Raw genomic sequence first — 144179 nt, 5'->3', positions numbered from 1 at the left:
ACTTGTGAACAGCACTCATACTTGGTCAACATGGGAAAGACAAAGGAGCATTCCAAGGCCATCAGAGACAAGATCGTGGAGGGTTACAAGGCTGGCAAGGGGTACAAAACCCTTTCCAAGGAGTTGGGCCTACCTGTCTCCACTGTTGGGAGCATCATCCAGAAGTGGAAGGCTTATGGAACTACTGTTAGCCTTCCACGGCCTGGGCAGCCTTTGAAAGTTTCCACCCGTGCCAAGGCCAAGCTTGTCCGAAGAGTCAAGGCTAACCCAAGGACAACAAGGAAGGAGCTCCGGGAAGATCTCATGGCAGTGGGGACATTGGTTTCAGTCAATACCATAAGTAACGTACTCCACCGCAATGGTCTCTGTTCCAGACGAGCCCGTAAGGTACCTTTACTTTCAAAGCGTCATGTCAAGGCTCGTCTACAGTTTGCGTATGATCACTTGGAGGACTCTGAGACAGACTGGTTCAAGGTTCTCTGGTCTGATGAGACCAAGATCGAGATCTTTGGTGCCAACCACACACGTGACGTTTGGAGACTGGATGGCACTGCATACGACCCCAAGAATACCATCCCTACAGTCAAGCATGGTGGTGGCAGCATCATGCTGTGGGGCTGTTTCTCAGCCAAGGGGCCTGGCCATCTGGTCCGCATCCATGGGAAGATGGATAGCACGGCCTACCTGGAGATTTTGGCCAAGAACCTCCGCTCCTCCATCAAGGATCTTAAGAGGGCTCGTCATTTCATCTTCCAACAAGACAACGACCCAAAGCACACAGCCAAGAAAACCAAGGCCTGGTTCAAGAGGGAAAAAATCAAGGTGTTGCAGTGGCCTAGTCAGTCTCCTGACCTTAACCCAATTGAAAACTTGTGGAAGGAGCTCAAGATTAAAGTCCACATGAGACACCCAAAGAACCTAGATAATTTGGAGAAGATCTGCATGGAGGAGTGGGCCAAGATAACTCTAGAGACCTGTGCCGGCCTGATCAGGTCTTATAAAAGACGATTATTAGCTGTAATTGCAAACAAGGGTTATTCCACAAAATATTAAACCTAGGGGTTGAATAATAATTGACCCACACTTTTATGTTGAAAGTTTATTAAAATTTAACTGAGCAACATAACTTGTTTGTAAGATTTATGCATCTGTTAATAAATCCTGCTCTTGTTTGAAGTTTGCAGGCTCTAACTTATTTGCATCTTATCAAAGCTGCTAAATCTGCAGGGGGTTGAAGACTACTTGTAGGCACTGTACAATTTAATGCAGGGGACAATCACTGTATAGACCAAAAAGAAAAAAAAAAACCCTTAAAAGTACAAATGTATTAATGCAATTAAAACAATCCCCAGACGGACACACATAAACAGGACACTGGATTGCAAATAGTTACCAGTTATCTACCATCCAAGAAACTCCTACAAGATTTATCACATCAATATACCGAGGAGAAATCGTTTGGCAACACAGGGTGATCAACTGTCCATACAGAACAACTAGTTAATGCTGCTCATTGACCAATTTAGTGTTGTGTAAGGATACCAGAGTATATGCTTACAGTGCAACCAGGGTGTGGCCAAATATTCCCTGTTATGGCCCTACCTCACCGCGGAGGTTGGCACCCTACACCTAGACGCAGTTTCGCCCCGCTCAACGATGGCTCACCCTTCTTTCCCTCCGCTGATCTCATGTGCAGCTGGTCTGGGAAAAGGGGGAGTGTGGGAAGGTTGCACTGTGTAAAAAACTCAATAAATAAATCTCAATCACACACATCAATGATACAGTAATAGTTCAATTTTAACAGTGTTTGGGTGAACCATATCAAAAAGTTGTCAATCTCACAAAAGTAGAGCACCAATGTTAGTTATCAGGTGCTTAATGCTTCCACTTGCATGCAACCATGAATGCCTAAAAGAATTTTTACTATACATGTAAATCAGACAAAGTGCATAGATGCCTTTCTTATGTTTATTAAATAATATAAGTGCATTTTCCTCACACCTTCTGTATACCATCAAATGCAGTTGTAATGATGTGCCAGGGGCGCCTCTGGCCTTGTAGTCGTGGCCCTTGAGGATTGACTTACCCCTGGCTCCACCATTACTTGAATACCGAGCTCTTCTCTTGTGGGGCAGTGTGTGACGGCGCCTTCGCCGGATGGTGCACAAATAGTCTTCAGGCAAAAGCTGGTTATAATAAAAGATGACATTTATTTGCACAATACAATCCGGTCAGCAGAATCCGGCACTTTCTGTGGAGCTGGGGACAACCTGCCCAAACGCGCCCTCTGGTGGGGATATGCCCTGGGTACTCCGCTTCTCCGGGCTCCCACTCCTAGGTCAAGCACACACCGGACCCACACCAGCGGATTCAGACCTTGAGGTTACGTTCCCCTCCGTTGCTCCGGCGTCCCCTGATGTTCCGCTCACACACACTGCCACCGATGTTCACACACTGCTGTCCCGGATCTCTCTCCCCACACACACACAGACCTTCCCTAGACATCCAGCCGACTCCTCCTTCCCCGGTGGCAACAGCCGTCCCACCCGGCCTCTAGGGGGTGCCCTAACACTACAACATATTACAATACACTTTTATTAAAACAACTTTAACAATTCCGGGTTAACTCTGTTGGTACTGGTAGGGGGTAGGCCAACCCACTACATGCCTCCCCTCTTAAAATCCGAGCCTCCCGGCAAGGCTCTACATATATAAAAAAACATGTAACTTCCACAAAGAACATAGCATAAAAGACTACCCTTCGGCCCAGTCCACAATGGGCGACGCAACAGCGCTCCCGGTCTTTTGGGAAACGCCCGGAGGCTCAACAGCGCTCCCGGTCTTGCGATGGCGCCCGGAGGCTCAACAGCGCTCCCGGTCTTGTGATGGCGCCCGGAGGTTCAACAGCGCTCCCGGTCTTACGATGGCACCCGGAGGCTCAACAGCGCTCCCGGTCTTACGATGGCGAGCAGCAGGCATATCAACTGCAAACTTTCACAAAACTCTAAACTTTGCCGGTCGAACAACACTACCGGTCTTTTTGAACCAGCCAGCTGGAGCGACCTATTCCGGAGGCCAGGACCGCTTCCACTCCTCCGCCTGTGCCTGTATGTAGGCACCCAGGGACTGTCCAGGTTGGCGGCGGACTCTCCGGAATGACACGGGGGCAAAAGGTGGCTCTGCTGGCATAGCTTCTTCAGCTCCCGGCGGGGGTGATGGCGTCGCTACCCGGGATGGTGGTGGCGCGGGTGGCGGCACATCTAGGACTATGACCGGCCTGTTGGTCACACTCTGATTCACCGCTACCACCGGGGCAACCCTCTCCGGGTCCGCGGTCGGGCCAGATGGTACTTCCGGTGCAGCTGCCAAGGTGCGCCTGGAATGAGGGGCCGCGGTCGGTACCGGCTTTGAGTGGCTCCGGCGCCATTCCTGTTGTTCCTCCCACTCCAGCTCTTGTTGCCACTGGGCCGCTTCCCGGGCGGTCGGCATCCGAGTGACACCAACGGCGAACAGGCCGCGACTTCCTGCGTCCGGTAGGAATTGGACCTTCTCGCCCGGGTACAAAGTATGGAGCCTCCTGGGTAGGCCCTCCACATCCAGGTGAACCCTATTGTAGAAATAGTCGTCCCCCGTGTTGGCCTCGCGGATAAACCCGTAGCCCTCCTGCTGGTTAAATTTCACCACTATGCCAGTGGTGAATTGCAGGGCCAGCTCCTCACCACCGGGACCGGACAACATTTCCCGGACAATGGTTTCGGCAAGCAGGCGTTCTCGGACAGGGTCGGGTACCGTGGACGGAGCTCTGGGGTGCAGTACGGGGGACGGGACGATCACCGGATCCCAAACGAAGCCCAGGTGGTCTTCCTCCAGCCGCTCGGCAAACACTTCGGCCGGCTCCCCGGATGGAACAGGGGGTATGGCAGCGGTGGCGCCAGGCTGTGGTGTCTCCCAAGGGGAATACGTAATCCCCGGAATCCGGTCTCTCACTGGTGGCTGGGTGGCATACGTTGCCCGCACCTCAGTAATCGTACCTCCGGTCTTCGCATCCCAAGTGGTCTTCCAGGTCACCTTCTCGGGACGCGTGGAACCTCCCGGTCCAGTCGGAAGGTCCACTAGCGATGCCTCGCTTGCGGCAGCAAACTTGGGACGCCCCCGGCCTAGGCTGACCAGAGCCATGGTGGTGGCAAGCTCTTCGGGTTGTCCGGAAGTCTCCATCTCTGTCTCCGGTCGTTGTCCGAACAATGGCGGCGGCGTCAAAGCTGAGGCTGAGGAGAGAGAAGGCGGGTCTTCGTTTCCCGCTCTTAAACAGATCCCTCCCCCAGCCTCACGCATCATCTTGACTCCTCCGCGGCGGTACTTCTTTTTCTTCCGAACACCGCCCACTTCGTATGTCTTCCTCAATGCCCTGGGACTGGCGCCTCCCCTCTTTGGGCGGAGTACTCTGTACCTCTTCTTCGGCACCGGCCAGCCCCAGGCTCTTCTTTTGGCGCCGACTTTTCGCGCCTTTTCTTCATCCTCCCAGATAACGGCCCGGTCCAACGCTGCGGGCACTGTGTTCTCTTCCCACCAGGGGACTGGAAATCTTCTCCCGTAGTCGGGATCCTGTGCCCCAGGCACCACCTGATCTCCAGCTTCATGGGTCCCTGGCAGGGGACTCGCATCCTGCCGACTACGCCACATGTAATGATGTGCCAGGGGCGCCTCTGGCCTTGTAGTCGTGGCCCTTGAGGATTGACTTACCCCTGGCTCCACCATTACTTGAATACCGAGCTCTTCTCTTGTGGGGCAGTGTGTGACGGCGCCTTCGCCGGATGGTGCACAAATAGTCTTCAGGCAAAAGCTGGTTATAATAAAAGATGACATTTATTTGCACAATACAATCCGGTCAGCAGAATCCGGCACTTTCTGTGGAGCTGGGGACAACCTGCCCAAACGCGCCCTCTGGTGGGGATATGCCCTGGGTACTCCGCTTCTCCGGGCTCCCACTCCTAGGTCAAGCACACACCGGACCCACACCAGCGGATTCAGACCTTGAGGTTACGTTCCCCTCCGTTGCTCCGGCGTCCCCTGATGTTCCGCTCACACACACTGCCACCGATGTTCACACACTGCTGTCCCGGATCTCTCTCCCCACACACACACAGACCTTCCCTAGACATCCAGCCGAATCCTCCTTCCCCGGTGGCAACAGCCGTCCCACCCGGCCACTAGGGGGTGCCCTAACACTACAACATATTACAATACACTTTTATTAAAACAACTTTAACAATTCCGGGTTAACTCTGTTGGTACTGGTAGGGGGTAGGCCCACCCACTACACAGTCACAAGATAGAGATAATGTCTGTACTTGCTGGTGACAATCCACAGCAATAGATTCTCTCAGCAAGGTCTCCGCGAGACCAGATGGTCACAGAACAGTCCTCCTTATTAACAGTGTTCTGGAGGCTGACATACAGCGTGCCTTATAGTTCCAGAAATAAACACTTCACAGAAGGCAAAACAAATCATACACTTTCACAGAAGGCTAGATAATTTATAAACTTCACAGAAGGCACTGCATGCAGTGGAGTACAACTGAGAAAGATGAGGTCCAAGTAACCATACTAGTAATACATAGTCATGGACATAGTACTTAGCTTATTTTTGAAGTCCTATGAGTGGTGTCAGTACACCAGGGTCCAGATTGACACCTCAGAACATTTCCCAACGCATTTCCCCCAGATCGGAAGTCACATCGGGGTTCATCAGGGGCTCCCTATTAGGGTACGAAACACTGGCTGCAATCTGCCAAGTGTAAAGCTCGGTCTCTGTCACCGTTGTTCCGGGGCTTGTGCAGAGCGCCTGTGTTTAAAAATGGCGCCAGACGCTGCCCATTGCCGGGATCCCCAGATATGAAGCTGCAGACCCGACGTCATAGGAAATGACGTGGGTGAAAAGGCCCAAGTCCAGAGCGCTGTCTATGTTAAACATTGTGTGGAGTATCCCCGGATATGACACTGCAAGCTAAGTACTATGTCCATGACTATGTATTACTAGTATGGTTACTTGGACCTCATCCTTCTCAGTTGTACTCCACTGCATGCAGTGCCTTCTGTGAAGCTTATAAATTATCTTGCCTTCTGTGAAGTGTATGATTTGTTTTGCCTTCTGTGAAGTGTTTATTTCTGGAACTATAAGGCACACTGTATGTCAGCCTCCAGAACACTGTTAAGGAGGACTGTTCTGTGACCATCTGGTCTCGCGGAGACCTTGCTGAGAGAATCTATTGCTGTGGATTGTCACCAGCAAGTACAGACATTATCTCTATCTTGTGACTGCATTTGATGGTATACAGAAGGTGTGAGGAAAATGCACTTATATTATTTAATAAACATAAGAAAGGCATCTATGCACTTTGTCTGATTTACATGTATAGTAAAAATTCTTCTAGGCATTCATGGTTGCATGCAAGTGGAAAGATTACGCACCTGATAACTAACATTGGTGCTCTACTTTTGTGAGATTGACAACTTTTTGATATGGTCCACCCAATCACTGTTAAAATTGAACTATTACTGTATCATTGATGTGTGTGATTGAGATTTATTTATTGAGTTTTTTGCACAGTGCAACCTTCCCACACTCCCCCCTTTCCCAGACCAGCTGCACATGAGATCAGTGGAGGGAAAGAAGGATGAGCCATCGTTGAGCGGGGCGAAACTGCGTCTAGGTGTAGGGTGCCAACCTCCGCGGTGAGGTAGGGCCATAACAGGGAATATTTTGCCACACCCTGGTTGCACTGTAAGCATATACTCTGGTATCCTTACACAACACTAAATTGGTCAATGAACAGCATTAACTGGTTGTTCTGTATGGACAGTTGATCACCCTGTGTTGCCAAACGATTTCTCCTCAGTATATTGATGTGATAAATCTTGTAGGAGTTTCTTGGATGGTAGAAAACTGGCAACTATTTGGGATCTAGTGTCCTATTTATGTGTGTCCATCTGGGGATTGTTTTAATTGCATTAATACATTTGTACTTTTAAGGGTTTTTTTCTTTTTGGTCTATATATTATTATAGTGTCACAGTACTGGCTGGTGCAACATTAAACCAACAGTTCTTTTCAGGGTTGATTCAAATAGATTCTATAATAATACTGCTCTTAGCTTTAATTAGTGTAGGGTTAGTTTTTGGAGTAGGGATATTGAAATAGAGGCATTTAGGCAAGGTAAATTGCCCTTCAGACTTTGCCGCCACATACATCCAACAGTCCTTTTCAAGGCTAGTTTACACACATTCTATTCTCTAATAAAATTGTTATTAGCTGTAGTTAGTGTAGGATTAGTTTCTGGAGTAGGGATATTGACATTTAGGCAGGGTGCATGGCTGGTCAGTGCTTGGTGCAGCCACATGCAGGTAAACATCCTTTCAGGGACAATTTAAATAGATTCTAGTCTCTAATAACACCACTCTCAGTCTACAAGTAGTTTAATGTTAGTTTCTGGAGTAGGGTTAGTGTATTAGAGGCATTTAGGGAGAGTTCATTGCTGGTCTCTCCTTGGTGCTGCTACATACAAGCAAAAGTATTTTCAGGGCTAATATACATACATTTTAGTCTCTAATAATTCCTTTATTAATCTGCAATTAGTTGATGGCTATATTTTTGAGAAGGCATAGTGTTTAAAGGGCATCTAGGTAGGGTTCATTGCCTTTCCGTAAGTTGTTGCTCCCACGTACAACCAAGAGTCCTTTTCAGGACTAATTTAAATATATTGTAGTCTTTAATAATACCATTCTAATCTGTATACATAATTTAAAATGTGCAAGGCATGCGGTATTGGTGGTGAATGAAGAGGCCAAGGCAATGGGCCAGGACAATCTGAAAATGCTGTGGGAGTACACCAAACACATGCATCAACTAGACCTAGCTTCCTGTTTCACTTTGCAGTTGGGTGTGGGATATTTTGTGGGCTGGATGGCAGAAAATGCTTCTGGTCTATTTATCAGCATCACCCTGTCTTCAACGTGGTCCAGCCTGACTAGTAAAGAATCTGGATCACATAATCCTCATCCTGATCCTTCTTCCTCCCACCATGGCGAGTCCCAGGAGACAAGTGACCCCATATTTGGACCCTTTGAGGAACTCTCTACCTTTCTATTTATGGCTCCTTCTGGCCTCTCACAAGGCACATTTCAAAAGGGACCTAAGAAGATCATGGGCAGTGATGCCCAAATAATTGATCAGCCAAGGTCAGTAAAGCATACAGTGGAGAATGGCAATTAGTGTCTCAAGAGGTGGATGATGATGATGAGACACAGTTGCCATCAGGTCATGTTAAGTGAACAAGTCAGAAGGAGGGCCAGAGTGAGAAAGTGGAAGACGAAGTGGTGAACGATGAAGTCACTGACCCAACCTGGCCAGGTGACATGCAGAGTGAGCACAGCAGCGAGAGGGAGAGGGATCCACTGCACCAAAAACAGCAGGAAGAGGCAGTGAAATGACCAGTGGGAAAAGGTGGGCAACTGTTCCCCTGAGCACCCACAGGCAGCCATATCCCAGGCCAAGGATTAGGTGTTCCCCAGTCTTTCTAACGGAAAGAAGACAAAAATATGGTCATTTGTAACCTTTGCTGTATCAAGATCAGCAGGGGACAGACCACTACCAGCCTGACCAGCATGCTCAGGCACATGTCATCCAAGCACCTGACTAGGTGGGCTGAACTCTTGTGTCCACAATCAGTGTCTGTGGGTGACACCACCACTGCCTCTTCCCCTATGTTATGTGCTGGGCAATCACCTGTCCAGGAGGCAGGCATGAATGCCTCCCATCTTGCATCTATTGGTGCACATTTGCAACCACCATCAGTAACCATGTCCACTTCCTTGTACCAGCACAGCATTCAGCTGTCTCTATATCTGACCTTGGAATGGAAGTGTAAAAATGCATCCACCCACAGGCCCATACACTAAATGGCTACATTTCCTGACTGTTTGCCCTGGAAATGTTGCCATTTAGGTTTGAGGACACAGAGACTTTTTGAAACTTGATGGCGGTGGCTATCTCAAGGTACCCAGTACCCAGCCACTATTTTTCCCAGTGTGCCATCCCCACCTTACACAAGCACGTGTCCAATAATATCCCCGATGCCCTCACCAGCGCAGTTACTGGGAAGGTCCACTTAACAACTGACACATGGACAAGTGCTTATGACCAGGGATGCTACATTTTCCTGACAGCAAACAGGGTGAACCTTGTTCTTCCGATGGCTAGAATAGAGGGCCCTAGTTCAATCAGGGTTTACCCTTACCCCTATACATGATCCTGCACCCCCTCCTTCTCCTCCATCTCCCAATTATTGCCAATTGCAGTTGAAAGCTGGAAGGACTGCAGCACTGCCTTGGTGAAGCGCAATAGGTTCTGCTAAAACTATTTTTTTTAGGTGACAATCAGCACACCATGACAGAGTTGTTGAATGGTCTAACAGACCAGACAGGTCTGTATCTCTCGCTGCTGAACCTAAAACCAGGCATGGTCATGTGTGATAATGGCCATAACCTGATGACTAGAGTGGTTCTCCAGTTCTAGGCTCGAGTGATTTTTGGGGTTGTTCGAGATCGAACTAGAACTCGAGCTTTTTGCAAAAGCTCGATAGTTCTAGATACGTTCGAGAACGGTTCTAGCAGCAAACAGCAGGGCTTTTTACAGCTACAGTGTGCCGGAGCCATCGCTGGCAGCCTGCCAGAAGCTGGTAACCAAGATAAACATCGGGTATCCAAGCAAAGCGCTTTGATTAGTAACCCGATGTTTATCCTAGTTACGTGCAGGAAGCCCACACTTCCCCGCTCAGCTCACTCCGCCCCCTCCTGCCCGCAGCATGTACACACACATACACACACACACACACACACGGTCCCGCTCGGCTTACCTGCGGTCGGCCCGGGGGCAGCAGTCCTTGGCACTGGAAACTGTGGCTGCCGGCCCTTTAAGGCTCACTGTGTTCTCCTGCATTGAGCATCATCTGTGGGCGGAGCTACCGCCCGGCGTCCTGCTCGGTCGCACAGATGAAGGAGTCACAATGCCAGCCAGCGACCCCCAGCAAATCGCTTTCCTCCGGCGCTGTGTGGGCCCCATCTGCACCGTGACCTGATCAGTATGTGGGACATCACTCCCTCGCCGCCCCTCCCTGTCCCCCCGTGCGTGTGTGGGCCCCGCAGAGCCGTGTGTGTGGCCCCCGGAGCCGCGTGTGTGGGCCCCGCAGAGCAAGGTGTGTGTTTGTATGTATGCATGCAGCAGAGCAGTATGCGTGTCTATATGTATGTATATATGCAGCAGAGCAATATGCGTGTCTGTCTGTATGTATGTATATATGCAGCAGAGCAGTATGCGTGTCTGTATGTATGTATGTATATATGCAGCAGAGCAGTATGCGTGTCTGTATGTATGCATGTATGTATGCAGCAAAGCAGTATGCGTGTCTGTATGTATGTATATATGCAGCAGAGCAGTATGCGTGTCTGTATGTATGTATGTATATATGCAGCAGAGCAGTATGCGTGTCTGTATGTATGTATATATGCAGCAGAGCAGTATGCGTGTCTGTATGTATGTATGTATATATGCAGCAGAGCAGTATGCGTGTCTGTATGTATGTATATATGCAGCAGAGCAGTATGCGTGTCTGTATGTATGTATGTATATATGCAGCAGAGCAGTATGCGTGTCTGTATGTATGTATGTATATATGCAGCAGAGCAGTATGCGTGTCTGTATGTATGTATATATGTAGCAGAGCAGTATGCGTGTCTGTATGTATGTATGTATGTATGCAGAAGAGCAGTATGCGTGTCTGTATGTATGTATGTATATATGCAGTAGAGCAGTATGCGTGTCTGTATGTATGTATGTATATATGCAGCAGAGCAGTATGCGTGTCTGTATGTATGTATGTATATATGCAGCAGAGCAGTATGCGTGTCTGCATGTATGTATATATGCAGCAGAGCAGTATGCGTGTCTGTATGTATGTATATATGTAGCAGAGCAGTATGCGTGTCTGTATGTATGTATGTATATATGCAGCAGAGCAGTATGCGTGTTTTTATGTATGTATATATGCAGCAGAGCAGTATGCGTGTCTGTATGTATGTATATATGTAGCAGAGCAGTATGCGTGTCTGTATGTATGTATATATGTAGCAGAGCAGTATGCGTGTCTGTATGTATGTATATATGTAGCAGAGCAGTATGCGTGTCTGTATGTATGCATGTATATATGCAGCAGAGCAGTATGCGTGTCTGTATGTATGTATATATGTAGCAGAGCAGTATGCGTGTCTGTATGTATGTATATATGTAGCAGAGCAGTATGCGTGTCTGTATGTATGTATATATGCAGCAGAGCAGTATGCGTGTCTGTATGTATGTATGTATATATGCAGCAGAGCAGTATGCGTGTATGTATGTATATATGAAGCAGAGCAGTATGCGTGTCTGTATGTATGTATGTATGTATGCAGCAGAGCAATATGCGTGTCTGTCTGTATGTATGCATGTATGTATGCAGCAGAGCAGTATGCGTGTCTGTATGTATGCATGTATGTATGCAGCAGAGCAGTATACGTGTCTGTTTGTATGTATGTATATATGCAGCAGAGCAGTATGCGCGTCTGTATGTATGTATGTATGTATATATGCAGCAGAGCAGTATGTGTGTATGTATGTATATATGCAGCAGAGCAGTATGCGTGTCTGTATGTATGTATGTATATATGTAGCAGAGTAGTATGCGTATCTGTATGTATGTATAAATGTAGCAGAGTAGTATGTGTGTCTGTATATATATATGCAGCAGAGCAATATGTGTGTCTGTCTGTATGTATGCATGTATGTATGCAGCAGAGCAGTATGCGTGTCTGTATGTATGCATGTATGTATGCAGCAGAGCAGTATGCGTGTCTGTATGTATGCATGTATGTATGCAGCAGAGCAGTATACGTGTCTGTATGTATGTATGTATATATGCAGCAGAGCAGTATGCGTGTCTGTATGTATGTATGTATATATGCAGCAGAGCAGTATGTGTGTCTGTCTTTATGTATGCATGTATGTATGCAGCAGAGCAGTATGCGTGTCTGTATGTATTCATGTATGTATGCAGCAGAGCAGTATGCGTGTCTGTATGTATGCATGCAGAGCAGTATGCGTGTCTGTATGTATGTATGCAGAAGAGCAGTATGCGTGTCTGTCTGTATGTATGTATGTATGTATGCAGCAGAGCAGTATGCGTGTCTGTCTGTATGTATGTATGCAGCAGAGCAGTGTGTGTGTGTCTGTCTATATGTATGTATGCATGCAGAGCAGTATGTGTGTGTCTGTCTATATGTATGTATGTAGCAGAGCAGTGTGTGTGTGTCTGTCTATATGTATGTATGCATGCAGAGCAGTATGTGTGTGTCTGTATGTATGTATGTATGCAGCATAGCAGTGTGTGTCTCTGTATGTATGCATGTATGATGTGTATCTATGTATGTCAGTGTATATGACTGTATAGATTTGTCTGTTTATATGTATTTTTGTGAGTCTGTCTTTAAATATGTATATGTACGTGTATGTATCTGTGTATGTGTGTGTGTCTGCGTGTTTATGGGGCCCACTGGGACTCTTCCGCCCGGGGCCCACAAAAACCTGGAGCCGGCCCTGCCTGCGGTGATGAAGTCCCGCCATCCCGACCTCAGCGCTGTCACTGTCCTCCATGGCCGCCGCTTGTCACATCACCTTCTCTCGCTTCCGACCCGAGACTGACTAGCGGTGACGTCACGGGCCTCTCGCGATTCTTGGCTGTGAAGGCGGCGGTCATTGAACTCAGTGACAGGGGCTGTCAGTGTGCTGGAGATCAGCGCAGGTAATGTACCTCGCTGACAGCAGCACTTGTCATGCCCTGCAGTGACCTGGGCTGACCCATTGATGTTAGCTCAGGTCACTGCATTGCTCTCCCAGCCAATGGGGAACATCCTGCTCTTCATTGACTGGGACAGTGTGGATCGTCATGGCAACCCCTTGGATTACACCAGACCTGGATTTGTTTTTCATTCTAATAAATTGGTTAAAGAGGGAATGTTTTGGGGAGTGTTTTTTCAAATAAAAATGTGTTTGTCGTCTATTTTTTTTTATTACTGACTGGGTTGGTGATGTCGGGTATCTGATAGACGCCTGACCTAACCAACCCCAGGGCTTAATGCCAGGTGACATTACACATCTGGTATTAACCCCATATATTTCCCCGTTTGCCACCGCACCAGGGCGCGGGATGAGCTGGGGCGAAGCACCAGGATTGGCGCATCTAATGGATGCGCCACTTCTGGGGCGGCTGCGGCCTGCTATTTTTAGGCTGGGGAGAGTCCAATAACCATGGACCTCCCTAGTCTGAGAATATCAGGCCTCAGCTGTCTGCTTTACCTTGGCTGGTAATCCAATTTTGGGGGACCCCTACGTGTTTTTTTTTTTAATTATTTATTTAATTTAAAATAACAGCGTGGGGTGCCCTCAGTTTTGGATTACCAGCCAAGGTGAGGTTGCCAGCTGTGGCCTGCAGGCTGCAGCCGTCTGCTTTACCCTAGCTGGCTACAAAACTAGGGGGAACCCTATGTCATTTTTTTTTCATTTTTTTGGCTAACTACAAAGCTAAGCACCCCTTAGTGCCACATGAAAGGCACCAAAGGGTGCTCCACTTTTTCTCCACTTTTTCTCCACTTCTTCTCCACTTCTTCACTTCTCCACTTTTTCTCCACTTTTTCTCCATTTTTTCTCCACTTTTTCTCCACTTTTTCTCCGCTTTTTCTCCGCTTTTTCTCTGTTCTTTTTCTATGGTCGGTCTACCCATTAGCTCTGCCATGCATAGTGTAGCTCTACACCTACTGCACATGTTACTTTATGATTGACATCTCTTTCGTACCAGAGCTGTCTAAGCCTACTCTGACCCCATATTTGTCATTACTATATTGTCCTTGTACTGTATTATGACATTTGTATCATGTGTTTCATTTCTTGCTGTGTTGCAATTTTTTTGCTGCATCCCAATTGTACCTCTACATTGTTCGAGTTTATGTTATTGTTCTCTCACTCTTATGTGATACTGATTATTGTCATTTTTCATGATTACATGCAGATAAGTCCAATCTGACGAAGGCTCAGGCCGAAACGTCATTTGTAACTTGTTTTGGACAAAAACATATATGCTTATGAAAAAATTTTTTTTCTTAATACGGACCAATAAAGAGTGATTTTGCATTACTATCCGTTGTGACTTACTGACTTAGTCTGGGAGATTTAGAGTGCCGAGGCTACTCACTAATTTTATCTATTATTACCTCTGAGCACCTATATACTAGTGAGCAGAGCTTCCTCTACAGTAGTTCTCCTGATTAGGCATGCCCTTACCTCATGAGCAGGGCATTGCAGCTTTGGTAGCAACCATTACGACATGGACTCTGCTGCTGTGGACCCGGGGAGAGTGAGTGCAGATTCATTGCACCCACACTCCTCACATGAAGGGTCCGCACTCCTAGAAAATGGGGGATACGTTCCCTGAGTGTCTCCCCCCCATATTCTAGACGGTCCAGTGTCGTCGTGGGACCCCTTTATTTTTTTTCTTACAATAAATTGGTGAAATAGGAAATGTTTTGGGGACTGTTTTTTCAAATAAATTTCTTTTGTCGATTTTTTTTTTTTGTTAGTACTGACAGTTTATGATGTTGGGTATCTAATAGACGCCATGACATCACAAACTGCTGGGCTTGATCTCAGGTGACTTTACAGCTAGTATCAACCCGATTTATTACCCCGTTTGCCACTGCACCAGGGCACAGGATGAGCTGGGGTGAAGCGCCAGGATTGGCGCATCTAGTGGATGCGCCACGTCTGGGGTGCCTGCGGCCTGCTATTTTTAGGCTGTGAAGGCCCAATAACTATGGACCTTCCCACCCTGAGAATACCAGACCACAGCTGTCCGCTTTACCTTGGCTGGTGATCCAATTTGGGGGGGACCCTACTTTTATTGTGTAATTATTAATATTTATAAAATAATTATAAAAAAGAGCCTGAGGGGACCTCCACATTGGATCCCCAACCACGGTAAAGCTGCCAGCTGTGGTTTTCAGGCTACAGCCGTCTGCTTTACCCTAGCTGGCTATCAAAAATGGGGGGACCCAACGTCATTTTTTTTTTAACTATTTTTTAAATAGAAAAAATTAATGGGCTTCCCTGTATTTTGATTGACAACCAAGGTAACGGCAGGCAGACTGGGGTGGCAACCCATAGCTGTCTGCTTTATCTGTGCTGAGAATCAAAAATACCGCAGACCGCTACGTCATTTTTTTAAAGATTTATTTTTACAGCACTGTGATGTCCAGCAATCAAAATACAGGGAAGCCCATTTTGTTTTTAGTTATTTAAATAAATAATTAAAAAAAATATATATGGCCTCCCGCTGCATTTTTTGTATTGCTAGGTAAGGGTAATCCAAGCAGCTACTGGCTGCTAACCCCCACTGCTTGGTGTTACCTTCACTGGCAATGGAAAATCCAGGGAAGCATTTTTTATTTTTTTTGCCAAAAAACTACAAAAAAAGGACGTGAGCTTCGCCATATTTTTGTATGCTAGCCAGGTATAGCAGGCAGGTGCTGGAAGAGTTGGATACAGCGCCAGAAGATGGCGCTTCTATAAAAATGCCATTTTCTGAGGCGGCTGCAGACTGCAATTCGCAGCAGTGGGGCCCAGAAAGCTCAGGCCAACCTGTGCTGCGGATTCCAATCCCCAGCTGCCTAGTTGTACCTGGCTGGACACAAAAATGGGGCGAAGCCTACGTCATTTGTTTTCTAATTATTTCATGAAATTCATGAAATAATAAAAAAAGGGCTTCCCTTTATTTTTGGTTCCCAGCCGGGTACAAATAGGCAACTGGGGGTTGGGGGCAGCCGTACCTGCCTGCTGTACCTGGCTAGCATACAAAAATATGGCGAAGCCCACATAATTTTTTCAGGGGGCAAAAAACTTCTGCATACAGTCCTGGATGGAGTATGCTGAGCCTTGTAGTTCTGCAGCTGCTGTCTGTCTGTATGAAGAAGAGCAGACAGCAGCTGCAGAACTACAAGGCTCAGCATACTCCATCCAGGACTGTATGCAGAATTTTTTTGCCCACCAAAAAAATGACGTGGGCTTCGCCATATTTTTGTATGCTAGCCAGGTACAGCAGGCAGCCACGGGCTGCCTCCAACCCCCAGTTGCCTATTTGTACCCGGCTGGGAACCAAAAATATAGGGAAGCCCATTTTTTTTAATTATTTCACTTATTTCATGAAATAATTAAAAAACAAATGACGTGGGCTTCGCCCCATTTTTGTGTCCAGCCGGGTACAACTAGGCAGCTGGGGATTGGAATCCGCAGCACAGGTTAGCCCGAGGTTTCTGGGTGCCTCTGCTGCGAATTTCAGTCCGCAGCCGTCCCAGAAAATGGCGCTCTCATAGAAGCGCCATCATCTGGCGCTGTATCCAACTCTTCCAACAGCCCTGGAGCCGGGTGGCTTGTTGGGTAATCATGAGTTAATACTGGCTTTGTTTTACTAGCCAGTATTAAGCCAGAGATTCTTAATGTCAGGCACGTTTGACCCGGCCATTAAGAATCTCCAATAAAGGGTTAAAAAAAAAACACGACACAGAGAAAAAATACTTTAATAGAAATAAATACACAGACACATTAGAGGCTCCATCTTTATTACCCCCTGTCAGCCCTCCACGATCCTGCTCTTCTGTCTTCTTTTTTTCTAGTGTAGTAGTAGTGACGATTGTAGTGAGGATGAGTTTACCCAGCTCATCACTTGGGGCTGAGGAACCTCCATCCTCACTACAATTCTCACTACAATCGGGAAGCAGCGTGCAGCCTTCACTCCGTGAGTGATCAGTGCTGCTAGCGGTAACGCTGATAGACGCGTTACCATAGCAACGGGGCTCTCGGAGCCGCGGTTAGCGGTGACGTCACCGCTAACTGCGTTGCTATGGCAACCTCCGTTAATGACCGGCTGTGTCAGCCGGTCCCTAACGGAATGGGGAGTCGACCGTGTGCTAGAGCATGTCGCCGGTACACGGCGATACACATATGTGCACCGTGTACCGGAGAGATGCACTCCCAGGTCCTACATGACGCGTCATAGTCATGTGACCAGTCTGTAGCCAATGAGATAATAGCCACGTGACTGGTCACATGGCTATTCTGACGTCACGACAGGTCCTGCATCTCTGCTGGCAGTGCCGGTCACGGGAGGATTCAGCAATCATCGGATGGAATAGCGGCAGGAGACAGAGTGCAGAAGGGATCACGGGGACCGGTAAGTTTTATGGCAATGTTTATTAACTGTTTGTATACATTTATCATGCATTTTTCTGTGTTTGTGATTGCCTCCCATTATAGCCTATTGGCTCGAGTTCGGTTCGTCGAACGTTAGACAAACCGAACTCGAACGGGACCCCCGTTCGGCGAGCCGACCTCGAGCCGAACCGCGACCGGTTCGCTCATCTCTACTGATGACGGCTTTGAAGCTTGGCAAGCAGCCACAAACACCGTTGTTGGCCCATGTGCTCAATTTAGTAGTTCAGTGCTTTCTGAAAACCTACCAAGATTTGCTTCAGCTACTTGTGAACGTGCGTAACGTGTTCACCTACTTCCTTAAGTCAGCTAAAGCTGCTGCCAGACCTGCAGTGCTTCAGAACTGCTTGCAAATACCTGCTCACCAACTAGTTTGTGACCTTTCCATACATTGGAACTTAACATTACATATGTTGACAAGGCTTTGTGAGCAGCTGCCGGCTGTAGTTGAATAGCAGCTCCAACATGCCTGTCAGTATTCTGGTTAGCCTCCGCACATGTGGGGTTCTCCAATGCTTTGAAAAATCAACCAAAATAGTGCGCGGTGATGACGTCATAATAAGTGTAACCATCACACTTCTTTGTCTATTCAAACACTTACTGCTCACAATTAAAGAGGAAGCTTTGCATGCTAACCAGGTAGAGATGGAGGAAGAAAGTTCACAGGGTGATACTTCCTAACCCAGCCTTATCCCATCTGTCATGAGCGGGGAGGACGCTGCCGCTGCTGCGCTCTCGCTAACGCTCGGGTCCGGCGCTGCTGCGATGGCTGCTCGGTGGCTCGAGCGGTGGGCCGGATCCGGGGACTCGAGCGGCGCTCCTCACCCGTGAGTGAAAGGGGTGGTTGGTTTGGGGGATTTAGTCCGTGACGCCACCCACGGGTCGTGGTGAAGATTGGCACCACCGCTGCTGATTATGGGGATCCCGGGAGCGATGGTAAGGAGCAGCTGGGATGTTGTTTTCCCCCTCCGTGGGTAGGGGTCGGTGGTCCCGGGGCCCGGTGATGTAGCGAGGAGGCTGGGTTGGTGAGGTGCAGGGTTGCAGGGACAGCGCAGCGCGGTGCCGGATGGCACAGGTGTACTCACTCAGTAAGAGATGCACAAAGTCCTTGGTAAACCAAACGGCTGGATGGACGGGTCCCGCAGCCAGCTGCAGTGTCTCTCCCCGGACAGGTGATGGCGGCTGTCTTTCCCTGCACCTTGCTGTAACTGATTGACTACTATGGGTCCCCAACGGTAGTCCGCTCCCTGGTGTATGGATGCCAGAAGAGCCCGTTTGCACGCAGGCGCTGATCCTTGGGTCTCTAGCCTTTGGAGGTAGCTGTATACCCTCACGGTGTGGGCTATTGCCTTCTATCGGGTCTTTGGTTGTTAGGAAACCCCTGGGGTTCCGGTCACATTCGGATTTGACTATTGTCGGCGGCTCCAAGCCTGGTCGGGGTCTGATGGCACTGCCTGTGTGTGCTGGCTTCACTTCGCTCCCCGGTCGGTACCGGTGGGCCAACGCCCGACCCCGGTCCTACGGTTCCGCGTTGCTTCACCAGTCCTGCAGACGGCCACCACCGTCTGCCAACCTTGCTGTCAGTGTCTGGGCCACAAACCCAGACACCCAAGTGCTCACTCCTCTCACTTCAAACTCCTACACTGTTCTGTCACTTTTCCCGCCTCCAGGCCTGTGAACTCCTCGGTGGGTGGGGCCAACTGCTTGGCTCCGCCCCACCTGGTGTGGACATCAGACACTGGAGGGAGGCAATAAGGGTTTTTGTTTGGCTGGTGTCCCTGTCTAATGGGGGTGGGGGGTGTTTGTATGTTATCTGTGACGACCTGGCTAGGCCAGGGCACCACACATCTTCTCAGCGTGGATAGGGAGATAATGAGGAGCAGGCTGAGGAGGAGGAACAGGAGATGGTTGTCTGCTCTTCAGAGGGTCATACACTCACTAGCTTCACACTGTCTGTTCAGCCTTGATGGCCTGAAGAGGACATGCAAGAGGAGGAGAGGGAAAGTTGTCCTCCCTGTGGGGACAGGGAAGTTATGCCTGTTTTGAGTCACAACATAAACCATATGAAAGTTGTCATATTAAAAGGTAACTTCAGATCACAGAGCCATCACAGGGTCTGGGAATGCAAATTCATTAAAATGTTTAACTCTGTGGACACAGGACTCAACCTGTCAGGAGGATTTATGGCCCATTACAAAATCTGAGGAGTCTATTCCAGACTCACCAGACCTCTGATCCTACATGGATATTGGGACAATAAAACTCTCACACCACTAATCAAAGCTAATTAAGGATTCACTTTCTAAGCTCAGTGTTTGTTTATTTAAATGTCCTTTTATTATGCCATCCCTCTGCTCTGTTTGTGCATATATTTGTGCTTCTTCTGATATTTTGTCATACCATGCCTGAGGAAGAGACCTGAGATGTCTCAAAAGCTTGCTTTGTAACATCACTTTATTTTATTTTAGTTGACCTTTAAAAGGTATCACAAGATTATAATTTTGTTCCTCTCACTGAGAACATTCAATAATTGTTTAGAGTCTGGCACACATGCCTTGACTTTATGTTCCGCTGCCTTTCCCATGACACCGCATTACACGCATTTAGGCCAACTCCGACTACTGGTTGTTCACCCTATGCTACAAGGAGAACATACCATCTCTCCTTCCTGCAGTGGAGAGGGCAAGAAACATGGTGCAATACCAAAAGGCCATATTTGAAGAATTAGTAAAAAAAAATCCCATCTGACATGGCTGGTGGCAGAAGTGATAGTTTCTTGGGCAAAGAAGGAGGAGAGAGGAGCGAGACACACACCAAGTCCATCAGAGACAGGGGAACATTATCAAAGGTCTACTGCAGTTTTATTAGTCCAGGCCCTGATGCGAGTAATACTCTTTAAAGAAGGGAAAAGGTTTGGAAGATAATAAAAATCAAATAAGGGGGCAATGTACCTAGGATTTCACTGTCTTGAGCGCCCTCGCTGGCTGCCGGCAGTGTTTTCTCTGGCTGGTCTCCCAGAGATCAGTGGAAGATAATGAAGGTGTATCTAGCCAACCATACCACCATCCTCTGTGAATACAACTATTGGGAGACAGAGCTCGACAAGTGGCATGAACTGTCCCTCTGCGCCTTGGAGGTCTTAGCTTGTGCTGCCGCTTGTGTTTGTCAGAGTGGGTTTTTAGTACCCCTGGAGGAAAAAATAACTTATGTGTCTATCCACCTGTCAACTGACAATGTTGACAGGCTTACTTTTATCAGAATGAATAATGCCTGGATTGTGCTAGACTTCTCAATCCCACCAGGTGACATCAGCCAAACATAAAGTCAACTATAATGTTCTTTTTTTGTGTTGCATTCCCATGCACCCCTTTCCACCCACACAATTGTATACAGTTCTTGTTTTCTTCCTTTTTAGTGGCCTCCGTGTCCTCCTTCACCATATCAAGGGTGTCGTGATGCGACCCTCCATATTAATTTTTCAGCCCTTGCGCATAGTGCATAGGGTTTACCAGTCAAAGAGTCCCGCTCCTTATCAATGGTAAAAAAAGGTTTTCAGAGGCCCTCATCTATGTCTCTTCCAGGGTGTATCGGAGTACCTCTTTCTTATTTTTTTGCACCCCATGCACATAGAGCATAGAGTTTACCAGTCTAGGAGTCCCACTCCTTACCAATGCAATAAAAAAATATTTCAGAGGCCCTCCTCTACATCTCTTTCTGAGTGTATCAGAGTGCCTCCTTCTAATTTGTTGCAGCACTTGCACATAGTGAATATGCTTCACCAGTCCACGAGCCCCATTCTTTCCAAATGGGAAAAAAAAAGGTTTTCAGAGTATCTTCAAGGGTGTACTACAATCCCTCCTTTATATTTGTGCTAGGCCTTCCACTAAGTGCATTGGCTTTAGCATTGTAGGAATCCCACTAGCTTTAAAATTGTCTCTCAGAAAATGACCACTGACAGTGACTCAACACGCAGTTCGCGGGGATGTAGGTGTGCCTCTTTAGGGTGTTCCTTGCCTCATAAAGACCTCTCACTGAGTGCATAGGCTTTCCCAGTTTGGGAGTAGGAATGTTTTTAAAATTGTACCTGAATTGAATTAGAGTACACCCTCTACATCTATTGCTGACTATGTTGCAGTCCCTCTTTATAATTTCTAGCAGCCCTTGCTCTTAGTGGATAGACTTTAGCAGTTTAGGAGTCCCACTCCTTAAAAGTGGTCAAAAAATTTGTGTGAGGCCCTCCTCTACATGTCTTCCAGGGGGTATTGCAGTCCTGCCTTCTGATTTTTGACAGTCATTGCACTTAGTGCAAAACCTTTATGAATGTAGCAGTCCCTATACCAAATAATTTTAACAGAATGTGTATGAAGCCTTCCTTTATGTGTATTGGAGCCCCTCCTGCTTCTAATTTTTGGCAGGTCTTACATTGTCTGCATAGGCTTTGTGAGGTTCAATGCCCTGCCTTCATAAATTAAACAGGATGTGTCAAACCATGTTACAAACACTTATGCCCAGATAAGGTAGTAAAATGTTACCATTACATTTACTGGTGACTACCAGGTGTAGTTTTATTTACTCTTATACTACATCATCTGCTGTAGTCATACGCAACGAGGAAATTTGGCCAGAGATGACGCAGCTATTAAGGCTATCTTCACATGTTACATTTTTACAAAGTTTTTTTGCAGCATTTTTTCAGGAGTTTTATGCAAATTAAAATCTGATTTTAACAGTGACAGCAAAAGATACGAGATTTCATAAATCTATTGTACACGATTGGTTTTGTTTCATAACTGAAAAAGGAAAACTGCAGCGTTTTTGAAAGCAGCAGGGTGTTAATTTTTTCAACGTTTTGAAAAACAACGCTACGTGTGAACATAGCCTAAGGAAGAGGAGGTGTTTTTTTCTTTTTTTCTTTTGCCCTATATACAAGTCATTATCCAGGAAAGATTGTTTCTTAACATTTTTTTGCAGTGAAATCCATTTTAGCTTCAGTTTTGTTGTTTTATTGTGATTTTGTAAAAAGGGCATAATACTCTGACAATATTGTTTTAAGCAGTAACTTGGGAGTCAGAGATATACTAGGTGTCTTCCCTATGCTGTTCCCTATCCATTTCAGCTGTATTTCCATCTCTTTCTGTGATTTTCAGGCCCCCCAGTCCACCTCTTAGGATCTATGGGAAAAATGCTTGAGTTTCCCATTGACTTCCATTACTTGAAAAATCACCAGTTTTGCCAAATATGCCCAGAAATTGTGATTTGTGGCGAATCAATTTTCCATCAATTCAAAGTGCTCCAAAACCTCTAAAATCAAAGTTCACAATTATAAATATGAAGCCGATGAGAATGTAATTGCAGCGCATAAGATTTTACCTTTTCATTAAGTGGGCCCCTCCAAAATCTGAATTTTGCAAATGCACTTAAGGGACATGTACAGCAAAAGCTTTTGAATAATTGAAAGATTAGTATTAATTTAAAAAACATCTAAAAGAAACACGAGCATTGTCTAACAAAACATAATGAACCATTAGAGGAAATAAACAGGGTCATCCCGTCTCTAAGGAGTCTGTGGGGAGAGATGAATGAAGGTATCGGAAAACACAAAGACATTGAACTACTGAAACTTGTTATGTTCAATGGGTTTATCGGGACAAAGGAATAATGTACTGGTGTGTGCCGAAAATGGAGCAAGTAACCTAGTAACCCAATCCATCAATTTAAATAATCACTAGAAATAGAGACCTTTAGACACTGTGCAACTAAACATGATATGAAGGGCTATGTGTGTCATAAACTGAGCGGTAAGTGTAATAAAATATTAATATGTTGGTTGACAAATGTGAGATGATGTTATGGTGAATGTGTGCTCTTACCTTTCTTAAATTCATTTTGGCAAAAAAATCTATTATATGAGTGGTTGCTGTTTTTTGTTTCTATGGTAACGAATGTTACATCACATGAAAGCCTTATGTGTCTAATATATGTTTTCAAAATTTTGTGTTTGTTGCTTATGGCAACAGTGTTCTACGCACGTGGGAAAACAAAATGGCGGAGTCTAATGCGATATTCACAGCAACTGAGAGCAGAGGAGTGATAAAATTCTTGTTTCTGCAAGGAAACTCCGAGAAGGATATTCATGTTGATATGTCGCAGGCATTAGGGGATCAATGCCCTTCATATTCCACAGTTAAGAACTGGGTTGCCAAATTGAAAACGGGCCACTTCAGCACCAATGATGAGTTACATCCTGGACTAGTGAGAGTGATTGTTGTTCCGGAGATCGTCGATGCTGTGCACAACCTCATACTGGAGAATTCACGAATTTCAGCTAAAGCAATAGCAGACATCATGGGGATTTCCTGTGAACGTGTTTGTGTCATTATCCATGAACATTTGGACATCAAGAAGTGATCTGCAAAGTGGGTCCCCAAATGTTTGACAACAGATCAGAGAAGTATGCGAGTGAAAACTTCCCGATCCATTTGTCAGTGTTTCTGGACTGATAAGAATTTCCTGGATTGACTGGTCACTATGGATGAGACCTGGATCAGCCACTAAGGTGATGGCGTCTGTGTTCTGGGATAAGAAGGGCATGCTGCTAGTGGACTACCTTCAAAAGGGTTCCTCCATCAATGCAAGGTATTACATTGAACCATTGGACCAAATAAAGGCAGCTCTGAAGGTCAAAAGGTGCTGAAAGCTGTCCAAAGGAATCTTGTTCCTGCAAGACAACATCTCCGCTCACACTGCACAAGCGACCACGGCAAAACTGGCAGAGCTAGGCTTCAAGCTGGTTGACCACCCTCCTTATTCACCAGATTTAGCTCCCTCCGACTATCATCTGTTTCCAAACCTGAAAAAACACCTCAACGATACCAAATTTCATACCATTTCTGATGCCATGGCTGCTGCGGATGCCTAGTTTGAGGCACAACCAAAATATTTCTTTTTGCTAGGCTTACAGAACTTGGAATATGGATGTAAGAAATGTGTTGACATCAGTGGAGAGTATGTGGAATAAATGTAAAGTTTCATCATCCTAGCTCGTTTCTTTCTGGGTAAAGCCAAAGACTTATCAGTAGCCCCTCATAGATGAGCAAATTAAATTTGTAAAAAAAATCAGTTTAACTATTTTTTCCAAAAAATTGGATTCTCACAAATTCAAATGTTTGGGAATTTGATTTGTGAAGCAAAAACTTGGAATATTTTATTAAAACAATAAAATATTATACTTAGAATGCCCTTCACCCCTCTTACCGCTGCAGCTCTTCGTTCCGCTCAATCCGGTTTCACATCATTTCAGTTCGTAATATTCCGGCAATGACAAAAATCCATGCAATCATGTAAGGGTGTGATGCACGTTATTGACGTCGATTAAGTGCATCTTTTTTACAGCGTGGGCCTTAGTCAGCCTGTCGAAGATTTTGGACCAAGCAGAAGATCAAAAAGTAGTGAGAAGAAGACTGCAGTGCTGATGGGACAGGTAAATGGAGATTCAAATAAGTGTAAAATATGTTGTTTTTTTTAATCCCTTAATTTGGCAGCAAATCCAAATTTATTAGAAGTGATTGAAGCTGCTGAAATTAAACGAATTAGCTCAAAATATATTCCAGAAGATTTGCCTAACTGTGACGCTAATTACTACATGGGCAAGCCATGAGGCAGGATAGTAAAATGTCAAGTACCAAAAGATCACCTCAAGATTAAGGGCATAGGCAGAGGTGTAGTTAGGTCATGGTCAGTAGTCAGAATACCGGGAGGGTATCAGAAAATAGGGACATTGCAAAAGGATAGTCAAACAAAGTCAATGGTCAGACAGACTTGTTGTTGCTCCTTGGTTGGTTGATTGGCTGATAAGCCACCATGCCTCAGTATGTCCAACTTATCTTTTACTAGCTGTAGCACCCGGCGTTGCCCGAGATAGTAACTGTCTCTCTGTTTCTCTCCCAGTCTCTGTCTCTCTCCCTCTCTCTCTGTCTCTGTCTGTGTCTGTCTCTCTCTTTCTGTCTCTATTTCTTTCCGTGTCTGTCTCTCTTTTTCTTTCCATGTCTCCCTATATCTTTCCCTATCTGTCTCTCTATCTCTTTCCCTGTCTTTCTCTTTCCCTGTCTGTCTCTCTATCTTTTTCCCTGTCTGTCTCTCTGTCTCTTTCCCTGTGTCTGTCTCTATCCCTGTGTCGGTCTCTTTCTGTCTCTGTCTGTCTGTTGCTTTATCTGTGTGTCTCTGTCTGTCTCTTTGTTTGTCTGTCTCAATGACTGTCTCTGTGACTGTCTGTCTCTGTGACTCTCTGTCTCTTTCCCTGTCTGTCTCTGTCTTTCTCTGTCCCTTTTTGTCTGTCTCTTTCGCTTTCTATCTGTATGTTTCCCTGTCTGTCTCTTTCCCTGTCTCTTTTTCTGTCTCTTTTTTCCTATCTCTTTGTCTCTCTGCCTCTGTCTGCCTCTTTCCCTGTCCGCCTCTTTCCCTGTCCACCTCTTTCCCTGTCCACCTCTTTCCCTGTCCACCTCTTTCCCTGTCCACCTCTTTCCCTGTCCGTCTCTTTCCCTGTCCGTCTCTTTCCCTGTCCGTCTCTTTCCCTGTCCGTCTCTTTCCCTGTCCGTCTCTTTCCCTGTCCGTCTCTTTCCCCGTCCGTCTCTTTCCCCGTCCGTCTCTTTCCCTTTCTCTTTCCTTGTCTGCCTCTGACTGTCTCTTTTCCTGGCTGCATTGTGACATGCCAACATTCCATGTAAGGGGCATGGCTGCATATTCTTCTGAAGTTCTAGCTATACTTTGTCTCTAAGCTCCATTGACTTTAATGGAGGCAGGTTTTTTGGTTAATAACTAAAATTTCCCCGCAAAACATAGCCTATGATGTTCCCTGAGTCAAATGGAGTGTCTGTGCAACATTTCGTGATTGTACATGTGACGTGCGAATTCCTTTAGTGCACATACTGTACGGGGGGACTGGAAGATCAAGATAAGGTGGTAAATATTCCAATCACCAGTCGGGGCCCACCATGCCTCAGATGACAAAGGAGCTGCTTGCAATCCGAAGGTTAGGCGGAGGATGCAGAACTGGGTGGCTCTGAGAAAACCCAGGAGACCTGGGAACCGGTCACATGTGTAGGGACACATCAGACCGGACGACAACCCAGTTAGAGTTTTAGTGTAGCTATGGAGCTACACCGACCACGTGTGCAGGAAGCACGTCAGGCCGGGTAGTGACCAGGTAGCGTTGACCAGAAAACCGCCGCGAAAGCGCCCTGTCGGCCACGTGTGTACGACTCATCAGACCGAGCTGTCCCCCGATTAGCATTTCTGGCCACCAGGGCTCTCAACTGGCCATGTGTGTACAGGACATGTCAGGCCAGGTGGTCACACTGGTAGCGTTGACTGGGAAGCCGATATGAGGGGAACAGGCTCCACACACCCAGCCCAGGAACTCCTTGTTAACACCACAGGGGTCCTGGGTACGCTGTCTGTGTGCGTAGGGGGCACAACCTGACAGTAGGCGCAGCAGCTGCAGCCCAGAACATCATCTGCACCTTTAGGGAGAACCAGAAATGAAATAGTCTCCCTATGCCCAGATGACATGGCAAAGGTAATGGGCACCGTCCGGTGGTGAATTACCTCGGGCAAAAAGGACCCATCCACCACACGGATTCTCACTGGTCTTGGCATTTGCACCAGCTGGATGGCATGCCGCTGAGCAAAAGAGGAGGAGATAAAGCTATCCCCAGCCCCTATATCTACACGTGCCCTTGTGGACCAGGTTGACCCCTTAAAGGAAATGGGCAAAGGAAATGTCACTCTAATGGATGACACTTGATCCAGTCTACCACCAGCTATGGTCACCGATCGCGGTCGCTTAACCTGACGCTTTGGGCAATGGTTGGCATAATGACCCTACTGCCCAAAAGCAAAACAGGATGTACCCTTGCGACTCGATGACATAGCCCTAGAGATGTCCATAGGGACAGAGACATCCTCTAAGGGAGGTGTAGTGGGAGAGACCACTACAGTGGCTGAACGACCCTCTGACCTGCGCTCCAGCTGATGTTCGGAGGTCCGCAGGTCAATGCGGGTAGCCAGAGTCATGAGGCTTTCAGGGGTAGTTGGCGACGCTAACGCGTCCTTCACATACGAGGCCAACCCCTTCCAAAAAAGTGAACTGCTCTATCAGAGAGCAAGGAGAAGATAAACTCCACCTTCAACCTCTCTGTAGGGAACCGTGCAGCCAGCAGCTGCAGATGGATTGAGCACTGGTTCACGAATCCCCTACATGCCTTGCTGTCCCTTGAAAACCTGTTGGGCAGCGAGAGGTGAGGGAGGGGTGGAGTGGAATTGGTGGCAGACACCATTGTGGCCGCTCGAGCCACCACATCATCCATATCAGCAGCAAGGGCAGACTGCTCCAGAGACCTAACTCTGGTCTCAAGCTGCTGTATGAACTGACGTAGCTGCTGTATCTCCGCCATGCCAGCCAGACCCTGGCACAGTCTTACTGTTACGGGGGACTGACAGATCAGGATAAGGTGGTAAATATCCCAATCACCAGTCAGGTCCCACCGTGCTCCAGATGACAAAAGAGCTGCTGGCAACCCGAAGGTTAGGCAGAGAATACAAACTGAGTGGCTCTGAGATAACCCAGGAGACCTGGGGACCGGTCACGTGTGTAGTTACACGTCAGACCGGACGAAAACCCAGTTAGTGTTTCAGTGTACCTATAGCGCTACACCGCCCATGTGTGCAGGGAACACGTCAGGCCGGGTGGTGACCAGGTAGCGTTGACTGGAAGACCACCGCGAAAGCGCCCTGTCGGCCACGTGTGTATGACACGTCAGACCGAGCGGTCCCCCGATTAGTGTTTCAGGCCACCAGGGCTCTCAACTGGCCACGTGTATAAAACAGGACACGTCAGGCCAGGTGGTAACACTTGTAGCATTGACTGGGAAGCCGATACGAGGGGAACAGGCTACACACACCGAGCCCAGGAACTCCTTGTTAATGCTACAGGGGGCCTGGTGTACGCTGTCCTTGTGCATAGGGGGCACAACCGGACAGTAAGCGCAGCAGCCTCAGCCCAGTTAATTCCACTGGGCTGATCAAGCAGGACTGGATGGTAGGAGGTAGAAGCCCAGCGCCTGACCCGAACGTGCTGAGCCATGGGTGTCTTGGCGTGACAACCCTACCTACCGGTTCCAAACAAAGGCTTATGCCGCAATGGTCTCTATACATGGAGGTGTGCTCAGAACAAGCATATGAGAAGACTGCACACCTCCATGTTGTCTCCAGCCCCTTTTATAACCTGGGTCCACCCCAAAACCAGGGTGGACCACAATGGCACCTCCAGAGTCCAATAGCGGAGTTCCATGTCATCAGCGACATCACCAGCGGCCTATCCGGAACCGCCACATCATTAATGACCTCATGGCAGTGTCGCGGGCGGAGGGGAACGCGCTCGCCACGCTCGGGTCCGGGGCTTCTGCTGCTGCTGCTTGGTGGCTCGAGCGGTGGGCCGGACCCGGGGACTCGAGCAGCGCTCCTCGCCCGTGAGTGAAAAGGGGTGGTATGTTTAGGGAGATTGTTCACAACGCCACCCACGGGACGTGGTGATTATGGGACCACCGCTGCTGGTAACGGGGTTCCGGGAGAGATGGTAAGGTGCAGCTGAGATGTTGTCCCCACCGTGGGTAGGAGGGTTGGTGTTCCCAGGGCCCGGTGATGAAACGGGGAGGCTGGATGGCTGGGGGGCAGGGACTGCGCAGCGCGGTGCCGAACGGCACTGGTGTACTCACTCAGACAATCACTGACAGAGTCTCTGGTAAACCAAAACGGCCGGATGGACGGGTCCCGCAGCCTGCTGCAGTGTTGTTGTTGTGCTCTCCCCGGACGGCTGATGGTGGCTGTCTTTCCCTGCACCTTGTAGAATGTTCTGACTCCTGTGGCTGCCCACCAGTTGTCCGCTCCCCGGCGTATAGGTGCCGTAGGAGCCCGTTTTGCCCCCAGGCGCTGGCCCTTGGATCTCTAGCCTGTGGCGGTGGCTGTATATCCTCACGGTGTTAGCGGTTGCCTTCTGTCGGGTCTTGGTTGTTGGAAAACCCCTGGGGTTCCTGTCACACTCAGATTTGACTATTGACGGCGGCTCCAAGTGTGGTCGGGGTCCGATGGCCCTACCTGTGTGCTTAGCTTCACTCCGCTCCCCGGTTCAGTACCGGCGGGCCAACGCCCGGCCCCGGTCCTTACGGCTTTGCAGAGTTCCACCAACTCCTGCAGACGGCCACCACCGTCTGCCACCCTTGCTGTCAGTGCCCGGGCTCCTACCCAGGCACACGCAGTTCGTGCCCTCCTACTTTCACCTCCAAGACTAAACTGTCACTTTTCCCGCCTCCAGGCCTGTGAACTCTTCGATGGGTGGGGCCAACCGCCTGGCTCCGCCCCACCTGGTGTGGAAATCAAACCTTGGAGGGAGGCAACAAGGGTTTTTGGTTGACTGTTGTTACTGTCTAGGGTGGGGGGTGTGTGTGTTGGTATGTATGTGACTACCTGGCTAGTCCAGGGCGTCACAGATGCACCGCCTATAGTACCCCATATATTATAATGCACCTCCATAGTCCTCCATATAATAAAATCAACAGCCCATAGTCCACCATATAATAATATAAAGCACCCTCCATAGATCTTCATATAATATAATGCACACTCCATAGTCCTGCATATAATATAATGCATTCTCCAAAGTCCTAAATATATAATGAACTCCTCATAGACCTGAATATAGTATAAAGGAAAGTTCATAGTCCTCCACATTGTATAATGCACCCCTTAGTCTTCCATATAATATAATGCCCCCTCCATAATATAATGCACCCTCAAAAGTCTTAAATATATAATGAACCCCCCATAGTCCTGAATATAGTATAAAACACCCTCATAGTCCTCCATATACAGTGCCTACAAGTAGTATTCAACCCCCTGCAGATTTAGCAGGTTTGATAAGATGCAAATAAGTTAGAGCCTGCAAACTTCAAACAAGAGCAGGATTTATTAACAGATGCTTAAATCTTACAAACCAACAAGTTATGTTGCTCAGTTAAATTTTAATAAATTTTCAACATAAAAGTGTGGGTCAATTATTATTCAACCCCTAGGTTTAATATTTTGTGGAATAACCCTTGTTTGCAATTACAGCTAATAATCGTCTTTTATAAGACCTGATCAGGCCGGCACAGGTCTCTGGAGTTATCTTGGCCCACTCCTCCATGCAGATCTTCTCCAAGTTATCTAGGTTCTTTGGGTGTCTCATGTGGACTTTAATCTTGAGCTCCTTCCACAAGTTTTCAATTGGGTTAAGGTCAGGAGACTGACTAGGCCACTGCAACACCTTGATTTTTTTCCCTCTTGAACCAGGCCTTGGTTTTCTTGGCTGTGTGCTTTGGGTCGTTGTCTTGTTGGAAGATGAAATGACGACCCATCTTAAGATCCTTAATGGAGGAGCGGAGGTTCTTGGCCAAAATCTCCAGGTAGGCCGTGCTATCCATCTCTCCCGGGATCCCCGTTACCAGCAGCGGTGGTGCCATCATCACCACGTCCCGTGGGTGGCGTCACAAACAATCTCCCTAAACATACCACCCCTTTTCACTCACGGGCGAGGAGCGCTGCTCGAGTCCCTGGGTCCGGCCCACCGCTCGAGCCACCGAGCAGCAGCAGCAGAAGCCCCGGACCCGAGCGTGGCGTGCGCGTCCTCTCTGCCCGCGACAACTGGGCGTCACAAACAGGATAGAACCGATCTACTCACCAGTAGAAGTGCGCCTTGTAGTCCCAGCCGGCGGCGTCCGGCCGAAAAATTTGAAGCGCCGCCATCTTTGGCGCGAAGTTTTCCCGCTCGAGCGTCTTCCCCGAGCAGGGAAGGCGCGAAAGTGAAGCCCCGCCCCCAAAGAGGAAGTGCTAGAAAGAACCAAGGGGGGGCAGGTGAAGGCCTGCCTAATGTAGCTGAGGGCATAAAAAGCGGGGACGCCTGGACTCTGCAACATATCCGGTTCCTGGAAGCCTGCAAGCAGCATGTCCGTCCCGTCCGGTGATGCCGAAATTCCCGAGCCCACGCCAGGAACGGCGGCGTGGGTGGAAGCCCGGACCGCACAAATGTGCTGCTGACTGCAAACCCAGGTCCGGTTCTTGATGGAGCGCTGGGTGGCCGAGATGGAGGAAGTGGTGGCGGCCGTGCGGAGACGCGAGGTGGAGGCAGTGTTGGAGGAGCGGGTAAGCAACCCACGCCCCTGTGTCCGAGAAGGACCGGCCGCTGCGGCTGAGGGGCCCGGTCTGCGTCCACTCACCCTCCTGCCTCCCCCGCCTTCCGTACCGGTTGCTGTTGCCCCTCCACTCGGTTCGCTACCCCCAACATCGGTAGCGGAATTTAACCCGTCCGCCCTAGAGGACCGGCCTGGGGGCGTTGTCCGTGAACGGCCCGCATCCCTCCCGCTGCCATGGAAGATCCCGCGGGAGGTGCCCGTCCACGAGAAGAAGCCATCGGCCCCGGAAGTGGCCGCACAGACAGAGGACCCGGCGCTGGCAGTCCGCCCGGCCGCGGAAGAACCAGCCGCTGTGAGCCTGAAGGCCCAACCGGTGAGGCCATCTGTCCCTGAACTCCCTGCCTCGGCTGAGGCTGCACCTCAGGCCACGTCACCGCTGGACCCCCCAAAGAGTATGCTGGTTGTAGCCAGCGTGGGGGCAATCCAGCGGGGCCCGACCCAAGCGCAGGGGTATGCCAACGCCCCGTACTGGGACAAACAGCCGAACCCGTTGGGCCAGGAGATAGCCGCCAGGGAGCGGAAGAAAGCCGACGTGGTGGCCCGTACCATACAGGAGAAAGATCACCTTCGGAATGCCACCTTCCGGGTGCGGGGCCCACTCTATGAAGGCCAAGTTAGGAAGTTTGACTCGCGAAGGGGGTTTGGCTTTATCTACGAACCGGGCCTGGAGGCAGAAGTGTTTGTGGCCCGCCGCGACGTGAACTCACATCTCCCAACGGGCCACCCTGGTCGCGATCTGTTGCCGGCCGACCTGGTGACCTACACCCGACATTGCGGGGAGAGGGGCTGGTATGCCCTGGATGTGAAACAAAGGGAAAGCCGTGGTGTACAGATGCGGCCCCAGCCCCCTCCCCCACCGTGCCGTCCGGATGTCGAGATAGAGGAGGTCCTTGATGAATGTGACCTCAAGTAAAGGCAGCGGCTTACCGTTGCATCCAAAGTTGTCCCCGTTGGGACCCTCAGAACTTTGAATGAACACAAATCAAACCAAGTTTCACCTGATTGTCAACCGTGATTTATCCCGGATGTTGCCGGCAAGTTGTCCCCGGAGGGACCCTGTGTATTTTACCGTCTGCATGAGGAACTGCTCATGGACATGGCCGAGAACTGGCAGGCTACCCACGAACTTGTGGGTTTGTAAATAGTTTAGTGGGTTGGTTTCCGTGCTGTGCCGCCTCCGGAGAGGTAGATTGGAGGAAGGGCCTGCAGCAGAGGAGGCTGAGGCCCGGCCACCACCTGGACCGGTGGCTATCCTCCGGGGGTCAGGGGTCCCCCTGGACGTGGGGTCCCTTGAAGTGACAGCCGGGTTCGAGACACCGTACCCGTTCCCGCTCGGGTAACCTGGACCTGGACTGGGGTAAAGGGATGCTGCCTGTTTCTTAGGGGCAGCATCAGGGATCAGGTTATTTGGGTGGGAGAGCAGATGACCACGAATCCGTCCGTTTTAATAAAAATGTTTACCGTTGTAACGTTAAAGCACTGTACCTCCCGTAAGGGAAGATTTCTAAATATGCTTATGTTAAATGTTATTTATCTTTGCAGTTTGAAAATAAAACCGGTGATGGACAGGCAGCTCGCGGACGGTCTGCATTTTACCAAGGGGGAGTGTGACGCCCTGGACTAGCCAGGTAGTCACATACATACCAACACACACACCCACCACCCTAGACAGTAACAACAGTCAACCAAAAACCCTTGTTGCTTCCCTCCAAGGTCTGATGTCCACACCAGGTGGGCCGAAGCCAGGCGGTTGGTCCCACCCACCGAGGAGTTCACAGGCCTGGAGGCGGGAAAAGTGACAGTTTAGTCTTGGAGGTGAAAGTAGGAGGACAAGAACTGCGTGTGCCTGGGTAGGAGCCCGGGCACTGACAGCAAGGTTGGCAGACAGTGGTGGCCGTCTGCAGGAGTTGGTGGAACTCTGCGAAGCCGTAAGGACTGGGGTCGGGCGTTGGCCCGCCGGTACCAAACCGGGGAGCGGAGTGAAGCTAAGCACACAGGCAGGGCCATTGGACCCCGACCAGGCTTGGAGCCGCCGTCAATAGTCAAATCTGAGTGTGACAGGAACCCCAGGGGTTCCCCAACAACCAAGTCCCGACAAAAGGCAACCGCTCACACCGTGAGGATATACAGCCACCGCCACAGGCTAGAGATCCAAGGGCCAGCGCTTGCGGGCAAAATGGGCTCCTACGGCACCTATACGCCGGGGAGCGGACTACCGGTGGGTAACCACAGGAGTCAGAACATTCTACAAGGTGCAGGGAAAGACAGCCACCATCAGCCGTCCGGGGAGAGAACAACAACAACACTGCATCCGGCCGTTTTGGTTTACCAGAGACTCTGTCAGTGATTGTCTGAGTGAGTACACCAGTGCCGTCTGGCACCACGCCGCGCAGTCCCTGCACCCCAGCCATCCAGCCTCCCCGTTACATCACCGGACCCCGGGAACACCAACCCCCCTACCCACGGTGGGGACAACATCTCAGCTGCACCCTACCATCTCTCCCGGGAACCCCGTTACCAGCAGCGGTGGTGCCATCATCACCATGTCCCGTGGGTGGCGTCACGAACAATCTCCCTAAACATACCACCCCTTTTCACTCACGGGCAAGGAGCGTTGCTCGAGTCCCCGGGTCCGGCCCACCGCTTGAGCCACCGAGCAGCAGCAGCAGAAGCCCCGGACCTGAGCGTGGCGAGCGCATCCCCTCCGACACATCATATATGGAAATTTATGGAGGGTGCTTTATATTGTATGGAGGACTATGGGATGCATTATAGTATATGGAGTACTGTGGGGGTGCATTCTACTATGTGGAGGACTTTGGAGAGTGCACTGTGTTATATGGAGATCTATGGAGGGTGCATTATACTACTGGCAGACTATGAAGGGTACATTATATTGTATCGAAGACTGTGGGCTGTTCATTATACTATATGAAAAACAACTGGGAGTGCAATATACTATATGGAGGACTATGTAGTGCTGATTTTACTTTATGGAGGACTATAGGATGTGCATTATACTTTATGGAGTACTATGGGGGGTGCATTCTACTATATGGAGGACTATGGAGGGTGCATTACATTATGCGGAGGAATATACAGAGTGCATTATACTGTATGGACTATGTGGGGCCCATTATCTCATCTAGAGGACTATGGGCGGTGCATTATACTATATGGAAGGCAATGTGGGGCACATTATACCCTATGGAAAGCTATGTTGGGGCTATTGTATTATTTGGAGGGCTATCTTCAGGCTATTAAACTATTTGGAGGGTTGTGATTTTGGGGTCATTTTAATATTTGGAGGGCTGTGAGGGAGCATTTATACTATATGGAGGGCTATTTGAGGGCCGCTATACTGTATGCAAGAAATTATACAGTGTGATGAATTGTATGGGGTCCATCATACTGTGCAGAGGGCTTTGTGGGAGCCAATATTCTGTTTGGAAGGCTAGTGAGAGCTTTTATACAGTGTGGAGTCATATGAAGGCCATTATACCTGATATAGGCCCATTATACTGCATGGAGGCCTGTGTGGAGGTCAAAGTTGGGGATTATACTCTATAGTGGTCACAATACTTTGCTGGGATCATTGAGAGGGTACAGTAGGGTCATCATACTATGCGTGTGGAGGGTACTATGGAGAAATTAACTGTGGGGGTATCAGTATCATACAGTGTTTGAGGAGCACTTCTGTTGACATTATACTTTATGAATATGTAACGCCCCTGTAAACGGGTCGTTACAGGGTATTAAATGTTACCCCATTTTTCCCGGGCAGGAGGAAGAAGAGACCCCACAACACACACTCACATCACACTGGCAGGAAGGAGTTAACAGCATTTGCAGCATGAAGTTTTGAGTCCATGACTCATCCTGTCTCATTAATGAGCAGGTGGCTGGACACAGGCAGGTCCCAATGACAACCAAAGGGAAGGGGGGCCTGAATAGGAGTGAGTTTAGTGCAGAACACACAGAAAGTTTGTCAGAACGTCAGAGGCTGCAGAGGAGTGCAGACGTACACAGGACAGCTCCTGCTGAGAAGATGCCACGAGACCAGGGCTGATAACACCTAGAGGAGGGGAATGGAGCTGAGGACTGGGGATCCCTGGAGAAAGCTGTACCCGGTGGCGGTTAGTGTTGCCCGCTACCGGAAAGAGAGAGACAGAGAGGCGGCGAGTTCCCAAGATGCTCTATGCCACGGGGACGGCACTAACGCACACGGAAGGGAGAGACCCCCAGAACACCTCACCGGACCCCTTCCTCCTACCTGCCCGGGACCGACCAAAGGCTACAGGCGGCGAGGACCAGCACCCGGGTGCGATGTGGAACGGACTGTAAATAAAGAACAACTGGAACCGCACTCCGTGACTGCTGTGAGTAATGCCGCCGCCCTATGCCCCCGGTGTCCCTGAGGACTGTTGCCCTGGGTCTCATAAACCTCCCGGGGCCACCCCGCTCGACCCGTGGGGAGCGATTCCATCTGGCTGCCCGTAAGACCTGCCCGGAGAGAGACTGCGCAGCGGCGGCTGAACACCTGGCCGCAAACCACGGGTGGCGCTGCAAGCATCCCCCGTCCCCGTCCCGTACCGTTTCCTGGGCGAGAGTGATGGCAAGCTCTCCAGGAACTACGTTACCCTTCTTCCATCCCCCTTGTAACACCGGACTGATGGTTGGACTTTCCTTTTATTGAAACCCGGGCCAGTCACAGCCTGACCCCGAATACCACCGGCCCGGTGATCGTGCGAGCCCTGCAAGCCCCGGCGCGGGCGTTTCAAATACAATTGTGTCGCCCAGTGAATCGGGTACTCAGTCCCAGGCAGAGTATCACTGGGGAATGTCACTTTGGTTGCCGTTGCCCGGTCCCATGCCTTAGTTGCTTTTTAATGTGGCATATTAACAGGAGATATTAAAATCATTTGTGTGACACCACCTGCGGATTGCGGTTAAGATGGTGGAACCGCCGCTGCTGAGTTGATTATCTTTAGGGCTGGTGGTACTGGCAGCTGTGGTGGTAGGCCCTCCGCAAGTAGAGCTGAGCCCAGGAGTATATTGTTTTACTTTACACAGAATACTATGTTTTATTTTGCTATCATGACAACATTGGGTGAGTATGCCCTAATGAAAAGCCCAGTATGGGGTTCGAGCTCTACATTGATCGCTGCTCTTCTTTATCAGGACTATTTTTTTTAAACATACTTGAACATCTGAACCTGGCCCATGCAAAACTCTTCACAGAGTGAATACAATCTTACTCCTTATTTATAAGTCGCTGGCATTGGAATGTGATTTTGTTTTGATGGTCTTGTTAAAAAAAAGCCCACACAATCAAACATTCCTTCTCTACTATCTTCAGAAGAGGATATTGTCATTGCAAACACCGGCGGAATACCTATGAAAATGTGTATAGATTAATATTTAGCAAGGCTTTTAGATCTATGTGAATTGTGCAATAGCTGAAGAAAAAAATCTGGAATTAATGGTGGTATCTTCTGCAGAATGTGCAGTGTATTGTGTCCTTTGTGTAAGAAACTGCAAGTAAATCTAAAGTTCTATTCATTCTAAGATTCTTTATATACAGCATGAAAAAAATGGTTTAAAGTGTACAACATGAGACAGAAAAACAAGATAGAGGAAGAGAATATACATAAACTTCATACAGAACAAGAGATGAGCCCAACCAAGAGGTCCTAAGTAGAAATGAGTGAATCTGAAGAGTAAAGTTTGGTGTTGTACCGAACAGTGGTTCGAGTTTGGTGCTTTATGTATGCTAACCACTCGAGTGAGCATCGTTGTGCTTGGGTACACTCGGTGCTCAGCCCAGTTCGAGTCGCTTGCAGTGTTTTAGCGGCTCACACTGGGGGTAACAACAGCGTGATTGGATGTAGTGTGCACCAAACAAAAATGGAAAAATCCAGCCCATCCACCCCCTGGATGTGCTCTGTTTATGGCTGGCTGTATATGAGCGAAGCCCCAAACTGCCCAATCAGTGACTTCAGTTGGGGTTCAGGTCAAGTCGGGGTTCAGAAGTGAAGTTTAACTGAAGTCCAGCTGAACCTCCCGAACCGAAGTTCACCGGGTCTGCTCATTCTTAGTGGTGCTTTACACGTTGCGACATCTCTAGCGATTGCTAGTGATGTTGCGTGCGATAGCACCTGCCCCCGTTGGTGGCACGATATGTGGTGATCGCTGCCGTAGCGAACATTATCACTACGGCAGCGTCACTCGCACATACCTGCTCTACGACGTCGCTGTGACCGGCGAACCGCTTCTTTTCTAAGGGGGCGTTTCGTTCAGCGTCACAGCGACGTCACAGCAGCGTCACTGAATCGATGCCCAATAGAAAAGGACGGGAGGAGATGAGCGGCCGGAACATGCCGCCCACCTCCTTCCTTCCTCCTTTTCCGGTGGACGCAGGTAAGGAGATGTTTGTCGTTCCAGCGGCGTCACACATAGCGATGTCTGCTGCCGCAGGAACGACAAACAACATCGTACCTGCAGCAGCACCAATAATATGGAAATGAACGACGTGTCAACGAGCAACGAATTTGCACGTTTTTGCGCTCGTTGATCGTTGCTCATTTGTTTTACATGCTGCGATGTCACTACCGGCGCCGGATATGCGTCACTAATGACGTGACCCCGATGATATATCGGCAGCGATGTCGCAGCATGTAAAGTACCCCTTAATCCTAAGCTGACTCTACTGAATAATGTAATTGAAACCTGCTGATTCTGGCAACCAATAGATAATATTGGGCCTATCCATGCCAATTTATTTGTCCAATCTATTTAGTTCCCGGTTAGGATAAACCATTGTCAGAGATAAATGTCAGCAGTCTACTCTCCTCTCCCAATGCAGAACAGTTGGATTAATAATTAAAAACTAATCATTAAGATAAGATGTTGGCATGGGAAAACACAAGGCAGATGGAGTTTAATGTTGATAAATGTAGTGTAATGTTCGATGTGAGTGAATTGTTTTGAGGCTATTCGGATATGCCTCGAATTCCACGCAAAATTTGATTAAACAAAATTGTTTTGCAATTTTTTGCTAATTCGATTCATACAGCCACCACTTTGATTAAGAAAGAACTGGGAATAGATTAAAAAAAAATAAAATAAACCTATGGTCACCTCACCTGGCCTCATCTGTCTTGTTGGCCGTGTCACCTGTGTGGTCTTCTTTGGCCATCTTCAGCGTCTTCTGGCCCTCAGCATAGCTTGACATCTTAATATCAGTGCATAAGAATCACTGATGCTGGAAGATGCCAAAGATGGTCCAGAGTAGAACACACCAGTGATCGAACCAAAGGTGACCACATTATAATGAAGCTTTGTGACAAGACAGGTGAGTATTAATTTTTTAAAATTTTTATATAGGTTTATGACTCTCTGAAATCAGGAGACACCTTTGAGTAGAGTAATGTATATTTAATTTGTATTTAGTAAATTGGAAGAAAATAAAATTCCATGGCGAATTTCAATGAACTGCTAAATTGGAATTTCAGCATTTTCACTGAACAATTCTTCACATAGCTACATCATAAATCGTAAAGGGTCATGGCTGTCGTTTGTTGCATTCCTTGTATGGATACTTATAAAAACCTCTGCCTCTCAGGTTGATGCCCTGGATACAGCCCTGAATGCTTCTTGAGGCCTTGCTTTCTCACCACAGGCAGTTAATTACTACAGTGCTTCCCCGAAAATAAGACACTGTCGTATATTATTTTTTGCCCGAAACATGCACTAGGGCTTATTTTTGGGGTAGGTCTTAGGAAACATTGTTGGGTGAAAGTTTACCACCCCTAAAAAACAGACCCCCTTCCCAGGAGAATCGTACACTTACCAGACCCAGGACATCTGACTCGCCCACCCCAGGGCCTTAGGTGACTCGGCGTCGGGCCGGACTAGTCCGGGGTAGTCAGTGGTGGCGGGGCCTGACTCCATGACCTTGTGGAGTCAATTAATGTGGCGATATTGGGGAGATGATGATAATGTTTATATGAATATTCGTGACGCCACCTGTGGTAATTTGTGGCTATGGCGCCGCAGCTGCTGGGAGGGACCTCCGGGTCTGGTGTTATGGCAGCTGAGGTGTTTCTTGCTCTCCACAGGTAGAGCGGGTACCCCGGGGCAACCTTTGGGTGCTTGGTAAAGTCTATGGTGTTTGTTAACGAGGTGCAGGATAAACCAGACAACACAGGGCTTGCAGTTAAGATGTTTTACTCACTGTTCAGTCTCAGTACTGCAGTTGACCGGTTACCCACGGAATGCCAGGATCCGCTGTCAAGGCCGCCGCCGATAGGTCAAGGGTCAGTCCCGGTGTACCCCTCTTGTGTGTCCTTTTCTGACTGACTTCCTAGCCTTCAACTGTTTTAGCTGGTCTTGGCCTCCACCACAGGGCCTGTACAAAGGGGGCTCACCGCAGTCGTATCATGCCCTCTTCACTGGGGGTCTGTGGCGGGAAGTGGCCCTGGGCGCTTGCAACGATCTCCCAGGCCTTTGGTTTTACTTTTGAGGAATTGTCTTTCTTCCCTCTGTCTAGGGACCGTCCCTGAATGCAGCCAGATCCCTCCACCCGATGTTGTCAGTGGAACAGGTCACGGGACAATTGCACTTCCGTGGCCCTGGAATCCTTTCCTCCTTTTCTTTCAGTGTCACCTGGGCCTAACTAGACCCCAGGATCTCTACCAGGAACCTCCTTCCGTCTCTGTTTTTTCTCTCTCTGCTGTCCTTTCCTGACAGCCCACCTCTTCACTCTTTCTCTCTCGCTGCCTGACAGGCTGACTGAACTTGAACTTCCTAGTTCCCTTTGTTTACTCTCACTTTCTGACTCCTCCCACACACCCACTGACTAGGCCCCACCCACACCATTGGGACCAGAAATGGGATTTACGGCCCCATGACTAAATCTATGGGGGTTTCTGCCACTATCCCTGACCCGAGGAATGCCTACCAATTGGTGTGTGCAAGTTTTGTCTGTACACCGGCAGTTGACCCCATTCTTACCCGAGATGAGATACCACACCTTTGGCTGAGGTGCAATATCTCTGTGGTGACGGAAGCCTCAGGGGCGCCACACATCTGCATCGCTCCCAGGTTCTCCTGTTATCTTCGGCAGGTGCTCCCAGGAGATATGCTCCACAACGGTCCTCCCCTGCTTCTGGCCAACACTCACACACATCAGATCGCGCACACACACTCATACACATACACATGAGATTGCACAAACACATCAGATCGCACACAGATTCACACATCAGATCACACACAACATCCGGTGATACCTATTGCTTTCAGCCGGCAAGGGAACCTGGGACACAGTGCAGTAGAGCACGAGGACCTGTGATGGTCAATTTTTTGGACTGTGGTGTTTTATAATTTGGTTGAGTTTGCGCACATGTAAACTGCATAAAGTGGTCTGTAACCAGTTGCTACTTCAGAGTTTACGGTAACTCTTTCTCACGTCTTGGATTCTGATTGCTCAAAATAACCAATAGGCTAGCTGTGCTAGGCTGCATGCTTTACATAATTATCACCACCAGGGGTGTATAAAATGTGCATTTTATACATCTGGCCCACCATAGTATGGATTGTGTGCATCTTTATGGTGCTTATACTCAATGTCTTTTAGATATGTATGAACCAACCAGCGTTTTTTTGTCTTTAACCTTTTCACCACCTGGTGATTTTACGCTTTTCGTTTTTTTACTCTTTTTTTTCAAAGAGCCTTAACTCTTTTACTTTTCTGTCAATATAGCTACATAAGGTATTGTCTTTTGCTGGAGCAGTTGTACTTGTGAATGACATCATTTATTCTGACTAACATTGTATTGGAAAATGGCAAAAAAAAAATCCAAGTGCGGTAAAATTGCAAAAAAAGTGCAAATTCACAATTTTTTATTTTTTTTAGTTATCATATTTATTATATGGTAAAACTGACCTGACCTTATGATTCCCCAGGTCTGTATAAATTCGTAGATACCAAACATGTACAGGGAAACATCAAAGGGATAGACACAACCATGAATGTACCAGTATGTTCAAGGTCATAAATAGAGATGAGAGGTTCCGTTGAGGCTCGGTTAAACAGCAGCAAACAAGCCTAAATCCACAGGCTCGAGCTTGACCCGAACCCTAGATCAAGTCACTAATTGGCAGTTTGACTCTCCACCCACATACAGTACAAACAGCCATAAGCAAATCACTTCAAGGGGGGAGGGTGGGCGGACTTTTTCAAACTTTTTTTTGTTGCATACTACATGTGTATTACATGGTACTGTTGTTGTCCTAGTGTGAGCTTTTCAAACACAGCAAGTGGCTCACACTGGGCTAAGCACCAAGCGTACCTGAGCACAGCTTTGCACACGCCAGTTTTGTTTGTACGTAAAGCATCCGAACCCGAACCTTGATTTTTAAATTTGGTGTTCAGTTCGAAAACCGAACCTCAGATTCACTCATCTCTAGTCTTGAAGGGGTTAATATTGTTATTTTGTGTTTTTTGTTAATCATTTCCTGAGTGCTTTTTTCATATCTTTGGCAGCTGGCATACTTTTCTTTTACTAGTATTGTGTAATCCAGTGAGGTGCTTCTGACTCACCCCAGGGCTATGGGATACTCGGTCCCGGGCCGTATATTTACGGGGATAGTTCACTGGGTGGCTATTGCCCGGTTCCGTGACCCACAAGGTCGCTTGAAAGTGGTTATGTACAGGGGTTTAGCAAAGTTTTTTGTCGTGATGCCACTTGCTGGTTGCGGCTTGGTCGAGCCGCCACTGCACTATCTCTCACTGTTGGGGCGGATGTTAATGGCAGCCTGGATGTTGGGCCCTCCGCAAGTAAGGCTATACCCAGAGGGTAGGTGATAGAGTTAGGCGCGGAAAGAAGGTAGGCCACAAAAGGGGTTGCAGTGTAACTGGTGTCTTTACTCATGACGTTGTTATGGCTGGTACCCAAGGAAGGCTGGTCCTCACCACTGGTCCCCTTAGTCCCAGTGCCGGTGAGGTGACCCGGTGGCTTCTTTCCAGTGCACCTGTCTCTGGTTGGTGGGTTCTCATGGCTTGGAGCGTCTGGGGGTCCCCTCCTGGTAGTCTTTCAGTCTTTAGTCTGTATGGCGGCAGTTTTAACCGTGTAGGGTCGGTGCTCTGTTCCGGTCCCTGGTTCTCCAGTCACTGCTGGTGCCCCCGGACTTTATAGTCGGTGAGGTCCTGGATGGTCCTCTCACCATGCAGATTTTCTCAGGTCTTCCTGGAGTGTTTGCCTGACCTAGGGTTCTGTACCCCGTCGGTGCTATGGTTCCAAGAGTACTCCACCGTACTCCTTTGACAACCACACCCCTGTGCCTGTCAGGTCACTGTTACACTCTCCCATCAGTACGGTTACGTCCGTCTCCTTTCACTTCCACTTACTGACTCCTACTGACTCCTACTGATTGTCTGACCCCTCTTCCTCTGGTTGTCGTCTAGTGTACTGGATTTGCTGCACCCCTAGATGGCCATCCATTGTGGTCAACCCTAGCTTGTCACCAGTCCTTGGGGAAGGGAAAAGCAGGGTTTTTTTGTGTGTTTTGGTGTTACCGACACTGGTCTTCCGGGTCCCTGGGGGTAGGCCCGGCATCTTGGACAGGATGCAGTTACTTGTAGCTCCTGATAGCTTCAGGGGCACTACACTGTCAAGAAGAATCTGTCTGAAGAATGGACTGGTCTCTTCTTGTAACCACTTTAAGTCTTTGGCAACCTGAATCAGTTAAAATAAATTCAAAAGAATGAACATACGAACAGCAAGTTGTTTTTACAATAAAGAACATACATTCATTATTTTAACATTTTTTAGTGCTCTTTCAAATAGGTTAAAAGTCTTCCTATATCACTATGCTAGCTGCCCGCATAAGCAATTAAATGGTCGACAGCCAAAACAGGTTATACCAGCTGTACCAGTATAAATACAACATGACATTTGATAACTTGGCCAATTATTTCAATAGTAAAGCATAGCAATGATACAGGGTAAGGAAATCTGTTCTGTTAGGGGTGGTCGGGGCACTTTTTGGTCAATGTCCAAAATAAAATCTCAAATGTGGAGTGAACAGAAAATTAATGTGAGAAATTGACATTATGGCAAAATCACGATAAAACCACAAATTAATGGTATGAAATATTGCACCATTATGGGCAAAATCCCATCAACTAATAAATTTATCAATATTTTTGTGAAAACACCGTTCTGAAAAAATTGGTCAAAAAAAGCAGAAGAGAATTTACAATTATGTCATCATTACTCTGGAACATATACAAAATAAATACATTCAGTATAAAATGGATTTTGTAACTTTTTTCAAAAATGTTCTAATTTTGAGTATCCTTAAATATAAAGCTTCACGTTTTCACAAATTTACTATGGCCTCTAAAGAGTGATGTACTTCCAGCTGACGCAAACCAGAAAAGCCCATCGATAAATGTAATGAAATAATATGATTATAAAGCACTTCTAAAGGACAACGTTCCCTCTGAACCAGGGAATCATTTCAATTAGGTCATAATTATTGACATTATAGATTCGGCAATATAGTAACTGTTGATTAAAAGTGGAAGGGCAGTAAATATCACTGATGTATTTTTAAAGACAAGGATCAAAGAAAATACAAGATGACTGATTGCATAGAGGGAAGACATGATCATTCACTGCTATCTACCAAGTTAAGTATGCAAATTTCCACTTCAGATAGGTCTAGGCCTTGAAATCTAGCGCCACCTATTGGAAGTTTCAATTCTAAAAGTCATTATCGACCCTTTAACGAGCCTTGCAACAGGACTTAAAGGGAAGGCACTATTACTTTTTTTTCTTTTTTATGAAAATAAGCTAAAATTATTATTTTACTTTTATTAATGTAGTTTTTGCAATCTGCAAAATATAATAATTAAACAAAATTTACTTACACTTATCACTAGGGGGAGCATCTTCCTAAAATCACAGCTGCCATCAAGACCTGGGTTGGAAATGGAGAGTTGCCTATAAGATCCTCCTCCCAACCCATTACCAACACTGTAAGTAAAAAGAAGAAAAACACAATCACAAAAATCCTTTATTTTAAATAATAAAAATACCCTCTTTCACAAATTTATTAACCTCCAAAACCCCTCGGCAGGTTCAATGCAATCCACACGACGTCCCACGACGAATTCGACTCTGCTACATCCAGAAGCTGCGCTGATTTAATCCAGGGCTTGATGCCAGCTGTGCTTTTTTACAAATCCCAGCTAACATCAACCCCATATATTACCCTGATTGCCACCGCACCAGGGCAGTCAGGATGAGCCTTTTAAAGAGCCACAATTGGCGCATCTGATGCTGATGGATCAGCCAATTGTGAAGCAGCTGCAGGCTGTTACTTTTAGGCTGGGGAGGGCTCAATAACAATGCATCTTCCCAGCCTGAGAATATGTCTGGGGCTACACGGGGATTACGGTGATCCCCTCGCATGACACTCGGCTCACGCTGGCAGTACAGCAGAGCCGAGTGTCATGTGTGTGTCCCTGCGACTGAGGTCCGACCGTGCGAGCGGACCTCAGCTGCAGGGTTGGGCCAGCTCTAAGGAGGGGCGGGCCGGCGCTGAGGAGGAGATGGAGGAATTTATGTACCGCAAGTGCAGTGTGATTTTTCTCTCGCCCCATACACTTGAATGGGTGCGAGAGAAAGAGTCTCGCATTACAATCGCAGCATGCTGAGATTGTTTTCTCGGTCCGATTAGGGCTGAGAAAATAATTGCTCATGGGTGCTGACACAGGATAATATTGGTCCGAGTGGAATGCGATATTTTATCGTACTTCACGCACATCGATTTTGATGCCATATGGCTTAGGCCTACTAGTCTCCATCTGTCTGCTTTATATGCACTTGTTATCAAAAATGGGCAGGAACCTGCACTGTTATTTCATTAGTTATTTAAATAATTTAAAAAAAAAAAAGCATTATGGGAACTGTCCTGAGGGGAATTCATTAAACTCAGTGACCTCACCTCATGTGAAGTCATTGAACTCAGATTACTGGATCATTTAATGTACGCACATTGACTTTTTGGTTGTAGATATTTTTGCTCCAAATCTGCAGTTCCTGGCAAAATAACACAATGAAACCCCATCAAAATGCAGTTTTTTGCCAGGAGATGCAGATTTAGAGGAGAAATGTCTGCAACCAAATACTCAATCCGGTAATCCAGCATTGAGTTCAATGACTTCACCTGAGGTTACAGCTGGGTTTCCCAGGGTACCCCAGCTGTGACCTCTGGTGAACTCTCCTGAGGGGAACTCAGTGAACTCAATGATCTCACCTCAAGTGAAGTCATTGAACTCATAAAAAAGAGATGAAATATCTAATCGCAGCGTATTTTTTCCCTCACATCTAATGTGAGGGCAACCAATCACAGGGGCTGGAAAAGAGGGGCAGGCGGGGAAGGCAGTGAACATTCTTAAGTGTTAAAGGTGCTTTACACGCTGCGACATCGTTAGCGAATACTAGCGATATCGCGAGCGATAGCACCCACCCCCGTCGTTGATGCAATATGTGGTGATCTCTGCCATAGCGAACATTATCTCTATGGCAGTGTCACACGCACATACCTGTTCTGCGACGTCGCTGTTGCTGCCGAACAATCCCTCCTTCAAGGGGGAGGTGATTTTGGTGTCACAGCAATATCACAAAACGGCCGTCCAATAGAAGAGGAGGGGAGGACATGAGCGGCCGGAACATGCCACCCACCTCCTTCCTCCCTCATTGCCGGTGGACGCAGGTAAGGAGATGTTCGTCGTTCCTGCGGTGTCACACATAGCGATGTGTGATGCCGCAGGAACAAGGAACAACCAGCGGCATGCACCACCAGTGATATTATGAAAAGGAGCAACGTGTCAACGATCAACGATTTTTGCCGTTTTTGCGATCGTTGATTGTCGCTCCTAGCTGTCACATGCTGCGATGTCGCTAACGACGCCGGATGTGCGTCACAAACACCGTGGACCCGACGATATATAGCGCTAGCGATGTCACACCCTTTAATGATTGGACTCGGAACAGTGTGACAGCCATTGGAAAACTCAGTAAGTATTATTCTTCTGCTTTTAATGACCAGATATCTTTTTTTTTTTCACTGCGCCTCCCAATCACAGAAATGCCAGCAGCATAGATGGCTATGGCATTTTTGTGATTAGCAAGCAATCCTCGCATATTTAGTGGCTGAAAATCAGGTAACAAACATGTGAGGAGGGGACTCAAATCTCGTGAGGTGAGAAGAAAAATACTCAACAGCTAATAGATATTGTGAATACCTAAATATTTGTGCAAGGAATGAATAGTGCCGAGTATTTTCACTCATCACTAGTAATGAGTTTCTCCTTGTCCTTAGTACTGTCTTTGGAAGGAATAAGTCATGTGCCAGTCCTTTATATTGACCACACATGTATTTATACATATAAATGAGATCTCTTCTGAGACGTCTTTTTTCTAAGTTAAACATATCTAACTTTTCCAACCTCTCCTCATACGGGCGGCCTCCATGACTTGTAGTAGTCTAGTTGCCGCCTTTGAACTGACTCTAACTTCTGAATGTCCTTCTTAAAATGTGTAGCCCAAAACTGGATCCCATATTCCAGATGTGGCCTTACAAGTGATTTATAGAGGGGCAACAATACGCTGGGTATTGGTAAAAGGTTTTTTCTCTTGTTAAACACCACATAATCTTGTTTGCTTTTGCAGCTGCTGGACATTGAGTGTTGCTGCTCAGCTTATTTGTAACCAGAATCCCCAAGTCTTTCTCATGTTCTTTAGTTCCAAGTTAACTTCCACTTAATTAATATGGAGCTTTAGGATTACTCCATGCTAGGTGCATTACTCTGCATTTATAAATGTTAAATCTCATTTGCCAAGTATCTGCCCATTCTGACGTCTTATACAGATCATTTTGTAATATCAAGATCCATTTTTAATATCCTACATAGTTTGGTGTCATCAGCAAAGACTGACACTTTACTATCAATCCCGTCAACAAGGTCATTAAAAAATAGATTAAAAAAAAATGTCCTAGCACAGATCCCTGCGGCATCCCACTGCTGACTTTAGCCCATTTAGAGAATGTACCATTTACAACGAGCCTTTACTTCCTGTCTTTTAGTCATTTCATTATCCAGTTGCATATAGTTTCCCCAAGTCCTTGCTTCTGGAGCTTTAGTATAAGGCTATTATGTGGTACAGTATCAAATGCCTCTGCAAAGTCCAGATACATCACAGCTGCATTACCAACATTCAAATTTGCACTTTCCTCCTCATAGAAACATAACCTATCTGTCATGAATCCATGCTAGTTGTCAGTTATGTTATTCTTTGAAATATATTTTTGCAGGTTATCCCTTATAATGCAATCAAAAATGTTGCATACTACTGATGTAAGAGTTACCAGATGGTAGTTGCCTGGATCCAACTTCTTACCTTTCCTAAATATTCTCTCACATATTCACCACTCTGCTACAAAGGCTTGACTGGTGGAGGGCTGAAGTGATAGTTAACTTGTGGAACTTTCTCTCATCTCCCTACTACATCTCTGGAAAGCAGTCACAATGATCTTAAGGTTCTTCTTTACCTCTCTCACCAAGGAAAGATGATGCGGCCAAGTACAGAGATATCTTGGAAGAAAATCTCTTCTAGAGTGCTATGGACCTCAGACTTGGCCGAAGGTTCACCTTCCAACAAGAAAATGACCCTAAGCACACAGCTAAAATAACAAAGGAGTGGCTTCAGAACAGCTCTGTGACCATTCCTGACCGGCCCAGCCAGAGCCCTGACCTAAACCCAATTGAGCATATATGGAGAGACCTAAAAGTGGCTGTCCACGAACGTTCACCATCCAACCTGACGGAACTGGAGAGGATCTGCAAGGAAGAATGGCAGAGGATCCCCAAATCCAGGTGTGAAAAACTTGTATCATTCACAAGAAGACTCATGGCTGTACTAGCTCAAAAGGGAGGAGGTTTCTACTCAATACCGAGCAAAGGGGCTGAATACTTATGACCATGTGATTTCAGTTTTTCTTGTTTAATACATTTACAAAAATGTCTACATTTCTGTTTTTTTCTGACAAGATGGGGGATGAGGTGCAGAGTGTACATTAATGAGAAAAAAAATGAACTTTTTTGAATGTACCAAATGGCTGCAATGAAACAAAGAGTGAAAAATTTAAAGGGGTCTAAATTCTTTCTGTACCCACTGTATGTGACCTAGTAAAGATGTAAACATGAAATGTGTGAATTTTGAACTACCTTATGGTTATGTAGACTATACTTATAGAACTGAGAACTTAGAACACAAGTTGGCCAATTTGTATGTGATCATCTGTAAGACATACAGTGTTGATTGGAACCCACAGTATCAAACTTAAACTCACCTCTTTTGGACCAAGGACTACAAATTTAAAGGGCAGGTAGGATCCAGCTCCAAATAAAAACAGCTAAAGCCACATGGTAGAGAGCTGGATGATATCTGCCCTTGAAATGTACAGCTCTTGGCCCAGGAGAGGAAATTTTTAATGTCCTCGGGTTCGTTTCTCTTACACTAGGGTAAGCCAACTCATGCTGATCATGAACCACAATGCACAGACGGACTTCTGACTAGAGATGAGCCACCCCCCTAGAGTTCAAGTTCGGTTTGGTTCGTCGAACGGTGCCCCGTTCGACGAGCCGTTCGACGAACCTCTCGAACCCCATTGAAAACAATGGGAGGCAATCACAAACACATAAAAACACATTCTAAATGTACACATACAGTTAATAAACATTGCCATAACACTTACCGTTGCCCGTGATGCGTCCTGCACTCTGTCTCCCGCCGTTTTTCCATCGGTAATCGCTGCGTCCCCCCGGTAACCAGCAGTGATGACAGGACCTATCGTGACATCAAAATAGCCATGTGACCAGTCACGTGTCTATTATTTCATTGGTTACAGACTGGTCACATGGCTTTGACGTCATGCTAGGTCCTGTCATTGCACTCTCCGGTACACGGTGCACGTTTGTGTATCGCCGTGTACCGGCGACATACTCTGGCACACGGTCGACTCCCCGTTCTACTTCCCCATTCCTTTATTGACAGGCTGACACAGCAGTCAATAACGGAGATCACCGTTGCCATAGCAACGCGCCTGTTAGCGGTGACGTCAGCGCTTACAGCCGCAACGGCACCGGGAATCACATGATCGGAATACCGTTGCTATGTTAACCCGTATGTCAGCGGTGACGTTACGGCTAACAGCCAGCAGCACTGATCACTCACAGAGTGAAAAGCCTGCACGGTGAGCAGCGTCTTTCTCCCATGCAGTGCTGCTGATGGAGCAGAGCTGCATGGGCTGAAGGAGAAAGAAGACAGAAGACCATGGATCGTGGAGGGATAAGAGGGAGTAATAAACATGGAGTCTCTAATGTGTCTGTGTATTTATTTTTATTAAAGTATTTTTTCTCTGTGTGGTGTATTTTTTTAACCCTTTATTGGAGATTCTTAATGGACGGGTCAAACTTGCCTGACATTAAGAATCTCTGGCTTAATACTAGCTAGTAAAACAAAGCTAGTATTAAGTCATTACTACCCAGCGAGCCACCGGCATCAGGGCAGCTGGAGGAGTTGGATACAGCGCCAGAAGATGGCGTTTCTACGAGAGCGCCATTTTCTGGGGCGGCTGTAGACTGCAATTCACAGCAGAGGAGCCCAGAGAGCTTGGGCTAACCTGTGCTGCGGATCCAATCCCCAGCTGCCTAGTTGTACCCGGCTGGACACAAAAATGGGGCGAAGCCTACGTCGTTTTTTTTAATTAATTATTTCATGAAATTAAAAAAAGGGCTTCCCTATATTTTTAGTTCCCAGCTAGGTACAAATAGGCAGCTGGGGGTTGGGGGCAGCCGTACTTGCCTGCTGTACCTGGCTAGCATACAAAAATATGGTGAAGCTCACGTCATTTTTTTTGTAGTTTTTTGGCAAAAAAAAAAAAAAAATGCTTCCCTGGATTTTCCATTGCCAGTGAAGGTAACACCAAGCAGTGGGGGTTAGCAGCCAGTAGCTGCTTAGATTACCCTTAGCTAGCAATACAAAAAATGCAGTGGGAGCCCAAATATATTTTTTTAATTATTTATTTAAATAACTAAAAATAAAAAGGGCTTCCCTGTATTTTGAGTGCCTGACATCACAGTGCTGTAAAAATAAATCTTTGAAAAAAATGACGTAGTGCTCCGTGGTATTTTTGATTCTCAGCGCAGATAAAGCAGACAGCTACGGGTTGCCACCCCCATCTGCCTGGCGTTACCTTGGCTGGCAATCAAAATACAGGGAACCCCATTATTTTTTTATTTAAAAAAATAGTTAAAAAAAAAATGACGTTGGGTCCCCCCATTTTTGATAGCCAGCTAGGGTAAAGCAAAAGGCTGTAGCCTGAAAACCACAGCTGGCAGCTTTACCGTGATTGGGGAGCCAATGTGGAGGTCACCCCAGGCTCTTTTTTTATAATTATTTTATAACTATTAATAATTAATAATTACAAAAAAAAGTAGGGTCTCCCCCAAATTGGATCACCAGGCAAGGTAAATCGGACAGCTGTGGTCTGGTATTTTCAGGGTGGGAAGGTCCATAGTTATTGGCCCTTCACAGCCTAAAAATAGGAGGCCGCAGGCGCCCCAGAAAGCAGTATGCACTAGATGCGCCCATCCTGGCGCTTCACCCCAGCTCATCCCGTGCCCTGGTGTGGTGGCAAACGGGGTAATGAATGGGGTTGATACTAGCTGTAAGGTCACCTGACATCAAGCCCAGCAGTTTGTGATGTCATGGCGTCTATCAGATACCCGACATCACAAACTGTCAAAATTAACAAAAAAATAGACCAAAAAAAATTTATTTGAAAAAACACTCCCCAAAACATTCTCTCTTTCACCAATTTATTGTAAGGAAAATAATAAGGGGGCCCCACGATGACTCTGGATCGTCTAGAATATGGGGGGACATGCTTAGCGAATGCATCCCCCATTTTCTAGGAGTGCAGACCCTCCATGTGAGGAGTGTGGGTGCAATGAATCTGCACCCACTCTCCCCGGGTCCACAGCAGCAAAGTCCATGTCGTAACTGTTGCTACCAAAGCTGCAGTGCCCTGCTCATGAGGTAAGGGCATGCCTAATCAGGAGAACTATTCTAAATTTGCTAATATAGGTATGTTCTAATATTATTACTATTCCACCTACTATATATTGAGGATAGGATCTTGGAGATGGAATATCCCTTTAAGTCCAGTTATCCAGCTGAATGAATACTAAACAAAAGAGCTCGCTATTTAGACATGTTTTCTTGTGGCGTATAACGGACTCTCATGTTTGGTAGTCGTTCAGCAGGGCAACTATAAAATCAAATACCTCCATTTGGAAATGTAGTATAGCTCTCCTGATCAACTATGTTCCTTACCTCATGAACAGGGCATTGCAGTAGCTTACAGATGCATGGTTACCGCCACTCACTGTGTCTGAACAGAGGAAGCTGAGCTGACAGCCGCTCTGTGCATGCATCAGCGTCTATTGTGAAGGAGGGGGCTGCAGGGGATCAACGCTACACAGGTACCGTGGGACACTGGGGAACACCGGTGGGGTCATAGGGGGTGACCTGGCAGGGCCTGGGGAGGAGTTTTCTGTCACATGTGTCATGGCATATGCGACAGAAATCAGGGGAGTAGGGTGAATGCGGCCGGCGCGCTGCTGTGCGCGCGGCCATCTTGGTGTATACCGGTTATCACATGAGCGGGGACAGGAAAAACCGGCCTGAATCCTGATCTCCAGGGTCTCAGCTAGCCCTGAAACCCCGGAGATTTTCTGACGCCGGGGGGCGTTATTCACTTATTTCTGCCTGCTGTTTATAAACAGCAGATCAGAATAAGGCTACATTCACACAACCGATCCATTTTTGTGGTCCGCAAAAAACGGTCCGCTTTTTTCACGGGTGCATCCGTGTGGCAACTGTTTCCGTTCCGTATACGGTCCGTATGTCATCCATTTGTCATTCGTGTGCCTTCCATTTTTTTTGCGTACTGCAAAAAAACTGAAAGAGGGAAAATACATAAATTTACCCAGGATCCATAGCTTCAACCTACATGAGGCGGTCACATGTTCACTCCAGTCCATTTTCTACTGTTTTTCACAGCGTAGAGCGCTCTGGTGATTTTCTTGTGCTTGTGCACTTCATATCAGTCTTTTCTGTCATTATAATGGCAGAAAGACACATCATGTCCCACTCTCCTGCATTTTGTAATTTTGCACCCTTTGGTGCCTTTCATCTGGCACTAAGGGGTGCTTAGCCTTGTATTTAGCCAAAAAAATAAATACATTTAAAAAAAAATGACTATTTTTGATAGCCAGCTAGGGTAAAGCAGATGGCTGCAGCCTGCAGACCACAGCTGGCAGCTTCACCTTGGCTGGTAATCCAAAACTGAGGGCACCCCACGCTGTTATTTTAAATTAAATAAATAATTTTAAAAAAAAAACACGTAGGGGTCCCACCAAAATTGGATCACCAGCCAAGGTAAAGCGGACAGCTGGGGTCTGATATTCTCAGACTAGGGAGGTCCACGGTTATTGGACTCTCCCCAGCCTAAAAATAGCAGGCCGCAGCCGATCCCCAGAAGTGGCGCATCCATTACCTGCGGTGATCGCTGCACTCCTGACAGCAGAGCTGTCACAGAGTTCAATGACCGCCGCCTTCACAACCAAGTATCACGGGAGCCCGTGACGTCACCGCTAGTGACAGTCTTGGGCCGGCAGCGAGAGGAGATGTGACAAGCGACGGCCATGGAAGACAGTGACAACGCTGACATCGGGAGGTCAGGAATTCATCACCGCAGGTAAGCCAAACAGGGTAATGCACAAATCCTGGTGCTTCGCCCCAGCTCATCCCGTGCCCTGGTGCGGTGGCAAACAAGGTAATATGTGGGGTTAATACCAGATGTGTAATATCACCTGGCATCAAGCCCTAGGGTTCGTGAGGTCAGGCGTCTATCCGATACCTGACATCACCAACCCAGTCAGTAGTAAAAAAAAAATAGACGACAAATACATTTTTATTTGAAAAAACACTCCTCAACACATTCCCTCTTTCACCAATTTATTAGAAAGAAAAACAAATCCAGGTCTGCTGTAATCCAAGGGGTTCCCATGACGATCCATACCATAGTCACTGTCCCAGTCAATGAAGAACAGAATGTTCCCCATTAGCCGGGAGAGCAATGCGTGACCTGAGCTAACATCAATAGGTCAGCCCAGGTCACTACAGGGTATGACAAGTGCTGCTGTCAGGAGCGAGGTACATTACCTGCGGTGACGATCTCCTGCACTGCTGATAGCAGAGCTGTCACTGACTTTAATGACTGCTACCTTCACAGCCAAGTATCGCGGGAGCCTGTGACGCCACCGCTAGTCACAGTCTCGGGTCGGCAGCGAGAGAATGAGATGTGACAAGTGGCGGCCATGGAGGACAGTGACAGCGCTGAGGTCGGGAGGGCGGGACATCATCACCGCAGGTAAGCCGAGCAGGGTAATGTGTGCGGAGTGCGAGGTGGGTGGAGCCAAGCAGGGTAATGTGTGTGGAGTGCGAGGTGGGTGGAGCCAAGCGGGGTAATGTGCGCGGTGTGCGAGGTGGGTGGAGCCTAGTGGGGCCATGTGTGAAGGCAACGGAGGGCGAAGTGGGTGGAGCCTAGCGGAGCCATGTGGCGCTCAGGACATCAGTGCCGGGGACTGCATGGCTGGGGACAGGTGAGTGTGAGTGTGTGTGTGTGTGTACATGCCGAGTGCCGGAGGGGGTGGAGCCAAGCGGGGAAGTGTCGGCTCCCTGCACACGTAACCAGGGTAAATATCGGGTTACCAAGCTAAGCGCTTTGCTTGGATACCTGATATTTACATTGGTTACCAGCTTACCGCAAGCTGCCAGCGATGGCTTCCTGCACACTGTAGCTGTAAAAATCCCTGCTTTTGGTGATTGAACCGTTCTCAAATGTAACTGGAACTGTCGAGCTTTTAGGAAAAAGCTCGAGTTCAAGTTCGATCTAGAACACCCCCCAAAATCACTCGAACATGAAATTGGCGAACCTCGTACATCGCTCAACTCTACTTCTGACCCAAACTCAGCAGCCTCATGTATGCCTGTGAGCTCAGGTCAGGGGACTCCCAGACAATCCGTGCATTGCAGTCCATGTTGAGACCGGTGTGTATGGATGTCTTTTTCAAATATTATTTTATAAACCAATAATAGACAAAAAAAAACCCCAACTTTGTCATATATCTTTATAGGAAAAATCTGCTTCTTTATCCACATGGATTGATATTTCTTTCTCAGTTCATGGGTAAAGTCTGTGTTCAGTGAAGACAAATTTTCTCAATACTAAGACAGGAAATGACAGTTGGTGCTTTTAAAATTTTATGGAGGAAGCAGGCGCTAGAGGCGACACAGACATTCTGCTGCAAGTTCTACTGAAACAAAGTACAGTTCTCCATACAACTTTATGAGCATACACTGTCATCTTCTATCTTAGTAATGAGACAATATGTCTTGACGCATCTATCAGGGATAAACGGGTCTCCAATGTAAAACTCCCCTTCCCAATCTATACTTAAAATAATGACACAACAACGACTTTATTGCTCGAATGGCCACAGCTTTTATTTAATCATATATATATGTACCCAAAACTCATGGCTCAACATGCCACCCATTGTTAACACATAACCTGTACATACATATATATATATATATATATATATATATATATATAACCAACACACCTGATAGATCCGTCCGAGAGGCCAACCATCCTTCCTATCCCCCGGCCGTAACCTCCAACCGGCCCAGAGAACCACCTCGGCCGTGACCAACCGACCCGAGGTGTGGGGTAACAACGTTCCATCGTTAATTACCCCTCCCCAGAACCTGCAGGACCTCCGCCCACAAATTCCAAACCAATCCGAAGCCACTCCCCCTGAGTGACTTCATACCAACCAACCGACTGTCGGTACTCCCAACCTCTCTGAACGGACCTATCACCCCGCCACAGACCGGCCAAGTGACACCTTACTTGGCCCGGGCCCTCCACACCCCCATCGCTTGCTCCAAACCATCCCTCAAACCCAACATCCCCAAATCCAAACCTATGTCCGTGAGATGGACCCGACCCTCGTCTCAGATACTGCTCAGTGGACTCCTCCAGCTCTCTATGTCGCACCACCACACCCCCATTTCGCACCACAAACCTACCAATCGCCCGATTCAATTTGGCCCTGTTGATCCGATCAACCGACCTCGCAAAACGCCACCGCGTCCGGGCTATAATATCGGACCAGACAATTACAATTCCCGGGAAAGCCCTCCACAAATGCAACAAGTCCATCTTAATATCCCTCTTCACATCCCTTGCCGCCCTCACTCCAAGGTCATTTCCTCCCACATGCAGAATTAAAATATCCGGTTCACGATCAATGCGGCTATAATATGCCACCTCAGGACGCACTCTCCCCCAGGTCATGCCCCGAACTCCGAGCCATTTCACACGGGCTTCCAACATCGCCATTCCGAGCTGCCGACCTTCGCGACGAACATCCGCCCGCAACGCTCCCCAATAAACAAAGGAGTGCCCCAGAATCCAAACGAGGCATGGACCTATGAAAATATAAAACCATAAATAACAGACCGAACAAGGAAAACACACTCCAAGAGCCTAACTCAAGCCATTTAACCCCCCACACCAACCCTCACCTGACCAGGTGTGGTCTAATATACAGGCGAAACCTGGAAGATTCCCATCTCCCAATCAGTCGAATCCAATCGTCACTCAACCCCCACCGGGCAGCTTCCGTTGCTGCCCCAATCCGGAAGGAGTGAGATCCATAATCCCTCGGCTCTTACCCCGCCCGCGCCAAAGCCGTCTTCAGCACTGCAATGAACTGAAATCGTGATAACGCAGTTCCATCCACATGCCTAAGGAAAACACCGAGATAACCACCTCGCACCTTCAAAAACTCAGACACCTGCACCACCGGGCATAACTGGTGCCCTGGCAATTCAAACAACACCACAAGGCGACCCCGGCCCATCTGAGCCGTTTTAGAAAAACGTAGCCGGCATTCCACTCTATCCACCCCAAGCCTCACGTCCTCCATCAACAGACCACCAATCGCTTGCCTAGCAGGGCTAACCAATTCGCCAATGCGAAAGGCACCAAAAAACGCCAATACGAACGCTACCGAAAACAATGCCCGTTCATAAGGGGACAAACAGAGCTCCCCCAAACACCCTATCAAGCGAACCAACAAAGGAAATGATATAGGCCGACACGTGTCACGTGAACGTACCCCTTTTAGAAAGCCCCTCATTGCCTGCCGCACCAAGAAATCCTTTGTCGCGTCCCGGACCCCCTGCATTTTAAACAAGAAAGCTAACGCCGCCAACTTGAAACCTATCACCGCGACAGACCGACCTGCTGAAAATTCCCCACTAATCAAAGTCAAAACCCCCAAAACCCGACCAGTGTACCCGAGCTCCATAAAATCCGACCTTTCCAACTCCTCCCATGCATGCCACACCGTCTGATAACGGCACCAAGTAGCCTCGGCCACCGATCTCCTAATTCCTTCAAATGCTACACTGACGCCAGGTCCCACAGCCATTCTGGGCACGGTTCTCCATCCTCTTCTGCTCCTGGCACCAGTCTCCTGAACCTGTGAAACTGAAATCGAGATAGCGCGTCAGCCACCTCGTTTTGAACCCCGGGAACATGCCGCGCCACCACACAGATGTTTAGAGCCAAGCAACGTAACACCAGATGCCTCAAATACCCCACTACCGGAGGTGATTTGGCCGACAGTGCATTAATAGAATGCACCACCGCCATGTTATCACAATGCATGCAAACCTTCTTGCCTGCAAATTCCGGGCCCCACAACTCCACTGCCACTATAATGGGAAACAGTTCAAGCAGCGCCAAATTCTTTACCAACCCGGTTTCCATCCACAGCCGTGGCCATTTCCCAACGCACCAACGTGTTTGGAAGATCGCTCCAAAACCCGTCGCTCCTGCAGCGTCCGTAAACAATTCCAGCTGGCTATTGGACAATGCCCTGCTCATCCACAATGTCTTTCCGTTATATTTGTCGAGAAAAGTATCCCACACCAGCAGATCCCCTTTCATCACCTTTGTCATTCTGACAAAATGATTCGGAGCTGACACCCCCGCGGTCGCACTTGCCAATCTCCTATTAAATATTATCCGCCCCATCGGCATAATACGACAGGCGAAATTCAATTTTCCAAGCACCGATTGCAAGTCCCGCAACTTCACCTTCTTAGACCGATATAACGACCGCACCGACGCCTTCAGATCACGCAGCTTGCCCTCCAGCAACCTGCATTCCATAGCCACTGTATCAATTTCGATACCTAAAAAACACAGGGCCGTCACCGGCCCTTCCGTTTTTTCCTTTGCCAATGGAATACCCAGACTCTGTGCTATTCGCTCTAACGTAAATAACAACAAGGAGCAAACCGAGGAGCCCGCCGGTCCAACGCAAAGGAAATCATCCAAATAGTGAATCACTGAATGGACTCCTGCCACGTCCCTGACTACCCATTCCACGAAAAAACTGAACGCCTCAAAATAAGCGCACGAAATGGAACAGGCCATGGGCAGGCAACGATCCACGATCCCACATGCACCCCAAGAAATGAATACTCTCTGGGTGCACCGGAAGTAAACGAAAAGCTGCTTCCACGTCCGCCTTCGCCATCAGGTCCCCTTGCCCGGCTATCCGCACTAACTCCAAAGCCTTGTCAAACGATACATAACAGACCGCTGACAACTCAGGTGAGATCCCATCATTTACAGACAAACCTGCCGGATACGATAAATGATGAATGAGCCGAAATTTATTCGTCTCCTTCTTGGGTACCACCCCCAGTGGCGAAATCCTTAAGTTGGAGAACGGCGGGTCCTTGAACGGGCCCGCCATCCTCCCCAACTCCACCTCCTTTTGCAGCTTTTCCCTCACCACCTCCGGATGTTCTTTTGCGGATCTCAAGTTACTCGGGCGAAACACCGGCGCTTCAGATTCGAACGGAATCCGAAAACCCTCCGTAAAACCTTTCAACAACAGCTCCGCCGCCCGCACATCCGGATATCTATTTAAATAGGGAAGCATCACCTCTACCCTCACTGGCATCCTCCCTTTTACCAGACCCTTCTCCTGCCTTTCCTTTTCCTTTTTTGAAACACCTGGCCAAAGAGTGGGAACCTCCACAACCGGAACACTCGTGTTTAAACCGACATGACGCCCCAAACTTACATTGCCCTTCGTTAAATTGCCAACAGGCACCTTTTCTCTGGCCAGCCGGGGACCCGCCACTCGCACCCGGGCTCTCGGCACCCCCACGAAAGGGCTGAGCCGGAGCCGTCATCAATCGCATCCACAGGAAAATATCTTTGTGGTCCCACCGGATGCCAGGCCGCAGAGCCTTCCGTTGCCGAAACTGCTCGTCATATCTCAGCCACCCTAGACCACCATACACTCTATACGCCTCCCCAATGGAATCCATGTAACCAAAAAGGGCGTAGCAATGCTCCGGCTCCTTCTCCCCAATCACGCTGGCTAAAATCGCAAACGCCTGTAGCCAGTTAGTAAAAGTTCTCGGTATCAGCCTGTACCTCCTCTTCTCCTCATCCTCCTTTTCTTTCTTGGAGTCACTTGGCTTCACTTTGTCCAAGTTAAACTTCTCCAAGGGGAGCAAGGAAAAAAGTTCCACATACTCCCCTTTCCATATTTTCTCCCTCACCTCCTTTTTCAAATGCACCCCTAATGGACTTTCAAAGCACACATAAACTTCACTTCGTGCCCTATCATCCAACCGCACAACCTCGTCCTCTTTTTCTTTTTCTGCGTCCTTACTCACCACCGCCGCAGCCACTAAGCCGTCCGCCTGCCCCACCACAACCGCCGACACAGCCTCTGGAACTTCAACCTCTCGCTCCGGCACCACCGGCGGACCACCAACTGGGGGGCCCACCCAAGCCCCCGCCGGAGACCCAAGCCCGCTCTGTCCCGACCTCTCCGCCGACAACCCCTGCAACACTGCTAACAGCTGACCCCAAAATTCTGACCCCGGTAACCCCGACTGTCCGACCGTACCTGCGCCCTGCATACCGCCCCCTGCAGAGGAACCCACGCCCCCGCCCTCAGTCCCCGCAACATTAAACATATCAGTCGTCCTCTCACCAAGCTGCCACTGAACCGAATCCGGAGCAGCCGTACCACGAACGTCCCTCAGCCGATCCATCCGTCCTGCCGCCTTCTCCTGTCCTTCTTCCTCTCCAGAATCCGAAACGCCGCTGAGGTCCTCAGGGGGGACCAGCGAAGGGACAGCCTGCACCTGGCGGCCGTCGACCCCCACAGTCACCGCACCCTGCGCCTCCGGGCGTCCCCTGCTGGGCCTTCTCCTCTTGACGCGACGCGGCGTCCTGCCGCCACTCTTCTTTGCAGGTCCCACGTCTGCCTGCTGTGCTGTCATCACCACGCTTGCAGATCCTGTGAGTCTCCCACCCTGCCGACTGCAGGGAGGCCGTGCTGCTCCCGCTGCTTGTAGGGAACTCCCCCCCAGCCCGATCCTCGCTGGGGGGAACCGTGATCACTGATCGCCGCGCAGGGCCCTGCGGACTGCAAGACCCTGCCTCCGGACCCCTCATGCTGCCACCCCGATCTGCGCCGCCGCTCCATCCGCTCCATCTCCCCTGCCGTCTGCAGGGAGTCTCCACCTCAGTTTCCCGCTGCCGGGAACCACCCCCAGCCCGCACTTCACTGGGGGCTGCCGCCGCTCCGGTCCGGGGCCGTGCAGACCGCAAACCGGAAGTAGGCCTCGCGGAAGCTTCGCCCACTTCCGGCCCATGGGATCTCCGACGAGGATTCCTCCCGGCGGCCGGTACCTCTCCCAGAGGTAAGGAGGGCTCCGCTGCCCCGGAGGGTCCCCAAGGGGGCTCCTGGATCTTGTTCTTCTTCCCACACTGGGGGAGTAGCGCTCCGGCGGTCGCGCCCGCCGAGCGCGCAGCACCGGCCCGGGTGCTGGAGCAGCAGGCATTACCGTTCCAGCCCCACAGACCGCCGCCAAGAAATTCCCGCAGCGCATCCACGCCCAGGACCGCAGAGGCCCCGCGCACCATGTCCAGCAAAGCTGCCAAGTCAGCCATTGTCCCGTCGGCGAGCAGCAGCACAGGTGGGACACACAGCTTGGGCAGCAAAGAGGAGGTCACCAGGGCACAGCCCCCTTTATACCCCCTAGTACCACCTCACCCCTTCCTTAGTTCCCCCAATCACCTCCACCGACACTCCCACCAATCCTAAAGCCCCGTACACTGCCCCCTAGCCAAATCCCTTAACCCCTTCCTACCCTGACCCTTCCGCTTGTCATGGGGTCTATTCACCCCTATGGGGCTCACTGCCCATCTTTACCGGATACAGATTTGACAGATTTTACCCATGAATTAAGAGTGGAAGATCTGTCCAAAGGATGAAAGAAGCGGATTTCTCTGACAAGACATACAGTGAAACCTCGCTTAACGAGTAACCCACTTAACGAGAATTTCGCTTAACAAGCAAAGCTTTATGCAAATTTGTAACCCGGTTTATGAGAAAACTTTGCTGTACGAGCAAAATCCTCACTGCACACACTTCCGGTTCCGTACATCCACCGTGCTCTGACCCGCACTTGCAGTCCACACAAACACACACAAGCACGCACAAGCACACACAAACACACACAAGATCACACAAGCACACACACACAAACACACACACAAACACACACACACAAACACCCACACAAACACACACACAAACACACACACAAACACACACAAACACATACAAACACATACAAACACATACAAACACACACAAGCACACACAAGCACACACACGCACACACAAGCACACACAAACACAAACACACACACACACAAACACACACACAAACACATACAAACACATACAAACACATACAAACACATACAAACACACACAAGCACACACAAGCACACACAAGCACACACACACAAACACATACAAACACACACAAGCACGCACAAACACACACAAACACACAAGCACGCACAAACACACACAAACACATGGTTCTTGAAGTCCGCCGTTTCATTGCGACGTCCTCGTGGCGAACTACAAGACCCAGGAAGCCGGTAATGGAACGGAAGGTAACGTTAGCATATGTGTACCTTCAGTTCCATCGCCGGCCTCCTGGGTCCTATAGTTCACCGCTCCACTCCAGGCTGGGCATTGGCAACCATAGCGACGAAGCAGGAAGTTCTGCTGTCAGACGCTACTCAAAGGCAGCGCGCTGGCCAATCAGAGGCAAGCAACTCCTGCTTTGACGTCAGCGCTCTGGCAGTGGACTTCCTCCCTCGTCATTATGGTAACGCGATACCCAGCCCGTACTAGCGAACAGCAAGTCCCAGGAGACTAGCGATGGAACGGAAGGTATGGTGAGCATAATATGTGTGTGTGCGTGCGTGCGTGTGTGTTTTTTGCATGTTTGTACGTGTTTGTACGTGTTTGGAATGACACAATAGGGGACCTGAATGGGACATTTAACAAGTTGTGGAACGAAGTGTCTGCATTGCAATGATTTCCTATGGGAAATCTTGCTTTGCTGAACGAGTAACTTGGTTAACAAGCACACTCCCAGAACGGATTGTTCTCGTTAACCAAGGTTCCACTGTATTACAAAGTGTACTGTTGATTTATGAAAAAAATAAATAAAAATAAAATGAAAGTTACTCTTTAACCCCTTAACGACTCATGACAAGCTATGTATGTCTTTGGTCGTCTCCCTGCTTTTGATGCAGGCTTGCATGCTGAGCTTGCTTCTTTCCTTGCATATGTCGGCTAATTTAATCAAGCAACATATGCCTCTAACAGCTTGGGGTGGAGTGCCGCTTACCCTCTGCTGTTAACTTGTAAATGTCAATTTATGATGGCGGCATTTAATATGCTTTGGCAGGAGTTGCGCTTTTCTTACCCCTTATCAGCGTTCGTAGAACACCGATGAGATATCATGACAGCCAAGGGTCAGCTGATTACCCATTGGTCTGTCATCTCAGTATTCCTATGAAAGCCAGCCCATGGCTGGTGTTTATAGGAGACTGTGATTTCTTCTATATACAACAATACTTAGCATTGCTATTTATAGAACAAGTGATCAAAAGTGGGTTCAAGTTCCCTAAGGTGACTATTAAGTACTGTACAAAGTAGAAACAAAAGTTTTAAAATTATGAAGAAAAATAAAAAAATATAAAACTTGAAATCACCCCCCTTTAACACATTAAAAATAAGAAAAAAAAGAGGGAAAAAAAACATATATAGTATTGCTGTATTTGTAATGGTCTGATCTATCAAAATATAAAAAAAAAAATCCAATAAGTAAACAGTGTAAAGAAAAAAAAATAATCAAAGCGCCATAGTTGCAGTTTTTGGCCACCAGAGCATCAGAAGTGTAATAACGGGCGATCAAAACATCGTATATTTCCCAAAATAACATCAATAAAAACACCAGCTCAGGAGAAAAAAAAGAAAGCCATCACACAGCCCCAGATGCCAAACATTTTGAAATGGTATGGCTCTCAGAAAGTAATAACACAAGCAAGATTTATTTATTTATTTAATTATTTATTTTTTTAATGTTTTAATTTTTTTTTTCTACTTAAATAAAACAAAATCTATACAAATTTGAAATCTATGCAAAAATATTGACTGGTAAATGTTATGGTTAATGAACTCTGTAATAAAATTTAACCCATTTACCAATATAGTTTCTGTATCAATTATTCAGGGGTTTCAAGATCTCGCTGCCATTTAAAGCTCAGTTCTGGTATATTAACTCTACCTATTCTAATTAAAAGGTAATATTTTTTTCTCTATAAAATAAAATATGTGAAATGTAATTGAGTCGCCCACTGTGGTAATTGAGTCACCTCAGGGACTCCGCTCCACCTCCAGGAACACCGCAGGGACGACTCTTTGGGATCTTCTCTGGCAACAGGTATATCAGGTTATTTACTTCTGAGCAGTGCTTTTTTTTGCGGTGGTACGCGCCGGTACGGCGTACCGGAAAATCTGAAGAGCGCCTCTGGCTCTGTCCACATGGCTAATTTGTAAACTATACAAATTAGCCATGTGGAGTGGAGGCATAAGCCAGAAGCGTCTCTAGGGGGCACTGTCGGGCTGCCTGATGCGGCGGTGTGGAAGTCTCCTGGGTGGGAGCCGATATTTTCTGAGCGCGGCAGTCACGCTGACAGCCGCACTCATAGAAAGTGCAGTTTGCAGCTCGGCTCAATTGTCCTTGTCTCTGTCAGACGCGAGGACAATTGAAGCGGTGACGCCAGCGCTGACTTCCGGATGAGCACGACGGCTGTCATGTGATCAGGTCAGCTGATCAGACTGCTGACCCGGAAGCCAGCGCCGCAGCGCGGAGGCGGCAGAGAGATGCTGAGAAGTGCTCCACTGTGGAGCTGAAGAAGACACGGATGGAGGAACATTATGGGGTAAGAGGGGAGTATTTATGAAACAGTATGGGGGAGAGAGGGGGGAGGGAACTATTTGTGCACACACTATGGGGGGACAGAGGGTGGGGGAGGGAACCATCTGTGCACACACTATGGGGGGACAGAGGGTGGGGGAGGGAACCATCTGTACACACACTATGGGGGGGACAGAGGGTGGGGTGGGGGCAATATGTATATACACAGTATGGATGGGGGAGGGAACTATCTGTGGACAGAGTATGGGGAGAGAGAGGATGAGGTTTCATGCATGGGGAGAGAGGATGAGGGGTGATGTATGGGGAGAGAGGATGAGGTTTCATTCATGGGGAGAGAGGATGAGGGGTGATGTATGGGGAGAGAGAGGATGAGATTTCATGCATGGGGACAGAGGATGAGGGGGGATGCATGGGGAGAGAGAGGATGAGGTTTCGTGCATGGGGACAGAGGATGAGGGGTGATGTATGGGGAGAGAGAGGATGAGGTTTCATGCATGGGGACAGAGGATGAGGGGTGATGCATGGGGAGAGAGAGGATGAGGTTTCATGCATGGGGAGAGAAATGATGAGGGGTGATGTATGGGGAGAGAGAGAATGAGGTTTCATGTATGGGGAGAGAGAGGATGAGGTTTCATGCATGGTGACAGAGGATGAGGGGTGATGCATGGGAAGAGAGAGAATGAGGTTTCATGCATGGGGACAGAGGATGAGGAGTGATGCATGGGGAGAGAGAGAATGAGGTTTCATGCATGGAGACAGAGAGGATGAGGGGTGATGCATGGGGACAGAGAGGATGAGGTTTCATGCATGGGGACAGAGAGGATGTGGAGCAAACTGGAAAGAAATTTTGAGGACACAGAATAAAGAGTGACATGGTATGAGGAGCAAGTGGACAGGATGGGGAGTGAGGTGGAAAAGTATATGGACACACAGGAGGTAGTGAGGAGACAGGAAGGGATGAGAAGCATGTGAGGGGCACAGAATAAATACTGGGTAGTGGAGGGGGTGGTATGGAGAGGGGGCAGAATGGGATGACAGTGTGAGATTATAGCAAGGAGGGGGAGTGTGGTGAGGGCACAGCATAAAGACTGGGCAGTATAAGGTGACACAGTGTAAATGACACTGTAAACAGTAGGCTCAGTTTGGAAAGAGGGAATATGGAGGGCATGTACCATAAGAGGGACAGAGTGGGTCATATTTTGTGCAGAGAATACTGTGAGGGGCCATTATTTATTCTGGGGCATAGCGTAGGGCAGATATTTTTAAGTAGAAGTATTATAATCATTCTGCTATTTTAGGGGCATCGTGTCGGGATGTGCTGCAGAAGACCGGAGAAGATGGAAATCTGCAGAGACGAGCTGTGAATGTGAAAAGTCATCATGTAGTCAGGACAAGATGAAGAATAGAAAGAAACAACCAGAGACAACATCATCTATAAGGTACTTGAATGTAAATGTTTATTTGTGATACTGACTGTGTGTCATCATTAGGCCTTGGTCTCACTTGCTTCTGATGTGAGCGCAATGTGATCCCCACTGATCAGCTGATTATGGTGCAGGTGTCCGGAAATGCTTATTTCTGGATCTGCTCCGTCCTCTGATGGTGTCCGCGGCCGGGTACTGCACATCCGCCTCATTGATTTTAATAGGAGACTGCTGCCACTATCAGAAGATGGAGCAGATCCAGAACTGAGCACTTCTGGCCACCTACCACCACCGACACCTAGTGTAGGGAATTGTCAGGGTTGCCAAGTGCCGGACCCCGACCAGTCAGACATTGGTGACCTATCCTAAGGAAAGGTCATTAATGTTAAAGTAGTGGTAAATCTCTTTAATAAAGTCTTGTGCCGTCTGATAAGTTAAGGGTTACTATGTTTTTATTTATGTTGTTAGGAGCATTAAAAGGGGTTGTTCAAATTTGTGATGAGCCTGCAGTCACTCTGTGTGTCAATCTATGTGACTGCAGACTTCTGAATTCTCACAGTGCGCACACTGCACGCTGTCAGGATTCTCTGGTGCCGGCGGTGAGAGTGGGAGGTTATGAAGCTGCAAGTATGCGATTTACATAGATATGGTCACGTGCTGAACAGACATACTCAATGACTGAGGCCGGACACATGAAACCAGAATGTGGCCAGAAGTGTACAAATCTCATACTTGTGCTCACATGATCGGCCACTCTCTCCACTGGCACTGGCACACCCCGCCGCAGCCCCGCTACTCAATGCCGGCTGGCAGCGCACCTGACAGCACCCCCAAACCCCCCCTCACCCTCCCCCGCTCCTCGCCTCAGGCATCAGAGTTGTGTACCAGCAAATATTTTTTTACAAAAAAAGCACTGCTTCTGAGTCATGACGCCACTCTCGGTTTGCGGTCTGGGTTATGGGTGACCGCCACTGCAGTTTAACGAGCGTCTGGGGCTGATGGAATCTGCAGTCAGATGGTGTGGCCTCCCGAGAGTGAGGCCGGCCCTAGGGGCTCGGGTGTATGTGTGTAGAACCACAGGTCGCAGAATAGCTCAGTCTCAGTCCAAAGTGTCTTTCAACTTGTTTACTCACTTTCTGCTGGTCTTGTGAGGTAACCCAGGAGATGCTGATATACACCAGGTGGAACCAGGAACTCCTTCAGGCTGTAATAAGGGTAACTGCTGACTCGCCTTCCTAGCACTTCTTGTTTCGGACTACCATTGACCTAAAGTACCGTGTGATTCATCCAGGGAAGTCGCAACTGCCTTTTCTCCCCTTTCCGGCCCGTTTGCTGGCAGCGTGGACCAAGGAAGATGGCTCCAGGCTCGATCCTCCTTATGGGCCCCCTCATTGCTGCTGATGCTCGGACTCTGTTGTGGTTGGTGTGGGACTTGTTGTCCACCCCACCGGCAGGTTTAGCAGACCACTAAATGGATGTCTGGCTCTAGGGACCTGTTTCCCGTGCATGCCTAGCCCTCCAGAAGTCTCCGTACATGACCAGCTGATTTCCTCAGTGTCTTCCTGACCAACTGGCTTCCTCAGCGTCTTTCTGTCCAGCTTCTGGTGACCGTTCTCCCCCGCCAACAGCCACTACACTTGCAGGGTCCGACTAGCATGTCTGCGTGCCCGCTCTCCGCTTCAGACTCGGCTTGCTCCTCTCCTACTTCTTCTCTGACTGCCACTGCACTTAACTTCCAGCCTCCCGAACACACCACTAGCTGAGATGTGGAGGCCACGCCCCCTCCTGGGTCTGCCCAGGGGTCCCCTCTAAGTGTGTGTGTGAGACCTGGTTGCTATGTGTCTGTGCGTACACACCCTATTCCAGCCTTCAGGATTACCTGTTTGCACTCACCCAGCATGGGTGCAATACTCAGTGGCGCCTGACCAGGTCAGGGGCGCCACATAATAAATTTCTTTAGTCACAGCCAAAAGTAAAAAAATAAATTACAACTTCCAAATGAGGATACCCTGAAAAACAAATCCATATTCCAATCAGACCTGATACTCAGATATCCCCTTCTCAATCTGAGTGTTTGCCTCCTAGTAAAATAACAACACTTATATTCACCTCCGGTGCCGAAGACATTCCAGCGGTATCAACACTCGCTCTCCTGAACGTGTGGACAGTGAAACTCTCGCTGATTGGACGCGGGGCCCACGTGAAGTTACAATGTCACATGAGCCCCTGTAGAGCGAGTGCCAACGCCACTGTAACGGCGGCGGCACTGAAGGTGGGTCAATGTTGGTAAATATGCTGATTGAGAAGTAGTGATGAGCGAGCATGCTTGTAACTACTCGGTACTCGCACGAGTATCACTGTACTCGGGCTGCTCGGCGGGTACCGAGTAATTTTGCAATACTCGTGCTTTACTCGTGGTCTTCATCCCTGCATGTTGGCGCTCTTTTGAGAGCCAGCCCTCATGCAGGGATTGGCTGGCAGACCACTGCAATGCCACAGCCCTGTTAGTTGTGGAATTGCAGTGATTGGCCGGCCTGCACAGCGTGACCGAGCCTTTATACCGGCCGGCGCGCTGTGCTCTGTACACAGCCATCTCATATTCCCTGCTTTCCACGCCCACAGGCGCCTATGATTGGTTGCAGTGAGACACGCCCCCACGCTGAGTGACAGGTGTCACACTGCACCCAATCACAGCAGCCGGTGGGCGTGTCTATACTGTGCAGTAAAATAAATAAATAAATAATTAAAAAAACAGCGTGCGGTTCCCCCCAATTTTAATACCAGCCAGATAAAGCCATACAGCTGAAGGCTGGTATTCTCAGGATGGGGAGCCCCACGTTATGGGGAGCCCCCCACCCTAACAATATCAGTCAGCAGCTGGCCAGAATTGCCGCATACATTATATGCGACAGTTCTGGGACAGTACCCGGCTCTTCCCGATTTGCCCTGGTGCTTTGGCAAATCGGGGTAATAAGGAGTTATTGGAAGCCCATAGCTGCCAATAAGTCCTAGATTAATCATGTCAGGCGTCTATGAGATTCCTTCCATGATTAATCTGTAAGTTACAGTAAATAAACACACACACCAGAAAAAATCCTTTATTAGAAATAAAAAACACACACATATACCCTGGTTCACCACTTTAATCAGCCCGAAAAAGCCCTCCTTGTCCGGCGTAATCCAGGATGATCCAGCGTCGCATCCAGCGCTGCTGCATGGAGGTGACCGGAGCTGCAGAAGACACCGCCGCTCCGGTCACCTCCACACAGCAAATGAACACAGCCGCGCGATCAGCTGCTGTCACTGAGGTTACCCGCTGTCACCGCTGCATCCACCGGTGGCCGCGGGTAACCTCAGTGACAGCAGCTGATCGCGCGGCTGTGTTCATTTGCTGTGTGGAGGTGACCGGAGCGGCTGTGTGTGCTGCGGCTCCGGTCACCTCCATGCAGCAGCGCTGGATGCGACGCTGGATCATCCTGGATTACGCCGGACATGGAGGGCTTTTTCGGGCTGATTAAAGTGGTGAACCAGGGTATATGTGTGTGTTTTTATTTCTAATAAAGGATTTTTTCGGGTGTGTGTGTTTATTTACTGTAAATTACAGATTAATCATGGAGGGTGTCTCATAGACGCCTGACATGATTAATCTAGGACTTATTGGCAGCTATGGGCTGCCAATAACTCCTTATTACCCCGATTTGCCAACGCACCAGGGCAAATCGGGAAGAGCCGGGTACAGCCCCAGAACTGTCGCATATAATGTATGCGGCAATTCTGGGCGGCTGTTGGCTGATATTGTTAGGGTGGGGGGCTCCCCATAACGTGGAGCTCCCCATCCTGAGAATACCAGCCTTCAGCCGTATGGCTTTATCTGGCTGGTTTTAAAAATGGGGGGAACCGCACGCCGTTTTTTTTAATTATTTATTAATTTTAATTATTAATTTTAATTATTTATTAAATAATTAAAAAAAACGGCGTGCGGTTCCCCCCATTTTTAAAACCAGCCAGATAAAGCCATACGGCTGAAGGCTGGTATTCTCAGGATGGGGAGCTCCACGTTATGGGGAGCCCCCCACCCTAACAATATCAGCCAACAGCTGCCCAGAATTGCCGCATACATTAGATGCGACAGTTCTGGGACTGTACCCGGCTCTTCCCGATTTACCCTGGTGCGTTGGCAAATCGGGGTAATAAGGAGTTAATGGCAGCCCATAGCTGCCACTAAATCCTAGATTAATCATGTCAGGCGTCTCCCCGAGATTCCTTCCATGATTAATCTGTAAATTACAGTTAAAAAACACACACATCCGAAAAATCCTTTATTAGAAATAAAAAACACTAACAAAGTCCCTCATTACCAATTTATTAACCCCGACAAACCCTGCATGTCCGGCGTACTCCACGGACTCCGGCGTCGCGTCCAGCTCTGCTGCATGGAAGTGACAGGAGCTGCAGAAGACACCGCCGCTCCGGTCACCTCCACGCAGCTAATGAAGACAGCCGTGCGATCAGCTGAGCTGTCACTGAGGTTACCCGCTGTCACTGGATCCAGTGACGGCGGGTAACCTCAGTGACAGCTCAGCTGATCGCGCTACTCACCTCATTTGCTGCGTGGAAGTGACCGGAGCGGCGGTGTCTTCTGCAGCTCCGGTCACCTCCATGCAGCAGCGCTGGAAGCGACGCTGGAACATCCTGGATTACGCCGGACATGGAGGGCTTTTTGGGCTGATTAAAGTGGTGAACCAGGGAATGTGTGTGTGTATTTTATTTCTAATAAAGGATTTTTCGGGTGTGTGTGTTTATTTACTGTAACTTACAGATTAATCATGGAGGGTGTCTCATAGACGCCTGACATGATTAATCTAGGATTTAGTGGCAGCTATGGGCTGCCATTAACTCCTTATTACCCCGATTTGCCAACGCACCAGGGTAAATCGGGAAGAGCCGGGTACAGCCCCAGAACTGTCGCATCTAATGTATGCGGCAATTCTGGGCGGCTGCTGACTGATATTGTTAGGGTGGGGGGCTCCCCATAACGTGGAGCTCCCCATCCTGAGAATACCAGCCTTCAGCCGTATGGCTTTATCTGGCTGGTATTAAAATTGGGGGGACCGCACGCCGTTTTTTTTAATTATTTAATTATTTATTTCACTGCACAGTATACACACACCGGCTGCTGTGATTGGTTGCAGTGAGACAGCTGTCACTCAGTGTGGGAGCGTGTCTCACTGCAACCAATCATAGGCGCCGAAAAGCAGGACAGCAGGGAATAGGAGATTGATTAATGAGCGGCCGGCTTTTTCAAAAGAGGAAAAGCCACCGGAGTTTGAACAGCTGTGCAGCGCCGCGGCAGTGATCGGGGAACGGTAAGTAAGAGAGAGGGGGGAGACTGACCGACAGACTGTGAGAGGGGGACAGACAAGACAGAGAGAGACAGACCGACGGACTGAGGGAGATAGAATAAAAAAAAAAAAATGACCGACATCGCTAGTAAAAAGCACAAAACGTGCGTTTTGGACATCGGAGTGCCACACAAGGTTTTCATGTAAAATCTTTCATGTATTAATCTCAAAAAGTAACATACACCAGCTCTATCTCACTATTGGGTATGTGCCCTTAACATTTCCGCCATGAAAAATCATTTTGGGGTCATTTTGGAAGGTTTTCTGGTGAGTCCGTAAAAATGGTGTAAAACTCGGACAAAATTGTTCACATCTGTGACTTTTGAGTGATAAATGCTTCAAGGGGTCTTCCCCATGCTGATGCCATGTCATTTGAGCACTCTTCTGAGACTTTTGTGACATTTTTAGGGTTTCTCCATGCTGCCGGGGGGTCATTTCACAAAAATACTCGGGTCTCCCATAGGATAACATTGGGCTCGGTGCTCGGGCCGAGTACACGAGTATCTTGGGAGGCTCGGCCCGAGCTTCGAGCACCCGAGCTTTTTAGTACTCGCTCATCACTATTGAGAAGCAGTTGTCCGAGTAGTGGATTAAAACTTTAACTTTTTGATTTACATTAAATTTATTAATTGCAAATCAGATTGCTTCAAGCACATCTACCAAACTCAAAATTGGACAGATTACCTTATCGAGCATTGTACACTGTGTGCAGAATTATTAGGCAAATGAGTATTTTGATCACATGATACTTTTTATACATGTTGTTTTACTCCAAGCTGTATAGGCTACCAATTAAGTAAATCAGGTGATGTGCATCTCTGTAATGAGGAGGGGTGTGGTGTAATGACATCAACAGCCTATATAAGGTGTGCTTAATTATTAGGCAACTTCCTTTCCTTTGGCAAAAAGGGTCAGAAGAGAGATTTGACGGGCTCTGAAAAGTCCAAAATTGTGAGATGTCTTGCAGAGGGATGTAGCAGTCTTGAAATTGCCAAACTTTTGAAGCATGATCACCAAACAATCAAGCGTTTCATGGCAAATAGCCAACAGATTCACAAGAAGCATGTTGGGCAAAAAAGGCGCAAAATAACTGCCCATGAATTGAGGAAAATCAAGCGTTAAGCTGCCAAGATGCCATTTGCCACCAGTTTGGCCATATTTCAGAGCTGCAACGTTACTGGAGTATCAAAAAGCACAAGGTGTGCCATACTCAGGGACATGGCCAAGGTAAGGAAGGCTGAAAAACGACCACCTTTGAACAGGAAACATAAGATAAAACATCAAGACTGGGCCAAGAAATATCTTAAGACTGATTTTTCAAAAATTTTATGGACTGATGAAATGAGAGTGACTCTTGATGGGCCAGATGGATGGGCCAGAGGCTGGATCAGTAAAGGGCAGAGAGCTCCACTCCGACTCAGACGCCAGCAAGGTGGAGGTGGGGTACTGGTATGGGCTAGTATTATCAAAGATGAACTTGTGGGACCTTTTTGGGTTGAGGATAGAGTGAAGCTCAACTCACAGACCTACTGCCAGTTTCTGGAAGACAACTTCTTCAAACAGTGGTACAGGAAGAATCGGTATCGTTCAAGAAAAACATGATTTTCATGAAGGACAATGCTCCATCACATGCATCCAATTACTCCACAGCGTGGCTGGCCAGTAAAGGTCTAAAAGATGAAAAAATAATGACATGGCCCCCTTGTTTACCTGATCTGAACCCCATAGAGAACCTGTGGTCCCTCATAAAATGTGAGATCTACAGGGAGGGAAAACAGTACACCTCTCGGAACAGTGTCTGGAGGCTGTGGTGGCTGCTGCACGCAATGTTGATCGTAAACAGATCAAGCAACTGACAGAATCTATGGATGGTCGGCTGCTGAGTGTCATCATGAAGATAGGTGACTATATTGGTCACTAATTTTTTGGGGTCTTGTTTTTGCATGTCAGAAATGTTTATTTCTAAATTTTGTGCAGTTATATTGGTTTACCTGGTGAAAATAAACAAGTGAGATAGGAATATATTTAGTTTTTATTAAGTTGCCTAATAATTCTGCACAGTAATAGTTACCTGCAAAAACAGATATCCTCCTAAGATAGCCAAATCTAAAAAAACCCACTCCAACTTCCAAAAATATTAAGCTTTGATATTTATGAGTCTTTTGGGTTGATGGAGAACATAGTTGTTGATCAATAATAAAATACAACTTGCCTAATAATTCTGCACACGGTGTAGTCTTGAAGAACTGGGCTCCTGGTTTCGGAATCTGACAGCTCTAGTTTCTAGCTTTAATGATTTTCCACACTGCCTTATGTGTAAAATATGGCACTATGCAAGAATGGGCACACTATTGGTGCAACCTGGGCCCAAGACTTAAAAGGAACCATTCCCACCTCTAAGACCCATGGAATTGTGCATTATGATCACCTTTTTTACTGGAAGTGAGTAGAGAAAGTTTAATCCGGTGTCCCAGATCAGTATATATATTTCTGGACTTACTGGCCCGCTAATGTCTATGATTAAGGACGAGCTCACCCGAAATGCATCAACTTTCCCACTCTGCACTCATTCCATGGACTTTCACTGAATTTTCAAATTAGTACTGAAAGATTGATCTGGTATCTCAGATGGGTATTTATATATATTTCTGGACTGACTAGCTCGCTAATGTCTATGATTAAGGACGAGCTCACCCGAAATGCAGTCAAGCTGACTGTCCTGCATTCATTCCATGGACTTTCACTGAATTTTTATTTTTCTACAGACTTATTTTAAGGATTATAATAAATTGAAGTTTTAAGCACACTGGTGCTGGATCAAACTTTATCTTCTCGCCACTTATAACATTTATGTGGGCACTGGCCATGAAGAATCGTACAGCGCCATTTGATGATGATGATGACAAGCCTTTTGGATTTGGTGAGCTAATACAATATTGTGGTCTTCTTTCTGTGTCCATTCCTGGCATTGCTTTGACAAGTCACAAAATTTGGGGGCAACATAAAGATGCACAAAATTGTTGAGAAATGTGGTGTTTTCTCAAAAGTTTCTCTGAGCTATGCCAAAATGGGTAAAGCTGCGTGGAGCTTTGCCGTGATGGGTGCGATGGTGGAATGACATTATGGCTCATATAATTCATAATAAGTTATGGCGCCTTTAGGCCTGAAATCTTATGGCAGTCAGGGTCTGCTGTTAGATTTCTAGTGTGATGCACAGAGGCACATGCAACTCATCAGATGCTCTTGATTCCTGAAGAGACAGGAACCTCTTCATGACTCAGGAATATCTGTCTCCACCATACCTCCTTATCAAGACTAGAAATAAAATCACTGATCTTGATGAATCAAGGCCATACCTTCATATATCTTTTGCAAAAATTTAATGCCAGGTCGCATTATTTCTTGTTCCCCTAAAAATGTAAGGGGGATCCAAAAACTTTATTGGGCATTGAGTGGGAAATCAGAATAAAATTTGTAAGTGAACATATACCATGTTTTCCCGAATATAAGCCTTAGCAAGAGTTTTCAGCAAGACTTAAATATAAAGCGGGCTTTACACTCTGCGATCACGATTTTTTGTTTTAGGACAACCTCTCCGCGGCAAACAATTTTGGCCGCTTTTGCGATCGTTTTAGCTCACACATAAGTGTCACACACTGCGATATCGTTAATGACTCCGGATGTGCGTCACAAACAATGTGACCCCGACGATAAATAATTAACGATATCGTAGCGTGTAAAGCTCACTTAAGACCTACCGCAAAAATAAGCCCTAGTCGCGGTTCAATAATGAAGTTTCCATGCAGCTAAAAAACTTAAAGAATCCTGCAGGACACTTCATTATAGAAAGCAGACACCCCATAAAAGAAAGAAGAAAGAAGAGAGAAGACCCTGTGTTCATACTCACTAGACGCTGACTGGGAGCAGTGGAATGCATCAAGGACCTGCAGCGGAACACACACCCACACACATCAGATCACACACACATGAGATCGCAGACCCACACACGTCAGATCACACACACATGAGATCGCACACCCACACACATCAGATCACACAAGATCGCACACCCACACACATCAGATCACACACACACATGAGATTGCACACCCACACACATCAGATCACACACACATGAGATCGCACACCCACACACATCAGATCACACAAGATCGCACACCCACACACATCAGATCACACACACGAGATCGCAGACCCACACATGTCAGATCACACACACATGAGATCGCACACCCACACACATCAGATCACACAAGATCGCACACCCACACACATCAGATCAAACACACATGAGATCGCACACCCACACACATCAGATCAAACACACATGAGATCGCACACCCACACAAATCAGATCACACACACACACATGAGATCGCACACCCACACACATCAGATCACATGAGATCTCACACCCACACACATCAGATCACATGAGATCACACACCCACACACATCAGATCAAACACACATGAGATCACACAGCCACACACATCAGATCACACACATGAGATCACACACCCACACACATCAGATCACACACCCAAACACATCAGATCACACACACATGAGATTGCACACCCACACACATCAGATCACACACACATGAGATCGCACACCCACACACATCAGATCACACACACATGAGATCACACACCCACACACATCAGATCACACACACACATGAGATCGCACACCCACACACATCAGATCACACACACATGAGATCGTACACACACTCACCACATCCAGCAATATTGATTGCTTCTGGGCGGCATAAGGACCTGGGACGCTGTGCAGTGGAGTACCAGGACCTGCAAGTGGAGCGCATGGAGGACCCAGAGGTGGAATACATCATAAACATGTGCCGCCCCCGCGACAGCACACGGGCTGCTTGGATCCAAATCCGCAGTGGCTCGACGGGTCTCCGGACCCGAGGCGGGGTCACGCGGCTACTCAAATGAAAAAGGGTGTATTTACAAGGGGTGAAAAATAAAGTTCGTGACGCCACCCTCGTCGGGTAAATTACTGGGCTGTGAGAAGCTACTTCCCAGCCTAGGGTCCGCGTAACCCGTCGTGCCCTGGGCCCTGCCCGGTTGTAGCACAAGGCCGCCGTACTGCCTTCCGTGGCAGTACCGTGCCCCTTGCCACTACCCCCTGTGACCGGTGTTCCAGCTCCTTCCAGGCCAGGCCAACATCTGGCACCTGGGACAAGTACAGGAGCCCAGCTCCGCAGCATGACCTTTCACTGTCATTGCTGCACTCGAACTCTCTGACTACTGACTGACATTTCTGGCCCTCTTTCTATCATCCCTCCATCTGGGCGGCCCTATTCTCCTCAGGCTGCCCAATGACTGTCTGGTGGCTGTTGTGCAGAGTGTTCCTCAGGATTTGTGTATACCTGTTCTTAGCAACACCAAAGGGACAGGACCCGTAACCAAGGAGGAGCAGGTACTATGCAAAAGGCCAGGTTGCACAGCACCCTTGTGACGACCTGATAGGCCAGGGCGTCACATTTCCCCTTGGTTAAACGTAGCTCATCCGCGAGCTACAGGACACCAAGCATTTATTAACTGTAGAAAAAGGGGTTAACATAAATAACATTTATAACATTTATTAAACGGGTTCATTCCACATAGGGGAGGCACTTTTACTTAAATGTTGCAAAAATAGAGTTCATCTACCAACAGGGGGACGCTACCGGTTTTGATAGCAGCGGAGACTCAACCTGCTCCATTGCAGTCCCTTACTGCAACAGTCCAGTCCCAATGTCCCGGATCCCAACAACCCGCCACCCCAAACAACCCAAAGTTCTGGATACTTATCCACAGGTTCGTGGCTGGGTTAAGGTCCCGAGATGTGTCAGACGACTCATGTGGGCAGAGGATGTGCAATTATGTTCGAGACACAAGTTTGTGTTGGTCACGCCAGTCCTGTGACCATAGTCCATTTTTACCTAACAATTAAAATAACAAAGTCCTTTTTAAAATTAACGAAGTCCATGTACCGTGTGTACACTTGTAGCAAATCTAAAGGAAAATCAGGTTACTTTTCCGCTCAATTTAAAACTGGTTCATTAAGGCACTCATTTTCTTGCAGTTTCTATATGAAAAACAACAAATTGTGAAAAATAACAAACGAAAGCACCGATACATAACAATTCTATGGCATCGTTAACTTTTACAGTATTAACATTTTTTAACTCGACTGGTACCACTCCCTGGGAGACTGGTAACCAACAGCGGCAGCTGGCACAACACGCTCATCCACTATAGCGAGCCATTTCACATCTAGGGCATACCAGCCATGCTCTCTCCAGTGCAAAAGCTAACCACCTTACCAGGCTCCAGGTTGCGGCCCGGGTGATCTCTTGGGAGGTGTTGTTCAACATCTCTTCTTGCAACGAACACCTCCTCGGATAGACAGGCCTCCGACAGAAAACCCCACCCTTTCTCAGGGTCAAAACGGTGCACCATGCCCCTTCTCGGTGGGCCTCGGACACGGAACGTGGATTTCCTTAGGTGATCTTTCTCTTTCTGAGTACGAGCAATCATCTCCCGCTGCCGTTGATCTGCCGGGGTCGTGGCCGGTATCAGCTGTTGTTGTGGTCGTTCCCAGCAGGGTGCGTCAGCATCCGGCCTCAGCTCCCTGGCTGGATCTGGCTTTAAATGCACTGGTGCGGCTCCAGCAGCTGCGCGGTAGTGGAACCGGGGGACTTGAGGGTCACACTTCCGCTGCTGTAAACTGAAGAACCGACTGCTCCGCAGCCGGGGTTGCAGGGTTCGGGTGCTCTGCCTCTGAAGATGGGCCCAGTGATGCGGCCGGGTATGGTCTGGCCGGGGTCCGGGTGACCGCTGACATGACTGGGATGAGGATAGACATCGAGGCTGCTGCTGGAGCTTCATACAAGAATACTGCAGGTTCCGCTGCCGGGATGAGTAATGGCAGCTCGGCATCCGCCGAGGACGGGGTAAGTGATGGTGGAGTGATTGTGGAGACACGGGGCTCAGTGGGTGCTCTCGTCCACTAAAAGCCGCCGCCTTTAGAAAGACAGCGTGGCTCAGGGCTCATCCCAACTGAACACCGGCCTCCTTAACCGTGGGCGTAACACTACTCAGACAACACAGGGTGAGGGAACCACAATAATTAGACTTTATTGGATCCCCAAACAATTAACGGCACATAACACATAACCAGCAAAACACAAATGTAACAGGCAACAGAGTCTCACCCTTCCGCTGGCTCACCAGGGATTAGAATGTCCGGGCCTCCTAGCTTCCAGGGCCGCTTACTCCAATCCAGCAGCACCCCGCTTTCGGCGGGCACCCACCGAGATAGGAATAGCGCCAGATTTAGGAAGCTGTGTGAGGTCTGTAAAGTCTGTAGCCAGGTGACCGGATTGTCCCAACCTGAGTGTTTTCCTTAGGTAGTCCTGATATGATGTTACAATCCTGGCAGCCGGAGTCGAAATCCCTAGACTGTGGATATGGTCTCCAACCGGAACCGGAGTCCCTAGATTGAAGCCGTAAGATGTCCTGATCCAAAGAGCTTAGACTGGATCCATCAGCATCCATCAACCTTCAACAACCCTGGTGGCTTAAAGAAGTCCCTTTTATAGCCATAACCTTCCCTTAGGATACACTGCATCCTCATCGATTGGTTGGACAAGATTGCTTCTCCCATTGGATGAATTTCAAGCTGCATGGATAATGTTCATTTAAATAATGTGCATAGAAAGACTCAGTATATCTACATGGAGTTTGCAAGTCACCGACTAGACAATGGCTACTAAGGTAATTACATTATCAATTCACAACTACAATACAATGAATGCTCCAAAGGGTCTGGTCCCAAACAATAGTTAAGCAAACATGAGTTACCACACAGTAGAACAATACGTCTGGCTGAATTTTAAGAAACTTTAACCCATGAGAGTCCATGTCGTCACAGTTGCCACAAGCAGGGGTTGACAGGATCCTTCAGCCACCATGGCTAGATTAGGGTAATCAACAGGGACAGGGTAACCGCTTACAATCTCTTCACGTGGGATTTTGATCTCATGGGCTCGCACCGCCATCACCAGGCTCCTCATCTCTTCCGTCCAGTGGTTCAGTATAAACAGGAAGTGCGTCTGCATTCCCCTGCCCAGCTGCTCGGTCTCCTCTTCGATTCAAGTCGTGGTCCCGGGAACAGCACATTCCGGTGACCAGCTCCGCTCCGCCATCTTGCCTCTGCGATGTCGAGGAACGTTATGGCAGAGTCCTGGCGTCCCTGCTTCTCTTCCGCTTTTGCTACATTCAGGCACGCCCCCTCGGTTTTCTCCCAGCACTCTTCCGCGCGCTGTTGCCCTCTGGGTACTTCCGGTTCCTGTTTCAGGCTGAGGACGAAGGGCGGGACTTCGGCTTTCCGTGGAAGATGGCGTTTTGGCTTGAAAAACAGCGGAAAAATGGCGGACGTCGTGGGAAAAAGGATTTAGAACCATGAATTTAACTTTTCAAGGCTCACGTCACCCAGGTAAGTGGGTCCTGCTCGCATCCTGTTCATGACGCCAAGGATTTTGAGGTTTGCTGCCACTGCGACAGCTGACGGGCTGCTCAGATCCGGATCCTCAGTGGCTCGATGGGTCTCCGGACCCGAGGCGGGGTTGCGCGGCCACTCAAATGAAAAAGGGGGTATTTACAAGGGGTGAAACATATAGTTTGTGATGCCACCCACAGGTCGTGGTAATGTGGGATACCACCACTGCTGCATTTTGGGGGAATGCCTGGGAGCGATGGGATAGCAGCTTGTGATGTTAACCCCTCTGTGGGCAGGGGGAAGGTGTCCCGGGTCTCGGTAGTGGAAGGATGGGGACCCGTCGGGAGGAAAGGGGCACAACGTACTCACACAGTCCAGAAATTCTGACACCGACAATGGGTAAACCAAAGTCCTGAATACCCTGCAGATGTTGTTGGAGCGCGCTGGGTCCGTGCCCTTTTGGCGTTGCTGGTTGGTCTGAAGCCTTGTCCCTTGGCACTGTGTTTACTCTTTGTGGATACCTTTTGCCTGAAATTACTCGGGTCCCGCTCACCCGTGTGGCTAACGGAGTGAGTTTGCTCTCAGGGTTCACGCTTGGGATTTTCTGGACGGTTTTGGGAAGTCCTATCCCCCTCGTTGCGCTAGTACCTCGATTTTGGAGCGGGTGGACAACGGCTCGTGAAGACTCAGTCCTCGTCGGGTAAATTACTGGGCTGTATGAAGCTACTTCCCAGCCTAGGGTCTACGTACCCCGTCGTTCCCTAGTGCCTGCCCGGTTGTAGCACAAGGCCACCGAACTGCCTTCCGTGGCAGTACCGTGCCCCTTGCCACTACCCCCTGCGACCGGGGTTCCAGCTCCTTCCAGGCCAGGCCAACGTCTGGCACCTGGGACAGGTACAGGAGCCCAGCTCCGCAGTGGGACCTTTCACTGTCACTGCTGCGCTCAAACTCTCCTACTGATAAGGCCGTAATTTAGGTTGATGCAATCTAATCATGCATCCCTCTTAAACTGTCTGCAGTCCAAATTATGAGTCACTCGTGGTAGCATGCATAACCACAATATTTCACACACACACCAGAGAAGTGCTGAGATATGAATAGAAAGTAAGACTGATTTATTTCCGGAAGTTGTACAAATATATATAACCTTATTGGCTAGGTGCCAAGAATACGTAACACGTCTCCTATTGGATAAAGTAGAACAGCTTATTCTGTGATATACAATTTACTGTAATGTGCTTGGTTCCTCATTTATATTAAGCAATGTCAGCATGATTCACTGGTCACAAGAATAGCCCAGACTGTCTGTCTGAGTCTTATGCCAAGAGATATGTGGGGTACAGTTCAAACAACATCTTAAATCTTGTTCTTTATGGATATCTCCATGTAACTCCTATATACTCATAATAATGATAATCTTGTCCATAACACTACTCCCACTGACACTTCTGGCCCTCCTTCTACCATCCCTCCATCTGGGCGACCCTATTCCCCTCAGGCTGCCCAATGGGTGTCTGGTGGCTGTGGTGCAGAGTGTTCCTCAGGATTTGTGTATACCTGTTCTTAGCAACATCAAAGGGACAGGACCTGTAACCAAGGAGGAGCAGGTACTGGTACTATGCAGAAGGGCAGGTTGCACAGCACTCTTGTGACGACCTGATAGGCCAGGGCATCACAGAGACAAGAGAGCAAAGAGTCCCCTGCTGGTTGGAAGCTAGTGGTATCACCAAATGTTGTGATTGTGTTCGCACGCAATTGTATGTGCGATCTCATGAGTGTGCGTGTGTGTGTGTATGAGTGTGTGTGTGTGTATGAGTGTGTGTGTATGAGTGCGATCTGATGTGTGAGTGTCGGACAGATAGAGGGGAGGACAGCGTGCAGCATACCTGCAGGGAGTGTCCACCTAGGATCGCAGGAGGACCTGTGAGCCACGCAAATGCCCGGGGTCTGGTAAGTATGACAATCCTGGGAAGGAAGACCTGCATTTTTGGGTTGTAAACTTTCCCCCAACCGTGTTTCGTTACCCTGAAAGAAGCTCTAGCACTTTATTCGGGGCAAAAAAGAATATAAGACAGCGTCTTATTTTCAGGGAAACATGGTAATAAAGTGTTTATGACCTCAGAAAAAAGGACGTAGTTATGTCTTTGGGGTAAGGTTATTTTTAAAGTTGATGTTAATATTCATGTATGTTGACCTGGTGAATTGAGTCACAAATGTAATTCATTGTTTTCACTTCCTCCGTATCATTTGGTTTGTAACTGTAGAGGGGATAATGATTTATTAATTTTGTGATACAATTTCTTATGCATAATTATATTTTCCTATTTTAACAACAATAACGTAACAAAGACCGACATAGCTTTGGGGATCAACATGTCAGTTCCTTTCTTAATACAGCTCGCTAGTGGAAATGAATTGCTGTTTAAAAATACATAGAGTAAAAAATAGGCATTTCCCTAATTTGTCAGGAATTAGCATAGAGTACAAATGGCTTAAGGTGAAGCAATTTAAAAGAAGAACACAATGTAATAAGTTTACTTGGAATGTAATTCTACATTACAGCAAAGTTCGTAAAAACGTGTTACTGCTGCACGCTAGCGCCTTACAAAATACATTATGTCTTTCGATCCCGCAGTGGAATAAAGTTCCCACCTAAATTTTATAATAATGGTGCATTATAAAGAGTAACAAGAGCTAAAGATACAAAATCTATTCTATTCAACCAAAAAGATATACATGTTTACCTGATCATGGCTGGAAGTCTTGTTACCTAGATACAGTTCTTGATATTATTTCTTTTAGTTAAGAAAACCTGTTCTAACAATAAGGACTTTTTTTTCTGCTTTTATTCACATACTGGCTGCACCATTTTCACAACTCTAATCCTTATTGCCTATTAAAGAGATACGTCACCCGGTTTTTGCTACCTCATCTGAGAGCAGCATGATATAGTTAAAGAGATCCTGAATCCAATGATGTATCACTTAGATTACTGGGAGTAGTGGTTTGGACACAATCAGAATTGTCATGATCCGGGCCAGAATCTTCCTCAGCAGTGTTCCAGCCCCAGGTTGATCAGGGTTAACCTTTCTCTGTGTCGTTTCGGCTTCCAACCTGCTATACAGTTAGGTCCAGAAATATTTGGACAGTGACACAATTTTCGCGAGTTGGGCTCTGCATGCCACCACATTGGATTTGAAATGAAACCTCTACAACAGAATTCAAGTGCAGATTGTAACGTTTAATTTGAAGGTTTGAACAAAAATATCTGATAGAAATTGTAGGAATTGTACACATTTCTTTACAAACACTCCATATTTTAGGTCAAAAGTAATTGGACAAAGAAACCAAACCCAAACAAAATATTTTTATTTTCAATATTTTGTTGCGAATCCTTTGGAGGCAATCACTGCCTTAAGTCTGGAACCCATGGACATCACCAAACGCTGGGTTTCCTCCTTCTTAATGCTTTGCCAGGCCTTTACAGCCGCAGCCTTCAGGTCTTGCTTGTTTGTGGGTCTTTCCGTCTTAAGTCTGGATTTGAGCAAGTGAAATGCATGCTCAATTGGGTTAAGATCTGGTGATTGACTTGGCCATTGCAGAATGTTCCACTTTTTTGCACTCATGAACTCCTGGGTAGCTTTGGCTGTATGCTTGGGGTCATTGTCCATCTGTACTATGAAGCGCCGTCCGATCAACTTTGCGGCATTTGGCTGAATCTGGGCTGAAAGTATATCCCGGTACACTTCAGAATTCATCCGGCTACTCTTGTCTGCTGTTATGTCATCAATAAACACAAGTGACCCAGTGCCATTGAAAGCCATGCATGCCCATGCCATCACGTTGCCTCCACCATGTTTTACAGAGGATGTGGTGTGCCTTGGATCATGTGACGTTCCCTTTCTTCTCCAAACTTTTTTCTTCCCATCATTCTGGTACAGGTTGATCTTTGTCTCATCTGTCCATAGAATACTTTTCCAGAACTGAGCTGGCTTCATGAGGTGTTTTTCAGCAAATTTAACTCTGGCCTGTCTATTTTTGGAATTGATGAATGGTTTGCATCTAGATGTGAACCCTTTGTATTTACTTTCATGGAGTCTTCTCTTTACTGTTGACTTAGAGACAGATACACCTACTTCACTGAGAGTGTTCTGGACTTCAGTTGATGTTGTGAACGGGTTCTTCTTCACCAAAGAAAGTATGCGGCGATCATCCACCACTGTTGTCATTCGTGGACGCCCAGGCCTTTTTGAGTTCCCAAGCTCACCAGTCAATTCCTTTTTTCTCAGAATGTACCCAACTGTTGATTTTGCTACTCCAAGCATGTCTGCTATCTCTCTGATGGATTTTTTCTTTTTTTCAGCCTCAGGATGTTCTGCTTCACCTCAATTGAGAGTTCCTTAGCCCGCATGTTGTCTGGTCACAGCAACAGCTTCCAAATGCAAAACCACACACCTGTAATCAACCCCAGACCTTTTAACTACTTCATTGATTACAGGTTAACAAGGGAGACGCCTTCAGAGTTAATTGCAGCCCTTAGAGTCCCTTGTCCAATTACTTTTGGTCCCTTGATAAAGAGGAGGCTATGCATTACAGAGCTATGATTCCTAAACCCTTTCTCCGATTTTGGATGTGAAAACTCTCATATTGCAGCTGGGAGTGTGCACTTTCAGCCCATATTATATATATAATTGTATTTCTGAACATGTTTTTGTAAACAGCTAAAATAACAAAACTTGTGTCACTGTCCAAATATTTCTGGCCCTGACTGTATCTTGGTGCTGCAACAGTTGTACAGTGCCATTTATAGTCTATGCCTACAGCGTGTGTAGCTGGCTCTGGTGAGTTCCCTGATCCATCCTACCGCATTCCCCTGACTTCCTATCCATGTCTGTCATCCCACTCCCGGCCCCGACCCTCCTACCTTATCTCCTTGTGTATTCTGACTTCCTGGTTGCGATGGGGTCCTTCTCCCATGTCACGCAATCAACAGAGTGAGAGATGGCTGTACAATCCAAAGAGCATTTATTCCAAGCAAATAAAATGGTCCATAACATAATCCACAAAACAGAGGGTAAAATTAGTCCAGTAAAACAAATATAGTCCGGTAAGCGATAAATGTCCAGGTCTCTCTGAGAAGGCACAGTTTCTTCCAGAGGATCAATCCTTCTCTCTTCAAGTTCTTCAAACAGACTGCTTCTTCCCCCCAGGTAAGCAGAGAGTTTACAGTAGGTGGATTCCAGGCTCACCTTCCCCCACACCAAGGGATAGAAGCGCTTCAAGAACCTATAACCTTGCACTAAAGGGGTTGATTACTTACAGACAATACAATGTACACACAAGCAGTACAAATAATGGACAGTGAACCAAGTTTAAAATAGGAATCTGCACAACATGATACACCTCCCCCCATATCCCACCATCACAACCTTTCCCTCCTTCTGAATAAGTGAGTATGCCATGAAGTCTACACAGACCTCTGGCCATCTAACTTAAGTCCATGTTGCTCGGCTGTGGATAGTCTATGGTTCTTCTTGCCAAGATAGTCCATCAGTATTCTGATGTTGGCTTCCATGCTTGTATTGGATGGAAAAGCTGTAGGTAGTCCCTTGTACAGCGATAGGGTTTGGAAGGACAAGCTTCCCTTTGTGTCCTTCTTCACTCAAACTGTGTTTCCTGTACCCACAAATCGGCATTGTGGATCTCCCACATCATTTCCTAGGAGAATATCTGTAGGCAGGCCACTCATCACCCCAACCACATATTGCTTGACTCCAAAGCCAAAGTCCAGGTCTACAGTCGCCTTCGGGATATTCCTCCTTTGTTCTCCAGCCAATTCAATAGCAATCCCTGGTTCATGATTTATTGCCTCTTGCCAATGACTCTCTGTCCATCCAGCACAACCTCCTGTAAGTGCTTACTTTGATGATAGTTCGGCTGAAGAGAATGAACAGGTTGATTTGGTGCAAGGTCATTACTCAATCAACCAGCATGGCAACTGTTTTGTAAATGCCCAGGTTGCCCACATCGATAACATCTCCTATGCGTCGTACTCCTTGTAAAGTGCATACTGGAGGAGGCAGTAGGAGAACCTGTTGACAAAGGACGGAGGCCATACACTCCAACATGGGCATCTATGGTGCAGGGGTCAGCGGTACACTCCGGTAGAGGTGGCGGTACCTTTTCCTCAGGCGGGATGGAATGCACAAAATGCACCGGACGAGATAGTGGTGCATGGGTTTCCCTCCGAATCCTTGTGGGACAACTGGATTGCAGATGCCCAGTTTGTCCACACCCATAACATCTCCTCTCTGTGATTCCCCCAAGGCGTGGTCGGAACTGTTGGGGCCCAGGATTGTGAACCGTGGTTGTCATTGGCCTGCGGCTGGTTGGAGAGGCAGATATAACTGGAGAGGGTCGGGGAGCAGGAACAGGCTGTGGCTTATTGTCCAGAAGTGTCCTCCAATGCGGTCGGATAGTACGGGTCTCATCAGCCAGTGCTGCAGCTCTATCCAAGGTGCACGGCGTGCGCTCTCTGACCCATTCCCGTATTTCTGAAGGACACTTGTAAAGAAATTGTTCTATAAGAAATACCTGTATAACGTCTTCCACAGTGAAGGTGTCTTCCGCTTCCAGCCATCTCCGATATGCCTGGGACATCTTATGGGCATACATCCTAAACCATCCCCCAGTGGTGCATGGGAGGTCTCGGAACTGTGCCCTATGTGAGTCAGGGGTGATGGTATGGTAATCCAGGATACTCCGCTTTACAATTTTGTAATCCCGGTTCTGCTGTGAGTCAATTGTGTGATAAGAGACTGCCAGGCTTCCGTTCAGGAGTTCCACTAATAAACGCATTTAGCCAGAGTGGGGCACCTCCATCACGGCACACTGCTGCTCAAAGTCATTGAAGAACCCTTCCACATCTCCATAAGCCTAATCAAGTGGCTTGAAGTCCGCCCGGGTGATCCGTACAGGATCCCAGATCGCTGAGTTTACACTCCAACTCACATTATCCCTCTGTCGGACTCCATTGCTTCTTGTCTCCACTGTGCTCGGCGAGCAGCCTCCTCCTTGTACTCCTGAGATACACATGTGATGCCCTGGGCAAGCCAGGGGTCACAGGTCACAACACCACATGCACCCCACATTCCCTGCAGGTACATCCAAGCTAACCCGAAATCCTTGTTGCCTTCCTCCAGGGGCTGATGTCCACACGAGGGGGTGGGCCAGGCGGTTGGCTCCACCCACCGAGGAGTTCACAGCCCTGGAGGCGGGAAGAACCAGGCAGATGAGTTTAGGAGGAGGAAGTAGAAGGAGTAAAGAGTGAGAGTAGAGACAGTGGAAAGTGACAGTTGTAAAGCCTGAAGTTGGTCCAGGTGTGTGCCCCGGACAGTGACAGAAAGGTCAGCAGACGGCGGTGATAGTCTGCAGGGGGACTGTTTGGAGGTTGCTGGAAGGACCGCGGACGGGTGGTGACCCGGCGGTACTGGAGCAGTAAACGAAGAACAGTCAGCACCAGGGCAGGGGCCTTTCGGATCCCGGCAAGGCTAGGAGTCGCCATAATTTGCTAAATCCGTCAGTGAAGGGGACCTCTGTCTCCTAACAACCAAGTCCCGATTGAAGGCAACAGCCCGACCGTGAAGGGGAGACACCGCCACCGCCAGGGCACCAGTTTCCCAGGGCCAGCGCCTGCGGGCAAAGTAGGGCTCCTTCGGCCCAGCTTGAAGCCGAGGAGTGGGTAACCGGTGGGGACCCATCGCTACCAAAGAGACTTTCATAGGTGCAGGGAAGAGACCGTCACCGCTAACTGCAGGGAACATCAGCACCGTGAACCGTCCGAGGGACCCGTCCAACCAGCCGTTTGTTTACCGAGAACTGTGTCGTGTTTACTGGCTGAGTGAGTACCTCCGTGCCGTGTGGCACAGCGCTGTCCCTGCGCCCCTGCACCTCCACAGGCCTCATCCCCACCTATCCACCATCCCAATCCCATCACCGGGCCCCGGGAGCACCAAGACCCCTACCCACGGAGGGGCAAATCAACAACTGGCTGCTCCGTACCATCACTCCCGGGCTCAACAAACAGAGCAGCGGTGGTGTCCACTCAATCACCACAGCCGTGGGTGGCGTCACGGACAATAAACTATCCCAAAACCCAATCTCCTTTCACTCACGGGCGAGGAGCGCCGCTCGAGTCCCCGGATCCGGCCCATCGCTCGAGCCACCGAGCAGCAGCAAGCCGCAGCGGCAACCGGACCCGAGCAGTGGGAGAGCGCGGCGTCCCCTCCTCGGCCCGCGACAACTTGGCGTCACGAACAGGATCTTACCGCTCTGCCGTTGGGTAGAGGTGCGCCTTGTGACCGCCGGAGGTATCCGGCCGGAAAAATTCAGAAGTCGCCATCTTTGGCGTGAAAAGTTCCCGCTCGAGCGTCTTCTCCAGTAGTAGAGGCGCGAAGGCCAAAACCCCGCCCCGATAGAGGAGGGGCCGGAAAGAGGCTAAGGGGGACGGAAACAAGATGTCTGCGCCCGACGGAGCCGCTGGAGGAGCGGTGGTCGCAGCCGCATGTAACTAGCGCTGTAGCGTGCAGGGACGCCAGGACTCTGCTGAAACACGTTCCTGGATCCAGAAGCAAGATGTGCCAGAAGCTCCAGGCCCAAGTCCACTTCATGCTGGCGAAGTGGTCGTCGGAGATGAAGGGCCTGGCCGCAACCGTTTGGGCATCCGAAGTGGAGGTGGTCTCAGAGGAGCGGGTAAGCGACCCACGCCCCTATGTCCCCGAGGGATCGGTCGATACGGCTGAGGGGCCCGGCCTGCTGCCGTCCACCACGCTACCTCCCTCACTGCCCATGCCTGCGGCCAACGCCCCGACCGACCCGTTACCCCTGCCACCGGTAGCGGAGCCCGCAGCATCTGTGAGAGAGGGCCCAGACCTGCGGCCCCCGGGCCTTACCTTTTCCACCACCCTGGCACCCGTCCCGGCTTCCATCCCAGCCGCGACGGAGATGATGACGGCCCCGGCAGTCAGCCCGGCCGCAGCGGAGGCAATACTCGATCAAACGCCAACACCGCAAGTCACGTTGACCGCTCCCAGGCACTGGGCCTCGGCTGAGGCACGGCGGGGATGTAGCTGCCAGGAGGCAGAGCAGGCCATGTCACAGCGGGGTCCCTCATTGCTGAAGGTGCCGGTTGTAGCCGACACGGAGGGACTCCAGCTGGGCCCGTCCCCCACACAGGCTGACCCAGAGCAGGCCACTGATTGGTGGGGCCCACGGCAGTATGAGAGGCCGGTCGTAGCCGGCGCCGAGGGCACCCAGGTGTGCCTGGCTCCTTAGCGGGAGTTGCGGATGTGCATGCCCGCATTTATATGAGAAAGAGTGGCAGCGGGATGCCGTTGCACCGTCCCCGTTGGGACCACCAGTGTGCGTGTTTTGAGTTTGAAAAATGAAAAATGATTACCGAACAGTCACCTGATCCAATCGTGATTTTGAAACCGGCCGTTGCCGGCACCGTTGTCCCCGTGGGGACCGCTTGAAAAATTTGCATAGGAACTCCTATGGACAAGCCCGTGAACTTGCAGGGCAACCACAAACGTTAAGTGGCTTGTAAATAAGTTGTGTTACCGTTACCGTTTCCGCAATTGCCGCCTTCGGAGAGGCAGGTTGGAGGGAGGGCCCACAGCAGAGCAGGCTGGGGCCCAGCCACCACAGGAACCGGTGGCTACCCTCTGGAGGGGAAGGACAGATCCCGCTCGGGTAACTTGTGCTGGACTGGGGTCAAGGGGTGCTGCCTGGGCTTTAGGGGCAGCATCAGGGCCAGGTTGCTTGGGTGGGAGAGAGCGGAAACCGTAACCGTACACCGTTTGAAACCGTTTAAGAAATGTGCCTCCCGATGTGGGATGATGTCATAATTTGCAAATATGTTACCGTTTTTCCTATTTTACAGAAAAAAAAACAAACAAAAGGAAAATAAAACCGGTGTTGGACGGGCAGCCCGAGGACGGTCTGCGTTTTGCTAAGGGGGAATGTGACGCCCTGGGCAAGCCAGGGGTCACAGGTCACAACACCACATGCACCCCACATTCCCTGCAGGTACATCCAAGCTAACCCGAAATCCTTGTTGCCTTCCTCCAGGGGCTGATGTCCACACCTGGGGATGGGCCAGGCGGTTGGCTCCGCCCACTGAGGAGTTCACAGCCCTGGAGGTGGGAAGAACCAGGCAGATGAGTTTAGGAGGAGGAAGTAGAAGGAGTAAAGAGTGAGAGTAGAGACAGTGGAAAGTGACAGTTGTAAAGCCTGAAGTTGGTCCGGGTGTGTGCCCCGGACAGTGACAGCAAGGTCAGCAGACGGCGGTGATAGTCTGCAGGGGGACTGTTTGGAGGTTGCTGAAAGGACCGCAGACGGGTGGTGACCCGGCGGTACTGGAGCAGTATACGAAGAACAGTCAGCACCAGGGCAGGGGCCTTTCGGATCCCGGCAAGACTAGGAGTCGCCATAATTTGCTAAATCCATCAGTGAAGGGGACCTCTGTCTCCTAACAACCAAGTCCCGATTGAAGGCAACAGCCCGACCGTGAAGGGGAGACACCGCCACCGCCAGGGCACCAGTTTCCCAGGGCCAGCGCCTGCGGGCAAAGTAGGGCTCCTTCGGCCCAGCTTGAAGCCGAGGAGTGGGTAACCGGTGGGGACCCATCGCTACCAAAGAGACTTTCATAGGTGCAGGGAAGAGACCGTCACCGCTAACTGCAGGGAACATCAGCACCGTGAACCGTCTGAGGGACCCGTCCAACCAGCCGTTTGTTTACCGAGAACTGTGTCGTGTTTACTGGCTGAGTGAGTACCTCCGTGCCGTGCGGCACAGCGCTGTCCCTGTGCCCCTGCACCTCCACAGGCCTCATCCCCGCCTGTCCACCATCCCAATCCCATCACCGGGCCCCGGGAGCACCAAGACCCCTACCCACGGAGGGGCAAATCAACAACTGGCTGCTCCGTACCATCACTCCCGGGCTCCCCAAACAGAGCAGCGGTGGTGTCCACTCAATCACCACAGCCGTGGGTGGCGTCACGGACAATAAACTATCCCAAAACCCAATCCCCTTTCACTCACGGGCGAGGAGCGCCGCTCGAGTCCCCGGGATCCGGCCCATCGCTCGAGCCACTGAGCAGCAGCAGCAGCAAGCACCGAGCAGTGGGAGAGCGCGGTGTCCCCTCCTCCGCCCGCGACACACATGGGCCCAAAACCGCCATCTCTTCTTCGAACCACATCAACCACTGGCTTTTTGGGGCAGGGATCCCTGTCCCCAGTGCTTGTCCATCAGACATCTGGGAGGAGGTGGACTGGCTCGCACCCACCAGTAGATCAATTAAGGCTTCTTTACTCAGTCCCTGGTAGCTCAGGCCCAGATCTCTGGCTCTCTCCTTTAGACTGGATGCAGTACAGTTTCTGTACTCCCTCTGTGAATTGATCTCCATTAGGCTGCGCTCTGTTTTTCCCACTGCTGCCACTGCCACCAGTTATGATGGGGTCCTTCCCCCATGTCGCACAATCAACAGAGCGAGAGATGGCTGTACAATCCAAACAGAATTTATTCCAAGTAAATCAAATGGTCCATAACATAATCCACAAAACAGGGGGGACAATTAGTCCAGTGACACAAATATAGTCCGGTAAGCGATAAATGTCCAGGTCTCTCTGAGAAGCCACAGTTTCTCCCAGAGGATCAATCCTTCTGTCTTCAAGTTCTCCAAACAGACTGCTACTTCCCCCCAGGTAAGCAGAGAGTTTACAGTAGGTGGATTCAAGGCCCACCTCTCCCCACACCAAGGGATAGAAGTGCTTCAAGAAGCTATAACCTTGCACTAAGGGGGTTGATAACCTACAGACAATACAATGTACACACAAGCAGTACAAATAATGGACAGTGAACCAAGCTTAAAATAGGAATCTACACAACATGATACACATCCCACTATATCCCACCATCACACCGGTACTTTAATTACGCTCCATCCCTGACTTGGTTCTGTCTCTCTCCTCTGATTTCTCCATGACTGACCGACTCCTGACCCCATGGCTTGCTTAAGAATCTGAGTTTGGTTTTCTCCCTTGTACTTTGTTTGACCTCTGGTTACCAACCCAGCTCTCAAACTATTGTATAGCCACCTTGTGGTTACTTCCCTGTACTACTCCTGGTCTGCTATTAGTGCAGGGATACTTGGCTCTGTTACCACTCTGCTGCCTTCTAGTGGAGTTTGTGCTGTACTGCATCAGGACATCCTATAATACAGCGTGACAGAATTTCTATATTTAGCCATGTAGCAGAGCTGAGAGCTGTGCCCACCCACACCAGGCTCCAAATAGAAATTGTACATTGACAGTGAAGTGCCAATCATAGTAGGGGACATACCATTGTAATATGAGCAATGATAAGACCTCCTGTATCTTGCTCCTTAAATAAACATAGAAAATAAACAACAACTTGGACCTTAACAAGACCGGCATTCTTGAATTCTCTTTGTTAGCCCTTGCAGCATGCTCTCTACAGCTTACATAGCAAAAACCTGTTGACAGATTCCCTTTAAGTTATATGGAAATCACAGAAAGGCATGCTTCAGGCACTCCTTAATTAGCCAAGGTAGAATGGTGTTGCAATGAGCGTCTGATACTCTGGAGGACCCAATATGACCATTCTTCAAGGGGCTGTCCAAAATTTTAAAGTTAATGTAATATTAATATCTAACAATTTCATTTAACCCCTTAACGACCGCGGGCCGTAAAATTACGTCCTAAAGGACATAATGTTACTGCCCGCGGTCCTCCGGCGGCAGCATGCCGCGATCGGCACACATCTCAGCTGATTTTCACAGCTGAGATGTGTGCCTGCTAGGCACGAGCAGAATCGTTATCTGCTCGTGACGATTAACCCCTTATATGGCGCTGTCAATACATGACAGCGCCATTATAAGCGCGATTGCGGTAATGTTTTCTTTACCGCCCGATACCGGACGTCACGTGACGCGATTGTGGCGCCCCTGAGGCTTCCGTCGCCACAGGTCATTGCACCCCACCAGCGGTGTGATGCCCCATTCTGGGAGAGGAGGAGAGTGAACTCCGGTCCCCTGGTAAATCCACACTACACCCATTGTTAGGCACATACTAGGACCAGGGAAAGTGGCAGGCAACCCTCCCATGCTGCATGCTGGGAGGGGCCGTAAGACCCATCCCTGCTCCTATAGGTTACAGCTTAGCAACTGGGGGGTGGGAGGAGCCATCTGAGAGCAGACACAGATAGGAAGGTCAAGTTTAGTCAGTCTACCTCAGGGAGTGAGAGAGTGAGCATGTAGTTGGAGAAGAAGAACGAGAGAAAGGAGGGAGGAGGAGGCCTGCTGGAGGCAGGCAAGGAGGAGAAAGAAAAGAAAGAAAGAAAGAAGGAAAGAAAGCTCCAAGTCAGACAGGAGCAGAGGAACTGAAGGAGACGCTTCCTGGTGAAGACCCTGGGACCCAGAGGTCCAGGTGACACCACGTAGGAACAGAAGGAGTCGCAGGGCCGCGGGTAGTCCTGGAAGTATCACGAGCAGGCCTAGAGGTACCAAGGAGAGAGGGCCCTAGAAGTGCCACGGGTAGTTGTAGGCTGCGGTGGCCTGTTCCACAGTAACATCGGTGGAGGGATTAAGCTGCGACAGGGGACGGTCCCTAGAGACTGGAGGAGTGCAAAATCATCTCCAAACAGTAAAAACCGAGGCCCAGGGACGTTGTAAGCTCCCAGGGCCAGAACCCATAGCAGACTTCCAGAAAAGGGGTAATCAGCCGACAGGTGACCCCCCAGCCTGGAGGCTGTAGTGGAGGCCAAGCCAGGTCTATCCTAACAAAGGCAAGGCTAAGGAAGACAGCGGAAGAAAGAGACACTAAGAGAAGGGCACCGGCTTTCACTCTCAGAATCACCCAGAAACGGCGGAGGTCCCTGACAGTGGTCCCAGCACTCCAAGGGTCCCTGCAGCTGTGACAAGAAGTGTGAGTAAAGAACTTGAACTGCACCCTTGAAGTGGTCTCTGTTATTTCAGTTGCATAGACATTCACAAGCACCAACAGTGCCCCGGGTATTGCTCCACCTGTGGGGAGCAGTACCACCATAGCTGCCATCACATCATCCCGGTGGCCTCACACAGCAGCGGCGGCTAATTAGCCGCATACCACAGGTGGCGTCACGAACACAACCATTAACAAGCAAGCCACATATTCTACTGACACCCACCAGGGCCACGGAGCCGGGCCCAGCCACCACTGACTACCACCGGACTAGTCCGGCCCGGCACCGGGTGTCCCATAGCCCTGGGGTGGGTGAATCACGATCACGTGACTCCCGATAGTTGTCATGGTAGCACAGGGTCATGTGATGACTCCTGTACTACACCTGACTTGGTTTCACTTTCGCTGTGCCCTGGGCACAGCAAAAGAGAAAGACAGCGTATCTGCTGTTTACAGCCTTGTAGATGTGATCAGCAGATACTGCAGAGCAATCGGAATGCTGATCGCAATAGCCCCCTAGGGGGACTAGTAAAATAAAAAAAAAAGTTAAATAATTTTTTTTAAAAAAATAAAAAAAAAACAAAAAAACCTAAAAGTTCAAATCACCCCCCATTCGCCCCATTGAAAATGAAAGGGTTAAAGAAATAAAAAATATACACACATTTGGTATCTCCGAGTTCAGAAACGCCCGATCTATCAAAATCTAAAATCAATGAATCTGATCAGTAAACGGCGTAGCGGCAAAAAAATTCCAAACGCCAAAACGATGTTTTTTTGTCGCCACAACTTTTGCGTAAAATGCAATAAGAGGCGATCAAAACGTAGCATCTGCGCAAAAATTGTACCGTTAAAATGTCAGCTCGAGACGCAAAAAATAAGCTGTCATTGAGCCATAGATCCCAAAAAATGAGAACGCTACGGGTCACGAAATATGGCGTAAAACGTGCGTCACTTTTTTCGGACAAACTTCCAATTTTTTTTTAACCCCTTATATAAAAGTAAACCTATACATGTTTGGTGTCTACGAACTCACACTGACCTGAGGCATCACACCCACACATCAGTTTTACCATATAGTGAACACAGTGAATAAAATATCTCAAAAACCATAGTGCTATCGCACTTTTTTTGCAATTTTTCAGCATTTGGAATTTTTTTGCCATTTTCTAGTACACTATATGGTAAAACTGATGGTTTCATTTAAAAGCTCGTTCCGCAAAAAATGAGCCCTCACATGACCATATTGACTGAAAAATAAAAAAGTTACGTCTCTCAGAAAAAGAATGGCGAAAAAAAAACGGAAAGCGAAAAATCGGCCGGTCGTGAAGGGGTTAAAAAACTAACAGCTTTTCTAATGTACCTCAATTAAAAATTTCCTACCATTCCCTCTCTACTCTAACTTAGGGGTACTTTACACGCTGCGACATCGTTAGCAATTGCTAGCGATGTCACGTGCGATAGGACCCGCCCCCGTCGTTGTAACGATATGTGGTGATCGCTGCCGTAGCGAACATTATCGCTACGGCAGCGTCACACGCACTCGCACATACCTGTTCAGTGACGTCGCTGTGACTGCCGAACAATCCCTCCCTCAAGGGGGAGGTGCGTTCGGCGTCACCGTGACGTCACCGCGACGTCACTAAGCGGCCGGCCAATAGAAGCGGAGGGGTGGAGATGAGCGGCACGTAACATCCCGCCCACCTTCTTCCTTCCGCATTGCCGGTGGAGGCAGGTAAGGAGATCTTCGTTGCTCCTGCGGTGTCACACATAGCGATGTGTGGTGCCGCAGGAACGACGAACAACATCGTACCGGTGGCTGCAGCGATTTTAAGGAAATGAACGACGTGTCAACGATCACCGTTTTGGAACGATTTTGCGATCGTTGATCGTCGCTCATTAGTGTTACACGCTGCGATGTCGCTACCGGCGCCGAAGGTGCGTCACTAACGATGTGACCCCGACGATATATCGGTAGCGATGTCGCAGCGTGTAAAGTACCCCTAACTATGTGGTTTTTTTTCTTCTTTTTTCTCATGAGTCTCACAGCACACACTGGGTATTCTCAAATGGGTCGACCTAAGAGATGTCACTGCAACCACTATTGCAGCTGCTGTTACCACCCATGAAATCATTAAGGACCTCCTTTTCAGGGGCTGGATTAGACTCTGTATATACGTGAACCGCCCCACGCACGGCTGCAGCCGAGCCGCTCGGATCCGGGCTCGTTGGTGGGTGACTCGAGTGCCTCCGTACCCGGGGTCACTCCGCTAGCGCTACGTAGGGGGGGGTGGTAGGTAGGTGTACGGCCGGAGCCGCGTTTGAGTTCGTGACGCCACCCACGGGATGTGGTGAAGGTGTAGACACTACCGCTGCAGTTACAGGGCACTCGGGGGAGATGGTTATGCAGCAAGATGTTAACCCCTCCGTGGGCAGGGATGATGGCCCCGGGACCCGTTGGGGGAAGCTGGGCAGTGCAGGGCGGTGCGCGGCCGAATGGCACTGTTGTACTCACTGTTATTGACACACACAAGTCTCTGGTAAACAAAGTTGATGGTGGTTGGTGCCCGCAGCTGGCTGCATCTGGTCCCCCACCCGGTTCGGTGGTCTTTGCCTTTCTCCTGCACCGTGTAGTGTGTAGACTGCCTTCGCTTCAGCGACGGGAGTCCGCTCCCCGGCAGTATGTATGTCGGGAAAGCCCGTTTGCCCGCAGACGCTGTCCCGTGGGATCTCTCTGCCTGTGTGGTGGCTTTCTATCCCCCTCGGTGGGTTGTTGTCTTCAGTCGGGACTTGGGTGGGAAAGGACCTATAGTCCAGACCTCAATCAGTGAATTAACTCAGTCCAGGGGGCTTCTGGACCTCGTTGCAGGGTCTGAGTTCCCCCCTGTGTGCTCCGGTTTCCAGTCGGTTCCCCGGGTCGGTACCGGCGGGCCATTACCCTGTCCCGGTCCACCACGGTTCCACCTGGCTGTCTTCCCAGCTCTTGTAGGCTAGGCCACCATCTGCCTCCTTGCCAGGGTGTTCGGGCTACGACCCTCACACCTCACAGTCAGTTGCAGACCTGTCACACAGGCCTGCTTACACTCTCCCTCACTCCTGTCACTCATCTGCTGTCTTTCCTGCCTCAGGCCCACTGAACTCCTCGGTGGGCGTGCCAACCGCCTGGCTCCACCCCCCTGGTGTGTCCATTAAGCACTGAGGGAGGTGACTAGGGTTTATGTGTTTGGCTGATGTTACCTAGTGTGGGACTGGTGTTGTGCGGGGCGCTATCTGTGACTACCTGGCTAGTCCGGGGCGTCACATACTGAGTATGTGTAAGTTGTCAATGCCCACACATGCTCAGTAAGCGCTCCCCTCTCACCACTTTACTTTAAGTGCATACTGATAGTGCATTCCCCCATCAGCTATGAAAATAAGTGATGTCCCGGAAGAACATAGCTTTTAATTTTTATAATTAAATTGTTAAACTTAAATATTAAATTAACTGTTAGATTTTGGACAAGTTCTCCATGTTGGTTGAATATTTATTTAAATAGGTACTATTTCCCAAAATTTGAATCATAAACATTTACTCAGTTTGGGTTCACAGAATTGGTTTACATCAAATAAATTTGGTGCAAACGAAATCTACTGAGAGCGGGTTAAAAAAATAATAAACTATTAAACATCACACAGTCACTACCGGGTCCCACTGGGGGCAGATGGGACTCTCAGCGAGCACTGCAACATACATGGTACAGCAGGGAAATGATAGAACGCAGGGTCCAGAGTCTAGAGAGAGAGGAGCGGAATCACCTCCTAACACTCGTCTGAAGCTGATCACTGCACTCCCTAATGTCCCAATATGGGTCCTTCCCCCCCCCCCCGTTGCCGATCACATGCCTAGGCCCTCGCTGGCTCTGAACTCACTCTGACTAGTGATGGCCAGTGAAAAGCTAATCTCGCTACTGCAAATAAGACAACATGAGGGAGGTAAGACAAGTGTAGCGCTCCTGAAGCCATTAGGCACTACAAAGTACTGCATCCTGTCAAAGATGCAGGGCCTACCCCCAGGTACCCAGAAGACCAGTGCCGGTAACAGCAAAACATTCATTTAATCCCTGTTTTTCCCCATTCCCAAAGACTGGTGACAGGCAAGGGTTGGACCCAATGGTTTGCCACCTAGGGGTGGAGCTGATCCAGTCCATTAGACGACAACCAGAGGGGAGGGGTCAGACAGTCAGTAAGTGGAAGTGAGAGGAGACGGACATAACCGCACTGACAGGAGAGTGTAACGGTGACCTGAGGGACCAGGCGTGTGGTTGCCGGTGGAGTATGTTGGAGTACTCATGGAACCATAGTACCAACGGGGTACAGGTCCTTAGGTCAGGCAAACCCTCCAGGCAGACCTGATAAAATCTGCACAGTGAGGGGACCATCCAGGACCTCACTGACGGTAAAGTTCGGGACACAGTAGCAATGGGAGACTTGGGGAACAGGTCCAGAGGAACTGACCCCACAGGGTTCAAACTACCTGTTATACAAACTAAGACTGGAAGACGACCAGGAGCGGACCCCCAAATGTTCCAAGCCACGGGGACCGACCAACCAAAGAGAGGGGCAGGGGAAAGAAGCCACCAGGTTACCACACCAGCACTGGGACTAAGGGGACCAGTGGTCAGGACCAGCCTTCCTCGGGTAACCAGCCATATCAACGCTGTGAGTAAAGAAACCAGTTACACTGCAATCCCTTGTGTAGCCTACCTTCTTTTCGCGCCTAACAACATCATCTATCCTCTGGGGTCCAGCCCTGCTTGCGGAGGGCCCAACATCCAGGCTGCCATCAACACCAGCCCCAGTAGTGAGAACTGTGCAGCTGCGGCTCCACTTAAATAGCCATAACCCGCAAGTGGTGTCACAACAAAAACTTTTATTTAATCTCTCCTGTAAATATTACCCCCTTTTAAAAGCGACCCCCAAGGTCACGGAATCGGGCAACGGCCAACAAGGGACATCTCCCCAGCAATACATCGCCCGGGACCAAGTACCCCATAGCCCTGGGGCGCCACACAAGCAGGAGGAGAAAGACACAACAATGAGTTCTCCAAGGTTTCTTCAGCAGGAGCTTTGCAGCTGCAACTGTAGCAACACCAGAGCTCTTGCAGACACAAACTCCTACAAAATGGACAGCTACTGTAAGGTTTGAGCTATAGCCAACATTGGGCGGAGTTAGGAGTCAATATTTATAGCAGAAGGGAGTGGCTGCAGCTGAGATTACAACTATCTGCAGTATAGAAATTAATCTTAACCCCTTCACTATGGGATAGAATTAAAAATGCACCAACTCAACATAAATGATAATTGGGCACTAAGGGGCACTTTGCACGCTGCGACATCGCAGGCCGATGCTGCGATGCCGAGCGCGATAGTGCCCGCCCCCGTCGCAACTGCGATATCCTTGTGATAGCTGCCATAGCAAACATTATCGCTACGGCAGCTTCACATGGACTCACCTGCCCTGCGACCGTCGCTCTGGCCAGCGACCCGCCTCCTTATTAAGAGGGCGGGTCGTGTGGCGTCACAGCGACGTCACACGGCAGGCAGCCAATAGGAGCGGAGGGGCGGAGATGAGCGGGATGTAAACATCCCGCTCACCTCCTTCCTTCCGCATATCCTACGGAAGCCGCAGTGACGCCGGTAGGAGATGTTCCTCACTCCTGCGGCTTCACACACAGCGATGTGTGCTGCCGCAGGAGCGAGGAACGACATCGGACTGTCGCGTCAGCGTAATCATGGATTACGCCGACGCTGCACCGATGATACGATTACGACGCTTTTGCGCTCGTTAATCGTATCATCGAGCCTTTACACACTACGATGTCGCATGCGATGCCGGAAGTGCGTCATTTTCAATTTGACCCCACCGACATCGCACCTGCGATGTCGTAGTGTGCAAAGCCCGCCTAAAGCAGATCTGCAATCAACAATACGCTGTGACATTCTGATCCTAGATCCCCCCCGAGATCACATCAGACCATGACACACTTGTGACATTATACTAACTTCTCCTCAGTCCTCCCTTCACATGTACCACATCTTTCTGTGAGGACTTTTGAATCTGTGATTTCTCCTGAAGAAGGAGTTTTAACACTCCAAAATAAGTAGAACAATAAATCACATTTTATCTTCAATTGATCATCTCTTCTTGACTCAAACGGCAGCACTGGTTAACCCCTTTCCTTCTTCATACAACGATCTATCAACGGGGTCCGCAGCAGCCATTGTGGTTTGATCTTTGCTCCTACAGTAGTCATGACTTACACAACTACTCCAGGCGATTGATTCCCTGAAATCAGTTTATTCTGGTACCACCAGGGTAAAACAATATTTGTGCCTTTTTTGCCTTTTCCAGCAACTATAATTATAGTGATGATTATAATCATACACCTCAATTGATAGAAATAGGTGCATATAGAGTAGTCAGCTGCTGCAGGTCTATGGGTTACACAAGCCAAAGCAACCAGCCAACCATGGCTCCATCTCCAGGAACAAAACATAAAAAAATGTACCTCGTTTCGGAGTTATTATGACTCCTTCTCCAGGAACAAAAACAAATTCTTGTTCCTGGAGAAGCAGTCATGATAACTCCGAAACGAGGTGCATTTTTGAGTTTTGTTCCTGGAGAAGGAGCCATGATGACCCGTAGAACAATAAAAATCATATATTTTATCCATACGGATCCTCAGCTATTGTCCTTTCTCTGGCAGTTCGGATTAACCCCTTCTATCCTTGTACACCAATATCGTTAACCTTGGGTTCTGCGGCAGCCAACAGTGTTTGTACGCTCCTATAGTGGTTGTGTCTCACATAACTGAATCAGACGCAATGACATCGCTAACGATGCCGTATGTGTGTCTCGGAATCCGTGACCCCGGCGATATATCGTTAGATCCGTCGCTGTGTGTAATGGGGCCTTAAGAGACTTTGAAAAGTGTTGGCCAATTAACTCACTGTTTTCTATTAAGTTGTGTCATTCTCCATATATTATAAAAACTTTCTCATTTTTTTTTAAATGGCAATAGAGGAACATTTGATTCAGAGTCAGTAAATTTTGAAGTAAATCAAAATTAGTTGGCTGAATTTGAGCAAATCTGGTTACCGTATTTTTCGTTTTATAAGATGCATGGGATTATAAGACGCACACCAAATTTGGTGTGGTAGCGGTGGTGGATCGGGTTCACAGGAGGCAGGGGCAGTGCTGGATTAGCGTGATGCTGCAGGCGCTGCGGTGGGGCCTGTACTGGCAGTGGTGGGTTCTGTGATGGCAGCGGTAGGGCCTGTGATGGCAATGGTGGGGGCTGTGATGGCATCAGTCGGGCTGTGCTGGCAGTGGTGGGGTATGTGCTGGCAGCAGTAACGGGCTGTGATGGCAACGGTGGGGGCTGTGATGGCATCAGTTGGGCTGTGCTGGCAGCGGTGGGGTCTATGCTGGCAGCAGTGGGGTCTGTGATGGCAGTGGTAATGGGCTGTGATCGTAACAGTGGGGGCTGTGATGTCATCAGTCGGGCTGTGCTGGCAGAGGTGGGGTCTGTGCTGGCAGCAGTGGGGTCTGTGATGGCAGTGGTAACAGGCTGTGATGGTAATGGTGGGGGCTGTGATGGCAACAGTTGGGCTGTGCTGGCAGCAGTGGGAAATGTGCTGGCAGCAGTCGGGCTGTGCTGGCTGTGTGGAGCAGAGTGGTGCAACGAGTGTCCCAGATGCTCTGTTGGCAGTGTGGGCTTCAAAGAAATTGCACCCAGAGACAGCGTGTGTGCAGATAAGATCTTGAGCCGAGAGCTACACCTGCGCATGCACCGACTCTGGGCACCATCATTCAAAACCAGAGCATCTGGGACACCCGCCGCACCGCCCTGCTCCACATAGCCACCCACACAGCCAGCAGCCAGCTGTCGGCACTGACAGACAGCCCTCCACACAGACAGACAGCCACCGTCACAGAGAGCCACCCGCATAGACAGCAACCGCCACAGCCAGCACAGCCTCTACCGCAGCCCGCACGGCAGCCAGCACAGCGACCATTCTCCACCTCCTGGTAAGCTACATTCGGATTTTAATACGCACCCCTCATTTTCCTCCCAAATTATTGGGAGGAAAAGTGCGTCTTATAATCCAAAAAATACGGTAATTAAAATTTTGGAAGATTAGTTCATATATCTATGCAGAGGCCGTAGGCCTGAAAGCAAAGTAACCCCATGACAACAAATTACTGTCAACTGTTACTTGTTTCTTCTACTTTCCGCATGAACTATTAGTAAAATTTGCCTCAGCCCCAAGCTTTCCTTTAAAAAATGTTGCTTTTTTTAACCCATTAAATATATTTATTTGCATTTTATACTGACTTAATTTATTTAGAACAGAATCCCCCTGTGCTTTTGTAGTTTCTCGTAGATTTATAACTATTTATGTCTATACTATTTCTTCTCAATAATCCATGAGGTCATTGCTCTTCCCCATATCTGCGATTATATCATTTTATAGCAGCGCCAAGAAAAGAGCAGCAAGTATAATATATGGGATAATATCTCTGCTGTAAATTATATATAAGAAATCACCAAGGAGTTTGGCGGAAATAAAGTCACACAGCGGGAGGAATCGGATTCCTATAGATGGTGGAAGGCAGAAATAACCACCATAATTTAATACCGGGAATTATTATCAAACACGGCATCAGCGATAAACAATGTCTACAGAAATACTAATTAAAATGAATCTATTTTCATAAATGTTTTTATACTCGAATTTATACATAAAAATAAAATTAATTTTACAATTATTTCTTTATTCCACTGTTAATAAATGTGCGCCCGTACTTTGAGTAACATTTTTCTTTGACTTTCACCCAGAATATAATTTTCAAGCATCACCTTCATAGGAGTCTATCATCAAAAATAACCATTAGTTTAATTAACATTTTTATGTTAAATGTATATAGTTTTTATTTTTAACTATTTGATAAGGCTTTTAATAATGTGATAGACTCATTCTTCCTGTTCTGTGCAGAAGTCTTTTAAGCTATTCCATTATTATCACAGACAGGAATACATTGACTGATAACACATAAATATAAAGTGGATAATACAGGATCCACTATTCTCAAACTCACCTCCTCCTCTGCATTAGTTATAACACTGCTATATACATTAGATAACATAGCATTGATCATTCACATGATAGCATAGCTCACCCCCTCCCCTTCTGTACAATAACTGGTAACACCCCTATATACATTAAATAACAAAGAATCTACTATTCACCATAGGGGATGTCCCAGTTCACCTCCTTCCCTTCTGTACAATGACTGATACCTCTATACAGTTAGGTGCAGAAATATTTGGACAGTGACACAAGTTTTGTTATTTTAGCTGTTTACAAAAACATGTTCAGAAATACAATTATATATATAATATGGGCTGAAAGTGCACACTCCCAGCTGCAATATGAGAGTTTTCACATCCAAATCGGAGAAAGGGTTTAGGAATCATAGCTCTGTAATGCATAGCCTCCTCTTTTTCAAGGGACCAAAAGTAATTGGACAAGGGACTCTAAGGGCTGCAATTCACTCTGAAGGCGTCTCCCTCGTTAACCTGTAATCAATGAAGTAGTTAAAAGGTCTGGGGTTGATTACAGGTGTGTGGTTTTGCATTTGGAAGCTGTTGCTGTGACCAGACAACATGCGGTCTAAGGAACTCTCAATTGAGGTGAAGCAGAACATCCTGAGGCTGAAAAAAAAGAAAAAATCCATCAGAGAGATAGCAGACATGCTTGGAGTAGCAAAATCAACAGTCGGGTACATTCTGAGAAAAAAGGAATTGACTGGTGAGCTTGGGAACTCAAAAAGGCCTGGGCGTCCACGGATGACAACAGTGGTGGATGATCGCCGCATACTTTCTTTGGTGAAGAAGAACCCGTTCACAACATCAACTGAAGTCCAGAACACTCTCAGTGAAGTAGGTGTATCTGTCTCTAAGTCAACAGTAAAGAGAAGACTCCATGAAAGTAAATACAAAGGGTTCACATCTAGATGCAAACCATTCATCAATTCCAAAAATAGACAGGCCAGAGTTAAATTTGCTGAAAAACACCTCATGAAGCCAGCTCAGTTCTGGAAAGTATTCTATGGACAGATGAGACCAAGATCAACCTGTACCAGAATGATGGGAAGAAAAAAGTTTGGAGAAGAAAGGGAACGGCACATGATCCAAGGCACACCACATCCTCTGTAAAACATGGTGGAGGCAACGTGATGGCATGGGCATGCATGGCTTTCAATGGCACTGGGTCACTTGTGTTTATTGATGACATAACAGCAGACAAGAGTAGCCGGATGAATTCTGAAGTGTACCGGGATATACTTTCAGCCCAGATTCAGCCAAATGCCGCAAAGTTGATCGGACGGCGCTTCATAGTACAGATGGACAATGACCCCAAGCATACAGCCAAAGCTACCCAGGAGTTCATGAGTGCAAAAAAGTGGAACATTCTGCAATGGCCAAGTCAATCACCAGATCTTAACCCAATTGAGCATGCATTTCACTTGCTCAAATCCAGACTTAAGACGGAAAGACCCACAAACAAGCAAGACCTGAAGGCTGCAGCTGTAAAGGCCTGGCAAAGCATTCAGAAGGAGGAAACCCAGCGTTTGGTGATGTCCATGGGTTTCAGACTTAAGGCAGTGATTGCCTCCAAAGGATTCGCAACAAAATATTGAAAATAAAAATATTTTGTTTGGGTTTGGTTTATTTGTCCAATTACTTTTGACCTCCTAAAATGTGGAGTGTTTGTAAAGAAATGTGACAATTCCTACAATTTCTATCAGATATTTTTGTTCAAACCTTCAAATTAAACGTTACAATCTGCACTTGAATTCTGTTGTAGAGGTTTCATTTCAAATCCAATGTGGTGGCATGCAGAGCCCAACTCGCGAAAATTGTGTCACTGTCCAAATATTTCTGGACCTAACTGTATACAATAAATAACACAAGATCCATCATTCATAATAGATAATGTCACAGCTCACCTCCTCCTGTGCAATGACTAATAACACCTCTCTATATACAGTAAATAACACAGAATCTATCATTCACAATAGGGGGTGTCACAGCTCACCTCCTCCTCTTCTGTGCAATGACTAAAAACACCTCTACTGTATATACATTAAATAACACAAGATCCATCATTCATAATAGATGATGTCACAGATCACTTCCTCCTCCTGTACAATGTCAGATAAAACCTTTCTATATAGTAGATAATAGAGGATCCACCATTCACAATAGGTGATGTCATAGCTCACCTCCTCCCCCTGATGTACAATGACTGATAACACCCCTACATATGGTGGATAACACAGGATCCACTATTTACTCTAGGGAACGTCACAGCTTACTTCCTCCTACTACTGAACAATGACTAGTTTGACCTCTCTCTATAGTAGATAACACAGGATCCACCATTCACAATTGGTGATGAAACAGCTCACCTCCTCCTCCTCTACAATGACAGATGACACTTCTATATACAGGAGATAATATAGGATCCACGGTTCACAATAGATGATGTCACAGCTCACCTCCTCACCCTACTGTACAATGACTGATAACATCTCTATATACAGTAGATAACACAGAATCCACAATTCACAATAGGTGATATCACAGCTCACCTCCTCCTCCTGTACAATGACTGATAATACCTCTATACACAGTACATAGCACGCGATGTCACAGCTCACCTCCTCCTCTTGTACAATGACTAACACCTCTATTTACAGTAAATAACACAGGTTCTCCCATTCACAATTGGTGATGTCACAACTCGCCTCCTCTCCCTCCTGTACAATGACTGATAACACCTCTGAATACAGTAGATAACACAGGATTCACTATTCACAATAAAGGGTTTTACAGCTCACCTCCTCCCCATCTTTCCAAAACGACCTTTGTGCAAATCATAGTTTGCCCTGGAAACATTTCTTTAGTGTCAAAATCAGTCTATGTCCGTGCAGTTGCTGAACATAAAAAGAAATCTATATTTTCTAACAGATTTTGATAATGAAAATAAAAATTATAATAAACAGTATATATTTATAAAAGGGTATAAATATTTATTAAAAAAAAAAACATTTCACAATGAGTGTTTTTGCTGATACTGTACATTCCTTTTTTAGAGTAGGTTTGGGGACAGCTATGGGTCTGCAGTTAGCCTCTAGCACTTCAAAAATGGCTATTTCGAACATGGCTATTTCGACATTAGGTTGTGAAAGGTTTTATGCATTATTCTGGAGATGATTTCTTCAGCAGCAGAAATCACATTGATTAAATGAAGACAAAAATACTTTGCTCTGCTTTACAGTGCATGCGCAGTGCAGCGGGCTGTGCCGTTCTTGGCTCTATTTGCACAATGTGCATGTGTCTGCGGCCTCTGAACTGTTCTACATTGTTCTCGATAATGTAATTAATTGCCAGTTTTAGCATGGGGGTATGCTTTCAATTCCAAACCCCAGCTGCATATGTTGGTGGCCGAAACCTTGTGACAAGTTCACCCTAACTCCTCTCTACAACTTTCACCTTTTCGTTTCCAATGTACATTCTCTTCTATCATGATGCTAGACACTACGATCAGTATGAATAGAAGGGTAATCAGACAAGCCATGATCACAAGCCAGGAGGTAATGTATAAGATTCAGGGAGCAGACAGAGATGTGGTCAGGAATAGGTCCGAGGTCAAAAGTCAGGAGGTAACATATAAGGATCAGGGAGCAGACAGAGACATGGTGAGGAAGAGGTCTGAGGTCAAAAGCCAGGAGGTAAAGTATAAGATTCGGGGAGCAGACAGAGACATGGTCAGGAAGAGGTCCGAGGTCAAAAGCCAGGAGGTAACGTATAGGGTTTGGGAAGCAGACACGTGGTCAGGAAGAGATCCAAGGTCAGAAGCTGGGAGGTAACATATAGGGTTCGGGGAGCAGACAGAGACGTGCTCAGGAAGAGGTCCGAGGTCAAAATCTGGGAGGTAACGTATAACGTTCGGGGAGCATACAGAGACGTGGTCAGGAAGAGGTTAGAGGTCAAAAGCCGGGAGGTAATGTATACATTTCAGGGAGCAGACAGAGACGTGGTCAGGAAGAGGTCTGAGGTCAGAAGCAAAGATGAGAAAACTTACACCAAACAGGAGGCAAGAGCACATTGAGTGAACAGGAAGAACGACTGGCGAAGTTCAGAGAGAGCAAGCCTAGTAAAGAAACAGAGCAATCACCAGGAAAGAGGTGCATCTGTGAAGGCACCTCCCAAAACCAGCATGGAACCTAGTGCTGAAAGACAACCTGTCAGCAAGTGCACAAAACAAATAGCACAGCATTTTCAAATGCAAAATGCTCCGCAGAGTGGAGCCGTGACAAGAGCACTTCCAAATGCAAAAAACTCCACAAAGCGGAGCCGTGACATCTATGATAACCAATTTTCAAATATACATAAAGTATATGCTTTCCGTCAGTATGAGCTCACCAGTAGAGATGAGCGAACCGGTCCCGGTTCGGCTCGAGGCGGTTCGCCGAACGGGGGGTCTGGCTCGAGTTCGGCTCGTCGAACGTTCGACGAACCGAACTCGAGCCCATAGGAAACAATGGCAGGCAATCACAAACACAGTAAAACACCTAGAAAACACCCTCAAAGGTGTCCAAAAGGTGACAAACAACTCACAACACAACACAAACACATGGGAAAGTGACAAGGACATGTACTCATGCGAAAACAAAACAGCTGGACAAGGAAAAAGAGGAGGACACACAGATATAGGCATGGCACGCCCTTCTAAAGTCATGTAAAACACCGCAAGGTGACTCCAAGCGGAGTCTCCCTTTTTTCCAAAAATTGGGCCCCACACACCCACCCCTTCAGTGGCAGCAGTTGTGCCCCAGTTGTACACTTCACAGCTAGATTTGCATCAAGCACATTCAAAAATACGCCATTCTTATCCGTCCCCAGGATGACACCGGGGTAGGTAGCAAAGTCTTTCCTGATCCCAGCTCTGTTCATCTTGGCTTCTTTTAAAAACACAGCAAGCAAGGGTTACTCCAAGCGGAGTCTCCCTTTTTTCCAAAAATTGGGCCACACAGACACCCACCCCATCAGTGGCAGCACTTGGGCCCTAGTTGCAAACAGGATGTTTTGATTTGCATCAAGCACATTCAAAAATACGCTATTCTTAGCCGTCCCCAGGATGACACCGGGGTAGGTAGCAAAGTCTTTGCTGACCCATGACTTGTTCATCTTGGCTTCTTTTAAAAACAATGTAAGCAAGGGTTACTCCAAGCGGAGTCTCCCTTTTTTCCAAAAATTGGGCCACACAGACACCCACCCCATCAGTGGCAGCACTTGGGCCCTAGTTGCAAACAGGATGTTTTGATTTGCATCAAGCACATTCAAAAATACGCTATTCTTAGCCGTCCCCAGGATGACACCGGGGTAGGTAGCAAAGTCTTTGCTGACCCATGACTTGTTCATCTTGGCTTCTTTTAAAAACAATGTAAGCAAGGGTTACTCCAAGCGGAGTCTCCCTTTTTTCCAAAAATTGGGCCACACAGACACCCACCCCATCAGTGGCAGCACTTGGGCCCTAGTTGCAAACAGGATGTTTTGATTTGCATCAAGCACATTCAAAAATACGCTATTCTTAGCCGTCCACAGGATGACACCGGGGTAGGTAGCAAAGTCTTTCCTGATCCCAGCTCTGTTCATCTTGGCTTCTTTTAAAAACACAGCAAGCAAGGGTTACTCCAAGCGGAGTCTCCCTTTTTTCCAAAAATTGGGCCACACAGACACCCACCCCATCAGTGGCAGCACTTGGGCCCTAGTTGCAAACAGGATGTTTTGATTTGCATCAAGCACATTCAAAAATACGCTATTCTTAGCCGTCCCCAGGATGACACCGGGGTAGGTAGCAAAGTCTTTGCTGACCCATGACTTGTTCATCTTGGCTTCTTTTAAAAACAATGTAAGCAAGGGTTACTCCAAGCGGAGTCTCCCTTTTTTCCAAAAATTGGGCCACACAGACACCCACCCCATCAGTGGCAGCACTTGGGCCCTAGTTGCAAACAGGATGTTTTGATTTGCATCAAGCACATTCAAAAATACGCTATTCTTAGCCGTCCACAGGATGACACCGGGGTAGGTAGCAAAGTCTTTCCTGATCCCAGCTCTGTTCATCTTGGCTTCTTTTAAAAACACAGCAAGCAAGGGTTACTCCAAGCGGAGTCTCCCTTTTTTCCAAAAATTGGGCCACACAGACACCCACCCCATCAGTGGCAGCACTTGGGCCCTAGTTGCAAACAGGATGTTTTGATTTGCATCAAGCACATTCAAAAATACGCTATTCTTAGCCGTCCCCAGGATGACACCGGGGTAGGTAGCAAAGTCTTTCCTGATCCCAGCTCTGTTCATCTTGGCTTCTTTTAAAAACACAGCAAGCAAGGGTTACTCCAAGCGGAGTCTCCCTTTTTTCCAAAAATTGGGCCACACAGACACCCACCCCATCAGTGGCAGCACTTGGGCCCTAGTTGCAAACAGGATGTTTTGATTTGCATCAAGCACATTCAAAAATACGCTATTCTTAGCCGTCCCCAGGATGACACCGGGGTAGGTAGCAAAGTCTTTGCTGACCCATGACTTGTTCATCTTGGCTTCTTTTAAAAACAATGTAAGCAAGGGTTACTCCAAGCGGAGTCTCCCTTTTTTCCAAAAATTGGGCCACACAGACACCCACCCCATCAGTGGCAGCACTTGGGCCCTAGTTGCAAACAGGATGTTTTGATTTGCATCAAGCACATTCAAAAATACGCTATTCTTAGCCGTCCACAGGATGACACCGGGGTAGGTAGCAAAGTCTTTCCTGATCCCAGCTCTGTTCATCTTGGCTTCTTTTAAAAACACAGCAAGCAAGGGTTACTCCAAGCGGAGTCTCCCTTTTTTCCAAAAATTGGGCCACACAGACACCCACCCCATCAGTGGCAGCACTTGGGCCCTAGTTGCAAACAGGATGTTTTGATTTGCATCAAGCACATTCAAAAATACGCTATTCTTAGCCGTCCACAGGATGACACCGGGGTAGGTAGCAAAGTCTTTCCTGATCCCAGCTCTGTTCATCTTGGCTTCTTTTAAAAACACAGCAAGCAAGGGTTACTCCAAGCGGAGTCTCCCTTTTTTCCAAAAATTGGGCCACACAGACACCCACCCCATCAGTGGCAGCACTTGGGCCCTAGTTGCAAACAGGATGTTTTGATTTGCATCAAGCACATTCAAAAATACGCTATTCTTAGCCGTCCACAGGATGACACTGGGGTAGGTAGCAAAGTCTTTGCTGACCCATGACTTGTTCATCTTGGCTTCTTTTAAAAACAATGTAAGCAAGGGTTACTCCAAGCGGAGTCTCCCTTTTTTCCAAAAATTGGGCCACACAGACACCCACCCCATCAGTGGCAGCACTTGGGCCCTAGTTGCAAACAGGATGTTTTGATTTGCATCAAGCACATTCAAAAATACGCTATTCTTAGCCGTCCCCAGGATGACACCGGGGTAGGTAGCAAAGTCTTTGCTGACCCATGACTTGTTCATCTTGGCTTCTTTTAAAAACAATGTAAGCAAGGGTTACTCCAAGCGGAGTCTCCCTTTTTTCCAAAAATTGGGCCACACAGACACCCACCCCATCAGTGGCAGCACTTGGGCCCTAGTTGCAAACAGGATGTTTTGATTTGCATCAAGCACATTCAAAAATACGCTATTCTTAGCCGTCCACAGGATGACACCGGGGTAGGTAGCAAAGTCTTTCCTGATCCCAGCTCTGTTCATCTTGGCTTCTTTTAAAAACACAGCAAGCAAGGGTTACTCCAAGCGGAGTCTCCCTTTTTTCCAAAAATTGGGCCACACAGACACCCACCCCATCAGTGGCAGCACTTGGGCCCTAGTTGCAAACAGGATGTTTTGATTTGCATCAAGCACATTCAAAAATACGCTATTCTTAGCCGTCCCCAGGATGACACCGGGGTAGGTAGCAAAGTCTTTGCTGACCCATGACTTGTTCATCTTGGCTTCTTTTAAAAACAATGTAAGCAAGGGTTACTCCAAGCGGAGTCTCCCTTTTTTCCAAAAATTGGGCCACACAGACACCCACCCCATCAGTGGCAGCACTTGGGCCCTAGTTGCAAACAGGATGTTTTGATTTGCATCAAGCACATTCAAAAATACGCTATTCTTAGCCGTCCCCAGGATGACACCGGGGTAGGTAGCAAAGTCTTTGCTGACCCATGACTTGTTCATCTTGGCTTCTTTTAAAAACAATGTAAGCAAGGGTTACTCCAAGCGGAGTCTCCCTTTTTTCCAAAAATTGGGCCACACAGACACCCACCCCATCAGTGGCAGCACTTGGGCCCTAGTTGCAAACAGGATGTTTTGATTTGCATCAAGCACATTCAAAAATACGCTATTCTTAGCCGTCCCCAGGATGACACCGGGGTAGGTAGCAAAGTCTTTCCTGATCCCAGCTCTGTTCATCTTGGCTTCTTTTAAAAACACAGCAAGCAAGGGTTACTCCAAGCGGAGTCTCCCTTTTTTCCAAAAATTGGGCCACACAGACACCCACCCCATCAGTGGCAGCACTTGGGCCCTAGTTGCAAACAGGATGTTTTGATTTGCATCAAGCACATTCCAAATCCACAAGCATTTACTCTCCCCAGGATGACACAGGGGTAGTAAATTCCTTCTGGATCCATGACTTGTTCATTTTGATGAACGTCAGTCTGTCCACATTGTCACTGGACAGACGCGTGCGCTTATCTGTCAGCACACACCCAGCAGCACTGAATACACGTTCAGAGACAACGCTGGCAGCTGGACACGACAAAATCTCCAAGGCGTAAGTTGCGAGCTCTGGCCATTTTTGTAGGTTTGAAGCCCAAAAGGAGCAAGGCTCCAGTTGCACAGTCATGGCATCGATGTTCATTTGGAGATACTCCTGTATCATCCTCTCCAGCCGTTGACTATGTGTCAGACTTGTTGTCTCTGGTGGCCTTGCAAAAGAGGGTCTAAAAAAATTATGAAAAGATTCCATAAAATTGCTGTTACCGGCACCAGAAAAGGTCCTACTGGTACGGGTAGACTGTTGAAGATGACGAGACCGTCCCATGTTTGTCAAGTTACAACTGGGAGATTCACTCCCTGCACCTGCACGGTTGTTTGGTGGAAAAGCCGAGCTAAGATCTAGTAACAGCTTCTGCTGATACTCCTGCATACGTGCGTCCCTTTCTATGGCTGGAATTATGTCACAAAATTTGGACTTGTACCGGGGATCTAATAGTGTGGCAATCCAGTAGTCATCATCACTTCTAATTTTGACAATACGACTGTCATGTTGGAGGTAGTGCAACAAAAAGGCACTCATGTGTCTTGCGCAGCCATGCGGACCAAGTCCATGCTGTGTTTGTGGCATAGAGGTGCTACCCGTTCTTTCTTCCTCTGACATCTGACCCCAACCTCTTTCAACTGAAATTTGACCAAGGTCTCCCTCATCCGCTGAGTCTTCCATGTCCATGGACAGTTCGTCCTCCATTTCTTCATGTTCTCCTGCACCTTGCTCAACATTTCGCCTGCTACTATGCGCCCTTGTCGATCCCTGTCCCCCATGGTCCCATGCCTGCTGCGTTGGTGATGATGAACGTCTGGACCTTGGTGATGTTGTTGTCCCTTGCGCATATGAATCCTCCTGTAGTTCCTCCCCTTCATGTTGTCCCACCCCCTGACTCCGAATAGTGTTTAGCGTGTGCTCCAGCATGTAAATGACTGGAATCGTCATGCTGATAATGGCATTGTCAGCGCTAAACATATTCGTCGCCATGTCGAAACTGTGCAGAAGGGTGCATAGGTCCTTGATCTGAGACCACTCCATCAGGGTGATCTGCCCCACCTCTGCATCTCGTTGGCCCAGGCTATACGTCATGACGTATTGCACCAGGGCTCTGCGGTGCTGCCACAGTCGCTGTAACATGTGGAGAGTTGAATTCCAGCGTGTCGCCACATCGCATTTCAGGCGATGAACCGGCAGGCCGAAAGACTTCTGGAGCGATGCAAGTCGCTCTGCTGCGGCGCTTGAACGGCGGAAGTGAGCTGACAGTTTTCGTGCCCTGTTCAGAAGGCCATCTAGGCCGGGATAGTGTGTTAAAAATTGCTGCACGACAAGGTTCAACACGTGAGCCATACAAGGTACGTGTGTCACCTTGCCCAGGCGAAGTGCCGCACCCAGGTTTGCAGCATTGTCGCACACGGCCTTACCAGGCTGCAGTTTGAGTGGAGACAACCATTTATTAAACTCGGACCGCAAAGCTGACCACAACTCCTCAGCTGTGTGACTCTTATTACCAAGACATGTCAAGCTAAAGACCGCCTGATGCCGTTGCGCTCTGCTGCCAGCATAGTAATGAGGGGTGCGTGATTCCTTCTGCGCAGTGAGAACGCTGGTGGCCTGACCAGGCAGGCTTGGGGCGGAGGTGGAGGACCCAGATGAGGTGGAGGATGCAGAAGCAGTGGCGGAACTTGGACAGACAGAGGATTGACACACAAGTCGTGGGGACGGCAAGACTTGTGCAGCAGACCCTTCACCATCTATCACCATAGTTACCCAGTGCCCAGTCAGCGACATGTAACGTCCCTGTCCATGCTTACTGGTCCAAGTATCGGTGGTGAAATGCACCCGTTCACACACAGAGTTTCTCAAGGAAGCGGTGATGTTGTGTGCGACATGCTGGTGTAGCGCGGGCACACCTTTCTTAGAGAAGTAGTGGCGACTAGGCATCTGGTACTGGGGCACAGCGACAGACATAAGGTCTCTAAAATCCTGTGTGTCCACTAGGCGGAAAGGCAGCATTTCGGTAGCCAACAGCTTACAGAGGGATAGAGTCAACCTCTTAGCTTTGTCATGGGTCGGAGGAAGTGGCCTTTTATTTGACCACATCTGAGGGACAGAGATCTGGCTGCTGTGTGTAGACGGTGTTGAGTAGGGTGTCCCTGGAAAAATGCAGGTTTGTGAGGAAAGTGCAGGCGGAGACATGATGTTGCCTTCATCCAACGTTGGTGCTATCGATGTCTGAGAGAGCTGTACACACTCACTTGTTTCCCCTTCCAAACCAACTGACGACCTTACAAGCAAACTGCCTGTTGCGGTTACAGTGGTGGAAGTTTTGCGTGGAAAAACAGGTGTGGCAGCTGTCCCCACAGTCCTAGAAGATGAAGAGCGCGCGGATGCAGTGGAAGGGGCGGGCGGTGGATGGTTCGCTCCGCTAGGCCGCATTGCAGCACGGTGAGCTTCCCACCGGGACTTATGATATTTATTCATGTGACGATTCATGGAAGAAGTTGTCAAACTGCTGAGCTTTTGACCTCTACTAAGAGAATCATGACAAATGTTACATATCACATGAGTTGGGCGATCTTTTTCGATGTGAAAAAAGGACCAGGCTAGGCAAGGCTTAGAGGCCATGCGACCTGTTGATCCACCCCGAATAATGCTCATAGGCAGAGTGGTGGCTGAGGATGCAGTTGTAGACGTGCTACCAGTGCTCCGACTCTGTCCAGGAAGGCGCAAGGTAACTTCGTCGTCGGTTGCATCCTCCTCCACCGCCTCTGTTGACCTCCTCGAGTGCCTGACTGGGGGTTGACAGTAGGTGGGATCTAGAACGTCATCATCAATTGTTGTGTTTGCACTCCCCTCCCCCTCAGACCGAGCCTCTTCTTGCCCTGACGGAATATTTAAGTTGTCATCCCAATCGGGTATCTGCGTCTCATCTTCATCAGTATGTTCCTCATTGTCTATAACCACAGGTGTTACAGTTTGTGACAAAGGGTCAACATTATGCTCAGAAACTTGGTCCTCACGGCCTGAATCTGAGTCACAAAGGTTCTGGGCATCACTGCAGACCATTTCCTGTTCTGTACTCACTGTAGCTTGGGAGCAGACCTCTGATTCCCAGGCTATAGTGTGACTGAACAGCTCTGCAGACTCAGCCATCTCAGTTCCACCATACTGTGCAGGGCTGATGGAGACTTCAGAGCTGGGAGAAATCAAGTGTGATTGGGATGACAACTCAGAGGACTGGTGTTTTTTGGATGCGGTACTTGAAGTGGCTGAGAGGGCACTTGTTGGACCACTTGAGATCCATTCAAGCATTTTCCTTTTTTGCCCATCATCTACCTTTCTTCCTGTTGTTCGTGTCCGTAAAAAAGGGAGCACATCGGATTGTCCACGGTAAGTAGTAGACATCTTACTTTTGCTGGTAGATGGTCTATCTTCAGCAGATGATAATGGAGCTTTGCCACCTTCCCCACGGACAAAACCTTTTTTGCCTTTTCCACCACGCCTCTTCCCCTTTCCACCAGCATCTGTCATTTTGCCACTCATGTTGATTGCGACAAGATTGTGGACTGAAAATGTGGTAGTAAAAATTGAGAGGTGGTGAAGATTGCAGTGGTGGTCTAGCTTTATTAACAGCAGAATAATAAAGAATAAATATCCCTGACAATGCAACTTAGTTATAATTAGTTGGAGTGTGCAACGCAGGCAGACGTGCTGCAAATGTCTTTGCACTAGTGGGACTATAGCAAAGTCCAATAGCCACGTATAGGATGCCACTAGGTACACTGAGTGTTTGCTAGTATAATGGCTTGGTTAGAATGAGTTGTAGTGTGCAACGCAGGCAGACGCGCTCTGCAAATGTCTTTGCACTAGTGGGACTATAGCAAAGTCCAATAGCCACGTATAGGATGCCACTAGGTACACTGAGTGTTTGCTAGTATAATGGCTTGGTTAGAATGAGTTGTAGTGTGCAACGCAGGCAGACGCGCTCTGCAAATGTCTTTGCACTAGTGGGACTATAGCAAAGTCCAATAGCCACGTATAGGATGCCACTAGGTACACTGAGTGTTTGCTAGTATAATGGCTTGGTTAGAATGAGTTGTAGTGTGCAACGCAGGCAGACGCGCTCTGCAAATGTCTTTGCACTAGTGGGACTATAGCAAAGTCCAATAGCCACGTATAGGATGCCACTAGGTACACTGAGTGTTTGCTAGTATAATGGCTTGGTTAGAATGAGTTGTAGTGTGCAACGCAGGCAGACGCGCTCTGCAAATGTCTTTGCACTAGTGGGACTATAGCAAAGTCCAATAGCCACGTATAGGATGCCACTAGGTACACTGAGTGTTTGCTAGTATAATGGCTTGGTTAGAATGAGTTGTAGTGTGCAACGCAGGCAGACGCGCTCTGCAAATGTCTTTGCACTAGTGGGACTATAGCAAAGTCCAATAGCCACGTATAGGATGCCACTAGGTACACTGAGTGTTTGCTAGTATAATGGCTTGGTTAGAATGAGTTGTAGTGTGCAACGCAGGCAGACGCGCTCTGCAAATGTCTTTGCACTAGTGGGACTATAGCAAAGTCCAATAGCCACGTATAGGATGCCACTAGGTACACTGAGTGTTTGCTAGTATAATGGCTTGGTTAGAATGAGTTGTAGTGTGCAACGCAGGCAGACGCGCTCTGCAAATGTCTTTGCACTAGTGGGACTATAGCAAAGTCCAATAGCCACGTATAGGATGCCACTAGGTACACTGAGTGTTTGCTAGTATAATGGCTTGGTTAGAATGAGTTGTAGTGTGCAACGCAGGCAGACGCGCTCTGCAAATGTCTTTGCACTAGTGGGACTATAGCAAAGTCCAATAGCCACGTATAGGATGCCACTAGGTACACTGAGTGTTTGCTAGTATAATGGCTTGGTTAGAATGAGTTGTAGTGTGCAACGCAGGCAGACGCGCTCTGCAAATGTCTTTGCACTAGTGGGACTATAGCAAAGTCCAATAGCCACGTATAGGATGCCACTAGGTACACTGAGTGTTTGCTAGTATAATGGCTTGGTTAGAATGAGTTGTAGTGTGCAACGCAGGCAGACGCGCTCTGCAAATGTCTTTGCACTAGTGGGACTATAGCAAAGTCCAATAGCCACGTATAGGATGCCACTAGGTACACTGAGTGTTTGCTAGTATAATGGCTTGGTTAGAATGAGTTGTAGTGTGCAATGCAGGCAGACGCGCTCTGCAAATGTCTTTGCACTAGTGGGACTATAGCAAAGTCCAATAGCCACGTATAGGATGCCACTAGGTACACTGAGTGTTTGCTAGTATAATGGCTTAGTTATCAGTTGGAGTGTGCAGAGGACAAGAGGGTACAGTGGCAGGATTGTGGTGCTCTGGGTAGAGGAATGGAAGACTGCCTTTCTATTCCCTCCTAATGGTGAAATGCAGGTAGGAAATCCCTGACCTGGGCTACACAGACGCTGTTGCTGTTTGCAGGACCTGTCACCTATGGCTCTCTGACCCTGCCGGTTGGAGCCCTTAAAAGGACTGCTATAAAGTGCTCTCCCTAAGCTGTCTAACGCTGTGTATGCAGCGCATACAGCTGTATCGGCTATAGGACTCAGGAAGACGGAGCTGCGACAGTGATGTCTGACACCAAAGACGCAGAAGGCAGATAATGGCGTCCGTGAAGAAAATGTCCGGTTTTATAATGCAGGGACATGTGACATGCAGATCCTATCACACATGCCGTTGCTTCTCTGGCTCAAAGTCCACTTAGCTGTGTGTGTGTCTGGGATTGGCTGACATGCTGGCCCGCCCCACAAGACGCGCGCGCTTAGGGAAGGAAGACAAGAAAAAAAAAAAAAAAAAATGGCGATCGCCATTATAGAAACAGCAGTGATCTGAAGGCGCTGTTCACGCACACTATACACTGAAATGTGATAATAGTTTGATTCACAGAGTGACTTACACTATTACAGCAGAAACCAAGCTAGGATTTAGCTGTTTTTTGGCTGCTAGAACCGTTCTCGAACGTTTCTAGAACTACCGAGCTTTTGCAAAAAGCTCGAGTTCTAGTTCGATCTAGAACATGCCCCAAAATCACTCGAGCCGCGAACTGGAGAACCACGAACCACGAACCGCGCTCAACTCTACTCACCAGTCACATTGATTCAAGCCAAGAAAGAAAAAGACAACTTTCAAGAAAAAAAAAGTAGTCGTCATAAAGTTCAGCCATGGGGAAGAAACTATGAACAAAGCCAATCTGCGGGTTGTTGTTTTGATATGTTGATATGTGGTCGCGGACCCTTGCCACCGCTACACAGTGTTGTTTTGGGACTTATCACTCTGTGTTAGTTTTTATTCCCGGCTCTGTTTGACAATTTTCTTTTTTTTATGACAGTGATACTGGGTCTGGAGCACTGACTCATCTTACAAATTGAGCGTTTTTCTATTTTGTCTTGAAAGGTATATACTGCCTTCGAGACAAATTGACATTTTCTGACACTGAGATAAAAGGTTCAACAGAACTTCCCGGCTGACATGGAGTGACATCTGAATATAATGTTTACTTAACTGTATCAAGTTCTCCTTATGGCGCATTACCGGGAGCTCGGTGCTCTGTTACATTTACTTGTACACAATGCCAGTTACATAATATTCGCAGTTAAGGATGAGATTGCATTTAACCTTCTAGATAGAAGCAATCGAGAAATGTTTCTTTACAATACACAAGACGATATGGCCGACCGTAAGGTTCAGCATGTTGATGTTGACTTTAGAAAACAGTAACCTTCCAAATAGCTGTACACTTTACACCTCCCACATAAAAAATCCTCGACTCCTTTGAGTTGACTGACTAGACTGTGTATACAAACAATTGAATGCCGTGATGGCTGAATATGCAAAATAGAAGTCATTTATTCCCACGCAGGAAACAATGAATTTTTACTTGATTTTTTCAAGTCTGTTAATGTCCAACACAGATAAAATGTCCCTAATTAGAAAGATTTTGTCAACTTTTTTGCATAAGTTTATGTGACTCGCCCGCCCCGGGGGCTTAGGTGACTCGGTGTCGGCCGGACTAGTCCGGGGTAGTCAGCGGTGGCTGGGCCTGACTCCGTGACCCTGGCGGACTCAATTAATATGGCGGTATTGGGGGAGATGGTAATAAAGTTTATATAAGATTCGTGACAACACCTGTGGATGGCGGCTTTGCAGCCGCGGCTGCTGGACGGGACCTCCGGGGCTGGTGTTGTGGCAGCTGAGGTGTTTCTTGCTCCCCACAGGTGGAGCGGGTACCCCGGGGCAACCGTTAGTAAAGTTCATGGTGGATGTTGATGAGGTGCAGGAAGAAGCAGACGACACGGGGCTTTGCAGTTAAGATGTTTTTACTCACAGTTGGTTCCAATATTGCAGCTGACCGGTTACCCCGTGGTGTGCCAGGATTCATTGTTCCGGGCCTCCGCTGATCCTGAATAGTTCAAGGGTCAGTACCGGTGCACCCCTCAATGTGCCTTCCCTGGTTGTCTCACTAGCGCTGACCTTCACTAGACTGTCCTGCGCCTCCGCCACCGAGCCTGTCCAAAGGGTGGTTGACCTCAGTCTTTTTATTGCTCCCCCTTGCAGGTGATGGGTGGCAGGTTGTGACCTCGGGTGCCTGCAGCAATCTCCCGAGCCTTCAGATTACTAAAGGGAAATGTTTTCCTCCTTTAGCCTGGGGACCGTCCCCGGTGTTGCGACTAGATTCCTCCACCCCGGTGTTCTTGGTGGAACAAGTCCACGAAGGCCTCCTGAACATCCGTGGCACTCTGGAACCCTTTCCTCAGTGTCACCTGGTCCTAGCAGGGCCCAGGGTCTTCACCAAAAACCAAGTCTTCTCACTCCTTTCTCTCAGACTTTCTGTCACAGACCCTCTCACAGACTCCTCTCAACTGTCACTTCTCTGACAGACTGCTCACCCAGGATAGGATACCACACCTCTGGCTGAGGTGCAGTACCTCTGTGGCGACGAAATCCTCAGGGGCGCCACATATGTCATGTGTGTAGAAATGAGCGAGTACCATAATCTTTTCGTAATCGCTATACTCGTAACGAGTACTTTGTAATATTCGTGTATTCGTTGCAAGTAGTCAGGTCTATACCATACAGTAAAATAAATAAATAAATAAAAAATGCGGTATCCCCAATTTTGATACCCAGCCGAGATAAAGCCCCACAGCTGGGGGCTAGTATTCTCAGACTGGGGATGCCTATGGTTATTAGGTTCTCCCCAGCCTAAAATATCAGACAGCAGCTGCCCAGAATTGTCACATCCATTAGATGTGAAAGTCTCAGCACTTTACTCAGCTCTTCTCGATTGCCCTAGTGTGGTGGCAATCGAGATAATGAGGGAGTTAATGGTAGCCCACAGCAGACACCAAGTCCTAGATTGGTGATGGCAGGTGTCTATGAGACACCCCCATCATTAATCTGTAAGTAAAAAGTAAATAAACACAAACACCCAAAAATCCATTATTTGGAATAAAAGACAAAAAGCACCCTCTTTCACCATTTTATTAGCTCCCAAACACCCCTGCAAGTCTGAAGTAATCCACATGAGGTCCCATGGAGATTTAGCTCTAATACATCCCTGTCCTGTCACAGCGAGCGTCATAGAGCATGGTGGTCCGCTGTGAGTGCAGACAGAGCCACACAATTAAAATGAACTCAGGTGAACCTCTGACTTCATAGCTGCGGGCCCCACAGTATGGCGTTTGTCACGGCAGTGATGTCACGGTTTCACCTACGTTCATTCTGAGTGACCCGCTGTAAGGAGGGTGCTGGGCTCAGCCCACCCCAGACCTGCAAACTTGCTGTATCTCCTGCATACTGTATTTGATATTGTTAATGTATGATATGGTAAATGATCACAAGATGACCAGGAAACAGTTAGTCGAGATGAGCACGGCAAACAAAAAGGGGCAACAGAGGGGAAATTGCACGAGAGTCCTGGGAGGAGAAATTGATAAAGAGCCCCCAACAGAGTGTAGAATTTGTGGACCCTATGAGCCAGTCCTGGACCATGGATAAGCGGGATCCTGAGAACTGGGATTGGTGCAACTGCGTCCCCTGCTGTGGGGTATAGTCCAGCCAGTTGGGAAGGTGACCATTCCCTGAAAGAACCCCCCTGGCAGGCAAAGGCCAGTTACACCCTCTGTAGAAGGGTAGATCTGGTCCTGGCCAGAAAAATAGCCAGAGGAATGATATCACTGTAAACCCTTCCAGGCAGCATGCAAATCCTTGTGGGTGGGATGGAGGAGTTTAGAAGCTTAGATGATCCGGACTTTGCTAGTGTGATGCCAGCCAGGGGGATGAGGGGCCTACATCACAGCTGTGGGCCTCACAGGATGGTGTGTCTCATGGCAGTGATGCCATGGGTTCACCCCCATTCATTCTGAGTGACATGCTATCAGAATAAACTCAGCTGAACCTCTGAAATCAAAGCTGCAGACCCCGCAGGACGGCGTATGTCGCGGCAGTTCACCGGCGTTCATTCTGAGTGACACGCACACAGATTGTGCAGCTCACTTCAGTTGCATCCTGAACCTCACAGTCGGCAGTCTTGTTCTAAGGTGCACGCTGTGAGCGTCACATGTAGCAGTGCTGGAAGTGTCGTGGGTCCTCGTGTGGATTACGTCGGACCTGAGGAGTGTATGGAGGGTAATAAAGTGGTGAAAGAGGGTGTGTTTTTGTCTTTTATTTCAAATAAAGGATTTTTGGGGTTTTTGTGTTTATTTACTTTCACTTACAGATTAGTGTTGAGGGGGTGTCTCATAGACACCTGCCATCACTAATCTAGGACTTAGTGACTGCTATGGGTTGCCATTAACTCCCTATTATCCTGATTGCCACTGCACCAGGACAATCAGGAAGAGCTGGGTAAAGTTCCAGGACTGTGGCATCTAAAGGATGCGGCAATTCCAGGCAGCTGCTGGCTGATATTTTTAGGCTGGGAGAGCCTAATAACCATAAGCCTCTCCAGTCTGAGAATACCACCCAACCAGTTATGGAGCTTTATCTTTGCTGGGTATCAAAATTGGGGGAACCACAAGCCGTTTTTTTAATTATTTATTTTACTGTACGATATAGACCCGCCTACTGGCATTTGTGATTGGTTGCAGCAGGACAGCTGTCACTCAAAGTGGAGGTGGGTCTGACTGCAACAAATCAATGATGCTGGTGGTTGGGAGAAACACCAAATATGTATGAGCCTAATGAGCAGATGCAGTGAATATGTATGCGCCTAATGAGTGAGTACTGAAGAAGAATGAGAGGCCAGGAGCAGTGAGACAGCCACGTCACACCGGTGATCGGTGAGTATGAAGCACTTGGAGAAAGACGCTGGCAATGTAATGTGCGCAAAATGGTGGCGGAAAGGCTTTTCTAGACCCTATCACACTGCGTGGCCAGCCAATCACAGTACTGCCACAACTGTGATTGGTTAAGAAGCCCAGCATGTTTAGTGGCTGCAAATCAGGCTCTAAACCTGCTGGTGCAGGACATACGAATATCACGAGGCAAGAACACAAAAACTCACAATATAACGAGTAACCAGAGTACCGTACCATTCGTGAAAGTAGAAAATAGTAATGATTACACTCGCTCATCACTACATGTGTGTATTCCACTCTGGGGAGACCTCTGGCGAGTCTGGGACCAGAAGTTCACAACACTCGTTGTTCACAGGTCTACAACTTATATTTGGGTGAATCTACTTTCTATCATTACTGTAGGAGTTAAGGACTCTTTCCTATTTGGCTGTCTTTTTAGCCTTAATCTCAGGTGCAGCTCTTTTGTGATCAGTTGCCTTTAGTATAAGAAGTCATGTGTCTTACCATCTGACTCTGGTTATACATTCTCATTCTATTGCTGACCACTTTGGAAGGAGCCTCTTTCTGCAAGAAGCTGAGGAGTCAGGACTATTACAGCTGTGCTATTTAGCTGCATTGGAGGAGGTTGAAGTGTTTTCCTTGCTGTGTCTGTTTTCCCTCCATGTGTCTCTCTTACCTTGCTTTGTATTATTACAGTTGGGAGACTAGTGCTCTTGTGCCGCCCCTGCAGCAGTCGAATGGCTTGGATCCGGGATTGCTGTGGCTCGAGGGTCTGTAAGGGGTACTCGAACCCCTGGTAGTGAAAGAGCGGTTTTTCCCCCCTGAAGACGCCACAGTAGTATGGTGGCAAATTGTAAATGTTAATGGTAAAATGTTACCTGTCATAAACTGTTTCCCCACTAGGTGCCAGTGTAGAGCAGTGGTTCCCCTGGTAACAGTGGCAGGGAAGGAAGGGGCAGGGCAGCCTAGGTGGGGAAGGAAGGGTTCTGAATGCAGAGTTCAGTGTGCAGTGAGATGTGACTGGAGAAAGAAGTCTGAGGTGACGGGGCAGAGTGTGGAAGTGGTGCAGTGGCAGAAGAAGTGGAAGAGTCAAGACTAGTCCCAAAGCCGGTAGTGTGTACTACTGTGCAGTGCAGCTATCAGGGGGATAACAAGTGGCCCCTGCAGGCGAAGGGTAGTGCCCTGACAAAGAAGTGAAGGTAAATGGGAACGCCCGTAGAAAACAAGTAAAGCAGTTCCCCGGCAAAGAAGTGGAAAGGTGAGAACTTATCCGGAGCCGGTAGTTTGTGCTAGATCTGCCCTACAGTGAAACAGGGTTCAGTGTGCAGCTACTAGGGGGTTAACGCATGTCCCCTGCAGGCAAGGGAAAGTTACCGGGGAAAGAGGAAACCGTCAGCAAGAAGTTTAACCTGTAAACCAAAGTGACTTGATGCTGAAAGGTGTAAAGAAGAGTGGAAGCTGTGTTCAATAAAATGTTTCTTGGTTCATCAACTGCCTGTCTGTGGCTCTTTACTGGGAGTGGTGAAGAGGCCTGTGAGCCGAGAGAAAAAGGTGTCACCGAGAAGCAAATTGCCCACATGGAAGTGTCCCTGCCACCCACACTCTGCCCCACAAACAACACCTCCGTTTTAACAGTGACGGCCGGGCCGGGGGTCAGCCTGCCGCCCCCTGGGCGAGAGACCCCGACTACACCCCCTGAGGCGCCCCCTGCCCCCGTTACAGGTCTCCGGACCCGGGGGCTGGCGGCAACTCAAATGTAAAAGGGGGTATTTACAGGGGATAATAGTTCGTGATGCCACCTGTGGTTCGCGGTAAGGGGAGTACCGCCGCTGCCGGTGAAAGTACCCGGGGGAGATGGAGTGGAGCAGCCAGATGACATTTCCCTCCACAGATAGGGAAGGCCCTGGGACTCTGGATTGTGGGGTGCAAGGGATCGCAGGGCTAGTGGCAAGCAGGGGGGACCATGTACTCACTCACACTCAAACAGCATCGGTGATGAAAAGCAGACTCTGACAACAAGGTAAACCAAGTCTCTGGATGCCGCTGCCCTCTTGGGGGGAGCCCGTCCGGGTATCCATCCCCTACAATACTGCCTGATGGTCCGGAGCCTGCCGCAGTGCACAAATTTTGAAGTGTTCAGGTGGTCCGTAGGTATAAAGCTGTCCGGGCCCCACTCCCTACTATTGGTAGAGGAGCTTTGCTCTCAAGGGCTCACACTTGGGATTTCTGTGGGCTGCATGGGTTGGAAAGCCCTATCCCCCTCCTTGCGCTATTACCCCCGATCTCTGAGCTTCGTGGGGACAGTTCATAAAGTCATTATCCTCCGCAGGTTAACTGCCGGGTTGCTTGAAGCTACTCCTCGACCTAGGGTCCAGTACCACGCCGTGCTTTCGGTCCCGGACCGGTTATTAGGCTCAGATGCCTCCCGTCCTCCAAGACCGGATCCAGGAAGCCAGCCTCAATACCCTGCGACCGGGTCTGTGACTCCTCCGGCTCAGACCACCGTCTGCGACCCAACCTCTAACTCCCCGGGAACTCCAACTCCCAGCTCCTCACTCTTTGGGATCTACATAAAGACTGCCTAATCTTTGCTCTCCACTTCCTCTCTCTGACTTCCTCCCTCCCACCAGTCTGCCTGACCCCTAGGTGGGCGGCCCTATTCCAGCTTAGCAGCCCACTGGTGTGTCTGGCAGAGTGTGGTGCAAGGTGTGATTGGGATTTTGGATGCAGCACTATAGGTTGGGATCGCAGAACCATGGGGGGGTTGAGTCCTGCACTAAGGATAAAGAGCGTGCAGTACCCTGTGACGACCTGATTAGTCCAGGGGCGTCACACTTTCACCAGCCATCTCACTAGAGAAGGTAAGTTCAGGGTGAGGAAGAGCCTAGGCACGTGATGGCGATGGAGGAAGGACCTGTATTGGTAGGTTAGAGAGCATAGGGTTCAGACTCAGGTAAGTTGCAGCAGGCATCGCCCCTCTTTTTTCACTATGACCAGGGTTTTCCCTTCTATACCATTCCCATTGTTACCCTTGTATTGCAGTGCAAACTGAGCATCTGTATTCTCTGGCGTGGCAGTTTATTAACAGAGATAGTGCTCATGTTATTGCTCTGGACGCCTGGTGTAATAATAATAATCTTTATTTTTATATGGTGCCAACATATTCCACAGCGCTTTTCATGCATCAGCAACACTGTCTCCATTGGGGCTCACAATCTCAATCCCCTATCCATATGTTTTTGGAATGTGGGAGTAAACCCACGCAAACACGGGGAAAACATACAAACTCCTTGCATATGTTGTCCTTGGGCAGATTTGAACCCAGGACCCCAGCGCTGCAAGACTGCAGTGCTAACCACTAGGCCACCGTGCCATGGTAATATTGACATGAGTATTAGAGTGGGTTAATGGTTATCTTGATTACAGTTCACACTTGTTTTTACATGTTTAGAATGATAATAATGTAGTGCCCATGCGGTCATGCTACTAAAATCTGCAACTTGGTTCCTGGAATCCTAGCTCTGGCTAAACCTGCACACACTTACAACACTCACACAACCCTGAACCACAAGAGGGTTGGCCGTCCTATGGTGTAAAGCCTGACCAGGAAGTGGAGGTTGCCTGGGAGGTGTAACTCCAACCCTCCTGTAGCTAGGTCCCTAGAGGGAAGGGGAGGGGTTGGTGAGTGAAGTGGAGGAGAAAATCAGACAAGTCCAGACAGAGAGAGAGAGAGGAGAAGGAAGGAGGAGGACACCCGGCTGGGTGTCAGGTCTGGGTGCAAGGCCTTAGGTATGGAAGGGACTCTGACAGAGCTGTGCAAGAGAAGTGCACAGAGGGGGCCATAGACAGGCTACACAGACAGAGCCGGGGCAAAGGGAATCAGGAATCTGTCCCCAGCACCAGGGGAGTGTAACCCGTGAGTAAATCTTCAGTAAAAACTCCGTTTCACTCGGACTTTGCCTGTTTGGATTCCTTTCAGCCTGCACCTCATTCAACACCACGGTAACTAGCAGTGTGTCTCCCTGTTTCCTTGCCGCACTACCGCAGGTGGCGTCATGAACATTAACTTTATTATCCCTTGTAAATAGCCCCTGCCATTTTATTAAGTGTCCCCAGGGCACAGGATCGGGCAACGGCGACCAGAATGATATTCCCATTTGTTACTGCCCGGGACCGGGTACCCCATCCCTGGGTGACTCAGCTTAAATTGACGTCACCATCAGGATACGAACAAGGCCCGTTAACACGAATGACATGTGCCTTAAGGAACTGTCTTTAATGGACTGTTTGTGCAAAGACCGTGGCGATCTTTAACGCTAAAAGACTGCTGCGCCATCATTACGGAAGTGAAAAGGACGTGAAGCTGCAACAGAAGCCCCGCCCATGAGTCCTTTAAGCGTGGGTGGAAGTCGTCCGTAACCGGACCCGGAAGGTCCCAGTGTGCCCCAGTCCTCGAGAGAGTGGTGAGAAATATCTGAGGGGGACTGGCAAGATGGAGGCGCAGGGAGACGACGACAGCCCAGGATCTGCAGTTTCCGGTGCGGTGGCATCGATCATTCCAGCAACCCCACCACTGAAGGGGGATATCCGGCGCCAGGGAGCCGAGACTGGTTCCAAGGCGCAGTCATGGTAGCTTTAACCATGTAGCTACCAGAACTTTGTGTTAATGTTGTTTTATTTCAGGTTTGAAAAATGTTTGCACAATATCTGAAAATAGCTGCACCAGTTGTGCGCCTCACAGGAGTGAGCCAGCTGTAACTGCTCCTTGCACCAGTCAACACAGACAACACAAGGGACTCTGGGTGGTCCATCATCATGACTAGAGGTGGCACCAGTGATCCAGGTGTTTTGGGTGGCGGGTCAAAGGAGAGGGGACTATGGAAAAAGGACTGTCACAGGAAGGGACTGCAACAGAGCAGGCTGAGTCCCCGGTTACTGCTACAACCGGTAGCATTTCCAGGTGTTCCAGTGTTGGTCACTGAGTTGTAACGTTCAAAGTAATGTGCCTATGTTATGCATATGTGTTATTTGTTTTTCTTTTTCAGCCCGAGGACGTGCTGTGTTTAACCAAGGGGGAATGTAGCGCCCCTGCGGTCATGCTACTAAAATCTGCAACTTGGTTCCTGGAATCCTATTTCTGGCTAAACCCGCACACACCTAAAGCACTCACACAACTCTGAACCACAAGAGAGTTGGCCATCCTATGGTGTAAAGCCTGTCCAGGAAGTGGAGGTTGTCTAGGAGGTGTAAATCCAACCCTCCTGTAGCTAGGTCCCTAGAGGGAAGGGGAGGGGTTGGTGAGTGAAGTGGAGGAGAAAATCAGACAAGTCCAGACAGAGAAAGAGAGAGAGGACAAGGAAGGAGGAGGACACTCGGCTGGGTGTCAGGTCTGGGTGCGAGGCCTGAGGTATGCAAGGGACTCTGACAGAGCTGTGCAAGAGAAGTGCACAGAGGGGGCCATAGACAGGCTACACAGACAGAGACAGGACAAAGGGAACCAGGAATTTGTCCCAAGCACCAGGGGAGTGTAACCTGTGAGTAAATCTTCAGTAAAAACTCCGTTTCACTCAGAGTTTGCCTGTTTGGATTCCTTTCAACCTGCACCTCATTCAGCACCACGGTAACTAGCAGTGTGTCTCCCTGTTTCTTGCATTGTGTACCTCATCCAACACCAAATGGTCTCATAGCCTGTTTCTGCACTATCCACCTCATCCAGCACCTAGAGGACACTGGGGTTAACCCTACCTACGGAGGGGTTAACACACTTGCTGCTGATTCCGTCGGCCCCAGTTCATCATAAGCAGCAGCGACAACACCTATTCCCTTGCCGCACTGCCGCAGGTGGCGTCATGAACATTAGCTTTATTATCCCTTGTAAATAGCCCTGCCATTTTATTAAGCGTCCCCAGGGCACGGAACCGGGCAACAGCCCCCAGAGTGACATTCCCATTTGTTACTGCCCAGGACCGAGTACCCCCTTCCCTTGGCGACTCAATAGGGTTAATAGGGATGATAAGGTTAAATGTTAGTTGAATATTGTTGTGGTTTAGTGGCCCCAAATCAAGGGACAGTTTCCAGTCGAATCTCGAATACATTCATCTTTTTGTTTTTCATCTTCCCTCTTTATAGTGTTTAGGGGAGTTTCGGAGATTAGCAATTTATATGAGTTATATATCTTACAGAGTACAGTACTTTAGTTTTCTTTGCATTAGTATAATCTTTTTAAAAATTATATTAAAAAACCTTTGCATAGCTCGCTCACAAGTTAGTGGTAGTATTCATCTGACTCCCCTGGTGCTAATATTGTAATATTGATATGCATTATATAGTTGCACTCAAAATAATTCAAAATAGGTTTATTGGCAAATTTTCTCCTGTTTGCAAAAGAAAAGAAATTATCTTTATTAAAACATAAAATTAATATTTGCAATTAAAACTACACAGGAGTAGAATCACAGCATAATATATTATAATATAAATATCCATTACATCCATTTTAGGGGGCAGTCAGGCAGCCATATAACAGGGATGACGATCACATTGCACATTGCACTGGTCGAGGGCTCTACTGGCCCGATCACATTGCAATGCATGGACTGGTCGAGGTTTCTGCTGGCCCAATCACATTGCAATGCATGGACTTGTCTTGCGCTCTACTGGCCCAATCACATTGCAATGAATAAACAGGTTGAGGGCTCTCCAGGTCTAATCATATTGCAATGCATGGACTGGTCGAGGGCTCTCCTGGCCCGATCACATTGCAATGCATGGACTGGTTGAGGGCTTTCCTGGCTTGGTCACATTGCAATGAATGGACTGGTCATGGCCTCTCTTGGCCTGATCATATTGAAATGCATGGACTAGTCGAGGCCTCTCCTGGCCCAATCACATTGCAATGCATGGACTGGTTGAGGTCTTTCCTGACCTGGTCACATTGCAATGTATGGATGGGTCAAGGACTCTCCTGGCCCGATCACATTGCAATGCATGGACTGGATGAGGGCTCTCCTGGCCTGATCACATTGCAATGCATGGACTGGTCGAGGGTGCTCCTGGCCTGATCACATTGCAATGCATTGGCTGGTCGAGGGCTCTCCTGGCCCATTCACATTGCAATGCATGGACTAGTAGAGGGTGCTCCTGGCCTGATCACATTGCAATGCATGGGATGGTCGAGGCCTCTACTGGGACGATCACATTGCAATGCATGGACTTGTCGATGCCTCTCCTGGCCTGATCATATTGCAATACATGGACTGGATCTGTGGTGGGAAAGACAAGGGCGCAATAGGGTCTTACCCGATATTTGGGTATAGGAGAAAGCAGAAAATCGCACTCACCTGGTCCGGTTGTGATAGTCACAACCCCTTTAACAGCGTATGGGAGTGCTGAGCTGGTTCAGCAGCGGCCCCCGTCAGAGTTGGTTGCTATATAAAACGGAGATGAAAGAGGACGGGTTTACCAGCCGCGCTACGAACCACACCGTTGAAGATTTCTTGAGATATTTTTATTGAAACATTCCAACGCGTTTCAAAGGCATGACCGCCTTCTTCCTCAGGGAATAGAAATATACCAATACAGGAAAAAAAGAGGGTTTAAATAGAAGTTTCACAGAGAGGCTATATCGCTGAAAATGACCTCATTTGCCCCATGACTCATAGACACGAGGAGTGAGTCTACATCATGATCAAAAAGGGGAGGAGGAGAAGGAAGGATGAAAGAAAAAAAAAAAAAAGGAGAAGGGAAGAAAGGGAAAAAAGGAAAAAAAAGGGAAAAAAATCCCCTTGATATGATGCATACAAGTTTTGCATGCTGTGATGGGTTGGATGAAAAGGAAACATGTCAAAATATGGTGATGCAATGGAACAATTGTATGGTGAATGGGAAAGATAAAAATATGGTGGAAACTGTGAAGGGAAAGATGTGTGAAAATTAAAATGCTGAAGACTAAAAATTGTGTATTCATTTTTGTGTGCTTTAAAATTGCATTTCTTTGAAAATAAAAAGAGGGTTTTTTTTGTTTCTTTGGGGAAGAAGACAAAGGAGAGGGCTTGAACCTACAGAGGAGGCATCGGGATAAACAGAGAAAGGCTGCCCACATTCACCATTACTCTGCCCTGGGAGTGTACTAGACAGCAAAGGCTTCAGATGGAATATCCTCAGAGAAAAACTACCTGGTTTCATAGTGATATAAATGCATATGTGAAAGTTCTAAAGTTTTATTCCCATTAGATTTGGGGATGATGTGGGGAAACTAGTTGATTAACTACAAGGGTGATACGCTCGCAGTGTAAGCAAAAAACAACGGGGAGCGCTTGCGCAGAGGGTGGATTCTTTGTAGTGAAAGGTGAAATGGGTTCAGACCGTGGGAAAAATTATGAAGCGCATGCGTGGTGCGAGGGGAGTCAGCGATTTCTCATGATAGAAGGTGGTGTGAGCTCAAAAGAGGTTGTAAAACATGAAAAATGCATATTGAAGTGGAGCAGTGATGTGAAAATCCCAAGGGGAGTCAGCGGTTTCTCATAATGGAAGGTGGTGTGAGCTAAAAAAGGGGTTGTAAGACGTGAAAAACACTTATTTGAAGTAGGGCAGTGATGTGGAAAACCCGATGTTACACAGGAGTGAAGTGTAAAAAGTGCATCCCTACTTTTTTATGGAGAGGGATTTCTTATACTGGGGTCGATCATGCTGTGATTTGTAACTTATGAGGGCTATTGAGATTATTGGAAATGTTAATCTATTATATTTGATCATTATGTTCTTGGGACAAACAAAATTATTTGATATATGGGAAGAATTATATATATGAAAAATAAACATGAAAAATATTTTATCAAAAATTGTGTAATCATTTGTATGTGGTTCAATAAGAGCATTTCTTTGAGAAATGAGGGGGGGGGGAAAACTTTGTTTGTTATTTTTATGTTTATTATTACTATTTGGGGGAGAAGAAGAGGGGAGGGCTTGAACCTACAGAAGAGGCATCGGGATGAGCAGAGAAAGACTGCCTCATTCACCATTACTCTACCCTGGGATTATACTGAAAAAAGGGGTTCGAATGTACAGCAGAGCAAGGAGAGACAACAGGCCGAGGAACGATCCAACAGGTTTATTCACAAGAACACTGGAACAGCACACGATAAGTCCACGTAAAACAGATTCGGGGGTCCTTCCCGACAATCCTCGGACCGGATAACAAAGTAATCGTCCTTTTCAGAGTCCCAGAAATCCCACACAATCCCACGGGCCGCCACACAGGCCTAGCTCCGTCCGTGTCCACAGCCACACAGGCTGGAGCTCCTGCTCCCTTCAAGTTTCAGCTCACTCTGACTGAATCTCCCAGGTAAGCAGAGTTTACACTAGTTGGACTCTAGGCCCACCTCCCCCTACTCCCAGGGATGGAAGTGCCTCAAGAGGATATAACCTTGCATTTTAGGGGGTGATTACCTACAACAATAGAAATGTACACAGAAGTAGTTCAAATAAGACAATGAACCCAGCTTGAAATAGGAATCTGTACAGCAAGATACACCTCCCCCAAGGAAATACATGAATTACAACTAATACAACCAGGAAAATATACATATCATGACATAGTATCACAGCATATACAGTGAGAGGGTAAATTACATCTTCACAATCCCTCCCCCTCCCAACTTGTGTACGTACTAGGGACCTCTACAGGTCACTGGTTAAGTACACACAGGCAGAGCGTTACTTACATGTGGCTTCATGCAGCCACGAATTGGCATCGTAGCTCTCCCACATCATTGCCCAGGAGAACAGCTGCAGGCAGACCACCCATCACCCCAACGACACATCGCCTGACCCCAAAACCAAAGTTCAGATCCACAGTGGCTGTGGGAATAGTCCTCCATTGTCCACCAGCCAGTTCAATAACAATCCCAGGTCCTCTATGGATTGCCTCAGGCCGAACCACTCGGGGATCAGCCAGTGTGAGGAAAGCACCCGAGTCACAAAATCCAACAAGTCTCTGTCCATCCAGCACAACCTCCTGCAAGTGCTTACCTCGATGAGAAGAAGTCGTCATAACTGCGGGTCGCACCCCGTAAACTCCTGGTGGTGCAACATGGGGGGCTGAGTCACTAGGCCAGTCCTCACATAACGGTGCCACATCTTCCTCCATGGCACTGGGCTGTAAATAATTAACAATCCGATTGGGTGCAGGATCAGTCCTCATTTGAACAGCTGGGCAGGAGACTTGCCGATGCCCTGGCTGTCCACATTGATAGCATCTGAGCTGGGTCTCCCTCCATCCAAGGCGTCCTCTTGGGTAAGGGGTAGGGGAACTTGGAGGCCGGCTCCCACCTGAAGGTGCTGTAGGGGTTTGAGGATGATTCCTCCATGGCCTGGCTGGGCATGAGGCCTGCAAATGCCCGGGATGCCTACAAACATAACACCTGCGCTCTGTTACTTCCTCTCCCCGGCGTATTCCAGAAAGTGCAGTAGAAGCAACTGGAGGCACATTAACACGGGTATCAACATGTGGTGGCTTAGAGGAACGGGGAACAATGGGGACAGAATAACTGGGGGCATCCGGTGTTGTGGAGCTGTTAGGCGTCTCTCCATCCTCCAACAGAACCCTCCACTGAGGCTTGATGGTGAGAGCCTCATCAGCGAGAGCAGCAGCTTCCTCCACTGTCGCTGGTTTTCTCTCACGCACCCATTCCCGGATCTCAGCGGGGCACTGGGCAAAGAATTGTTCTTTTAGGATGACCTGCAGGAAGGTCTCCCAAGATAAGGCCTCCTCTGCCTCCAGCCAGCGATTACATATTTGTTTGAGTCTATGAGCATATATCTTAAAAGACACTTCCCCATCACAGGCTAAAGCACGGAACTGAGTCCTGTAAGTGTCTGGGGTCACAGCATAATGTTCTAGAATAGTCTGTTTAATATCCGCATACTCACAGTTCCACCGAGGGTCCATGGCTCTATAGGCTTCAGCAGCTCCCCCCTCTAGGAGCCCAACCAGATGCCGGACGCGCTCCCTTTCTGGGACTTCCATTAATCGACACTGATGCTCAAAGTCCTGGAAGAAGCCCTCAATGTCACCAGCAGCCTCATTAAACTGCTTGAAGTCTTTGCGGGACACTCTGGGAAGTTCCCTCATGATGGGTGCTGGGGTTACAGTCTGTCTGGAACCTCTCGCGGCTTCCACAGCGAGCTGCTTATCCAGCAATGCCATCTCCTCCATCCTGCGCTCCTTCTCTTCAGCTCCACGCATGGCCTCCCTCTTATCTTCTATGGTGGCCTCATCTCCAAGCAGTGCCATCTTTTCCTTGTACCACACAACCCATTGACTTTTTTGGGTATTCACCTCCGGCTGCCGTCTTTCTTCCGTTTGCTGTGAGGATCCTTCCTCCACGTCATTTTGCGAACAGACTCCTTCTAGCGCCTCAATCAGCTGCTCCTTGGAGAGTCCTTTGAAACGAACTCCTACTTCACGGGCCTTTGATTGTAGGCTCACCACAGTCCAGTTCTTGTACTCTGAGGTTCTGATTCCAGATGTTAATGGGCCGTTGTCCTCCATTCCTTCTGCTCTGATCCCAGCGCTGCCAACCAGTTTGTGACGGGGTGTACAGCAGAGCAAGGAGAGACAACAGGCCGAGGAACGATCCAACAGGTTTATTCACAAGAACACTGGAACAGCACACGATAAGTCCACGTAAAACAGATTCGGGGGTCCTTCCCGACAATCCTCGGACCGGATAACAAAGTAATCGTCCTTTTCAGAGTCCCAGAAATCCCACACAATCCCACGGGCCGCCACACAGGCCTAGCTCCGTCCGTGTCCACAGCCACACAGGCTGGAGCTCCTGCTCCCTTCAAGTTTCAGCTCACTCTGACTGAATCTCCCAGGTAAGCAGAGTTTACACTAGTTGGACTCTAGGCCCACCTCCCCCTACTCCCAGGGATGGAAGTGCCTCAAGAGGATATAGCCTTGCATTTTAGGGGGTGATTACCTACAACAATAGAAATGTACACAGAAGTAGTTCAAATAAGACAATGAACCCAGCTTGAAATAGGAATCTGTACAGCAAGATACACCTCCCCCAAGGAAATACATGAATTACAACTAATACAACCAGGAAAATATACATATCATGACATAGTATCACAGCATATACAGTGAGAGGGTAAATTACATCTTCACACTCTACCCTGGGATTATACTGAAAAAAGGGGTTCGAATGGTATGTCCTCAGAAAAAACTTCATCTATCTGATTTATAGAAACATATAAATATATATATGTGCAAATGAATGTTCTGAAATTTTTCCCCATTTCATTTGGGGGTAATGTGAGGACCATGAATAGACTGGTTGAATCTCTAAAAAGGCAATGCACACGCGGTGTAAGCTAAAACAACAGGGAGCGCTAGCGTGAGACACAGAAAAAACTGGTTTAAGTGAGGCAGTGATGTGAAAACCCCGATGTTTCACAGGGATACCCTTTCGACATTCTATCCCTGTGAAACATCGGGGTTTTCACATCACTGCCTCACTTAAACCAGTTTTTTCTGTGTCTCACGCTAGCGCTCCCTGTTGTTTTAGCTTACACCGCGTGTGCATTGCCTTTTTAGAGATTCAACCAGTCTATTCATGGTCCTCACATTACCCCCAAATGAAATGGGGAAAAATTTCAGAACATTCATTTGCACATATATATATTTATATGTTTCTATAAATCAGATAGATGAAGTTTTTTCTGAGGACATACCATTCGAACCCCTTTTTTTCAGTATAATCCCAGGGTAGAGTAATGGTGAATGAGGCAGTCTTTCTCTGCTCATCCCGATGCCTCTTCTGTAGGTTCAAGCCCTCCCCTCTTCTTCTCCCCCAAATAGTAATAATAAACATAAAAATAACAAACAAAGTTTTCCCCCCCCCCTCATTTCTCAAAGAAATGCTCTTATTGAACCACATACAAATGATTACACAATTTTTGATAAAATATTTTTCATGTTTATTTTTCATATATATAATTCTTCCCATATATCAAATAATTTTGTTTGTCCCAAGAACATAATGATCAAATATAATAGATTAACATTTCCAATAATCTCAATAGCCCTCATAAGTTACAAATCACAGCATGATCGACCCCAGTATAAGAAATCCCTCTCCATAAAAAAGTAGGGATGCACTTTTTACACTTCACTCCTGTGTAACATCGGGTTTTCCACATCACTGCCCTACTTCAAATAAGTGTTTTTCACGTCTTACAACCCCTTTTTTAGCTCACACCACCTTCCATTATGAGAAACCGCTGACTCCCCTTGGGATTTTCACATCACTGCTCCACTTCAATATGCATTTTTCATGTTTTACAACCTCTTTTGAGCTCACACCACCTTCTATCATGAGAAATCGCTGACTCCCCTCGCACCACGCATGCGCTTCATAATTTTTCCCACGGTCTGAACCCATTTCACCTTTCACTACAAAGAATCCACCCTCTGCGCAAGCGCTCCCCGTTGTTTTTTGCTTACACTGCGAGCGTATCACCCTTGTAGTTAATCAACTAGTTTCCCCACATCATCCCCAAATCTAATGGGAATAAAACTTTAGAACTTTCACATATGCATTTATATCACTATGAAACCAGGTAGTTTTTCTCTGAGGATATTCCATCTGAAGCCTTTGCTGTCTAGTACACTCCCAGGGCAGAGTAATGGTGAATGTGGGCAGCCTTTCTCTGTTTATCCCGATGCCTCCTCTGTAGGTTCAAGCCCTCTCCTTTGTCTTCTTCCCCAAAGAAACAAAAAAACCCCTCTTTTTATTTTCAAAGAAATGCAATTTTAAAGCACACAAAAATGAATACACAATTTTTAGTCTTCAGCATTTTAATTTTCACACATCTTTCCCTTCACAGTTTCCACCATATTTTTATCTTTCCCATTCACCATACAATTGTTCCATTGCATCACCATATTTTGACATGTTTCCTTTTCATCCAACCCATCACAGCATGCAAAACTTGTATGCATCATATCAAGGGGATTTTTTTCCCTTTTTTTTCCTTTTTTCCCTTTCTTCCCTTCTCCTTTTTTTTTTCTTTCATCCTTCCTTCTCCTCCTCCCCTTTTTGATCATGATGTAGACTCACTCCTCGTGTCTATGAGTCATGGGGCAAATGAGGTCATTTTCAGCGATATAGCCTCTCTGTGAAACTTCTATTTAAACCCTCTTTTTTTCCTGTATTGGTATATTTCTATTCCCTGAGGAAGAAGGCGGTCATGCCTTTGAAACGCGTTGGAATGTTTCAATAAAAATATCTCAAGAAATCTTCAACGGTGTGGTTCGTAGCGCGGCTGGTAAACCCGTCCTCTTTCATCTCCGTTTTATAATACATGGACTGGTTGAGAGCTTTCCTGGCCCGATCACATTGCAATGCATGGACTGGTCGAGGCCTCTCCTGGCCTGATCACATTGTAATGCGTGGACTGGTTGAGTCGTCTCCTGGCCTGATCACATTGCAATGCATGGACTGGTCGAGGCCTCTCCTGGCCTGATCACACTGCAATGCATGGACTGGTTGAGGCCTCTCCTGGCCCGAGCATGACAACATGTAATTCTATGCAGTTCATGTTCAGGTCAGGAGAGCTGCTGCCAGAGTCAGCATTTTGATGCGATCTTCGTCCATATTATACGACCATGTGACTGCACCCTTGGGCTAATGCTATGTGGATCAAGGTGGCACTGGAATCGATTATATTGCAAATTGCTACTCTGGACAAAGTATATATTGGGAAAAGGACACCAAAAATGGTAGTGAACCCATAAATAAAACAATGTCTATAAAAAATATCTAAACTTTATTATGACAAAATCAAAGAGAGAAACAGAAAATCAGATATACCTTATAATAAAGTAAATAAGGAAATAGTAGTAGTACATTTAAATAATATAGGGCACTTGGGTAACACTGATCAAAGAGCGTAAAAGCCATCCCGCCATGACAAGGTAAGCCCTATCGGGATGGTTCTACTCTAGTAATAAAACCTCACCTTTCATCAGTTACATTAGTGTAAATAAGTCCAAAGAAGGACAAGGCCTGAACTACAGCTACCTGTCCATGGGACGCTATATAGATCCAATGTCTAGCTCAGAAGGAGGGGCCACACCTCAGCAGCATATATACACTAAAGTAAGTAAATAGTAGTAGTACATTTTAACAATAAAGGCCTTTCATTTAGTTAACATTGTATGATCAAAGATCATAAAAGGCATCTCACCACAAAAGGTAACCCAAAGAAAGGTTTTAAAACAAGTAGAAGACCATCCCGACTGGGAAGACCATCCCGACTGGGAAGACCATCCCGACTGGGAAGACCATCCCGACTGGGTACATTGGGATGACTTTGATCAGTGTTCACCAAGTGGCCTATGTTTTTGGGTTTTGTGTGTGAAATGTCCACGGTGTAAACTTGCTCCTATTCCACATATACCAACTTATACTACTGCTCATTCTTTTGTTTTTTTCTTTATTATGAAAGTGAATCACTATAAAACAAGGGTCTAATAGTAAGAAAAGCATCATAAACAGCAGGAGCAGGCAAAGAGGGTGGAAAGAATATTTACTAGATAGCCAGAATCAACAATACAATAAAATGTATCAGTGTAAGACTAAAGAGTACTTTACACGCTGTGGTATCGGTACCGATATCGCTAGCGAGGTTGTGCATCACGGCAAAGCGCTGCCCGTGGCGCACAACATCGCTAACACCTGTCACACGGACTTACCTTCCCTGCGACGTCGCTCTGGCCAGTGATCTGCCTCCTTTATAAGGGGGCGGTTTGTGCGGTGTCACAGCGATGTCACACGGCAGCCATCCAATAGCAGAGGGAGGGCAGAGATGAGCGGCCGGAACATGCCGGCCACCTCCTTCCTTCCTCATTGCCGGTGGACGCAGGTAAGGAGATGTTCGTCATTCCTGTGGTGTCACACATAGCAATGTGTGCTGCCGCAGGAACGAACAACAACATCGCACCTGCAGCAGCAACGATATTTTGAAAAGGAGCGACGTGTCAACGGGCAACGATTTTTCCCGTTTTTGCGCTCAGTGATCGTCGCTCCTTGGTGTCACACGCTGCGATGTCGCTAACGGTGCCGGATGTGTATCACTAATGATGTGACCCCGACGATATATCGTTAGCGATGTCGAAGCATGTAAAGCACCCTTAAGGATATTAAATAGCAACCAATATTCCAGTAATAAGCTTGCTATACACATTGCAATTAAGCATACGATATTGTATGCGATCGTAACCGCCCCCATCGTATGTGCAGCACCTTCAATTTGTTGAACGTGCCGCACACGATTAACTCCCGTCACACGTACTTACCCGTCCATACGACCTCGATTTGGGCGGCGAACGTCCACTTCCTGGAGTGGGAGGGATGTTCGGCGTCACATCAACGTCACGGGGCAGCCGGCCAATAGAAGCGGAGGGGCGGAGATGAGCGGGACGTAAACATCCCGCCCACCTCCTTCCTTCCGCATTGCCGGCTGGAGCCGCGGGAGGCAGGTAAGATCTGTTCTATGTTCCCGGGGTGTCACACACTGCGATGTGCGCTACCCCGGGTACGATGAACAACCTGATGTGCAATTTTTCAGGATTCAACGACGAGTATGTGATGAACGTTTTAACGTTCAATCGCAATCGCACGTACCTGTCACACACTACAATGTACCTTATGATGCCGGATGTGCATCACTTACGATGTGACCCCTCCGACACATCGTAAGATATATTGTAGCATGTAAAGCGGGCTTTAGAATCAATGATTTAGTAAAGACATACCCATAGAAGTCCTCTCCTGCTTGCTAAGATGCTGGTCCTGATAAGCATTTCGAAGACACAGTTGGCAAACTATGTTGTCCTAGAATTTTTTGATACTTGATTGAATCCATCTTGCCCTCCATACACTATAAGTTTCAATAGCTAGAGGAAGCAAAGCAACATTTTAGCTTTTCCACGCGATGAAAATATTAATACTAAGGATCATTGAGCCCCATGTTTCACTGTAGGCATCATTGAGATCCCGCTATGCTTCACTGTACATATCACTGAGCTTCCTCCATACTTCATTATTGAATTCACCAAGCCCAAGACATGCTTCCCTGTGGACATCAGTGAGCCACTTCTATCCTTCACTGTATACATCACCAATCCCCTTCTTGATTAACTGTAGGCATCACTGAGCCCTGGCCTTGCTTCACTGTATACTTCGTCAAACATTACCCATACTTCACTGTACACATAACTGAGGCCCTGCCATACTTCACTGTACACATATCTGGGCCCCCACCATGCCGAGCCCCTACCATAATTCGCAAAAGCTATCACTGAGCTACCTCCATGTGTCACTGTAGGCATCACTGAAGCAACAAAATACCTCACTGTATACATCAATGGGCTCCAGCCAAACTTCACTGTTGGAATCACCAAGCCTTCTCCTTGCTTCCTTGTAGACATCACTGAGCCACCAACAGGTTTTGCTGTATGTATCATTGATCCTTCTTCATGCTTCACTATAGGCACTATACAGTCCCCACCATGCTATCCTGTCTACATCACCAAATACCCACCATGCTTTACTGTATACATCACTGAGACTTCACTGTAGGCATCACTGAGCCCCCGCAATGCTCCACTGTATATATCACCGAGCTCCCACCATGCTTCACTGTACACATCATTAAACCTCAGTCACACTTCTATGTACACATCACTTACTGATCCTCTGCCATACTTCACTGTTAGAATCACCAAGCTCCTGGCATGCTTCCCAGTAGACATCACCAAGCCCCCTCTATGATAAACTGTAGGAATTACAGAGCCCCCCATGCTTCATTTTATGCATCACCAATCCACCACAATGCCTCACTGTATACATCACTGAGACCTCATCATACTTCATTGTTGAAATCACTAAATACTCACCATGCATCCTTGTAGACATCACTGAGCTATTGTCATGCTTCACTGTATAAATCATGAGCCCCCACCAAGCACCACTGTATACATCCCAGAGTTACTGCCATGCTTCACTGAATACATCACCAAAGCTTCATAGTATGAATCACAGAGTCCCTGTCACACTTCACAAAAACAGTATCAAGCCACTGCCATTCTTCAATGTAGGCATCACTGAGGCTTCACTGTAGGAATCAATGAGCTTCTGACATGCATCACAGTAGGAATCACCGAGCACTTGCCATGCTTTACTGTGAACATCACGGAGCCACCTCCATGCTTCATTGTAAGTATCACCAAGCAACCTCCAGGCATCCCTGTATACATCTCTGAACCATCACCATGCTTCACTGAAGGTATCACCATGCATCCGTCATACATCTTTGTGGATATAACTGTGCAACTACCATGCTTCACTGTAGGTAGAGTGTTATTTTCAGTGTATGCTTCATTTTTTTTCCTCTAGACATAACACTGATCCATAGGTCTGGAAAGCTCTACTTTTATTTCTTCTCTCCATAGAATAGAATCCCAAATCTTATGAGTAGAGTTGAGCGCGGTTCGCGGTTCGAGGTTCTCCAGTTCTAAGCTCGAGTGATTTTGGGGGCTGTTCGAGATCGAACTAGAACTCGAGCTTTTTGCAAAAGCTCGATAGTTCTAGATACGTTCGAGAACGGTTCTAGCAGCAAAAAGCAGGGCTTTTTACAGCTACAGTGTGCAGGAGCCATCGCTGGCAGCCTGCCAGAAGCTGGTAACCAAGATAAACATCGGGTATCCAACCAAAGCGCTTTGGTTAGTAACCCGATGTTTATCCTAGTTACGTGCAGGAAGCCCACACTTCCCCGCTCAGCTCGCTCCGCCCCCTCCTGCCCGTGGCATGTACACATACATACATACACACACACACACACACACACACACACACACACACATGGTCCCGCTCGGCTTACCTGCGGTGATGAAGTCCCGCCATCCCGACCTCAGCGCTGTCACTGTCCTCCGTGGCCGCCGCTTGTCACATCACCTCTCGCTTCCGACCCGAGACTGACTAGCGGTGACGTCACGGGCCTCTCGCGATATTTGGCTGTGAAGGCGGCGGTCATTGAACTCAGTGACAGGGGCTGTTAGTGTGCTGGTGATCAGCGCAGGTAATGTACCTCGCTGACAGCAGCACTTGTCACTCCCCTGCAGTGACCTGGGCTGACCCATTGATGTTAGCTCAGGTCACTGCACTGCTCTCCCAGCCAATGGGGAACATCCTGCTCTTCATTGACTGGGACAGTGTGGATCGTCATGGCAACCCCTTGGATTACACCAGACCTGGATTTGTTTTTCATTCTAATAAATTGGTTAAAGAGGTAATGTTTTGGGGAGTGTTTTTTCAAATAAAAATGTGTTTGTCGTCTATTTTTTTTATTACTGACTGGGTTGGTGATGTCGGGTATCTGATAGACGCCTGACCTCACCAACCCCAGGGCTTGATGCCAGGTGACATTACACATCTGGTATTAACCCCATATATTACCCCGTTTGCCACCGCACCAGGGCGCGGGATGAGCTGGGGCGAAGCACCAGGATTGGCGCATCTAATGGATGCGCCACTTCTGGGGCGGCTGCGGCCTGCTATTTTTAGGCTGGGGAGAGTCCAATAACCATGGACCTCCCTAGTCTGAGAATATCAGGCCCCAGCTGTCTGCTTTACCTTGGCTGGTGATCCAATTTTGGGGGACCCCTACGTGTTTTGTTTTTTTAATTATTTATTTAATTTAAAATAACAGCGTGGGGTGCCCTCAGTTTTGGATTACCAGCCAAGGTGAGGTTGCCAGCTGTGGTCTGCAGGCTGCAGCCGTCTGCTTTACCCTAGCTGGCTACAAAACTAGGGGGAACCCTACGTCATTTTTTTTTTCATTTTTTGGCTAAATACAAAGCTAAGCAACCTTTAGTGCCACATGAAAGGCACCAATGGGTGCTCCACTTTTTCTCCATTTTTTCTCCACTTTTTCTACATTTTTTCTCCACTTTTTCTCCATTTTTTTCTCCATTTTTTCTCCACTTTTTCTCCACTTTTTCTCCATTTTTTTCTCCTTTTTTTCTCCACTTATTCTAAATTTTTTCTCCACTTTTTCTCCACTTTTTCTCCATTTTTTCTCCACTTTTTCTCCATTTTTTTTCTCCACTTTTTCTCCACTTTTTCTCCACTTTTTCTCCATTTTTTTCTCCTTTTTTTATCCACTTATTCTCCATTTTTTCTCAACTTTTTCTCCACTTTTTCTCCACTTTTTCTCCACTTTTTCTCCATTTTTTCTCCACTTATTCTCCATTTTTTCTCCACTTATTCTCCACTTTTTCTCCACTTTTTCTCCACTTTTTCTCCACTTTTTCTCCATTTTTTTCTCCACTTTTTCTCCACTTTTTCTCCACTTTTTCTCCATTTTTTTCTCCACTTTTTCTCCACTTTTTCTACATTTTTTCTCCACTTTTTCTCCATTTTTTTCTCCACTTTTTCTCCACTTTTTCTCCACTTTTTCTCCATTTTTTTCTCCTTTTTTTCTCCACTTATTCTCCATTTTTTCTACACTTATTCTCCACTTTTTCTCCACTTTTACTCCACTTTTTCTCCACTTTTTCTCCATTTTTTTCTCCACTTTTTCTCCACTTTTTCTCCATTTTTTCTCCACTTTTTCTCCACTTTTTCTCCACTTTTTCTCCATTTTTTTCTCCACTTTTTCTCCACTTTTTCTCCACTTTTTCTCCATTTTTTTCTCTATTTTTTCTCCACTTAATCTCCACTTATTCTCCACTTATTCTCCACTTTTTCTCCACTTTTTCTCCACTTTTTCTCCATTTTTTTCTCCAGTTTTTCTCCACTTTTTCTCCACTTTTTCTCCACTTTTTCTCCATTTTTTTCTCCACTTTTTCTCCACTTTTTCTCCACTTTTTCTCCATTTTTTTCTCCACTTTTTCTCCACTTTTTCTACATTTTTTCTCCACTTTTTCTCCATTTTTTTCTCCACTTTTTCTCCACTTTTTCTCCACTTTTTCTCCATTTTTTTCTCCACTTATTCTCCATTTTTTCTCCACTTATTCTCCACTTTTTCTCCACTTTTACTCCACTTATTCTCCACTTTTTCTCCATTTTTTCTCCACTTTTTCTCCACTTTTTCTCCATTTTTTTCTCCATTTTTTCTCCACTTATTCTCCATTTTTTCTCCACTTATTCTCCACTTTTTCTCCACTTTTTCTCCACTTTTTCTCCACTTTTTCTCCACTTTTTCTCCATTTTTTTCTCCACTTTTTCTCCACTTTTTCTCCACTTTTTCTCCACTTTTTCTCCATTTTTTTCTCCATTTTTTCTCCACTTATTCTCCATTTTTTCTCCACTTTTTCTCCACTTTTTCTCCACTTATTCTCCATTTTTTCTCCACTTATTCTCCATTTTTTCTCCACTTATTCTCCACTTTTTCTCCACTTTTTCTCCACTTTTTCTCCATTTTTTTCTCCACTTTTTCTCCACTTTTTCTCCACTCTTTCTCCACTTTTTCTCCATTTTTTTCTCCACTTATTCTCCATTTTTTCTCCACTTTTTCTCCACTTTTTCTCCACTTTTTCTCCATTTTTTCTCCACTTTTTCTCCACTTTTTCTCCATTTTTTCTCCACTTATTCTCCACTTTTTCTCCACTTTTTCTCCACTTTTTCTCCATTTTTTTCTCCACTTTTTCTCCACTTTTTCTCCACTCTTTCTCCACTTTTTCTCCATTTTTTTCTCCACTTATTCTCCATTTTTTCTCCACTTTTTCTCCACTTTTTCTCCACTTTTTCTCCATTTTTTCTCCACTTTTTCTCCACTTTTTCTCCATTTTTTTCTCCACTTATTCTCCACTTTTTCTCCACTTTTACTCCACTTTTTCTCCATTTTTTTCTCCACTTTTTCTCCACTTTTTCTCCATTTTTTCTCCACTTTTTCTCCACTTTTTCTCCACTTTTTCTCCACTTTTTCTCCGATTTTTTCTCCACTTTTTCTCCACTTTTTCTCCACTTATTCTCCACTTTTTCTCCATTTTTTTCTCCATTTTTTCTCCACTTATTCTCCATTTTTTCTCCACTTATTCTCCACTTTTTCTCCACTTTTTCTCCACTTTTTCTCCACTTATTCTCCATTTTTTCTCCATTTATTCT

The sequence above is a fragment of the Anomaloglossus baeobatrachus genome, chromosome 3, assembly GCF_048569485.1.
Source record: "Anomaloglossus baeobatrachus isolate aAnoBae1 chromosome 3, aAnoBae1.hap1, whole genome shotgun sequence".
In the NCBI taxonomy this organism is placed as follows: domain Eukaryota; kingdom Metazoa; phylum Chordata; class Amphibia; order Anura; family Aromobatidae; genus Anomaloglossus; species Anomaloglossus baeobatrachus.
This window is presented reverse-complemented; position numbering follows the sequence as displayed.